The following is a 118,780-nucleotide window of genomic DNA, read 5'->3' as shown; positions in this document are numbered from 1 at the left end:
TTCCTTAAGAATGGCTTCTTCACAGCCACCCTTCTATGGACACCATTTCTGATGAGGCTTCAGTGAACATAGATGGAGCATCTCTCAGGCGTGTCCAGTATTAGACATGGTTTTCAGATATTGTTCATCTGTGGTTGATAGGGCTCAAGACCACTTTAAAAACAATGTCTCCTAAGAAGCAAAATATAGTGAAATAAGATTTTAAAATCACATCTTGATGTTTTCATTATTGTAAACATGTATTTTGTTTTGCTGGTAAGATTAATAAAACTAATTTTGCAATAAGCCATTTTAAATGACATTTAAAAGGCAAAACATCAGAAATGAATGTTCAAAATGGCCTATAAGGATACATCAAAAGAAATTGAGAAAAGAAATAGAACAGATTAAGCCATAAATATAGAAAAAGGGTTAAGTACAATTAGTGAAAAGGTGCCCCCAAAAATGTGATACCAAGTCAAAAGCCAATATAAAACAAATATTGAACAGTGTTAAACTGTTAAAAAAATATAAATTCTGCATCAGTTGCATATATTTCAGCTTATATTCAGATTGCAGAGCTTCCAGCAGCTCAGGCTGTAAAAACTAAAAGAGACCTCTGCAGATATTTAGAATGATGATCAAATACAGCAGAGTTATGAAAAGAGATCGTTAGCCAAACAGATATAAAGAACCCACAGAGCAGAGCAATCCAACAGGAAGCAGACAACAGCTGTGGGTTCAGACACTTGAATTAAGCGCAGCATTATCCTCATAATACCAGATACCTGGAGGTCAAAGCGGTATTGTGATTGATGCTTTTTCATTTTCCAGTTGGGAGCAATGCTCTCCATGATGATTTAGAACTAGTTTGTGTCTAATTGAAGAAAAACATTGGCTGGGGCCCATGAATCACTGATGGGGTACGTTTGATGTCACTGCTGCTGGTGCAGGTTCAACATCTGAACTCAGGAGTCCTGTTGTACCTTTTCTAAACCTGCAGTTTAATGGAGCCCTGTTTTACAGAAACTGGCTGCAGTTGAGTCATAGGTGCAGCAGGGGCTGCTCATGAGAGTCAAGAGGATTGTGGATCTAAAGAGCCCATTTAAACTTGCCTCAAGCCACAAAACAGTTTCTTTAAATGCCACATTTATACAATTTGACAAATTGAAATAAAATGAGACTGGGAACTGTCAGCTGGCATTTATATAGCAAATTCCCAGCCTTAATTACTAAAGGGCAGGGAGACCCTGGGTTGACCAGTGTTGTATAATGTAGATCCATAGAAGTGAACAAATTCAGATTTAAATTTATAGCAAATTCATAAAGTTTCCAACATGTTAAGATGTCAGTGATCCAGTTTATTTAAACAAAAAACAAAATATAAAACAAAGACCCAACTTAAACAAAAGGAAAACAAGCATGGTGAGCGATGCCACACTGGTTGTTTCGGTTCCGAGCCATCTTGATGTAGCCTTCTTCTCCAAACTGTACACCCCAGCTACAAATAAAGCAGCTGCTGTCATGAAACTCAAAATTAAAGGAAACAAAGAAACCCAGTCCATCAACCAGTGACTCAGAACAACCTGTTTTTGACGAGCCAGAAGTCCTGTCCTTTCTCTCTGCCGTAACCCACAACCAGCACGCCATGGTTCACTTTCTGGGTACACGTGTTGTCCATGTACACGCCTGTTGGTTACAGGAGGGCAAATATAGGAACTCTGACTAAGATTCAATCTGTGCATCATTTTAATAAAGTAACCAACCACGATGGTAGAAGCGAAACTGTGGCCTGGAAGCATCAACTGCAACAGCGATGGGCCCCACAAGAGCCACTGCCTCCTTCAGTGCAGACTCATCCCCCCTTGGTAAGCAGCAATACCCTGAGCAGTTAGCAGCCCGATACAGTGGGTTGTACTTGCACTGATTATGCTGAAAAGTAGTAGACTCTTTAACATGAGAAACATCTAGGTTTAATCACAGTCTACCTGCAAGTGGAAGCTTGACTCACCTTTCCGATATAGGGGTAAGCATCTTCAGAAGCAATGCCTTGGTTATCAACAACATACTTGAAGGCACGTGCTATTAAGCCACCATTGCACCCCCGGTTGCCATAATCTGTGGTGCAGTCAATCAGGTTTTGAGCGCTGAGAGATCTCAAAATGCCTGTAGACTTTTTAAGTTGCCCCTCAAGAGCTCCAGCCGCACTGAAAGCCCAACAAGCGCCACAAGAACCCTAAAAGAAAGGTTACTCGTGACATGATTAAAAATGTAGAGGTTTCCTGTTACATGTGTGGATATCTGAGGGGACCAGCTAGGACCTCACCTGCTTTTTGACTGGAGTTACCAAGCCTTTATCCCTCCAGTCCACTGAAGCTGGTAGAGAAGCATTGACTTTTATGAAGCTCGCAGCAACCATCTCCAGGTCAGATGGTACCCTAGTGCCCATGAGAGTGCCAGCGATCTCCACAGGGGTCTGCAAGCGTGGAGAAATTACACACCATTCACCATCAAGTGATGTAAAGTTTGAGGAGAATGCTCACCATGTCTCCGAAGTGGTTGATTGCCAGTTCGTAAGTGTGCAAATTCAGTGAGGCTTCCAGGTTGTGAAGATTAATCAGTTTCAAGTTCATTTCCCAAATCAATCTGCGTCTCAACTCCTCAATCTGGAACATAAATGTTACACCAAATCTTCTGTGGCATATATGTGCACCGTAACTAAGCCAGAGTTCAGACATCCAAACAGCTTGATGTTAATGAAACACAAGGTGGGTTCTTGTTCTAGAATAAAGCTTAAACAGACTTATATGCTTAAACTGAACCCAGCTAAACACTTATATAGATGAAGACATGAAACATTCCTGTTAAAGTTACAGGATTCAGCACCTTGGTATTTTTCCACTTTTGTTTTACCTGGTGAGAATATACTTTCTTATGCGTTTTCTTCCATAGCTCCCAGTGTCGATCTGTTTGCGAACTGATATCGGCCACTGCAAATCCACACAAGACTGTGAAAAGCAGGCGCTGAAACATTTTCAGAATCTGGGAAAAGAAGAAGACGGGTTCCAACCACGGTGTGACAAAGCAAACAGCCTGCAGTGTGGCTCCTGCTTTTAAGTGGACTGCAGCAGCAGAGTTTACAGGTGGTATCAATTTACATTTAAAGTCAGCTGAAGTATGTTAGCACTGAGAGGGGCTGTCATATGAGCCATCCACATAAATTGTATGCAGTTCAGATTATTTGACAAACTTGAAAAAAAACCATCAAACCTGCATTCACTGATTTACTCAGGTACTTGGTAAAAAGCAGTGAATGCCTGCCATGTCCATCCCTTTGTGGCCACAGTGCACTAGTGTTGAAAAATACTCCAGTAAAAGTTAAAGTAGTGATTCAACCTTTCACTGAACTGAAAGTGGAAAAAGTATCGGCTCTGAAATGTACTAAAAATAAGAAGTAGTTCGTTGGAGGAGATTTTTACTGGCTATTTTTATACAAGCTTACTGAACATTGTGCTATATTAATGTATTAATGTAACGATAAAATAATATCAGCTTGATAATAACAGCTTGAATCATTTATGTAGAACAGGATGAGAGAAAAAGAAGAAAAAAAAAGCTCCGTTTTCTTTGCCTCTAAATGGGAAAAGGAGTCCAGTCTGAGGTTAAAGTGGAATCAAAGGGTGGGGGAACTAAAATCAGTTGTAATGGCTCAGTGTGGGGAAGAGAATCACAACTCACTTTTTACTGAGAACTTCAGTAGATTTTCTTTAAAGTACAGGCTGTGATCAGCTGACTAGCTGCTCTTTGCAGATGTACACACCTGAATTCAACCAGATGTGAGCAGATGTTTCATGAGTTGTCCTGGCTGATGCCCGTTCTCTACACTGACTGTATACCGTTCATGCTGTCTGTATACTGTGCACCAGCCACGTACTGATTTAAAAGCATGTGGGCTTACATCTAAGCTTCACATTTCCAGTTTAAAAGATAACACCGAGCAGTCCTTATTTGATTAACAAATGCAGGGAGTAAAAGCAATAAGTTTTCAGGAAAAAAAATAGTCAAGCAAAGTTCAGATACCCCAAAATTCTACTTTAGTACTACTTCTACTTCCAACTTTAATTAAAACTGATCAGTTGACAAAATCTTTATTGTTCTTGAGTGTAAATTTGTGCTTAGAAATGTACAAATAAGCGAATGTGCATAAAGTAATTTTACATGGCACAAAATGTTATGAATCTTTCAATTTTTTCACTTGTCATTGTCACTATTATTAAATCTGTGAGGTTTAACATGCAGAAAGTAAATAAATACATAGAGTACAATGTAGAAACAACACTACTGAATGAGAGCTGAAGTATTTCAGTCTCAGACATGTGTGAGTATGTAGTCAGACATTTAAAGTACAGTGATATTGTTTTTTTTTTTATCAGATGAAAAGTTATTTCAGTTGGTTGGACTTTAAGCATCTTTAGCGGTGATGTGAAATAAAACACAGTGACACTGACTGGTCTTTAATAATAATTTAAATAAACTAAGTTGAGTTAGTGGGCCATATTTTCACACTGTAGGGTAGACTGGAAAGCTGGCGATGCCGCAGAGATTATTCTTGTTCCGGGCAAGCCGAATGTAACCTCCTTCTCCCCATGCAGTTCCCCAGCTGAAAAGACAAAAACATTCACATCTAGGTTCAAAATATCGGAAATATTTTACAGGTTAAAAATCGGAGGTACGTTTACCTATTTTTCACCAGCCAGTAGTCTTGTCCTCCATCTGTGCCATAGCCCACGAGCAACACAGCATGATTGATCAGCTTTGGGTTGCAGCTTGGTACGTTGTATAAACCTAATAAATGCAGGCGTGTAAATTAAAAAAAATACATAAGGTAAAAAATATGTGGTACAGCCGGTCAGTGCTAAGGGCCTCCCAAGGGCTGACAAACCTAAAATTATAGCAGCGGTAATGTGCAAACTTTGCAATGAAAGTAGGAGATGTATGACCTCCCTGAGGGGGCTCCACCAGTTTCAAGTGAATGAATGCATGATTCTGTTTAAGCCACTTAACGAAAATCAAGAGGAGTTATCCCTCTGGGATTGAAGCCTTTTTTCTGGATCAGAGACCAGCAAATAAAGTAAAATTCACTAGAATCTCCTGCACCGTGAAGCTTTTAGCCTCCTCACCTCCACTGTACATATGAAAAGATTCCAGCATGGCATTCACGGCCACGGAGATCGGCCCCACTGATGCCAAAACTTTCTGCAGCATCTTCTCATCTCCTTCTGGAAGGACGCTGAATTTGGAACAGTAGCCAGCCCGGCCCTGGACAGAATAGCGGCATTTCCCATTCTGCAAAGAGAAACGAGACATTTATGAAAAGACAGAAGCACTGTCAGTCTTTCTGTGTTTGTCCACCCTCTTTCCTACAGTTCTCTTTGTGCGTGTCGAGGATGACCTTGTGTTCGTAGGGATAAAAGCTCTCCGAGTCAACGCCTCCGTTGCGAATGACGTAGCTGTAGGCTTTCGTGATGTAGCCTCCTCTGCAACCCAGGTTTCCGTCCTGGGTGCTGCAATCCACCAAGTTCTGCGGACTCAGGGAAACAAGTGTACCAGTGCGCTTCTTCAGCTGGCCCTCGAGAGCTCCCAAAGAGCTGAAGGCCCAGCATGACCCACACAAACCCTTAGAAAATAAAAACAGTACAAAGTGTCACTTTTGTCACGGGATCGCGTTAATGATTTTCCTTTTCTTACAACACCCGATCTCACCTGGTTTCTGACAGGACCCACCAGGCCCTCTTTCCTCCAGTCCACATTCGCAGGTAACGGTGAGTCACTCACGTCCTTAAAAGTGCCATTTGTGAAATTAACGGTCTCCTCCAGCTTCAAGCCGTTCAGATTCTCATTGATTTCCTCAGCTGTCTTGGGGGCAAAGAAATGGCAGCGGTAAATAAAATGAAAACACCATTAAATATCACCTCTGCACAACAGCATTGTTTTCACTTGACACCGAATGTATAAACACAGCACCGATCTCGGGTTGGCTGTGTGTTTGCCCTTCCAACTATCACCTCTGTCTTTGACGAAGAGCATAAAATACAAAAGGTGAACGGTCCAGCTGTAGCAGATAAGGCTCTGTGTCATTTTATCTTTCACAGCAGCTTTAAAAACAGAATCTTTCTCCTTACATGTGAGTGTATTTCAGCTGCCTCACATTATTCACCCAGGCAACTGCAGCACTCTGTCCTCTGACAGCGGGCCAAAAGCTTGCATGTGTCCCAAACATTTCTGCCAGTTTCCTGCAGAGAGCCAACACGCCACGCCCATCCAGGCTTTACCGCTCGGGCTTCCTGGATTTTTAATCAAAAACAAAACCCCTCTAACTTAGAATACAATTCCTCTCTTGTTTCTGCACTTGTTTTTTAATATTAACAATCCATTCATTCATTTAAAATATTATCCATGCAGGAACAAGAAATCAACACTGTAACACTGACATGTTGCTCTAATATTTTAAGGTTTTTGCACTTTGTGTTTCTGGTCTTTCAATGTGCAAAACATTTGATGAAACTTTTTTCTTGAGATCCTTTTATTTAAAATACAAAGTCCACATAAAATGCAAGGTTCTCAGACATTTGCACATAAGCAAAGTATTTCATTTAATAGTTTATGCAAGTCCAACCTGAACCAGAACGGCACAGAACCAACCAGTTTGCAACCCTTATTCTATATTCTGTTATATATTTCCAGCATTACATAAGGGTCCTTATGTACATAAAAATAAGCATCTTGATTGTCCAGGCTGGCCCAGCCCATACTGGATTAAATTAATCTGATTGTATGAAGGGAGATTAGAGCCGCAGTTTTATCTGCAGATTAACAGTGGTGGTCATTCACGTCCATCTTGCACCAGCAAAAGATCAATGTGCATGAATGCGCTTGAGGTTCTGATGGCAAACATATGGTTATGTTTACACGGTGTTAAAATGTTTGTATCCACCAGAGGTCTCTCAGATACGCTCCTGTGAGTGATCGCTCCAGTCTGGCGCTGCAATTCGTGCTGTTCAGTTTAACAGAATTGCTAAATGTTTTCAGTTTGGTTGATTCTTCTTCTTGTTGTCAAAATTTCTGCCATCATCAGCACAACTATACAATGATTTGGGAGTGTGATTTGTGTAATAGTTACATATTGGTTAATACATGAGTGAGAAAGACAAGGAGAGAGAGAGAGACACCAATCCCGTCTGTGTAGAGATTTTTGACTTTATACTCGATATGTGGCTCAAAGTGTGGCTGCAAGGCCATAATAGTCATAATATAGACTGGAGGCAACTCAACTCCCTAATATTAAAACATATTTTAAAAACTTGATATTCAAATATGTTCAAAATGTGCCCCTCAATATACTGAGATTAAAATATAACCCAGAGATTTTCCTGTGCAGGGAAATACAGGGAACAAAAATCATAATAATAACTAGACAAATTACTGTTATTATTCTGACCGATTTCAGCTGTACAGCACATGTTTGTTGTAGTGGTTTTTCCACTAAATGCTGCAAACTGAGTGTAGACACTGCAGGGTATGCGGACCACTGCAGAGCAGACTCGGACTGAGAAGGACCAGTAAGATCAGACTAAGATGGATGGTTTTTGTCAGGATGAGAAGACAAATGATGACAATGAAGTTTCTGAATGTTGTTTACAGTCACTGTATGAAACCAGCTGTGGTTAAAGTCAGCAGTTACTACCACAATCGTATGAGCGCCTATTCTGTAGTAGATCTCACTTCTACTTTACATAGAATTCATGGTAATGCCAAACCAAGTGCACCGATCCTGCAATTGTTTGTTCCTCTTCTGTCTTCTACTGTTGCTACAGCTTTGTTCAGCACTCAGATATTTTTCCTGTGGTCACTCCAGACTGCAGATAGTTTTAGATAATTTAATGCAATTCTATCCATGAGCCTTGAAGCTGTTTTAATGTTACTAATGAACGACTGCACAATAACAGATTGTTATCTAGATTTAGAAAGTTTAGACATCCTGTCTTCTCAGCAGCAGCATCCTACCATGTCAGCCAGGTGGTTCAGTCCCAGCGTGAAGCTGTGCTTCCCTGCCGAGGCTTCCTGATTGTGTCTCAACACCAAGTGCACGTTCTTCTCCCATACTGCCCTCCTGAAGTCGATCTCGGTCTGAAACACAAATCCGCGCTGTCTCATTCAAACCTTGCCAGAATATGTGGTAACAAAGACAAAATGTCTGTTTAAGTCCTACCTGATTATCATAAACTTTTCCATGTTTGGTTTTCCACTCTTCCCACAATTTGTTCACAGCGGGCGAAGAACAGGCGAGGACCACGAAGGCCAAAAGCAACACAGCACACAAAGTGTGCATACTGAAAAGGAAGGGGAAAAAAGAAAAGCAGATGTAATCCTTGTTTAATCAGCTAATCACTTCAGTAGTTCAGTTCAGTTCAGTTTATTTTTATTTCAAACATATAGATTCACCAACATTTCATAATATCATTCCATGCAGTTGTTTGAAAAGGAGTAGGCAAAAGTATATACTTATTTAGCCCTACCCCCTCTCAATCATTTCCTCATGATCTAAATTTGAACAACAAAAGCTTGCTGCCTTCAACTTAGGCAACTTGGATTGCATTTTGAAATTTCAGTATCTAACTTTCTGTGATTTGGTGTGCACCTGAGGTTACTTTTGGTCTAAAAATGTTGATAATGATAATGTTTAGGAATAATGCAGTAAAAGTATTTTCCTTTAAACTGAAAGATGTGAAAAGTTGGAGCTCTGAGAAGATCTCGGCTCAGGTTTACAAAACTCTACAAGAGAGTCCCAGTATAAACAGTGCGGGAATGTATACAACTCAAACACAGAATGATAAACTCCAGGTTTCCGTCACCACTGAGCCTGAAAATGGTCACGCAAACATAGTAACTCTTTCATACATGAATTATGACAACCTCAATCAGGATTTTTAGGCATCTTTAGGCATGAAAAGATGACTAAAAATCCTGATTGAGGTTGTCATAATTCATGCATGAAAGGGTGAGAAAACAAAAATTACAATGAAACATGTCATACATCTATAGTAGCATTAAACGACCAGTGGGTGGCAGGGTAAGGAGTGGCACATCAGTGCCCGATGTAGTGCTTTATGTGCAAGTATACCATCAACACTGACACAAATACAAGAAATCAGCCTTTGAATAGCTGTCCACTGTAGTAACCACTATGCGTGAAAGGGTTAAGCATGATTAGCATTCAGTGCACAAAACCACAACACTGCATTTGCAATGAAACAGTCTGTAAACAAAAGCAGAAGAGCCTGTAAACATGATTCTCATCTACAGAGCAGACGTCTGAAGATTACTCCATCGCAAAACAGAGAAGTTCAAGCCGTAATCTCTTACTGTAATCTCCCAGCTTCTTTCTCAGTAAATCTTTTCCGACACCATATGATTATTCGCTTACATCCATAACCTTAAACAAGCCATTAATTTAACAAGACGTGTAAAAAGAAAAGAGTCACACTCACCTTGTTGCAGAATGACTTCGCCCAGAAAGACAAGTTCACCCGGTTTGAGCACGCTTAGATCTTCACGCCTAAAAAGAGGAAGTTTTATTTCCTGATGCGAGCTTTTATGCATCTGCTCACTGCCTCGTCATGTGAATGTAATTTACGACCAGCTGCAACCACACAAACTAGGCTTCCCGTATGAGAGTTGCACATGGTGAAAGTTAAATGATGAAAATACCCCTGCGTGTGGAGGGAAATACGTGCGAAATGAAAACGTTTCAGAATAAACTGATAGAAATGAAACTGATTTTGTAGTTCAGGGAGATTTTTTTATAATTAATCACGACTTTGAATCATATTTTGACGTACTGTAGCTGTTAGCTGAAATGAGAAAAGGGCACATGAGCTTAATTTATTATTCTGCCACAACCAAAAGCAAAATCCAGATTTACTGCCTAATGATGCTAATTTAAATCGAATTACACAGGGTCAGAGCGAGTCTGTTTTGAAAGCTGCAGTTTAATCATCAGGGCTCTTTGCCTTCAAACATGCTGTGGATTTGTAGAAAACTAAAAGAGGCGTATTAAAAAATGCTCTTTCTTTCTGGAATCTTGTTTTGAACGTCAAGCCAGAACTCTTGATCATTCTTGTTCAAATGTTTTTCTTTTATTCTTGAATTTGACGTGAACTTCCTCACGTCTTGTTTTTGTATACAAGTGGAAACAACCACCGGATGCACCATGATCCAGTCATTCAATCTGATGTGGTCTGTGTTGTATCTGTGCGGGTCTCCAAAAAGTATACTGGTCCTTTCAGTGCAGAGGAGCAGCTTCTCTACTCTGACATGCAGCAGCCATTCATCTAAAATGTGACTTTTTCTAACAACTACTGGGATACAAAAGAGAGAAGAGTTGTAAGACTACCACAAATAACCGCAAGAAGATGACAGGTTCTCCTTTTCCTCTCATGCTTGTTGTATTTACTTCTTGAGTGTACTTGGTAAAGTTGTATGTAAATAAAGCTGTGGATTCTTAGCTCTGACAGGTTGGGGAATCAATCCCAGCAAGAAAGACTGATGGATCAGCCGATCAGTGAATTCCCTGCTGCACATCCTGCTGTCAGATCTCATGGGGCATGCTGTTTGATCCATTTTAGCTTGCAAGTAGTTGCCTCTGCAAGACACTTTGCAACCCACCCAACCTGAGCTTCTCCATTTCAGGCTGCTTATGCTTCTTCTGTGAGGTGATCCTGTTGCTGACTTTTGAATGTCCAGAAGCCATACAAGAAAAAGTAAATTACTGAATTGCTTCATTCACCCAGTCACACCCACATTCATCCATCATCATTTTTTTCTATACCTAACCACCTTGTTTAAGATTCATACACACACTTTTATATAGGCAGCCCAGGGTACAACATCGAGCACACTTCGACATATAGACGAGAAGAGCCAAGGATCAAACCTTCAGATTAGTAGAAGACTGCCTCTTTCTGCCTCCTGAGCCACAAACACATTTAGTCCTTATTACATCTTGAACAACACATTATAGATATGTTTTTCATGGTTCTTGGGTCTAAGGTGTCCACTGCCTAAGAGGCATTTTAAGTGCATTTTCAGAGATGCAAAAAGGGTCAATGTGAGACCACAATTTAAAACAAACATAAAAAGGAAAAAAATCCACATAGAATTTTTTTTATATGTTAGTGTGCTCTGCTTATTTTTGTGCATTGACCAATTAAAGTGTTATTAGCAGATGCGAGCTGATGCTGTTGATGATTGTACATTTGTTGGTAAATAAATAGCGTGCCACAAAATCCTCTTAAGAAGACAAACGGATCAGAATGTAAAGAACAGATGTGAGCTGATCATCATCGACTGCAACGTGAATAAGTGGATAGTAAACCAAGAGAAGAGGGATTAGTGGTTTGGAGACTGTGGCTATATACCGTGATCTGCTGGTCACCAAGTTTTTAGCCGTCTTCGCTCTCATTTCCTGTCAGCTTTCTGTACAATATTGTAAAAACCCAAAGGCATGGCAGCGGTCTGCACAGCGGAGAGCTGCAATGACGAAACTATATGAAGAGAACTGGACAGAAGGACATTATGCAACGTGGAGATCTGAGGTGGCCTTTGCTATTTTTGGTCTCCATCTCTGATCCGGCCTCTTCCTGAATGCCCGGTTGGACGGAGATTTGCTGATGAATGCAGGTTCCTTAAGGTAGCAGATGGTAAGTTCCTGACTCAGCACAAGCTCTTCTTCGTTGGTGATTGTGCATGTTTTGCATCATTACATCTCACAATCATGCAGCTGAGCGGAGAGGGAATTCAACCCCCGACTCAAACACCTGATCGTTTTGTTGGCTTTCGCTGAATCCGGCGGGAGTGCTTTCAAATTTCAGCAAGTTCTTTGCAAAGTACAATTAAGAGTGAGGGCAGCGTAGGTGGCTGTTAGCAACTAAAACTCAAAATGCAGAAAATCATTTACACCTGTTATGTTTTCCCAGTTTACAGTCGATTAAAGGAGATTTATTCAGTTACAGAAGGGAAAGGAAAACAGTCGAATCATCTTGCCTCTTTAGCAAGTTTAAATCAGGGAACATGTTATAGTCCACCTCTAATAGTTAACACCAAATAATGATAATAATTTTGAATCTGCTTCTCTGGCTGCTCGGGAACCTGTGTCACTTCTCATTTTCAGTCTAGCCCCTCCTAAACAATGCAGAACAGCTTGTTATGTAATTGAACCGACCATTGAAAAACAGGATTTTTATAATTATAGTGAGACTATAATTAGTTTATTAAATCTAACCATGCAAGTGTCGATTAGTCTTAATTATTGGTTCAATAAATGCATTTAGCTGCTTAAAGTCTCTGCAGAGCTTTTTCTGTTTTGGACATGAAACAGTTGTTTACTGTGATGATGATATTGCTACACTAGTTCTTCGTACTTTCCCGCCTGGTCCCAAAATTTAGCTTCTACCACACTTATAAACAGAAATGACTCTGTTGTTCCAGATCACACTAAACACTTCTCTAACCCTACACGGGTTACTTCAAAAAACGACTTATATACCCCCTGGGATAATTATTGGAGGTCAAGTAATAAATAAAATAACTGAATTAGGAAACACTTAATGTGGGAACTTGATCAATGAAACATTCAAGATGACAATCTTTACTGACATACAAGCAAGCAATGTATGGAAATAAAAACACAGACCTTTGACTTTCGATTCAAAGTCTCACCAAAAATCAAAAATAAAATTGAACTAGTTTTTTCTACATATTCTAAGGCCAAAAAATTGGCCAACATAAACATAAAAGGCAGTGAGAGATAAACAGTTACACAGTTTCTTCTGGATTTTAAGCTGTAATATCACGAGACGTTCTGAACTAAGTCAAATACCAGAAAAAAACATTAAAATTTAAATTTTACTCTTAGATTTTAATTGGAATTTAAGGAAAATGAAAACCTCGGTTAAGTATTGCCACCACGGTATGTAACAAGTAGCACTGCTGCCTCACAGAAACAACATTGTGCCTCATGGCTTTAGCTCCACATGTGAGGAAAAAAAATAATCCTTGTGTTCGAAGCAGCACGCAAACATCAGTCCACTGTATGAATGAATGGGAAATTACATGAATGGGCACCTTATTCATACTTTTGTAGCCTGCTTTCTTTGAAAGGCCTGCTTTTCCCGCTTTACATTAACATACAAAATTGTCTCCAGTTGTCAAGACAACAACTTAAAAGACAAAGCTCAAGGTTGCAGTTTAGTAACAGCAGCAGTTACAGTCCTGCTTGTTACAATAAACCTGATTTTCTAAGAGTGGCCATACAAGGTTTGGTTGATTTGCTGAGTTTTTGAGTCAAACTTGCATTAAATTTTAATACTAAGCTGTACATTTACATTTCCCACCTGCTAGAATGATATAGTGTGATACAGGGAACAGCTGTGGGCAAACTGAGTCTGATGTGGAAAAGAAAGCATGGTCATTACACCGTCTCATGGACCTTGACCAATCAACTGTTAGAAATCCCACCTTTCCTAATGTCCCTCCTTTTTCAGGAGTCTTACATTAGTTTTAAACTGGATGAACAGCCACAGTGTTACAACCACAGAGGAACTTGTGGTTAATGTCTTAATCAAACTTTTAAGAAGCCTCCGATGGGGCAAAAGAGTTAAAAAGATATTCCTTTATTTCCAAGTGTGAGTGCTGAAATTCATCCCCATCTGGTGTTACACATAAATCTCTGCATTTGGCTGACCTGTGCCTGCCTCCCGTCATCCAGTGCACTGTGTTGGATGGAGTCCAGGAGCTAGTGCATATAATCCCCCAGCATGCACCAAGCGCCCGCGTGTCCGCAGCCAGGTTGTTGTTGCCATGAGGACAGCGGAACAACAGGAGGACTGAGCTACTGCATCGCGCTTCCCTCAGAGTTTCAGTTTGAGGAATGGGAGCATGAAGCTTTTTTTTTTGGTGATGTGTTTGATTGCTCCGGGAAGTTTCTTGGTACATTTGGATTGGATTTTTGATCAGCACTGACGTAAGGAGGAACTGAGAGACTGGCACATCTACTTTGGGTTTTTTTTAGTTCTGTTTTCTTCTATTGGTATAAAAGTAGAACAATATAAAACAGAACAATAAAAAAAAGAACAAAGAGCACAAGAAAAGTCATTTGCATGTAAAAATGGAGCTATTACAATGATGAACCCATCAGTCTGAAGAGAAGGTGAGTTGGCTGCTTGCTTTTCCTTTGATTTCTTTACAAACTACTGCAACTCCCTTTTTTGCACCACCATCCTGAGTTTTTTAAACTGCCAAGGCACACCTGTAAACTATTCTCAGTCTCAAGCATGTGCCCTCCCAGAGGAATTCAGGAGGAGTACTCCTCCGTGATTCAATGCCACCGGGAGCTGCCGTCACCACCAGCAATCAGACTCCGCTCCCAAGATCCACGCAGACACCAGTGCTGATGTAAAATTACCTGAAAAGTAGATGCATGCACTCCACTGTGGCGTTTTTATATGGATGTATCATGTGGAAAATGACTGAGGAAATTCTAAGAAAGCAAAGATGACAAGAGTAAAATCAGGATCAGAATCAGCAGGAATGTGAAAATCAGTGCGGCAAATGAACCTTTTTAGGTCCAGCACATACGAGTACTTTCTTATCTGCAGTCACTTTTGTGAGAGATGTCACAAACATAATGGACATCGTTCTTTCTTTCACACCATCTCTTCTCTTACATGTGCCACGCTCTGTGCAGCTCAGCACAACAACGTGTGAGCCGAGCTGCCAAAACAGAGGGTGGCTTCACACTTGAAGGTGTTGCTTTTTTTATCTCTCTCTCTTTCTCGTGCTCTTGGGAATCCAAACAGCACATTTTCTGATGAGCTGCAACGTTCGTCGTATTTACCGACGTGCAACCAAAGTTTAACAGGAATACAACTGTTTACATGTTCACATGTTCAGCCACAGAGCCACCATTATGTGTTTACTGGCAACACATTAAGACACTACCTTGGCAATACTTATGCACCAAGCCTGTGGACAGTGTTTCCTCTAGGCACCGAAATGCTTTTGCTTTTTCCGCCACCTACTGGCGGATGTGGCAAAGTAAAATAAAAATACATAAAACGAGCTTATGATGATTTGAGATTGAAAAAATTTTAGTAGCTGTAATAGGCGTCCTTCCAGTCATGCATGTCTCTGTTATGTGATCACAGTTCTAGGAATAATAAGATCATGACCTTTGTTTTCCATAACTACTGGCACTATGTTTGCTACTGTCTTCAATTATGTAATGTCTGATTGACAACCTTTGCACAGCAGACTATTGTATTTTCTGTGTTTTGTGAAAGCTTTGCGAGACTTTCTGTTACAAACATCTTAAAGAAAATTATAAATAATCAGAATTATTTGTGATCCATAATTCAGCAGCTCTGAACTTTACTAAACCTTTGCCAAAAAAAATTAAAAAGACACTGACGTAAAGTACAGCCACCTTCTAATCAGCTTTCACCAGTCCTTCTTTACAATCTTTGTAAATAATAAACCTTAAATGAGTTCCATCATTTGTAGAAACTGAAGAATGTGCACAATAATAACAATAATAATAATTTAAAAATCTAAAATAGTCATTGTAATACTGGCCAGGGAGTATGTGCTACTCTCACATTATAATCTTGCCCAGAGAGGCATGTAACCGAGGAACTACAGATAACTCTCGTACGTGATGCCTCATGTGGTGCCGGTTTACTCTTTCTCCCTCTATCCACAAAAATCAAACAAAAACAGTGAGCGTGCAATCTGCTCTTGTTTTTCTGGGTGTAATTTATTCCGAGTAGAGCTTTGAAGCTGAAATAAAATTATCCACAGGACTGCAGCCTCTTAGAGGAGAGGTGCACCGTGCTTTTGCACGAGCAACCTGGAAGGGGCAATTCAGGTCAGCGTGATGCAACTTTTGTCTGGTAACACTCAACAGATAAAGGAGAAGCGGTGAAGCGATAATCTCATACAGAGATGGATTCTGTTGAATGAACTGCAGTATCGGTTCACCGAGAAGTTAAAATCTTAATTTAATATCTTTATTTTGTCGTTGGTTGTTCACATTAGAGGGGAATGTGTTTCTTAAACTAATCCACAGTGTGGAGGTTTGTCCCTGAGCTTTGAGAACTGTAACAAAATAATGAGCTCAAATTTTCAACTCCCAGCCTCCCTCAGTGAATCGCTCAGGTGTCGAGGTTTCAGACGGATGATTTTGGAGAGCACTTCAGATGTGAATCTGGCTTAAATGTCACATCAGTGAGGATAAAGGAGAAAAATGATGAAACTGATGAATGAAAGGTATTATATGAGCTGAAATTATTAACACTTAAAGTCAGTCAAAAGCACATTTCCCAATATTTGTAGGTCTACAAATAAAGGAAACTCTATCAGAACACATGAGGTCCTGTAAGGTATATTTTTAAATCTTGTGTGAAATAAACGACAAAATATCACCTTACAAGGCTTCAGGGGTACGAGCTGTTTCCATATACACCTCCTGTTTGTCAAGCAAAAGGATCACATTATTAAATAGTGGGTTTAGTTATGATTCAACAAACTTTTGCCACGTGTAAGAAATTGTTATTTTTCTATATACATTAAAGGTCTTTGTTTAATGTTATTATGGCTTGGATTTAAAATTATAAATCTTTTTCTCCACATTCATCTTTTTTGGCTTATCTAGTCAAAATGCATGATCATGCAGGAGAGATCATTTTTCCCATAGAAGACCACAAATCGTATTAATTGTGTTCTCTTCATATTTGGGGGAAGGGGGGGGGGGGGGGGGGAGACGGTGGTGGTGTCTAAAACGCTTAGACAAGCAAATTAATAAGTGCTTGGCAACCATATTGCCACTTAACTGAGGATAAGTGGCTTCTTTCAGCATCGTGACTGAATCAAATATTCACATTTGCTGTTTATCCTAATTAGAGCCATTTAGTTAATCTTCTAGAGAGGGAGCTGGAATGGAGATGAGCAGAGAAAGAGCTGAATATCAAGTTTTATTAAAAACACACACACACACAAACAACAAAAACACAAAAACTGTTGGAGCCCGCCTGACACTATACTTAATGTTGTGTAGGAACAACGTTAAATCTTTTAGCCATGGAATTATGAGAGTGGGGAAGCTTTGTCTCCTTCCACTGAAGTGGGGCACTTTAATACTTTCCTTGTTGGTGTAAATTCTCCAGGCACATAGATCTCAAAGGGCCTCGGGAGCTTTAGAGAGTAAATCAAAGAATGAGGATCAAATTAACATCTGCCACATTCATCGCTTGTGTTAAACAGGTTTTGTAAATTAAAGTGTATTGTATGTAGAGTTTAAACAGATTTAAAGTCAGACAGGCATTAGATAAAGTTAATTTAACCCCATCAATGGATCTCTGCCACCATCCATCTGACAAGTTGACACCCAATTCCTCTTTGCTCTATTCCTAACTGGCAGTGGTGATACAAAAATAATCATTTACGAGTAAAGAAATGTATACAGAAAGACCCGTGACTCCTTTCACCTGTGATTCACTTTATCTATCCCCTCACTCGTGCACACAGGTCACCAGATGTTCGAGAGGAGCGCCGTCCACCAACGGCTGTGCTGGGGAGCTCTCTACCTGTTGGCAGCAGGGGTGGCACTGACATCTGAGACGCGTTGGCTGTGTCCGCCATCCTGCCACTGTAATGCTACGGTGCTGGAAGTCAACTGCTCTGGTGGCCAACTTACCAGAGTTCCTGATGGTCTCTCACAGGAAGCCAGGCTGCTAAACTTAACCCACAACACGCTTAAGACTTTGGTGCGTCAGCAGTTCCACACGTTGACACAGCTGTCGGACTTGGATTTAAGTGACAATCTTTTGGTAATAATTGAAGTGGAAGCCTTTCTTGGCTTGCAGAGTCTGAGAACTCTGCGCCTTTGTCGCAATCACCTGAAGATTATCCCAGTGGGAGCGTTTGCTGGCTTAACAAACCTCCAGTTACTGGATGTAAGCAGCAATCAGCTTCTTGTTTTCCTCGACTTTACTTTCAGTGAATTAACTTCCCTGCGGTTCATGAAAGCTGCAGATAATGACTTGGTTTATGTCTCTCATCAAGCTTTTACAGGACTAATCAGTCTGCAGGAGCTGCACCTTGATGGCTGCAACCTTACTGCTATGCCAATGGAAGCGCTCACACAACTTAGCGTGCTGAGAAGCCTTAGTTTTCACCGACTGGGCCTCACTACGCTGCCAAACTACTCTTTCCGCCACCTAGTCCACCTAAAGGAACTTGTCATTTCTCATTGCCCCTGGCTGGAGAGTCTGTCAGGGAACAGTCTCTTTGGCTTAAACCTCACATCACTAACCATTAAACACGGCAACCTAAGTGCCTTCCCCTACATCCCCTTACATCACCTTGTATATCTCGTATACCTTGACCTTTCTTTTAACCCCATCACCTACATTCATGCAAACCTTCTCGGAGACTTGCTCCGGCTCCAAGAGTTACATCTTGTTGGGGGATCGCTGCTTAGGATTGAAATCGGAGCATTCAGGGGTTTGGCCCACTTCAGATTGCTGAATGCATCCAGAAACCGTCTTACCACACTTGAGGTTGGAGCTTTTTATTCAGTGGACACCCTAAGAACTCTGGGGCTTGATAACAACCCACTGGCATGTGACTGCCGTTTGCTTTGGGTGGTGCAAAGGCGACTATACATGGACTTTGGTGAAAGTCCGCCAACTTGCATTACCTCAGTCCAGCTGCAGGGCTGGAATTTTCTGGATTTCCCTGAGGTTGAGCTGCCGGATTTGCTTACCTGTCGGCCACCTCGAATTCTTAACCGCAAAGCTCAGGTGTTGAAAGTAGATCAGGGACACACAGTGGTGTTTCACTGCAGTGCCGAAGGTGACCCTCTGCCATCTGTCAGATGGCTAAACCCACAGCTAAGATCTTTATCACCCATCGGCAGAGTACGAGCTCTGTCCAATGGCTCGCTGGAGGTTCGCTATGCTCAGCCTCAAGATAGTGGCAAGTATCTCTGTGTGGCATCAAACGCAGCGGGAAACGACAGCCTGCCCATTAGCCTTCATGTCCAAACCTTTCCATCATCTTCTAAGAAACCATTTCGTCTTAAAGGTTGGTCTGCCTTTCCATCTGCTGCTCCAGGTGTGAACGGAAATCAGAAACTCAATTTTGATGTAAAGACCCTACTGATAGCAGCAACCATAGGGTTTCTCTCGTTTTTCAGCTCTGTGAGTGTTTGTTTCATTTTCATGTTCTTCTGGAGTAAGGGCAAAGGTCAGATAAAACACACAGCCACAATCGCGTATGTGCCACGAAGCGCCATGTCGAGCAGTAATGGAGGGACAAGCAGCTATATGGAAACGGGGAGGTTTACCATGAAGCTGTTATGAGTCAATAAGCAAAGAATATATTCACCTGATATTAGTAGGTATCAGTGAATAAACTGCAAGATGCTTCAATTTATTTGTTTTTTGCTTGAATCTGATAATAATGAGCATGTTGTCTTAATTAATAATATTTTAAATTGCATTTAAGAAATGTGACCTGACAAACCATGATCATGTTTATCTTGCAACACAAAAAAATAAGGAAATGAGGATAAAATAAATTAAAGAGTAAACTTAAAATAACAATTACATTGGACTTCAGGTGGACTATTTGGACTGATGAGATATGGAGAATCTAACAATAGCGGTATTAACCTTATATTAAGGTTAATGTGCAGTTTATTATGCAGCTTCTTTTCTGTAGCATGTGATCTTTTCTTGATTAATTTCTGCACTGTTTATTATTTAATAAATGTGTGAAATGCAAGTTGGTTGTTTTTTGTTTTTTGTTTTTTACATTTTTCTATCCAAGAACTTACAAAAATTAAAGTGATTATGCTTTCACAAATTTGGTGTACTTACTTAAAAATTTACAGCACTACAGCATCCAGTGAGGAGCAGCACACACAGCACTTGGTTTAATGCGTCTAGATGTGAACTGCAAGGTTTAAAAAAATCTCCATAAGCAGTTTTGTACTTACATTGTGGGCGAGTAGACCGTAATACTTATCTTACCTTCACCGATGAGTGGAGCTGGCTGCATTAACTGACAGCTAAAACGGTAAGGGGTGGATATAACAATAAACAAATATAATAAATAAATGCGTAATAAATAAATGACTTTAACAGTAGATAGAGACTGCTGAGTAGTGCAGTCATTATCGTGCGCTAAAATTACAGAGTTGCCATGACAACGCATACGTTTCTCGGCGCAAAAGAAGACCTCGGTTTCATGAAACAGTTATACAATTTTTGAATAGAATATTTTCTAATAGAAGCTTCGCATTAACTGTGTAATTGATTATATTTTCCTATGTCAAGCCAAACAACTAAAATAAACTTTTAGTCCGCCCGCTAGCCCGGAAGTAGATCAACAGTCCCGGATATGGTTGCTTGCTAAATGAGAGCTAGCGGTCAGTTGTACATTTCATTTGTCAGTGTTTATCGTCTCTTATAAGAAAAATTATAAAGTATCCCTTGAATTTAAAAGGGTCTAAAAAATATGGGCACCAACATAAAATTAAGCAAATATACTGAGTAACGACGAGGTCAAAGAGGTTCCCGCAAAACGATCTATATCTTTTAGCGTAACATAACGAGCTAAGTAGCTTAGCATTGATTAGCATATTTTGAAACCACAATCATGAGCCTCGCAGTTGGCCGCGAACCCAGAAAGACTGCGGGAAACCGTATGTCCAAACTACTGGATGCTGAAGAAGAGGATGAGTTCTACAAGACCACTTACGGAGGCTTCAACGATGTGAGTAACCAAACTGATAAACAGAGCGCGATAATAAAGAGTTAGCATTAGCCGGCTCCAGTGTTAATAACTAGAGCCTGCAAAAAACAAAGTTTATTGTTTTTTGCAATGCCTGAAATACTGCTGCTCAATTTTGGGGAAATTGGTTCATACCTATTTGCTGCCCGACAATGAAGCCGGCAGCCAACTCACTTATTTATATTATTTACACATTAATACAACGGAAGAATTTAGTTTCTGCCAGGCTACTGACCATGCACTAGTACAGGAGACATCTCTCACTATTTTGAGACTGACATGACTGGGAGTGGGTCTCACTGATATAAATCAGACTCTCACAGCATTACACGATCCGGACCTTTTAGACAAGCCAGCACATCTTCACACGTTTATTTTAGTATTAAATCCTAATGAGAGTATCATATATGGCAGGGCCGCTGCATTATACTTCAATACTTTTAAAGAGTTTGTCAGGAAGCTCTTGACTAAAGGGTTATGTGCATCATGTAAACAGCAATTTTAAAAGCTATTTTAGTTTTATCATGTTCTTGTTAGGGCAGATCAATAAAATGTTTATTTATTTATATTTGTTGGGGTTTATTGGGTCTTGTATCATAAATTTAGTAGTGCATTGCTGAAAGCACTTACTTCCTCTCTACTAGGCTGAGGTTGTGGTTTAAAAGTTGATTAACTCTCACTGGTAATTGGGGAGTCGTGTTTGATTGTGATTTTTAACAGTAACCATTCCTGCCATCATTTCCGTAGTAATGTTGAAAAACAATCTCATCAGATTTTGGATTTTGACAAGAGCGAAAACTGAGTGTGAAAGCGAAGCTGTCGATTTTACCAGTCGATCTGTGTTCCTACCCTCGCTATGACCACGAGCTGTGGGTAAGAACGAGATTGCAAATGCAAGCGTCAGAAATCAGTTTCCTCCAAATGGTGTCTGGGCTCGGCTTTAGAGAAAGAATGAGGAGCTCAGTGATTTGAGTATAGCGTCTACTTTACATATCAGAAGGAGCCGGTTGGGGTGGGTCAAGAATTGGAATATGATGCCTCCCAGGGGAGGTGTTTTGAGTGTGTATTAGCAGGAGGTAGCCCTGGAGCAGACCCAGTAGAGGGAGGTCTGGGGCTTCTCTACTTAGACTGCTGTGCCTATGACCTGGACATGGATTAGCAGCACAAAATGGAAAGATAGATGGAGAAAGCTCTTCATCAGGCTGGGGTTCTCACATCTGAGAGTACAGTTTTGGAACTATAAGAGAAATGAGGTGAATTAAAAGGACACATCTAAAAATGAGTGCGTCTTGCCACTGTTCATTCGAAATGGTGACCGTGACTTAGTTTAGAGCTGGCCTTACAATTATAGTTTGAACACCAGCTGTAAACAGAGCTTAGATGATGCCAGCTTTTCCCGCTTCACGCTTGAAGAGAGAAGAAAGTTGTGTGATATTGTTTGTCAGAACATTTGATGCTGTAGCAATCTCACACGTTATGGTTTGCTTTTGAAGATGCTAATTTGTTTCCTCAATTTACAGTGTGGCTAATTTTCTTCAAACAGCTGCTGGTTCAGGGGTCACCTTGTGTAGGGGGATTTGGCAGCGGCAGCTCTGGCAGTTCTGACAAGAGTGGCTTCATAAAAAAATCACAAACAGATCCTGAGATGCCTCAGTCATCTCTGCTGGGACTTTGATAAAGCACTGTGAACGTGCCTGTGTGTGCAAACGCTTCCTTTATCTGTTCAGTTTTCAGGGATATTTTTGTCTTGTGCTGCTTTCTAAATCTTTACTGTCGTTGGATGTTGGGTTTCAAAATGACCCACATTTATTTTAAGAAATGTGAAAATTCACATTGTTAGTGCACATAATGCATTTGTGTTATTTTATTTATCTTTGCACCTGGTTTGGGCTTAAGGCTGCTTGTTTGAGTTTTGTGATGTAGCTTTGACAATGAGGGGAAACATCTTTATTAAAAATAAATAATCTGTTTATTACTGAATCTCTTAATGGGATGTGACTTTGCATACATAGCTACACACTTGCCAGATACAAAAGTGTAAGATTTTAATCAATAGGCCTGAAGACTACACTTAGAAAAAATGCAGAGGAAATTTGGTGTTTGGTGTCTTTGCTGGTATGTCTCGGATTACTTGCAGATGGTTTGTTCTGCTGTTCTTTTCTTTTCCTGATTTTTATTTATTGCTCCATTTGTTTGTCGTTCAGGAATCGGGAGATGATGAGTATCACGGAGAACATTCAGACACAGAGGACGAGGTTGACAGTGACTTCGACATCGATGAGGGTGACGAGCCGGACAGTGACCAGGAGGAGGACGCACCTCGAAGGAAAAGTCGGGTTGTCACCAAAGCTTACAAGGTAATGCAGGACCAATCAAACTTTGAGCTAAGCTGAATTTAATTGCCCTAATACCTTGTGTCATCATGTATCACTTTGCAGCGGACTTGAAAAACAAAGATGGAAACTATTTGTTTTTCCCTTTAAAAGAAAAGGAAAAGGAAAAGTACTATTTACCACCTTTTTTTAATCGCTGTGTTGTCCTTCAGCCCCACATGGGTACAGTTGCACACATGTGCTCCTTATCCCTCAGGTGAACAAGCTTTTTAGCAACTAATGGCCAAGTCGGACCACTAATGTCCCCATTATATTTTACACAGAAATACTCTTTTAAGTGGCTCTGTTTCTGTTTGTGCCTGTTTCACCTTTGCTGTTTCCTTTATCTGTGCCAGATATTCTAACATATAATTAATGATGTTTTATATTTTTATGGTAAAAGGAGTTAAGCCTCTTATCTCTGTCAGTTTCGCTGTTTTCCACATCATATTGGCATTAAGTATCTGCCTCAAGGCTTCTGCAGCAGTGAATCGGAGTACTCAGTGAGATTAGAAAAGTGGTATCTAAACAGTACATTATCCTTGGCTCACAGATGGGCCAAATCCTTTAAAAATCTATGAAGAGCTGAAGGACAAAATCATTGTAGGAAAGATTTTTGATTTAAAAATGTCATACTTACACATATAAATGACCTCAGTCAGTCAGCCGAAGGTTAAAACTGCTCTGCAGCTCCACAGAAGCCACTGGTTGTCAAATGACATGTATTAACATTTGTTAAAAACAAACTGATTTAAAAAAAATCCTTTAACATAACAGTTTGCATTGTTTTTAATATTAATATATTTTTTATTTCCTGGCATGAACATGTTTAATGTGTGATTATAGCATAACATTTAATGTTTTTCATCTTCTTCCTCAAACTGAATGTCAGTGAAACAGATGCGAATTGAAAATGCTCTCTGTCTTTGTTTAATCCAAGGAACCAATAAAAGTGCCAAAACCCAAACCTAAAAGAACAGAGGAGCAGAAGAAGACAGAGAAAACTAAAGTGGAGCCAAAAAGGAGGATTCCACAAGAATTCCAAGATTTTGCAGAGAGTAAGATTTCTCTAAACCTCCTACTAATGCTTCCATAGTGTTTTCCTTTTATTTGAAAAGAAGGATGCATAAACCTCCCAGTTGTGTGCATTCAGTGAATGGATCATAATATTGTGGGAAAGTTACAAACATGTTTAAAAAGTTTTATTCAGCTGTTTTTTTTTTTTTAACACTGCATTTCTTAATTCTTGTGTAGCTCGGAAGTCTGTCCGACAGTCCACCAGTGAACATACACGAAAGACGAATCTGCGCTTACAAGAACGCCAGGACGCCCCGCGAAGGCGACGAGGCGCTCATCGTGACCGACCCCTCACCCAGGAAGAGCTGCTGGCTGAGGCGAAAATAACAGCCGAGATCAACATTCGATCACTTGGTGAGAACATGTTGGAGAGTTACTCTTTAAATATCTGCACAAACTTTGGGTAATTCAGGACTCTTGGTTATCTTTCCTGTTATGCAAAGAGAGAACCAATGTCGAGATTAGTGTGTCTTAGCAGAAACATAGAAAACAGAAATGATACCAGACAGAAAGCATCCTGTTAAGCACTCCAGGATGTGCGAGTACTGAGTATCACGTTGCCAGTTATGTAAGCTGAACATTATAATTATCTATTAATCAGGATTGGAAGAGCCCGTGATTGTAATGTAAATCAGTATAGTTCCACCAATACTTTACCTAAAGCTGTTTGTGCGGTATAACAAAACACATCAGTGTTGCTGATTTTTACTTCACGTCTTCAGAAAACTACGAACGTCTGGAGGCAGACAAGAAGAAACAAGTCCACAAGAAGCGGCGTTTTGAAGGACCAACCATCCGTTACCATTCAGTCCTTATGCCCCTCGTCTCAAACCCAGTCCTTAAAGAAGAAAATGTTGATGTTGAGGGGTACGTAGAAACTCGATGCTACCTGGTTTTTCTTTTGATTCTGTTTTGGAGTAATCTGCTGCTTAAACATTGACCGAACGGGGTCAGTTGGGTATTTTCTGTCGTTCTTTTCATATAAAAAGGGCAAACACAACAGCTTGATAATAAATGGCTTCACCCAACCACTAACTATGAGTGGAAAAAAAAGTTTTTGTATTATAATTCGTATTCTCTGAAAAATGGCCGAAAATCATAAATTCTGCCAGGACATGTAGACTTATGAGCACAACTGTCTGATAATTATGTTTAAAAACATATATTCTTGGTTTTGTCATATTCCCAAAGGTTGGACCAGGACGTTCCCCAGACTGCACCGCAGAATCCCACCACACCTTCCCAGCAGTCTGCCGGAGGCCTGTGCTCCCGCACTTATATAACATTCAGTGACGACGAAGCGTTTGAGGTCGCCTTCCCGCCAAGCTCCCAGACGAGTCCTCAAGTGCCCATCCAGGAGGTTTGTCCTGTTACCCACAAGGCCGCGCTGTACCGAGACCCAGTCACAGATATACCGTACGCTAACGCACGAGCCTTCCGCATCATCCGGGAAGCATACCGCAAATACGTGGCCGCTCATGGATTTCCGAACACTTCAGGAGGGTCGACGGTACTTGACTCTTCAGCAGCAAAGGGCGCCCGGCAGAAAATGGTTATGAAACAGAGTGCGGCTGCTACATAGATTAGTTTCAAAAAGAGGATAAAGGATTGGTTTCTGTTTGAAATTCTCAGTGAAATGATCGAAAACACTGTTTTTATTTCTGTCCTTACAGCTCACGAGGAGTCTAGTGGAAAAAACTGACATTTTGGGTTTGAGCTGTCACTGAGCTGCTAAAAGGAAAAAAAACAAACAGTAGTAGAACCAAAACAGCTGCCGCATGGCCTTAAAATGTAAAAAGTCTTATTTGTGAAGTCTGTGTGGAAATCAGCTGAAAAAGGCGTGCATCTGCACAGTGGCAGCTGTGATTGTTCTTTTTATTTAGTTTGTTTGTTTTAGATTTATGGGTTTTTTTTACTTTTGTGTTTGCAAATGTTCTCATCAAAAAAATAAATTTTGGGAACTTGTAATAATTGAGAGTTAAACGAGTTCTGCTTTATAATAAAAAATGGGACGTCTGCACAGCGGGAACCACAGGAAAAACTGGGAAAATAAGCCCATCATCATAAAATCATCTTTGTTTTCACCAGGCTAAAATCCATTTAATCTGTCATGCCCGTCTTAATTTACAGTTTAGTATTTGTTTTTTTTTTGTTTTTGAGTGATAGAAGGCAAAATGTCATGTTTTGGTTTTTAATTTTCAGTCCAGCACCGTAACTAAAAAAAACATCAGACTGTTTTGGAAAACCTGGGCCCTGGAGTTTAATTAATTGTCTGCGTCTGACAAATCACTGAGACACTTTTAATTGATCAAAGCTTTAAATCCTCCCTCCTGTTATACATTTTAATTTTTAACACAGAAGCAAGCATAAGATATTCTCTTTTATGGGTGAGAGCGAGGCAGTTTCTTCCACATTTATCTCCTGGTTCTTTCTTAATGTGTAGTCTGATAGTTTAAATTTTATTTTATTTCCTCTATCTGCCTCTATGCAGACAGGGCTGTCTCATCGAGCATTCAGAGTATATTCTAGTTCATCGTGAGGCTTTTATAAAAAAAATTTTTTCTCCTCTCTGAATTGTTAATGGCAGAAAATTGCTTGAGCTTCAGTCTCGAACAATACTGCTTTGCTGATCCCTTTGGGACCTTAAATTAGCTTTTCTATATTTATTCTCTGTGTGTAATCACAGAGAGACAGAGTAAGCCCTTAACACAGCTGAGTGCTTGACTAGTGTGAAACCTTTGACCCCTTCTACACCGAACTACTCCCCTGCACAATGTCCCATAGTCCCAGCACTCTTAAACCCCCCAAATACAATTAATTAAGTTTCAAGGCCTCAGATAATCAAAGGTTTCACATTTATTTTATTAGAAACAGCAATTTGTTTTGTTTTTTAGCTGTATCACAGGAGATTTACATTCAGCCTTCACCTGGGAGCAGAATCGATGACTGGTGAAGCCGTCTCTGATCTCGTTTGGAGTTTCAGGTTCAGGCAGATGCTTTGCCTTTGCAGGAAAACTTGTTTGTTTCAAGCAGATTCTTACCTGTGTTTCCAGTAAATGCCCTGATGATGTTGAGCACAGCATCTCTGAACAGTCTGTGTTCTGGTGCATAAGTAACCAGGCTTCTTTGTTTTCAGCTCATCTCAACTCTGCACAGCAGATATTACTGCATATTTGATTTGGCGTAGATTTTACACCAAATGCCCTTCACAAAGCTACACATCCATTTATCTGGGCTTGAAGCTGGCACTAGGAATACACTAGCGTCCTACCCCTTAGACTTGGTTTGTATACTCCCAGTCTCAAGCTGTGGGTCATTTGTGTGTAAGTTTGAAAACCACTGACAACAAAACTCATTCATTTGCTTCTGTACTGACGCATTAGAGTAACCTGTGAACCTATGAGGTACTGATAGTTCAGAATGTGTAAATCTTTAATCGCCTGATGACATTCATTATAAAAATGTTTCAAAATTTTAATAATCTAAAAGCAGAACCTTAGTTATCTAGATAACGTGACAGAGCCAAATTCTACCACTGTAAGTATTAAATGCTGTGTTCTAATATTACACACTCTAACAACACTTTATTTGGTACACATTGCCAGTGCTGGTTTGACCCCCACCACCATCCTGCCCCCCCTTTGCTTTAATTCATTTTGGCATAGATTCAACAAGATGCTGGAAACATTCCTCAGAGATTTTGGTCCATGTTGACATGACAAAATCACACAGTTACTGCAGATTTGTTGGCTGCACATCTATGATGTGAATCTCCTGTTCCACTAAATCCCAAATGTTCTCTGTTGGACCGAGATCGGGTGACTTGTTAGAATTTGCTAAGCTGTGTGAATTCTAGCCTTAGTTTCCTGTTCTTTAGCTGAAAGAAATGGCAGCTAGTGTGGTCCTCTGCTGCCTCAGCGTGCATTCAGAGATGCTCTTCTGCATTCCTTGGATGTCACGAGTGGTTGTGAGTTACTGCTGCCTTCCTATTGATTCAAAAACAGTGTGACCATTCTGCTTTGACCTCTGGCGTCAACACGTGGATATTTTGTCCTTTTTGGACCACTCTCTAGAAATCCTAGACATGTCTGTCTACATGTCTAAATGCACTGGTTGGCTTATACTTGTAAACGAGCAGTTGAATAGATCTACATAATGAAGCTCAGCCTCCAAAAGAAGCTGCTTAGAGCTGGAAAAATGAAACACATTGAGGGAACAATAAATAAATAATTGGTTTATAAAGTGAACAAGAAGAAAAAGAGTGCCTATAAAAGTACATTGTGCATACTCATAAGTATGTATTGGAAATGAGAACAAGGATGTCACCTTTCCAAATATCCCCTCCCCCCCCTTGGATGTGTTAACTGATCGGAAACACTTGTGTAAACTGAGACCTTTTTAAAATTACCGTCACCTGATGAAAGATGGTGCATTTATTAAGGCAGTGATCTACTGAAGTGAATAATTCATTACTTAAATGTCATTTACATACACATGAATGCTGATTTAAAGTTGCCATTAAGACCAAAATGTCACATTTACAAAGAGAGGAGCGAAGAGAGTCAAGTCACCGTAGAAACGAGTCAAAAAAGATAAAAGCTCCTCCATTGTTCAGATGCTCTCAGTCGAGATGCAAACAATGTCGCATGCAAAGTGAGGAAGCAGAAGCAGATCAGCCATCTGTAAGTTCTCCCAGCAGGCCATCCGACAGCCAGGCTTACTCGCCCTGTGTTTGTCATATGCTGAGCTGACAGACTTACTGTACCTTGCATTAATCATGAGAGTAAACCAAAAAAAAAGATCCCTCTAAACTGATGTGAGGAAACAACAAATTGATTCATGTTTTTCAGCTGTACTGCTTTGGGAGGTAACCAGCCAGTTTTGAGAAAACAAAATGAGTCCACAAGAGGGATATTCAGCAAGGCAGAGCGAGGATTCGGTGTATGAAGTAATGTCCCTAGTTATTTTCTGCTTAAACCCAAATCATAACCAAGCACACCATGTGTGTGCACGCTTTGTGCATTGTCATATTCGCATTGTTGCCACAAAGTTTTGCAGTAACACCCCGAGCCGAACTGCATTCAGCACTTTCTGAGGATGCAAATTTCAACGATGACGTTGCACGAAAAATGTCACTTCACATTAACACCAACAGCAGGAACCAACACAGTCGGGGAGACAGGAAAAAAAAAATAAAGTAATTTTATTGTGCTTTTTCCAATTCTATCAACCTCAATGCTTGCTCTTTGAAAGCGGCGTCTGCCCACACACTGCCACTTACATTGGTGAAGAAAAGAAAAAAAACAACAACCTAACACATTTATTCAAGAATAACAAGTTATCCCTTAAAGCGACCATGATGATGAATTCAGTGTCGGGCTAAGCCAGCGTCTCTGGTGGATAGACCGATGTAATCTATGCAGTTAAGATTTTTAGCCTTTAGTGTTGTTGTTTCATATTTTATTTTACAGCGTCGCAGTTTAACACTTCTAACCGTTCCTCGTATTATCTGCAACAGCGCACGAGCGAAAGCTTTGTCTCCCACATACTGCACAGGGCATATGGTACCAATTGAACAGTTTTCAGAATAGGAAGAGAGGGAACTGCATTATCACTCGTTCTAGTGTGGTAGTTGCCATGGAGACGAGTGTAGGTGGTGTACTGTGCTGTACTCTGCTGTACTGCTTCTCTTGTCCTCTCCCCTCTTCTAATGCCCACCGCCTCTGTTCTGCTATCCGCAACATCCGAGTAACTTTCATTTGTTCGTGTTTACTCAGAAGGCTTCTGCTGTTTGTCGTGTATCGATGCTTTATGCCTCCCCCCCCCCCCCACCATCTAAATCAAACACACAGTCTGAAATGGACAAGCTACTTAAATTATGTAATTATTATACATTACAGCTGGCCTAATTTTGTGTTTCCTTCCCATTTAATGAACCCTCTCTGCTTAGATCCTATAAAAGTTTCCCTTTTCCCCCCCCCCCTACCTATAAATGTTTTTCACGCTGACCGCCCCAGTTCTAGTATATGTTATGCTTTGTCAGTCTTTTTGCACACCACCTATTCTTTTAACAGTTTCCATGGAGATGTGTTTGTGCATGTGAGTGATTGAGGAAGGGTTGAGAGTGAAAGAGTAAGGATGTGTCACTTCCACTTCGAAGGGCTTTTTTCCCCCCGGTTGTTGTTTTAGTGTAATTTAGAAGACGGTGTGTCCCGTCCGGTGTCCCGAGATAGACGTTCAGCAGCGTCAATGATTTTTGTTTCCTGCTTCTTGTACTTGTCTTGTGTTTGCTACAGATGCATTACACTTTAAATCCCAATAAAAATGTAGAGATATTTCACATAGTGCTGCTGTGCGAGTCTATGTTAACGCAAAGGTTTCATCATCTTTGTTGTCGTATTTGGAGCCGATCAAACTTTTGCTGATTCATTCAAACGTTAATTATGATTAGGAAAAATAATTATTGTTTTGTATTCCCAGTTTACCACCAGCCTCGTTCTTGTGGTGTAGAGAGGGGGGAAAAAAACCTAACTGGGTTAAAATTCTTTTTCAGGATTTATGTAACACAGTATTTATATATGCCCACGAAATGATCTATGACACATTCAGGATTTAACAATTAGCAATACATATTTATGTAACATGTTTACATCGCAGATTCAAAAGGAAAAAAATCCTAACAATTGTTGCCTCCACATGTCTGGACCTATATGGAGAGGTTTGATGGATTGGCTTTTTTCCCCTTTCCCAGTGATCAGAATAACACATTACAGGCTATTAAAATCCAAATGAGTCACATGCAGACATTGATTTTACTGTTGTTTGGACTACTGGTTACTGTGAAGGCAAACAAAACATCACGGTGGTCTTTACAGGGCAGTTTCACTTTTTTCTAAAATAAATGTCTGTCTTAAACATACAGGGAGTGCAGAATTATTAGGCAAATGAGTATTTTGTCCACATCATCCTCTTCATGCATGTTGTCTTACTCCAAGCTGTATAGGCTCGAAAGCCTACTACCAATTAAGCATATTAGGTGATGTGCATCTCTGTAATGAGAAGGGGTGTGGTCTAATGACATCAACACCCTATATCAGGTGTGCATAATTATTAGGCAACGTCCTTTCCTTTGGCAAAATGGGTCAAAAGAAGGACTTGACAGGCTCAGAAAAGTCAAAAACAGTGAGATATCTTGCAGAGGGATGCAGCAGTCTCAAAATTGCAAAGCTTCTGAAGCGTGATCATCGAACAATCAAGCGTTTCATTCAAAATAGTCAACAGGGTCGCAAGAAGCGTGTGGAAAAACCAAGGCGCAAAATAACTGCCCATGAACTGAGAAAAGTCAAGCGTGCAGCTGCAAAGATGCCACTTGCCACCAGTTTGGCCATATTTCAGAGCTGCAACATCACTGGAGTGCCCAAAAGCACAAGGTGTGCAATACTCAGAGACATGGCCAAGGTAAGAAAGGCTGAAAGACGACCACCACTGAACAAGACACACAAGCTGAAACGTCAAGACTGGGCCAAGAAATATCTCAAGACTGGTTTTTCTAAGGTTTTATGGACTGATGAAATGAGAGTGAGTCTTGATGGGCCAGATGGATGGGCCCGTGGCTGGATTGGTAAAGGGCAGAGAGCTCCAGTCCAACTCAGACGCCAGCAAGGTGGAGGTGGAGTACTGGTTTGGGCTGGTATCATCAAAGATGAGCTTGTAGGGCCTTTTCGGGTTGAGGATGGAGTCAAGCTCAACTCCCAGTCCTACTACCAGTTTCTGGAAGACACCTTCAAGCAGTGGTACAGGAAGAAGTCTGCATCCTTCAAGAAAAACATGATTTCATGCAGGACAATGCTCCATCACACGCGTCCAAGTACTCCACAGCGTGGCTGGCAAGAAAGGGTGAAAAACTAATGACATGGCCTCCTTGTTCACCTGATCTGAACCCCATTGAGAACCTGTGGTCCATCATCAAATGTGAGATTTACAAGGAGGGAAAACAGTACACCTCTCTGAACAGTGTCTGGGAGGCTGTGGTTGCTGCTGCACGCAATGTTGATGGTGAACAGATCAAAACACTGACAGCAACCATGAATGGCAGGCTTTTGAGTGTCCTTGCAAAGAAAGGTGGCTATATTGGTCGCTGATTTGTTTTTGTTTTGTTTTTGAATGTCAGAAATGTATATTTGTGAATGTGGAGAGGTTATATTGGTTTCACTGGTAAAAATAAATAATTGAAATGGGTATATATTTGTTTTTTGTTAAGTTGCCTAATAATTGTGCACAGTAATAGTCACCTGCACACACAGATATCCCCCTAAAATAGCTAAAACTAAAAACAAACTAAAAACTACTTCCAAAAACATTCAGCTTTGATATTAATGAGTTTTTTGGGTTCATTGAGAACATGGTTGTTGTTCAATAATAACATTATTCCTCAAAAATACAACTTGCCTAATAATTCTGCACTCCCTGTATACTGGTTACTTTATTTGTTACATCTTGCTAGTACTTTCCATGACACAGATCCAACAAGGTCCTGGAAACATTCCCCAGAGATTGTTCTCCATATCGATGTGACAGCATCACAAAGTTGCTGCGGAGTTGTTCATGATGTGAATTTTCTGTTCCATCGAGTCTGAAGGCTGCACTACTGAATATGGAGGCCATCTGAGTACAGTGAACTCATTGTCATGTTCAAGAAACCAGTTTGGGATAATCTGAGTTTTGAGACACGATGCGTTATCCTGCAGAACGTACCCATTGTGCTCATAAATTCGGATTCTACCATCTTAATGTAGCAACACAAATCAAGACTCATCAAACAATGAAGTGGTTTTCTAATCTTTGATTGTCCCGTTTTGAAGAGTTTGTGTGAACTGTAGCCTCAGTTTCATTTACCTAACTGGCACAAGTGGCTCCTGGTGCGAGCCGGGGTCTTCTGCTGCTGTAGCTCTCTTTAGAGACACTCTTCTGCTTAACTTGATAGTAACTGTTGCCTTACTATCATTTTGAAGCTGTCTGGCCATTCTCACGTGACCTATGGGTTCGACAAGGTATTTTCACCATGAAAACTGCCGCTCACCGGGTTTCTGATTTTCTCTGTGAGATGGCCTCCCTGTCTTGCACCAACAACTATGCCACATTCACAGTCATATAAATCACCTTTCTTCTTCATTCTGATGCTCAGTTTGAACTTCAACAGGTCATCCTGACTATGTCTGTGTGCCTAATTGATTTGAATTGCTGCCATGTCATTGGCTTATTAGATGTTTGCTTTGACAAGCAGTTGAGTAGATGTAACTAATGAGTCTATATTGTAAGTTTCTGGATGTGAAACAAGTCAATACAAATTTAAGAAGCTGGGGACAAAATCAACAAACCTCACCCAGTCCCCATCTTTCTGCTGTCCAGTGGTTAGCAGTTAAACAGCCCAAATTTACACTCTCTGTACACGAAGAAGAAAAAAAAGACTGAATTGAGTTGCTAAAACTCCTCTCCATTTCAGTGATGAACCATTGTCTGGACACTGAGCTACTAAAAAAAAATCAAACACTGGAAAATACCACCTTTATTTGGCTAACTGAATCCTAAAATTTGGCATAAACAGGCACTGAGCTGCTCAGCTTATCTGTCCTGTGGAGTGCTACTCAGCCTGTGGAGGCTATTGCATAATTTGTTGAGACTATTTGTGAAGCTTTCCAATTTTGGGAAAATAATGCTGTAATCAGGATTCTCTACATTTTAGATTTTAGCCTGATGTCTTAACATCTTAACTCTGCATGTCCTCCTTCACTACATGAACATCCTTTGAGGTCTTCCTCTTTTCCTCCTGCCTGGCAGCTCCAGAGTGAACATCCTTTGACTAATATATCCACCATCCCTCCTCTGTATATGATCAAGCCATCTCAGCCTCGCCTCTCTAACTTTGTCCCTGAGCTGGCATGTGAGCATTGTTAAAGGCTTCTTAAAATTCAAACCTCTCCTTTTAATATGTTGCTTCTTTGAGCAGACACCTCCGTGCTATGTGAATCATCAGTAGCCAGATTAACACTGGGTTACAGGTTAATTTGGGAATGTGTTGTGTTTAATTGCTGTTCAATTACATCTTTTTGGGGGGTTTCTGTAAAGATTGGACACTAATGCACCAAATCATCTAGTCAGTTGTTGTAGTGCTTACGCCAGATGCCACAGGTGAAATTAAGTTACCACAAACCAATTTCCACAGTCCCCGAGGGCTCTCTCAGTCTTTTTGCCTTCTGAGCTGCACCGATTCAGTAAAATGTTTTTTTACAGGACTCGTCACAGCAGCTATTAAAGCAAAAAATAAATAAATAAAATAAGTTCATTGAAATATTTTCAGATGCAAAAACTTGAAGTGCAGCATCCCTACTCTCGTGTGAGCCCCACTGCAAACACTAACTCTGCATATTCAAGAAGTAACTCCGCTGAACTTTCCAACTCGTACCGTTTTCGTCGATAACAGGCGGAACAGTGGGCTGCCGACCGTCATCGTTTCGTTGCGTTTTGTGGCGATTGCAAACTCCAGAGATGGTGCAGCGCAGGGCGGACTCTGCTGCCTCTGGAGGCGGTGGTTTCGCTGTATGCCTATCTTACGCTCTATCTCCGCCCTCTGGGGAGAGACTCCTCCGTTTACCGAGCACCTTTTTACGCGCACTGGCGTTAAATTACAATTAGGGGCTGACGGACTGCAGGAGCGCAAAGGACACCGCGTCAATTTGGTACCGGATTCCCCCTCATTTTTTCCTCCTCCTCCTCGTAATCAATTTCTGGATTATGGGGACGTCGCTGAGCCACGCAGGGTTATCTACAGACGCTTTCCAAGATTAGCTAGAAACATGGAGCACGCCAGAAACAATGTGCATGAATCAGACTTTGTTCCAGTGCTGCTACACATTTCAGTGATCTCGCCTGTAAATACGCCAGGATATTTATTTTAATGCTTCTGTGCGTTTCTTTTTCTTTTAGTGCGCGCAATGTGCAGCACCGTGGTTGTTGCTGCTGCTTAGAGTTGGCATAGCCCCACAGACATCAACCTTAATAATCATTCTTTTAAATGTAAGTGATGCGCAGACCTCCGTGGCTTTAACCGTAACCAATCCGCCGTTTTTAACGTAAATACAAGCGACAAATGATGAAATAATTGGCTGTGTTGATCGGTAGACACAAATGCGTTAACAGGAGTTCACGTTATCCACAGATTTGAAAAATAAAAAAAATAAAAAATTAAATAAAAGAAAAAACCGCGACGCAGGGGCTGTTTGGAGTCACATGCGCCCGGGACAAACAATTAAGATGACAAAAACGCTCCCCAGTAGAGATTGTCTTTATTGCCGAGGAAGCCGCATTCTTATCACATCACAGTTTCTGGATCGTAATAGAGTTGGAGGACAGGGAGCAGCAGAGGGAGAAGAGAGGGAGGAGAAGCAGATGAGAGCTGCCGAGCCGCACACCGGAGCCGCTGCTGAGGGGCAGGATTTGGCTTCAGTGGTGGACTGAGCTGAAGTTGAAGGGATCCCTATGACAGTCGGCTTCACGTTTCCCCCCGAAGCCTTCGCTCTGGACAGAAGCACGTATGGACACATTGCAGCACAGGTGAGGGACAAGAGGAGCTCTGCCAGTTGGCCTCATGATTAAAACACAACTCTCTCTCAAAGAGGACAGCATCGGGCTTTCATTTGGAAACCGTCTCTCAGGTCTGCACAAACTGATTCTACCTTCATCCCAAAAAGAAAGTAAACCTGCAACCTCAGCCTCCCGCTCCCCCACTCCCAAGTGCCCTGCAAAGCCCACCGGATACAGTCTGCATCCACAGATGTAACTAAGATTTCTTCTTAAGGAAGTCCTATAATTTTGGGTAAGTGTTATTCTCAAGTGTGGACAGATGGAAAATGTCATGTTGTGGAACTTAGGGATCTGTGTGAATGCACAGTATTTCATTGATCTCCCTGTGAAGTATTCACCTAGTGTTAGTGACAGCTGGTATGGTGATGCTAGCCCACCTCACAGCCTGCATATCTTCAGCAAAGACAGGAGGGTCTGCACCAGCTGTTCATACAGAAGTGAAACTCAGCAGACCTGCACACAGCAGGCAGGTGTCCTGGTTCAGCCTGTCTCACTGAACTCGTTTTTAAGGTCATGCTTTACAGGATGCGTGACCTGTGAAGGGTTCAGCCAAGGTGTGACATCACGCCTGATGTAAAACAGTTTTACACAAAACCTGGCGCTGTATATGTGTGTATTTTTGCTTTTTCAGTTTATTGTTAGAAATTCTTCTCAAAATATTAAAGCTGTTCAGGTGATTTTAAGTAAATGACTGTAAACTCCCCCCCCCCCCCCCCCCCCCCCAAAAAAAAAAAAATGTGCCACCCTCACCCTCTGGTTTGGATTAGAGAAAATTTGCAGAAAATTTTCCTATTTGTGGATTTTTTTTCATAGAGCATATCTAAAATATTCGCCAATTATTTTCATTAAGACGATAGCTTAAGGTATGTTTGGTGTTTTTAAGTGTTTTTGAGGGGGGTCTCAAGTATTTGCGTATTTCAGGTATTCAATGGCAGTTGTGGTCCCTAACCGCTGGTATTCACAGCGGTTAGGGACTACTCAAAGTATAAGCTAAGGCTAAAGCGCTACATGTAGTACACCACCTTCTAAATTAGCAACATGCTGTCAGTATCCCTAGTACCCACTTATTGTGCCACCACAGACTGTATATAAAAGCTCAGTGTTGCCTCCTGGTTGTTAGTGATCTGTCGCGATGCCTGAGCATTTTTGCCATCACTACCCTGGTGGTATGAACACGAGGAGTGAGCGGTGGATCTGGCTGAGAAATTGGAGAAACGCTCCATGCTAATTTGGTAGCAACTTGTCATTCACAAGCCCTAAGGCATGCGCTGCTTTATCCTCCATTCTAATAGAGGCATTGTTTGGAGCAGAAGAACATCATGTTTATTCATTAATAGGTAAAAGTCTTAACTGAGCCAGTGTGCTCATTGGAAAAATATTTACTGTAGTCAAAGATCAAGAGAGACAAAAGGTTCTATTCCCATTGACTTCTATATAACCAGATGTTCTTGCTGAGTCTCCCCCTGCTGGCTTCACTTCACAGACCCAGAGACTGTGTCCATCTTTTGTATACAGTCTATGGTTTGCACGTACAAACTTCTCAGTGTCTGCTATGTTGTTTGTAGGGAACAAGACTAAATATGACAGTAGTTTTGCCCAGGAAGCCTCCTGATTGGTAGAAAGAAAATCATTCATAACATGTAATGTAGAAAAAAAACTATTCATAAGTGTTTAAATGTCATAGCTCATGTTTTTAGAGATTTTCCCCAGAGGCACTTTTTTTTTCTTTTTGCAGTACTAATGCATCTCAGCTGCATTCAACACTTTGTGCCCCACGCTAAGAAAAACAAGATTCATTAATTTACTTTATTTTAAGGGGAACTTCCATCTTAATCAATGCACAAACCTGCTGCTCTCTCTTGGCAGTCAGCTACTTCAGAGTCAGCGAGACTTTGCTTGCACTAATTTCACTGACACCTGTAGTTTCTTAATGAGCTATCTGTGGGTGTTGCACATTGAACACCTGCATGGACTGTGGAGAGAATGCAGGTTATCCATAATGATAGTTTAAAGAGCTCAGTCTTTATTTTTTTAAAAGATAGAAAAAAACAAAATCATTTAACTGGGTTATTTTAGCCCTGTCAGGTAGTCAGTTTACTATGACAACAAGAACTTTGGCAAGGTTTCGTTTCGTTACATAACAGCACTGGTGTTAGTGAATATCTATTATTAGGCCAAAATGGCTTTTGCCAGCAAGTGTCCCAGTTTCACTGGACTTTGTACTGGGTTCAGTATGTGTAGTTGGGAGCAATAGATGATTTGCCAAACTACGCATGAGTGATTTCATTTATTGCTGGTATTCCTCCATCTCTACTGGCAACGGATTGATGGTTGGGACAGTGAATGACCACCATCTTCATGGTCCATTATGTCACACCGTCTCTGCACTCAGTAGGCTCTTTTTAAACCGTTCCCCATCCTAACCAAAAAGCATACTGTAGTGGAGACAGCAGTGCTTCAGTTAATGAAATGTCTAAGGCTGCACACTTGATGGAACAAGATAAGTTTGGCTCAGTCTGACTCATTGTCCCTCGCAGGATTTCCTCATCCTCCTCCATATGAAATGGGTATCTTCATAAGAAACGCCTATCTCCTACATCTCCTCCAGAAATTATTTTGTTAGTTTAGCTGAAATAGAAAGGCGTGAATCACGGACGTCTATTAATCTTTCTCAATTTCTCATGAACTGTTGAGAATCTGGACTCCTTGCCACTCTGTCACAGTTGTCAGCTGGGAGCCCGGCAGCCGGCAAAGAGCTGATTCTGCTCCAGTACCAAGTTTCCGTCGTAATTCTGCTGTTCTTCAGCCATCTTCAATACAATGCACAGAGGGGGCTTCTTCTTGCTGCCAAGGACAGCAAGGCTTTGACAGTCTAGCTGAATGTTCCCTGAAAAAAAAAAAGAAAAGTTGGGAGTCTTGTCAATGAGATCCTGTCCTGCAATTTTCTCAAATTGTTTTCTTTTGCCTCAGGCCATGGATTTGTTTCTCATCCTCTTCTTTTTTTCAGCCAGCTAACAGAAAAAAGTGGAGATATTTTTGTAGTTCTGGTAATTCTTTCCTATCCTGAGCCTCTCCTCCAACTTAACACAGTCTGACAACGTAATACCTTATAATACTCATCAGTTTGCTCTCGCAGAGCTGCCCCTCAACTCTGTCCCCACATTTTTCTCCTCTTAATCTCTTCTCTTACAGCCACTGGAGGCATGCTATAGTCACACTAGGGGAAACAGTAGTTGGAAACTGCGACACGACAACTTATTGCAACCGTGTGCAATCGCCTGCAATATTGTTGCCTTTGCAATGGTTGCTCTGAAGACGTTGACCAGTCTGCGACCAGTCTTCAAAGTGACTTTGTTACATCAAGGGTGGGAAGGAAATAGCAATGAGATGGACTCAGTCTGCTTTCAATTTGCAGTTGAATGAGGTCAAGTTGGCAATTAAATGCAATCTGTTTGTGATAATGGGGTAATTAACTTGGTGAAGATTTGAAACAGACATGTAGAAATTCATGTAGAAACACATAAAGTAGCTGTGAACTGACACAGGTGCTCAGCAACATTGTGTTCTGGATATATTCCTATATAAAAACAATCAGCTGGCAACCAGTTTTGTCCCCTATTGCACAGATGCTCATCGGCTCACACTGACTCACATTGATTGCAACACATTGCCAATCTATTCAAGTCATTTTTATTTATATAGCGCCAAATCACAACAGCAGTTGCCTTAAAGTGTTTTATATTGTGTGGTAGACCCTATAAATAGTACAGAGAAAACATAGAGAACCCCAACAATCATATGATCCCCTATAAACAAGCGCTTTGGCGACAGTGGGAAGGAAAAACTCCTTTTTAACAAGAAGAAAGCTCCAGCAGAACCAGGTTCAGGGAGTGGCAGCCATCTGCTGCGACCGGTTGGCGGTGAGGACGTGCTGTGGAAGAGAGCCAGAGATCAATAATAACTGATAATTAAATGCAGAGAGGTGTATAAACACAGTGAGTGAGAAAGGTCTGTGCTTATAGATTAAACGGTGATTATCTGCAAACGTTTGACAATCTGAGAGTGATTGCAGTCAGATCAAAATTATTCAGAAACAGGTTGCCTCACCTTGCAATCCAACGTGGTCACCCAGGGATCGAGGTTGTTGCACGGTGGTCCGTTAGTAACTGCAACTGCATGCAACTGGGTGCCGAATGTAGAAAAAATGCAACGCAATCACTAAAGAACCAGAGATTTATTTTTGGTTGCCATTCTGTTTTTGCTCTAGTGTGACTAAAGCCATAACCCACCTCAGATTTCTGTGGGTAGTCTCCCTTGTTAGCATCTCATACAGCTGTATTTTACGAATCAGTCAGATGCCCTGATTAGGACTCTCCTGATGTCATAGAATATTTATTTAAAGCTTTCAAAATGACTGCAAAAATCTCACCTGTAATGTGAGTTTTATTTTAAGAACCAGGAATTTAAAAAAAAAAATTTAAAAAAAGTGTGCTAACCCCATCCACTCACTTTTTTTTTTTTTTAATCTCTTGGATGACAAACTGTCACTGTACAGAAAAGTGTAGCTTCAGGGCTTTTTTTCTTTCACATCCATCTGCTTAAGGTGGGTTCGGCTAAAATTGTGTGTTTAAGCTTCTTTCTCTGTGTAATTTGGAGGTCAACCCTGCTCCGGTAAGCATCTTAAATTGAGTATAATGCGAAAATCTGAAGCCTTCATTTGTTAAATACTGAAAATATGATGTGTAATATCAAGTATTTTTTAACCTTTTAAACAAAACAAAAAAGCACATTAGCATATTCATTGATACTTGATTTTTTTTTTAAGAGGCAGCTACCGTAAATGTCCTTTTAGGGAATTTAAAAGCAGGAAATTGAACTTTTTGTTGGAGAAATCATATCACAAACAAATCATCATTCAAAGCAGGATATTTTTTATACTTCTTCCACCACACCTGGAGGGGATCCATGTCTGTAGGAACGCTTATCAATTAATCATGGAAGCTGCTTGTGGCTCTGCAGCATTGTGACATTTAGCTAGCAGATCTAAAAAAAAAAGGGCAGATCTGATGGGGTGGATGAAGAAGAAGCTCATGCCGTGCTTTGCAGCCCAAAAACTGATATCTTTTTAATGACATGGACAAGTTTGTGTGTTCGCATGCTCCACAGCAGCCCCAGATGGTACCTCTCATATTACTGCATTTGAGTCATACAGCTAAACATCTGTTTCTTTTCTTTTTTTCCTGAAAGATAATTTCCCGCTGCTGTTTGTCTACAGCAACATTTTATCAACAGAAACCTCAAAGACATTCATACCATGCAGATGAAGAACGATTCCACCTACTGCACAGTAAAAAGTCATTTCAACTCCACGTTCAGCGCTGTTTACTACTATCTATAAAATTACATTTCTCTTTCATTTGATTTGTACAGTTTGACACATTCTCTCTATTAATGTTGCTTTACCGTTATTTTCAGGCACAATAACAGGTTCACGTTTTTTCCTCTGGTTGTTTTTAAAACTTTTTGTCATTGTTGTGTTTTTGGGGGTTGGGGGATTGTTAGTTCACTGATGTCAAAAACTAAAGGGAAAACTCTACTTGTGTCTGTGCCATATAGCTGCATGGACACATCTTCAAAGACGTGGCTGCCCCATCAGAGTCAGTTTGGGTTGGTTGGTCAAGCGGAGGCTTGCTGTGGTGGTGGACCTGGAGTTTTAACCCCAAGTGAGTCAGTTTAGCCGAGACCCAGTCAAAGTCTCCTTTTTTTCTCCGTCGTCAGCTTTGCGTATTGTCATTTCTTAGCCTCTTCTCCAGTCTGTCATGGTCCAGTAAGGTTTTTATCTGTTATATATGTTTTTCTATGTCCCCCCTCCTCCCCCTTAGTCTTCTGTTCTTTCTGAAATGCATCAACACTGCTGTTGCTAGTGGTTAATGAAGGGTTTAACATGCACTAGCCTCAGATATGCCGCCCTGCTTTTTTTTTTTTCCTTTTCCCTCCTCTTTCATGGTTTCCCAATCCTTTTCAGCATTATAAAGATTTACAAAAGTACCTCAGCACATTGATGATTTCATTTTTTATTTTTTTAAACCACTCGATCCTCCACTGGAGCGTCACTCACCGTCAGAGCCGCGCTCCGAGTTTTATTTTGACATCCTCTAGGTTTGATAGCGCCATTTGCCTTTTTACTCGGCTTTGATTCATTCCTCCTTCCTCCTCACTGTGCTCCCTTTACCTCCCCAGATGAAAGCAGTCATTTCTTTTCCCTTCAGGGACGGGGAGAGAAATCATTTTATTAGTCGGCGCAGTGTGTAAAGCTGTTGTCTTTGCTTTCGACATTAAGGCCTACAAAAAAACATGTTAGAAACAAAACAAACAAGGGGCGGTCAGAGGCGACTGTAGGGGGGATGGTTTTTGAGAATCGCCTCATTTTTGATGTGTGCTTTCACGAAATAATATAATATCTTAGCGGGGTCGATATCAAGAGCGGTATCCACATTGCTTCTTGATCTTCGTTCTCAGCTCTTTAATTTGGATCTGCTCATCTACAAGCATAGCATTAGAGCTTCTAAATACATTAGCAAAAACGGAGGTAGTTGGATAGAGAGCAGTGCACAAGCTGCGAACATGTTCCTATGGTAACTAGGCCACACTTCCCCTGGCTAGTACGTACACACACGCACGCACGCACGCACGCACACACACACACACACACACACACACACACAGAGGGAGGAACAAGGCAGGAGAGAGACAGAAAACACACACGTGATGGAGAGCAACTTTAGATTGTTTATTCGGGTTACTGTTCTTGTGTCTTCCTCCGCTCAGAGGCCATTTTTATACAGTACTGTCTTGGCCTTCAGAAGTAGCGGTTACACTGCAGAATACTCAGTGTTTCTCCAGAAATATCTGCCAGTTTTCAAGCCGATCGCAGGTTCTTCCCCGTGGCTCCCTCGCTCCCATACTGCCCCTGCTTCCTCAACCCCTCCACCCACCTCTCCTCTCTCATCCTGCAGCTCTTCTGTGCGTTTTACTTCTCCTTGATTACAGTGCTGCTTCTAAACTTAGAAGCAGAGTGGCTCCGAAGAGTCAGAGGTGTCGCTTTTCTACTTAGAATAAAGCCAGCTGTCCACATTTTTGTGAGGCGTGTTGAATTTAAAGCATCTCGGTCTTTTGGGTGTATGTGCTGGGCTCATGAAACCGAGCTAGTAAGACCGTCATCTTTGGGTCCTCGCTCGAAAGGGTTTTTAAGTCTCCTAAAGAGCCCTAATGTTTTCTCACTTCAAATTTAAATGCAGCGGGCACTTCAGGACTTTATACTTTATCTGATTCTCTAAATGCCAGCAGTTTGTACCTCTCTGCGCTCGCCATCTCCCGTGTCATTCTGTGTTTGGTAAATCACTGCTCACACTTAAACCGTGTCAAACCTCCTGGGGCAAGGCTGCCGGGCTGTCAAAGAGCCACGGAGTTGATGCTGCGAGGTTTTGCTTCTGTCAGTCATGCAGGATGATTGTTTGGACAGCTTGCTGTAAATGAATGGCCTTAACTTTCTACACTCATTACACCGTCTGCGTTTGCTTTTCAGCACCTGTGACGCTGCTCGAATTCACAATGGTGGATGAACCATGGGTCGTACTTGGCGTTTAGATGTTAAACTCTGGCTCTGAAGAGTCAGTTCATACAAATGAACACAAAATAAATTAAAATACATTAAAATACATTTCTCACTTGCTTCTTGTGTTAATGAGCCGTGCAAGCAGTTTTCTTATATTTCTCTATTTCTTCTTATAGATTATAGTGAATGCCTTTATGCCCATGGCCTATTCAGTTGCCTATTTTTTCTGGAAAAAGCCATAAATACTACTGGATTAAACACTATAGTCTGACACTTGAAACAAGAGTGTAATGAAGTGATTAAAAAAAACAAAGTGAAGTTTTTCTGCCATCATGAACAAAGTTGCGTTTACTTTCATCATACGGGCGCAGAGAGAATCTCAGATACATCAACACTTTGACTCGTTCTTAAATTACACACTTTAATGAGGCTGCATGTTTCAAATGTGATTTTAATCCTTTTTAGTTTATATTTGACCAGTTTACTAGTTTAAACAAAAAAAATCGACATAATTGTATTAGAATGTTGTTTTCTCACTAGAATCACAAACCCTTGCCCTAAACTGTGATGTAGAGGGAGATGCATTTCACCCGTTGAACATTTGAATACACTTTTTAAAAAGTTTATTTTTAAAAACATCTCTAAAATCTTTCGTAACAAATTTCTAAGCGTTGTGGTATAAAGAACTTTTGTTCTGTTCTTAATCAAGATGGTCCCACACTGCTTCAATAATCCTGAGGTTCAGGCTCTGGGGAGATTTTGATCTGCATGTTGGATCAAAATCTGACAGCACTTTTTTGGGTGCCATCAATTTTAATAAGATCCCCAACACCGCTGGCTTAAATGCAGTCCCAAACCATGACAGAGCCTCCACCTTTTTACACAGGACTGTAGACACTCATTGTTGCGCCTTTTCTGAGCTCTTCTGTTTGTATTGATGTAGATTTGAACCACTCCATCAGACCTGTTCTCGTGGATTTTCAGTCCAGTTGTTGTCAAATTTGGCACACCTCAGCCTTTTTTCCTGGTTTCCCTTCTTTAAGAATGGATTCTTCACAGCCATCGTTTCACTGAGACCATGTCTGATGAGGCTTCGGTGAACAGTACATGGCTCAATTGGAAGGTCCAGATCTATGTCTCAGATCTGCTAAAGATTAGGGTTTTTTTTTTTTTTTTTTTTTTTTAGGCCTGACAGTTCTTCTTTTGTCCTCTTTGTCCAGTTATCTGAATTGATTTATGGACACACTGCACACCATTCTGACACACACCAAGTTTTCAGATAATGGCTCTCTGAGAATCACCTTGTTGGTGAAAATTGATGCTTGTCAAACTTGACATTTTTCTTATATTCGCCTAAGACGTGTTTAAAAAGAAAAAAAAGGCTAATTGTAACAAAGTGCGTAAAGATACAATTTAAAATAGGTTCTTTTAAGTTTGTTTCAACACAACACTGGTTCATTTCTTGAGTCAGATGCCTTCTAAACGCCAACAAAAAAATAATTAATCTGAAAATGGTCAGGTGTCAAAAGAGAAACTTTAAAAAAACTACGACAAAGTTAAAATGTAAAGAAATGAGGGATGGCTCAAGACTTATGCACTGTACTGAATATGCTTGTGTATGTGCAAATCTCACTGTAACCTGGATTAAAGGTTATCACTGATGTAGCTGGAAAATCCAATATGCATATAAATGTACGGGACATGCAACGACATCCAGACTGTTTCTTCCTTGGAGCCTGTCCCAGCTGTCATAGAGCCAGGATACTTCATGAAGGGCTAACTCAGAATGACAGGCAAGCGCACGCTCTCACATCCCCACCTACGGCCAGTACAGATTCACAAGTTCACCTGTCATGCACGTCTTAGGGAGGAGGCACCCACACAGGCGCAGGGAAAACATAGAAATGCCACACAGAAAGACCTCAGCCAATCAGCATGCTCACCCTGTAATAAAATACCAGCCAGCTGTTTCACTGAATTATGAAGTTGTGTATCATATTATAGACAATCTAAACCATTTCAGAGCTTATGATAGTGAAAGTCATGACCTGTCTAAAGGGTTAACTGTCAGACATTGTAAAACATATATTTGGTTATTATAAGTTATTAAATGTACAAAACTTCTATTCACTTGAACTTAATATCCAGTAGGGCTGCACGATTCTGCATAAAATGAGAATCACGATTTTTTTTGGCTTAGAATTGAGATCACGATTCTCTCACGATTTTCTTTTCCAGTATAAATATTTATTGCACTTATTAACTGCACATCAACTTCGTAACAGTTGAAACTGAACATAAAAACAATAAATAAACATAAAAACAAATGTCTCATGTTTTGTGGTTGCCGCAAAATGTTGTACTGCTTGAAATTCCGTCTCCACCGTTGCTCGACTCTGCGTGTATAGAGCAGGTAGTGCAACAATAGAAAAATAGTTGTGGGACGGCACTGTGTAGCGTTTGTCTAGGGTGTTGATCATTTCCCTAAATCCCTCTTTTTGCACAGTGTTGATGGGAGCCATATCTTTGGTCAGGTGATAAGTGATAGCCTCCGTAATTTCTTTGTGCCTGCGGAAGTTCGACGGGTATAGGGAAGCGCTGTATAAATTTCCTGTTATTGATGTTTGGGTGGTTGACCGGGACGGATTTTCTCCTGTCACTTTCTCATCATCCCTGACGTGCTCTCCGTTGTTTTTTCCCTGCTAATTTTAGCATCACGCGGCACAGCTTCTGTATCACGTGGTATAAGGCTCCGCCCTTGTCATTTGTCAAGCAGGAAGAGTGAGCGCTTGTTTTCATGCAGATTACGTCCCGGATCAAAATGCGGTGCAATCGTTGTCGTCGTCTTTTTTTTAAATCGTTGTCATTTGGAAATGAGATCGCACATAAGTATGAATCGAGATCGCGATTTTCTAACGATTAATCGTGCAGCCCGAATAGACAGTGATGAAATCTTAATCCATAGTTTGCTGAGCCTATTGTTACATTACCATTAGGGTAGGATTAACTGCCGCTACCTTGACAGTTTGGCTTACTTTATGGGTACTCGGAGCTGTCATAAAAAGAGCAACTTCCCATGGCATAATCACGGGTTGGTTGTTGACATGGCAGTATTTACTCGTTGGAATATGGCAATTACGGAGACTTCCATATGACATGAAAACAACATCTGCCCCAGCAGGCCTGGTCTGTGAGTCACCGGAGCCTCCTTGTTGTCATATGCTTCAGACCACACATAACGAGATTTGGTGCGTGTGAACTGGAAACACTGTCACTCCGGGACAAACCGGACGCCGACATCGTGGAAAGACGTAGGCCTCAAAGGCCGTCTAACATAGCAGCATGAATGTGGATTTTTATCCTGCTTGAAAATAGAGATGCAGTAACAAGAGAGAGAGAGCAACTCTCCCTGAAGGCCAAGAGCTATACTATTTTATGTTTTTATTACAGCATGCTCACCGTGGCCTGTTATGCTGATATTGTGACGTTGTAGGGCGTCATATTGAAAAAATAAAAAGTGTGTTGCACAGCTCTCTCCAAGCCCTTCCATATGACATATTACTTGATATGGTTTCAAGAAATGCTTTTTTTCAAGGTGACCTTCATTGGGTGCTAACAATGAAGGTCAAGCTTAGCCAACCTAGGTACTCGTGTCCCCTAAGACCTGGTATATTGTTGTGAAGTTAAAAAATTGCGGGGACTGCTAACAAACAAACAAACAGAAGCGATTATGTACTGTACTATGTCAGAGGGAGAAACTATGGAAAGGTGTTAAAAGTAAAAGCACTTTAATTGTCTTAAACTGATTTTTAAAAACTTTTATAACAAAGAGGACGCCGTTTTATAAACCTATTGACTTTATTTAACCTACATAAATCAAGCACAATATGTTTTCTGCATTGTGTTTACATTCGACTAAATAACCCTGAAACCTACATTTTCCTCTGCTATGGTCTGTGGGAATTTGAGCCATACTTTTACTTGTTTATTTATTTCTTTTTGAGTCATAGTTGTGCGCTTCAGAGACACAAACTCTAAAATAACATTATGAGCGAATAAAACTGCGAGGGGCTATTAACAGCTTTTATAATATGTGTGAAAACCTGCTCACGTTGAGTCTTAGGACTGTCTTTTTTTTTTCTTTTTTTGTTTGATTACAGCCAAAATCCAAGAACTAATTATGGTATTATTTTAGGTAAAGACTCAGTTTTTTGCTTGATACTGATTGAATACCTCATCTCAGGGTACCTGCAGATCTGATACCAGCCTTCAGCTAACATGCTAGCACTATGCCTCTCATTACACTGATTGCTGTGAAGATTTGAGCTCCACAGACTGTAATTACTGCAGCTGCCTTTGGTGATCCTCTGAATTTTCTTTTTTCTTCATCTAAGGGAAGTGACTACTAAACTCTGACAGTCCCCTAACTTTTCATGCAGGTATCATCATCAGAAATAGAAAGGTTTATGATCAAATACCTTTAAAACTAATGAGCTTCACTGTATATTGGAGTTAGCTCTAATTAGCAGCGAGTAAGTTGTGTGTGTGTCTGTGTGTATCCCATCCTCTATTTAGGCTAAAAGCAAGAAAACAGATTAAGTGAGGGGAAAACAGTTGTCTAGTGTCTAATTAGAGTTCTCATTATAGCTAATATTATCATCCTAGGATGCAAACATCTGACAAGATAGCATTGTCATTATGAGTGAAAGCGTGCTAATGTTAGTGTTTACCTCAAATCACCTTCTGTGGAGAATTAGAGGCTCTGGCATGGCTGCAGCCCCTCAGTCTTGTTGAGCACCAGTAATGCTACGGTCCAGTGTTTTTTGAAGTGTCCTATTATGTAAGGTGGCATGAGACGCAGGATTAGTGAGGTTGCCTGTTGTGACGGCATCATTGGTTCAGCTAATGCTTATTTGGTAGATTTGGTGAACTGGTGGGTTATTAGTGTTTTTTGTAGATTTCACAAGTGTGTTTTCTGGAATCAACAGAGTTTTGATCTTTTTTTTTTTTTTTTTTGTAGACATCTGCAGAAAAATCATAATTGTTAAATTGCTGTCGTGATCAGTCAGTTTCAAGGATAACTCATTATTATATACATCAGCTTTCGCACCTGATTGAGGATGGGGGGGGGATTATTACCTGAAAATGATTTTATTCAAATGATTCTATAAAAGCAAAGTTTCCAGATATGTATTAATAGAGATATACATGCTAAAGGTTGAGTATGTTTCTCCAACACCCACTCACAGTCTTCCTCTTTCTGTTTTCTCTCTCTGTATCACAGTTAGCTAGAGGCTGTTGCCACCCACGCACTCAGTCCTGACAGCAATTTACATTCAGAATAGCCGATGCGAACGTATCCATGTGTTCTGATATGTCACGTTTCCTTAGATCACTGCATGCTGCAAGTGACTTTCTCAGTGGCAGGTGAAAATACAACCTAAATATTTGTCTGCTTGGTCATTTGATCCATTTGCTCTCGCGCTGAGACACGAGGCAGAGTTGGGATTCAGCCCCACAATGATCGAGGAAGATTTCCGCTCCCGCCCATCCCTCGTGGTCGGGCCGACAGGTCTGAGCATTTTTCTCACGCGTCTGTCGGGAGAAACAGATGCGTTGTGCTGCGTGTTGGTGTGTTTCATCATCTTTACTGTGCAGTTGTGTGCCCGTATCTTCTGCAGTTCAAGTAGGAGCCCTTGGAGTTGTTTCCATGGATACCAAACAATTAGCTGGGATTCAGAATAGAACCTGGAGAGTCGCCTATTTAGAGGCTTTGGGAGTGAGGAAATCATAGGATGACAGAGTGTCTTGATTCTGCATTGCAAAGGGAAGAAAAAAGGGCTCCCGTGGGTAATGGGTAACTTCTAAAGGAAAAATAAATAAATAAATAAAATGCTCCAGCAGATCAATCAGAGACAAAAATAGAACAGCAGAGCGACTGTGAACATGAAACACGATCACGTTTCCTTATGTGCTGTGAAACATATGGACGCTCTGAAGCTAGCTTAAAAGAATGCATGCATATAAAAGGGAATATGACCGTATTGCACAACCTGGGCTCACTTGCGGGCCGTATTGTAGCTTTTGACATGGCATATTCCCACTTGTGAAAGGCTGAACAGTGTGTAGCTGAAAATGTGATTGCTTTTTAAAAAATAAAACTTTTTTTAAGAAAAACCTTCATTCTTGGGGACATGAGGAAAGGCTAAATATAGATTGTGCTCCCATAGGTTTGCACATAAAGGTACACAAGCAGCCTATTATCTGAAGACTATATATATATAAAGTGATATCATATGTATAGGGTTGCCAACTCCCTGAAAAATAAATAAGGGACACCTCGTGGCCAGGGCCGGGCAACCCAGTTGTCTTCACCCTTCCCAGTGTGGTAGCTCTTTTTTTGTGTGTGTGAAATTATTTTTTAACCATTTGACTTGAATTTGATTTAAGCAGATGCATATTCTTTGTGATATGACCATATGGGAAACAAATGATCATTTAGCCATTTATTTTTAGCTCAAAATGACAACATTAACACAGTAAAACAGGTCTCTTTCTTAAACAGAAGCCTGTCATGCTTAACTTTTGAGAATATAAGTAAATCTTTCTTTAAAAGAACTCTGTCCTGCTTAACTTAAAATTATATAAATTAATAGAAAGCAATAGAACGAAAAATATTCTTGTAACAGTGCACATATAGTGCATTTAGTACAATTGGCTTCAGTTGAGGTATTATTTCAGCTTTTCTAATGCTAATCAGCTGCTCCTGTTTGTAAACCCGCTTGTTCCCATGATTACGCACCTTAACTCATCATCATTATTCACCTATGTATTACTTTTATGTATTATTCATCTATTTGTTGTAATCATCTATCCTTGCAGTTGTTTATTACACAAAATAAATGATATTATCACACTTCTGGCCACATAGCGCTGATATTCACCGCACATGCCCATATTAACCTTAACCAGAGGGTTTAAACAACAAACCAGTGTTTACATACCATATCTGCTTCTGCCGTGGCCTGGTGGACAAAAAATTGGTTAAGGGTTCCCCGAGCTTTCACGCCCCTCATGTTCTTCTTGTGCCCACCACTAGAAGCATGCCTATGGAAAAAGTGCGCCGGCACACAGTGCAGTGCGCTTTATAGGTGTTATCGTGCACTTTCCCAGCCAGGTGTTTTCCTTTTCCCAGTCCTCCCTGTACTTTTGCAGCCTTTTTTCTTTTCTTTCTCTGAGGGGAACAAACATTGCTGCTCTAACGCTGGGCTTACACTGTGCGATTTTTGGCCCATTTTGAGCCGATTTTTGAGTCGTGCGACCGATTTGGTGATCGGCCCGATTTTGGCCTTCATCGTGCATCGTGTAGTATACGTGGGGTAACGAGAAGCGATTAACACCTCACGACCAGCTCCCGATCATCAATCGCTCGTGAGGGTGTCACCACAGCCGCTCACACTGCTCATGCGCAAACACGTAAACATCGGCGAAAAAGACGGCGCAGCACGGCTGTGCAGCGTGTGATCTGGACACAAGTGATGGAGGCACTTGTAGAACTTTGGAAAGCTCATCCGAGCCTTTTCGATGTGGCATCACAAAATTATCACGACCACAACAACCGTGAAAATAGTTGGATTTACACTGCTGCTCAATCACAGCTGCCTGATCATGTTTTTCATTAGCAATTTAGCAAAGTTGATGGTGTGTGTGTCTGTGTGAGTGAAAGACAGAGAGAGCGAGCGACAGATTTTCTGTTATAACCTTCATGTTATGTTGGCACAGTGTGAGCACTCAGGTCGCATCAGAGCATCGGGCCGTATAGTGTGAGACCCTGCATCGTGACCTGCAAACTTCTAACCCTGCGAGTCAATCGTGCAGTTTGAGCAGGAGCTGAATAACGTGACTGAAAAAAATCGCAGTGTCTGCCCAGCTTTAGGTGTACTGTCATCCGAGACTTGCACCGCAGTGTCGGCGTTTGTTTCCCTGTTGGCCATGCTTGTTGTTGTGGTCATCTGTTGTCTTCCGGTATTTTCTCCGCAAGCGACCTTTCCTCGACCAATGAGATAATCTGAATTGTCATACTCGAATTGTCATAAGTGTGCTGTCAGCTCATTGGTCACAAAGCAGGAGAGGGGCTGGGAATTATGTTTTCAAACAAAGCGTTAATTCCATTAACATTTATAGACTACTTTTGATTCTCACTGTATTACGGGACAAAGTGCGTCCCTTATTAGCTCAATACGGGACGTGTACTTTTGTTTCTAAATACGGGACGATTCCGTTTTTTAAGGAACGGTTGGCAACCCTACATATGTATGATGTGATTGTTGCAATAGCCAGGAGGTGATTAGCATCTGCTTGACTCAGAGAGAGGGAAACATGCTAGCTTTATTCTGCCTTAAAATAGCTTTGAAGATGTTAGCGAAGTTGGCGAAGGTACATTTGGGATCAGATTAACAAAATATAGATTAAGTAATTTGTTTACATTTTAAAAACTGAATGTTGTGGTTTCTATTGATGTTTATGTTCCAGAGTATTTGCTAGCTATGGCCTGTAACCTTAGACTAGAGCGACCTTGTTTTATTTCTTTTAGCTAAAGCTAAACAGTTATAGGCCATTGCCTGATATTTACTTGCAGATAGGGCAGTCAAGACATTAGATTTTCTATGTATGATTACAGTGGCCAATGGAATTAAAGATGGTGACATTATCATGTTAACTATAGAAAATGTGTTACAGGAACAGCTAGGTACTACCTAGGTTAGCTAGATGTAATTTGATTGAGATTCTGCAGTCAGTAAAAGAAAGAGCAAATAGAGGAAATATTGGAAAGTCTGGTTGTTCTTCATTGCCTCATTGCTTGGCTGTTTTTGTGCACAGCTGGGATTCTCGATCTGTGTCCTTGACTGGCTTTTTTTTTTTTTTTAATGCTGCATCACATTTTATGGTGGGCGGTAAGGTGTTATATCATTAATTATAATCTCTGGAGAGAGTGCATTTATTTGTGGTGCTAAAACCAATATCATATAGCTCCATATAGTCCTAATGGTAAACTGGTATTAGTTGGACATAAGTAAAGGAAAAAGTTGACGCATCTTAATTTAACCAGTTTAATCTGACCGTGTCAGCAAACACAGAAACATTTTGGCCTTGCGGTCTGATGAAATCCAACAAACTGGTTATTGATTCTGTGTTATGTGAGTGTTATCGTGAGATCAGTGTTCCAGTTTTTCCCACAGTTACTATTTTAACTTGGTGTTTGAGGAACTTGAACAGTTAATGAATACCTCTCTTAGATTTCTGTCGTTCATATTTAAAGATGGGGATAATGTGGGATGGATATATTCGTACTCTGTGACCCTCACGCTCCTCTGCGCTGGAATTGCCTTCCAGGTCACCACATAGACACACACACACACTCGTGCAGAGAAAGTCTCAAAGATAGATCCATCACCATGTTTACTCAGTTGCTACTAGCCTAAAGTCAAACCAAGACCATGGGTTTCAAGATGACTCATCAGAGTGTGGGTCTTCCTCCGAATATAGTTCTCACATCAGGGTTTCTTTTTCTTTTTTTGCGTCATTTTCCACTGGCATTAGATATAAAAAGTTTTCCCTTCTGATGACGAATATCTGTTTGGGCATGCAGTTTTTTTTCAGACACTGTGTTGTTTTTTGTGTTTTTCTCGGGGGGCTGTAGATGTATGTTCTTGTTGCTGGTGTTCTTCAGCTTGAACTTCTCTGTGCTGGTATCTGGCCTGCTAATAATGTGTGTTCTGTCAGTGTTTTCTGATGATGTTTTCCTTTCTTGATGGGACTGAAGTGGCAGCTGCAAGGTAATGACGCAAGCTATGAGTAGGAAGTTTGTTGTGAAAGCAGTAAAACATTTCTAACTAATGGAAAACTAACTGTATTGTGACCTCAGAGAGAATGAAACAAAATGTAACAATAAAAGAATAAAAATTAGTTTTAAGAAAGGACAAAAAAAAATCATTAAAATCATAACTGCTTGATTGATTCAAGCATTATGCAGGATTTTACTGATGTTTTGTTGCGTTTTGTTTCTTTCTCATTATTACAGGATCAAAGTCATCATTCCTTTAGTTGCTTTCACGGCATCATGCTGATGCAGAATTTCACTATCGTGCTTGAGTACAGTAGTTTGCCAACACAGTTAATTTCCACTGAGATCTCTTAACACTTAGCAAATTTCCTCTATTTTGGCAGAGTTGATACATAAAATATTTAAGCCTGGAAAAAAGTAAAAATGTGATAATCCAACTCTTTATATCAGAGCTGGCTGCCAGATTGTACTAGCTGGAGTTGCCTTAACATTGGTTGACATAAATATTGAACTGAATGTGTATGTAAATACAACCCAATTTAAAGACACAATAAGTGATAAATTTAAATGGCTTGAACTAAGTAGATGTAAGTTTAAAATTACAAAATTCTTACTGGTTTCAATCCCTGATATCCCCACAAAGTCTCAGCGTTTAATAATTATTGTGTTCGAGTTATGCTCCTGCATTTTTGAAGGTTTCAGTCTTTTCCATTTCTTATTTGTTTAACTCTGTTATTCTTGCTGCTTTTGTTTGGCACTTTTTCTTCATAGACCAATCTCGCAGGGCAAGTTTTGCCTCTGCAAGACAGTCAAGCATGGAAACTCCTCCCAATACGACCCCACAGCCTTTCAGACAGCCGGTAAGTACAATAAAACCATACAATGCACGCTCAAGTATGTGATGTAAGCTTTATGCTTGTGTAGAAAACCCCATAGGGTAGCTAGCTCCTCTGTAAACTTCCCACTGTAAAACCATAACTTATTTTCCTCCTGTTTTTTTTTTTTTTGTTTTTTTTTTAATTTTTAGAGCTTTCTCAATCGAAGGTTGAAGGGTTCCATCAAGAGGGCAAAAAGTCAGCCCAAACTTGACCGGACCAGCAGCTTCAGACAGATGATTTTGCCCCGGTTTCGTAGTGCTGACCAAGAAAGGTAAGTAATCATAATATATATTTCCAGTTTGTGATCTGTCCATTGCTCTCCATTCCAGATTTTAAATATTATTACCTCAGAGCGACGATGTGCTCACAGTTCATCCAATATTCATAATGAAAAGTCAGAGGAGGCCATGGCTGCAGTTTGAAAGAGAATTTTTGATATGGTAATGGTCTGTAATCCAGAGACAAAAGGCAACCTGGAAAGTTACTGCTTTGCCATTTCACTGATTTTATGACAAAAACAAAAGATAAAAAAAAAGATTAGAGCATGAATTTGAATGCTGAAGGAAGTTAAAGTATGCAGAAGATACACAGACAAACCGCAACTGAATATAAAGAACCAGAGGCTGTAAACATTAACATTGTTTTCTGCTAGCTGATGTAAGCTGGAAAAATTAGACTGCAGATATCGCCAGCAGGTGTGGAATTAGTAACGTCCTGGTTATAACGAGCTCAATTGTATCATAGCCATCACTAAGATAGTGGATACAGTCCATTTATGCACCGAGCTTGGGAGCTAAACCATCAGCAATCAGAATCTGTTCTTTCTTGGGTGTCTGACAATCCTGTTTTTGTGCACTGTGTGTTATTTCAGTGGCTACTTCACATCACAATGGCAAAACCTCTTAACTTTTTTCCTGAAAGCCGTGAGGTTTTTTTTCCCCTTCTTTTCGTTGAGTTGCTAATGTCAGTAGAGTAGAGAGGCAATCAGTTAAGATTGCCTGTTACAAGCCGACTGACAAGCTGATTCATTTCAGTAAACTCAGGGATTTTGTTGTTACAGCCCTACTTACTCTGGTATGAATGACCAGTTGCCAAAATGTTAGCAAGCTCTAACCAACAGAAAATACATTTTATTGTCAGGCGCCTGGTCCGAACACTCATCCAGAACCATTCGTCTGTAAATGATTAATCTATACGGACCTTTTTTGCAGCAAACATCTGACTTATCACAGCTGGAGAAGTCGGTGTTATTTCCAGTAAGATTAACTTTGACTCTTTTCTATTCAAGTGTGCCACTTATTAATTTTCATTTTTTTGTATTTGCACTTTTCCAGCTGTGATGTCTGCTGTGAAAAAGGCCTATGGAGGACAACAGATCAATAAAAGAAAAAAGTAACGGGTCTGCACGCTGGCTTTAAAGCTTCCAAATATAGCTTAGGCAACATGGGTAAAAAAGGGACTGTTTTAACTTTAATGGTGACAAAAAGTGTATAAACACTGAACTGGCTACATCAATGCTGACATCATTATTTGGCTATTCTATGATAGGTCTCTATGCATGATAATATTAAATCCATTATCACTGATTGAAATGCTCTTTTCTTCTCTTAGGGCGTTTCTTTAAACGGTGTCTTTAAATCAACCGTACCTGCGCTTCGGATTATTACTCACATGTCATGCTCACATGCAATCATTAAGATTTGTGTTACCGTGATTAGAGATATGCATTAATCCTTTCATCACAAATCTATTTTGTGCTTTTAAAGGGACACGTTTGTCCTCAAGTGGCTCAAGCAGAATGTGTATGAATCTCCGAGGAGCTCATGACAGCCTTCGCTCCCACTGTAGCTCCTTATCAGCCACAAAAGCAGAGCCCCGTTGAAAGAAGGACGCTGCCTTTAGCGATACCTTCACAGATGGTTTCAGCCAGTGACGAAAGATCTTCATTTGAGTGATATTAATAGAAGAGCAGTCTATCCAATCATTGCAACGATGCTCTCTGAGCTGCGATTTATTACAGATGAACAGAAAATAAATAGGGGGTGAAGGCTTGTATTATCACAACACGGAAAAGGTTTGTTACTTCAGTTTGTTTTATGTCTGCACAAAAAGATTAAACAATAGCAGCTTAATTAGATGCACATTTATTTAAATATGTACTCATACTCATGTATTTTTTATTGAGATGTCTGTATGAGAAGCCTGCTCATATATAGAATTAGAATCACTGGTTTTCATCAGCACAAAGTCAGGAAAATAGAGCTGAAATGAGTGTAGTGTTGAAATCCGTTGGGCATTGCAGTGGAGACACTAGTGTGATTTTTCTTGTCGGGATGCAATAGCTTGCAGCTCTAGAGGCTTTCACCGCAGCTTTTTCTTGTTTTGCATTCTGAACTGAGGTCACATCCCGATGGATTCTCGCTTGCATTGTGATCAAAATTTTATGCAGTCCTCACACAATCCAGTCACGATGCACATATGGGAAGTACAAAGATGTAGAGAGGGAGAAGGTAAAAATCTAATGCTGACACTACACTTTGCCCTCACTACAGGAGATGCTGTAACAGACGCATTTAGGGCAGGTGTGGCTGACCGATCCTGGAAGTAATCAGTGTGTCATTTTTGCAAAGCGCGTAGAAATCCTCTGTTGTAAAATTCAGATTGCCGGTTCAGATGTTAAAGCAAGTTTTGCATTAACCCGAGGGTTTCTGTGGGGGCAGCAGTGAAGGAGGAGGAGGTGGTGGCGGGAGCTAAACGGCGATGGGGTTAAAGTCTGCCTTGGTCGATCTGCCTTTCCCCTCTAACCACAGCCGTTCACCGCTGCCTCAGACAGCTGCCTTCACAGCCTGCTCCGCGTTCTGCCCACACACGCTTAATTCACTCAGTAGTGTTAAGTTGACTTTGCAATAAACCCACAGCATTCAACTTCACACTCTAGCTTTCCAACGCAGCTGCTCGGCCTTTGCTGCCAAGTCGGTTTACCATGTCCTGCGTTCTGCGATGGCACCGTCAGCTCCCTTAACATGATGATTCACTCGTCTTCTGATCAGTATTAAAATGCAGCCTTAAATTTCTCTTCTCCTTTTACTGCATCATTATCCATTCAGTCAGGACCAGGATAGTCAGAAGATTGTTACTTCCTGTTGCAGTAATTTATATTTATAGCAGTGTGATTCTGCTCTGGGATCATCATAAGGGTATATAATGTGCATGGACCAGTTACTGCTACTCCAGGCATCAGTTACTACAGATATGACATTGATTAGGCCAGATACAACATGAAAGAAAAGCTGGGATGTAGGTGGGTTGTAAAGTGGCTTGCAGATGTGTAGTAACTGCAATAACAGCTATCAAATGAAATGTGTGTGACCTGCGTAACTGATGCTGCGCTAAGTATGTGCATTCAAAGCACCACTACATGCTGAGTCATACTTTTGGTGCAATTAGACCCCATATTCTTTTGCTAATCGTACTTTAAAGTTAATTTTGAAAAGCTTCCATTGTGAGAAATTTGCTTGATCACTTTCTGACCAAGGTTTGTTCACAAATACATTATTTTTCCCCATTCTTTTTTAAAAGATCCCTGTCTACATCAAAATGCAAATGCCACAACAACATACTTGATGTGGCGATATAACCTTAACCGTACAGAAATGTTTATCAGTCAAAAGCCTACAAACAGTGACACAATACTACGATATCTAAGAGGAAAAAAAGGTGATAAAGGAACACACCTTTAAAAATCGCAAGACTAAATCTCAGTTTTCACTAGCTGGTTAACGTTGCTTTGGCTTGCAGGAACATCTAAAGCTCAAAAACATTCAAAATCACTGTATTTTTCTTATTTCTTGCATGGAGTATATAAAGGGTTAATGACCGAGCCTTCGAGGATTTTGTTTGTTAGGAGAACAGCTAGGTGTTTGCTTAATAAGATTTTATAAACACTGTATGTTCCTTTTTTTTTTCTTTCATTAAAGCCAATTTTGGAAAACATTATAGGAATAGACTGACATTTTGGGTAATCTATTTCCATATCTTTGGAATCAGCCGTTAATTCCAGTTCTCGTCTAACTAGAAAGCGAGGAGTGTTATTTTTAATTACAGAATTTAAAAATAAAATTTTTAACCATTCAGTCTAAACTGAGCCTCCAGTCGTGACTATAGAGCAGCCCATAGCCCTCTACATCTCTAATGTCTGTCTGCCAGCAAATCAATTTAATGGTTCTCATTCAGTCTCTGTTTGCTGCAGCCTGAAAAGCTACAGTTAAACCAAAAGGACAGGCGCCCACTCACTAGTTGAGATGGTAACACACACAGCAAGTTAAACAATAGTTTATATTTAGGTTTCCTCCTTTTCCCATTACTGTGAGCAACAAAATCCCTTTCCTTGCTCCATTTTTTCCCAGTTCTGTTGCCTGTTAAAGACAGCTTCTTTCACATTTCTGCGTTCAGTTCCACCACTTTTTCTGTTCTTTGACAGAGCTGCCCTCTTCAAAGGTTATTCCATGATCAAGCCATAATCCTCCCTGCGTTTTTATACCTGCACTAGAGTGCACACTGCTGAGCTGCTTCTCAGCACTTGAATTTACATTACTAGACGGTAATATCGACCTTTAAATTCAGTTTTTGTTACTGTAGTTTAGTTAAAGGTATATTTGCATTTTCAGACGACACCACGAGCTGGGCTGGTATAGGCCGTTTCCTAATACACATTATGAGTCACATGAGCAAAGTCAATACACCAAACTGAAAACGCAAGAACTGAAAATCTGGTGTGGTTTACTTTTTCCATAAACTCATTATAAAAGGATCACATCTAAAATAATTGTGTTGAAATTGCAGGAGTGACACATGAGGATGTTTGAGCTACAGTGACTCATATTGTGTGAAAACACCACCATAATCACATCTGAATTCTGAAAGTAAGTCAATATCTTCCTCTTCTTCTCTAGGACTCGCTTGATGCAGAGCTTCAAAGAATCCCACTCCCATGAGTCCCTCCTTTCTCCTAGCAGTGCCGCAGAGGCTTTGGACCTAGTTTTGGATGAAGACGCCATAATCAAACCCGTCCATTCTAGCATTTTAGGACAAGAGTACTGCTTTGAGGTGCGTTGCGGTTGTTTAACCTTTTCCCTCTCCGTGGTTTCACCTCCCTGCTGCTGGATTTGTTTTATCTCACTGTATTTATGTTGCAATTCAGGTGCCACTACAAAGCCACTTCACACCTCACTTGAAAAATAAATGAGGTGACCCAGTGGTTTATGGAATTAGTGCTTTAATAATTGAGTTAATTATATAAAATTGGAAACTGAGAATTGATAGAGTTTGGTCTGTTCGGAGTTACCAAAAAGCACAAAAAAAAGAAGTAATTTGAAGACACAGGACCAGATTTACTAACTGGACTAAGTACCTCGAGGCTGCAAAAATGTGCCAATGGAGTGTAAGGTTCTGCAAGTGATCTATAAGCATGGGCAGCAAATACTTTTCACAAGTGACCCGATGCGATATATGATGTAAGAGCAGCACAAATTAGTGAGTCAGAAATGATCAGATCTGCGCAAGTTTTTCTCTCCATCAACAGCATGCCAGTTCAGCTGCAGGAGAATCGATATGTTTTGATACGAGGGCTAACTTTACTATTAGAAAGTGATGGAGACTGTGTAAGATGTAGCATCTGTTTATGGATAAATCAGACAGCCTAGATGTTAGACCTCAGCTTAGATAGCAGAACGTACTCAGAGAAAAGACTGCTTCATTATAGACGTATAAACCTGAAATCAGCATATAGCAGCTGACCTTCGTGTAGAACCCGAACACATATTATTTACCTTATGGTCTTGGCCACTCTAGATGTTTATAAAGCTGCTAATAATGTGCAAGTAAGACCATGTGGGGGTGCAGCTATGTATTAAAAAGCCAAATATAGGCAGTTTTTGCAAAATCCCAAATTAGAATTAGTGAAACCTGATTGACATAGTTGTCTTTATTTCAGTTTGTTATGTAATAAAACTGTTACTAGAGAGAAGTAAAAAAAAAAATAATATAAGAAAATGACACAAAAGTCCATTTGTGATGTTGCAGAGCTCAGTGTGTGCGCATGCAGAGACTTTTATGTACTTTGGGCTAATCTTAGTGTAGAAATGTGGCTAAAAACCTGAAACACTGAGAGGTAACTAGGCAGAACAACACAGCTGGCGTACTCAGGTGTCCCCTGTAGAGGTGGGATGCAGAGGAACTCTGGCCATGAGGTGAGCCACTTTTCTGAAGAGCATGAGGGGGATCAAGGACAGGCCTTCCAACAAGTTATCAAGTCACTCAGAGGCGACTGAGCAAAGCAGCAAAAGGCTTTGGAAGAAGAGGAAGGACTCTAACTGGGCTAAGAAATGTCTGCCATGGGGGGTAAAAGCAGAACGGGCATATACCTGGGGTGCCAGGTATTGCAGTTGAGCTTTCTGGTGGTGTCATGGCGCTGTCAGTGGAACACCAGTGAAAGAGGGTGCCCAACTGGTGGCCTTGACAATGTTTTTTGCCCCTTTCTCGATGACAAATACTGTTACAGATTCCAACAAAAAGTCCTATGAGCTGAACTAAGTTAATTGAAAAACACTAAAGATGATCAAAAATAAAAATCATTGTTAACTATAGTTTTCTAAGGAATCTTTCTTGATCATGAACGCAAAAAAGTGATATGTTTTATCCACAGGTAACGACTAGTTCAGGGACAAAATGTTTTGCCTGCCGTTCAGCTTCAGAAAGAGACAAATGGATCGAAAACCTGCAACGAGCTATCAAGCCCAACAAGGTAGATTCAGTAGAACAGATTATATTTCATCCTAGTATTACACTCTCACTGAAAAGGATCGACTACATTGCAACATTATGAGACAGTTTTAAGTAAGGACTGTTATAATGCAGTAACAGAACTCCTCGTTTCACTTCCAGGATAACAGCAGACGGGTGGATAATGTCCTCAAGTTGTGGATCATCGAAGCGCGAGACCTTCCAGCTAAGAAACGCTATTATTGTGAGCTGTGTCTGGATGACATGCTGTATGCACGCACCACCAGCAAGCCCCGCACCGACACCGTCTTCTGGGGCGAGCATTTTGAATTTAACAATTTGCCTACCATTCGTAGCCTTCGTTTGCACCTCTACAAGGAAACGGACAAAAAAAGACGCAAGGTAACGGAAGTGTCTCGTGAAGTCATTTTTAATGCTTTTCGCCTAAACATTTGCAATAAATACGTGAAATAAACATGTTTTTTCTTAAAAATCTAGGAAAAAAGCACATACATTGGCCTTGTTAGCATCCCCATATCCAGCATCACCGGCAGGCAGTTCGTCGAGCAGTGGTACCCGGTGATTCAGTCCAGTGTTCTGGCCAAAAGTGGCGGTGTTGGAAGTACCAAAGTTATCAACGCCTCACTACGCATCAAGTCTCGCTACCAGACAATGAACATCCTCCCGATGGAGCTGTACAAGGAGTTTGCGGAGTACATTACCAACAACTACCGAACACTGTGTGGGGTTCTGGAGCCTCTGTTGAGTGTGAAGAGCAAAGAGGAGGTGGCATTTGCACTGGTGCACATCCTTCAAAGCACGGGGAAGACAAAGGTAAAGAGAGGTCAAATTATGGCTTGTTGGTGTATCTTAAATAATTTATTTTCTTGTCTCCCTCTTTTCTGTTTGATTTGTGTTTTTTAATTTGCAAGAATTTTACAGAAGTACGGTTAGGTCCAAAGGTTTCTGGACAGTGGCACATTTTATTGTGTTTTTTCCTCTTTACAACAGCTCAGTGGATTTTAAATCAATCAACAATCAAGACTGCAGACTTTGAGCTTTAATTCAAGGGATTTTATAAAAAAAAAAAGATTTAAATGAACAATTTAGGAATTACAGATATTACAGTGTGTTTGTGTGTACAGTGTCTATTTATGTCTGTCTCCACGTTGGGTGAGTGCTGAGTAATTGCATATGAGAGCATGAGGGTGGGAATGGATGTTTGTATCTGTGTGTGCCTGTTGGTTTGTGTCTATGTGTTAGGTTGGGTATCAGACGCCACCTCTCTGGGGACATCTCAGGCCCTCCAAGGTATGGAGGCCTATCTCCCCCCACCACTTCCCCTGCCAGTTGCAGATGCCCTCAGACATCGGTGCATTGGTGGTTCTTTGTGTCCGGGGATGGGCGTCCAGGTACCCACCGGCTCACTCCTGGTGGCTGCTTGTCGGGGCCTGGAGCCTGGGGCTCGCTCTGGCTCCTTCGGGGGTGGGGTGCCCTCGGCCTCTCGGCCTGGGGCTCGGTCACTCTGGCACAGCTGGCTGCCGGCGGAGCTCACGGGCACGTCACTGCAACCCCCCCTGGCTTCTGCTCCGCGGTTGCTGAGCGACCCCTCATCTGGGGCTCTCCTCAGCTCTTTCCAGGATAGTGGCACGGTTGCCCCTCCCTTGGTCTCCTTTGCTCTTGGGGCCTCTGGATGTCTGGAGTCTTGATCTCCTCCATGCGTGCTTCATGCCCAGGAGGACGGGGCTGTGGCCCCCCACACCCTCTAGCAGATCATTACATGAAGGAACCTTTTAAATACAAGCGCGCTCATGCTCACAGGTGTACACACGGGTGCTCACACACACAAACTACACCCTTTTTGGCTCCTACCTCAAAGCACACTGTGCTTATTTACTTTAGTTGTTACGTGTGTTAGAAGCTCCAAAAATGAGCAAGCATAAGGATTTGAGCAAGTTTGACAAACTGTGGCCAAACTGTTTTGGCTAGATGAGTGGGTCAGAGCATTTCCAGAGCTGCAGCACTTGTGAGGTGTTCCTAGTCTGCAGTGGTCAATATCTACAGAAGTGGGCCAAGAAAGAACAGTGATGAACCAGCGGCAGGTTCATGGGCAGCCAAGGGTCAGTTATTTGTAATGTTAATGTTGATGTTGGTTCTGATAATACATTTCTAGGATACACTGTATAACCACAGACCAGTCAGGGTACATGCTGACCCCTGTCCACTGTTGAAACGCCAACAATGGGCATGTTAGCATCAGAACTCGACCACGGAGCAATGGAAGAGCGTGCCCTGGTCTGATGAGTCATGTGTTCTTTCACCTCATGTGTATGACCAGGTGCGTGTGGTCTTTTACCTGGCCAGCTGAAGCAATGTGATGCTTTAGGCCAGGGGTCAGCAACCAAAGAGCCATTTGGGCCCGGTTTCCACGCAAAACAAAACACTGGGAGCCGCAAATACTTTTTGACATCTAAAATGAAGATCCTGTATATATTGTTTTTTACCTTTATGCTTTGTGTGAACAAATAAAGAGTGTTGCTTATGAAATCTATGAAGTGCTAAAGAGAAAATTACATTTTATTTATGCAATGAACACATTTTGAACTCTTAAAGAAATATAATAAAAAGGAAAGACACCCAGCTGAACTAAAATGATTCATGTAGCAAAGAAAAACTTGTGTACTGCCACCCTTATATCGCCTTTGAGCTTTTGGAGCGTAGCAGAGCCTTGACCTCAATTAAAAAAATAATTTGTGTAAAGCACTCTGCTACTAAAAAATTGAAAAATAAATATTTGCAAAATTCTGCATAAATATTTATTTATTTACTTATATTTATTTTACATGGTAAATGTGTGTGGCGAGGCTTAGTTTGCAGTGCCGCTGCATGGGAGTCGGACGCACCTGAGCGGCACCCGCAATCACGCCTCGCCACCTTAAAGTCTGTGCTCTCTTTGCTGTTGTGTTGTTGGGCTGTGAGCTGAAAAGCTACAGCCGGCTTTATGCATACAGCAACCGTGTGTGAAAAGTGGTCAATAAAGAGATGCTGAAAAGCATGTTCATGGAAACATCGTCGGGTCTGCCGTGATATGTTTACAATGGGACTTCTGCTCCTGAACCTCTGCGCACAGTGAAGTCACTTTCATCTTTACGCAGGACTGTAAGCTGTCATCTGTGAGGCGTGAGCGGTGTTTGTTTTTAACATAGTTCGCGGTGGAGCTGCTGACATAATGTGGATCCAAAGATCCATAATTGGCCTACCTGGGGTTGAAAGTCTCAGTAAATGCACAGCGTTTCGGCGGGTACACCGGCTTCCGCGAGTGTGACGCTTATTTTGAGCGACGAAAAATAATAAAATATAATTTTATTTTTATATTTCAGTATCACAATAATCTTCCAATTTAGAACTACAAGTTTAAAAAGAACTAATACAAAAAATACACTTCAGCTAAATACTTGTCATTTATTTTCCCAAACCACGCGGAGCCGCAGTATAAGGACTAAAGAGCCGCGGGTTGCCGACCCCTGCTTTAGGCAATGTTCTGGTGGAAAACCTTGGGTCGTCCCATCCACGTGGATGTACCGCCTACCTAAGCATTGTTGCAGACCATGTACACTCTTTCAAGGAAATGGTATTTCTTGATGGCTCTTTCAGTAGGATGTGCACCCTGCCACAAAGCAACAATGGTTCAGGAATGGTTTGAGGTGTTCACCTAGCCTCAAAAGATCCAAGATCTGTGGGTGTGTGCTGGAGAAATAAGGACAATCCATGGAGGCCCCATCTCGCTACCTAAAGGACTGAAAGGATCTGTTGCTAATATCTTGGTGCCAGATTTCACAGCACACCTTTAGGGGTCTAGCGAAATCTATGCTTCAATGGGTTAAGGCAGTTTTGACAGTAAAATGGGGACCAACACAATATTAGGCAGGTGGTCATAATGTTATGCCTGCTTGGCATATGAGGCATTTTCAGAGCCTAAAAAGTAATTAGATCATTAATTGACAAGCAATACTTTTGTTAAACTCCTTGAATTAAAGCTTAATTTTCAATGCATGCACAGTATGATTGTTTGATTTCAGATCTGCTGTGGTGGTGTACACAGGCAAAACTACGAAACAAAAGTGTCTTATAGACTTAACTGTATGTGTACTCAGCTGCACTGTAAGTGTAATCTCTTCTCAGGAGTTCCTGTCAGACATGGCGATGTGTGAGGTGGATCGATTCATGGAGCGAGAGCACTTGATCTTTCGGGAAAACACACTCGCTACAAAGGCCGTGGAAGAGTACCTCAAACTGATAGGTCACAGATACCTCAAGGAGGCTATAGGTAAGGCTGCTTTATCAGTGCCCTGCTGACTGAATGAAGGTGTGTGTGCTTGAAGCTCTAAGTAAATACCTTTTTACTTCTTACTAAAATAGGCCAAGTTCATGCATAAGTAGCATCTGGCATTTAGTGTAACCGATTGTGCCATTGTTTGATGTTGTGCTTGTTTTTGTGACATGCACAATTACTCCCGTTTGTCGTGGCTCAATTTCAGAAATGCAGTCTCTATGAAAAATAGTCTGTCACATCAGCAGAGACAAATTATATTTTAATAGGATTTCTGTGGCACAACATTAAATGCAAATGTCTTTTTTGTTAGCTTACATCTCAAAATACAAATGAATGGGGTGTCCGGTGTAAGACAAGTGTAACTAATGCAAGTCTAGTTAGACTAGCTGATTTTCTTTTTATAAAAACTAGCTAAAATCAAACACATTTAGACATCTCCACTTTCATCCTATTTTTCATTATTTAAATGAAGAATGGTGAGAATTTAAGCTGTGCATCTCTGTGTGTGCGTGCAGCACCACTTTTATTAATCCTTGAAATACTCCTCTGCATTTATAAAACAATCTGTAAAGTAAAAACTATGCATATTTTATATTTATGTTTTTAAGATTCAGCCATTATTAAAGCAGTGTTATATTCACAGTTTTACATTTATTTACTTTAGTTGCGCCATTTTCTAGGGAAAAGGAAACAAATGTACAGTATGTGCAGTTGTGTGCAGGTTCAGTTGTCATTGCAGCTTCTTTTTGTATATAGTTTTTTTTTTCCTATAAAAGTAAAGACTACGTAATCTACATTTTTTAGGTGACTTTATTCGAGCCTTATATGAGTCTGAGGAGAACTGCGAGGTGGACCCCATGCGTGTCCCACCATCAGTCCTCGCTGACCATCAAGCCAACCTTCGAATGTGCTGCGAGCTCCTACTCTGCAAGATTATCAACTCTCTCTGGTCAGTCTTGTGCCCTCAGAAAGCTCTGTATGTGCAGAACTGTTCTCATTGCATATTAATTGGTGCCTGAAAGTAACAGAGGACTGAAACTTTCAGTCTGCCGTACATTTTGCCCAGACGAGTCATGTTCTCAATTTCCTTGAAAGCTGCAGAATTAAGTAGAAGTCAGTTAAAAAGGATATTAAACATTTTTTAAACTGAGGAAAAGAAACTGAATTATTAAAATAAACCCTGAACAAATACATTGTTTTGAGCAAGGAAAACTGCTCTTTTCTGTATGTTTTAAGTCTCCTGACCTTGAATTCCCAAGGGTTTCGCATAAGCTATAGCATTTTGTCTTGCTGTTCTCCCTGACAGTGGGAAATAAAATCATGTTCTTGTTTCAGCATATTTCCCCGGGAGCTGAAAGAAGTTTTTGCCTCATGGAGAGCCAGATGTGCTGAGCGCGGAAGAGAGGATCTCGCTGACAGCCTCATCAGCTCCTCTCTGTTTCTTCGCTTCATGTGCCCAGCCATCATGTCACCCTCCCTGTTCAACTTAATGCAGGAGTATCCCGCTGAACGCACGTCCCGCACACTCACGCTCATAGCCAAGGTGATGCAGAACCTGGCCAGCTTCAGCAAGTGAGTGTCTGTATTCACCTGCCCTCTTACGCCAGCTGTGACGTTACACTCATTTGATTCAGTTCAGTTTTAAATCTGCAGGCGTCTGACACTTGTGCTAGGTGGGATGGGTGTCACAGACTGACATCACGCAAATAGAGATTTGCAGTTTTGACTGCCAGGTTATAAGCTGTTACTCACCGACGTTGAACTCTGAGCCACCGCTCTGCACTCAAAGAATTGTCTTGAACATCATAACGAATTCCCCTGGTGTAACTAGGCCCCTGTGATTAGGACATCAAAATCGCACACAGTGGTAATTTATTTGACGGCTTTAAAGAACTGTTTAGGATGTGCTCTCAAGGTCACACCTGTTATACCAAAAATAACTTTTAAGATGAAACTCAGGCTTATTCTTAATTATCCCTTCTAACAGTTACAGACCTGAAACAATTAACTGATTAAACTTAACCTTCTGGATGGGCACTTTTTTGTCAAACAAGTTACAGAAAAAAAATCAAAACAACACTCTGATAAAAGAGACTCACTTTGGTGACACTGAGATAATGAAAGTAATTTCTTCCAGTCATACTCTGAGTTTTTAATTCCACACGTACATATAATAAAACATCAAAAGTAGCCAATCACATTTTATATAAAAGAGTATCTTTGAAGAGACCTTAGTTATGAACTAATCCAGTACAAATATTTTCAGGTGAACTTGATCAGAAAATTGCAGGCCATTAATTTGGAGTGTCTTAAAGTGCACACTAGGATTCCTGTTATAAGTTTTTAAAGTGTGTGTGCAACATATTCATATAACAATAAAAATCCACCCTTTTCTCCTCCTCACTTGCCTCCATAATTTTCTTCAAAACTGCTTTGATCCTTCGCTCATACCGAGAGTGCTAGCTTGTGGCTGCCTTAGCTAAAGCTAATGCTCTGGATAGCATTAGCTTTAGCTGCTTTGCCTTCATTAGTGTCTTTAAGATGTCTAAGTTCACCGGGGGTTTGATTAGGTGTGTAATTATGTTTGTTGTTTTGAACATTTTTATGATGATCCCTCGCTGTTTACTTGCTTACTGAACTTCTCGCTCAGAGTGAAGAACGTGCTAATGGCTACAGCCAAACTGTAACAACACCTGGCTGCTTATAGCGTGTGGCTGTGGGTGTGTGAGCGACTATTTGCCTGCTGTGCTTTGTTGTGCATCCATGAAACAGGCAGGCTCGTAATACGACATACGTAAGGCTGACCAGTCTGGACCGAGCGTACTGAAAATCAGGCGATCAAGCAGAATATCTTCAGTTCTTGTACTTATTAAAATTTGATGCCAGCAACATGGTTTAAACAAAGCTGGATCAGAACACTTTTGTAATAAGATACAAAGTAAAATCATTTAACAGTAGTGTTTGTTGAGTTAAAATAAGAATTTAGGTATTTAATATGTCTACTGTATAAAATGTTTTAAAAGGTTCAGAGAAACAAGGGAAATCTCCTTCTGTGAGGTTTAAGGTCACCAACTAATGCAACATTAAAAACTGTGATTCTGTCACTACACTCAACAACCAGGGATGTCAAATTCATTTTATATCGTGCGCCACATACAGCACACTTTCATTCAAGACCAGTAAAACTCCCCTTTCTGTCAGTGTAATGAAGTTTAACTACAGATTTAATCCCTGATATATCTTGATATAAGAACAAGCACTGCAATTTCAACAGCACATCTCAGTTTTTCTACACGATAACGAGATGCTGCTGTAGTAAATTAAAATAAATCAGTATGCTTGTTTGGGCTTAAAATGTAAGAAATAAATATGAAAAATTACAGAAAAAGCTTTAGTAGTTAATTCCCCAGACTGCCCTATAATTATGAAACAGAAAATTTAAAAACCACTTAAAAGAAAAAAAAGTGGACACACTGTAAAATACAAAATAAAACAAAAGACCTCCGGGAAATTTTTTATTTAAATTTTTGGACTTTTCTCTCATTTAATTTTTTACCTCTACTAAATCACTCTGAGACCCTGGGATGGTCTCTATCAGTGGATAAAGCTGTAAAACCTATTAAAATACATGTAAAAGTCCAAAATTTATGCTTTCCTTGACATTTTCCATCAGTGCCCAGTGGGCTGGATTTCAGCCTGTGCTGGGCCAATTCTGGCCCTCGGGCCTTATGTTTGATACCCCTGCTCTAAACATCTATGCATCCACAAACACATGTTAGCTCTTTCCCGCTTGGTTGCCTATTAAGGGTAACCCTTTTTTTTCTTTCCTGAAGGGAGGGGTTTCCGGCCCACTTCCAGAACTTCCAGTTTACTTACTGAAGCTACACTCGGAAAAACTCGGAACCAATTGCAATGGTCGTTAAACCACATCTTTATTGATACACATGTTGAGGTGTCTTAATCCGTCATTAACTGCACCAATTAAAGGGAAAACATAAATGAGACAAAGAAGAAAACTGTCATGTGGTCTGATTAAAAACTTTTTTTTGGAAACTATGAAAGAAGCCAAAAGAGAGAGTCTTGGTTTTGGTATAAAGTTAAAAAGCCAGCATCCGTGATGGTATGGGGGTGAAATAGTACACTTCTGTAAAAGCTTCCTGAATGCTACATGCAGCTTTTGGGAGCAAACCCATGCTACCATTCAGATATAATCTTTTTAGGGAAGGTCTAGTTTTTGTTTGTTTGAATATTATTAATTTATTTTTTTTACAATAAGACAATGACAAAACACATTAAGCATGTATTAGAGCATTAGAGCAGCATGGCTCTGTAGTACAAGAATCCAGTTGCAAAACCGGTGATTGCAGTCCAGACTCGTCACCCGCTGAGAACATTTGATGCATTTCAAAATGAAAAATGCTACAAAGGTGCTCTGACTTGCTGAGCAGCTGAATTCCTACATCAAGCAAGAATAGGAAAATGGTTAGCAAATGCTCACAGTGTGCCGTTATAAGAAAAAAGTGATGCAATGTAGTGGTAAACATACCCCTGTCCTGGCTCTTTTGACACATGTTGCAAACATAAAATACAACATTTGCATTTATTTAAACATTAGAGTTAAGTGATTTGCGCATTATTTGGTGCAGCGTGCTGTAACACACTCATAATATCAGAATTACAGAACAACAAGAAAGTCAACGAGCCTTTTGAGTGTATTTCATATAAAACTGTAACAGCTCAAACCCTACGCTTTAGATCCGCTAACAGAGCGCGCAGCGTGTTTCCAAATTCATCTCTTGTCTTCACGTGTCCTACAAATGTTGCCTGTGATGTGTGTGCAGATTTGGACCCAAGGAGGAATACATGTATTTCATGAATGAGTTCCTGGAAATGGAGTGGGGCTCCATGCAGCAGTTTCTCTATGAGATTTCCAATTTGGACACTGGAGGAAACGCAGGAGGGTTCGAGGGCTACATTGACCTCGGAAGAGAGTTATCCATGCTCCACAGCTTACTGTGGGAAGTCATGGGCCAGCTTAGCAAGGTAGGTGGAATAACTCGATGAGTTCAAATAAACATTTGGTGTCTGTTTGAAAGTTGTTGTTAGTGGAAAGTGAACCATAGTTTTCTGACAAACACAGGAGAGCAATCAGCTTTCTAAAAACTGAGATATAATTGGTTTTATAATTAAACTCCAACTTCCTCTCACAGTCCACAGACATGCATCGGGTTAAGTGAACTGGCCATATGTGTGAATATGAGCATGAATTGTTGTCTATCTTTGTGTGTTAGCCCTACAAGACTTGTCATCTGTCCACCTCTCGCCCTGTGGTGGCCCTCTGAATCCGTAAACATGTCAGGAATTGTGCAATGCTCAATTTCCTGATAGTTAGCTAGCTGAATGGAGCTGTCAATAAGACCCCTGAGTGAAAGGATGCAAGTTATAAATGAAAGCTGGAACACACGATTAAAAACCCCCAAAAGACTGATGTGATGTGTGGACTGGCTGCATGTTTAATAAAGTAGAATATGAGTCAGTTTCATTGAATCTCTAATAAATATTTATTATAGCTTTAAGATATTTGTATGGCAATTTCCTGTCTCTGCGCCCTTTTTTAAAATCACTCCCTGTCAAGCCTTCACCAGCAGTATAATGAATTAAAACCTAGCTCATCAATACACAAGATAATTCCTTTTACCTTTTTATCTCGTCTTTTTTCCGGTTGGATCTTTCTCCCAGTTGGCAGTGCTGCTAAAACATGGTCAATAAAATAGCCTGCAGCGGGAAAATAAAAAAGAGTGTGGGAACTGCTGTTTGCAACCATTTGAGCTTTTTGTCTATTCTTGATTTTGAAAACCTGTCCGTTCTGCAGGATGCTATACTCAAACTTGGACCCCTGCCTCGACTGCTGAACGACATCAGCGTCGCTCTGAGGAACCCGCAGCTTCACATGCCGACAAATCACCAGCCGGACCGACCGAAGGACAGACTCTTCTCCCGCCCGTCCTTCAATCGTCTTATGTCCTCTGATTTCCAAAGTCTTATGATGCGTGACTTAAACAGGTACCTTCTTGTGTTTGTGTTTTTTCTTGCCAGCGATTCTGGACATGAAAATATATTTGCATACACCCAAAGGGAACAAAGCCACAGCAGGATCAGTCCCCGCTGTGACTCTATCAAGACAATATATATTATGCTCACTCAACCCACATAAAGACAGTTTCACAAGGGTGTAATTAGCGACAACACATAAAAAGGCCAAGAATACATAATAAGAGAGTTTTTATTAGCTCAGGACTACACGGGTGTATTTCTAAGAGCCTCTAATGCTAATGCTAATGCACCTCTTCAGGCTTTTAAAGTATTTTATCAATCAGTAAATGTGGGCACCATCTGTTCCCAGACTCTCCTGCCTAAGCTTTTTTCCCTGTGTGCTTTCATTCATGCTAGCGCTGTCAGATTGTCAAGAGACTGTTGTGCCATGACTGCCTGTCTAAATGGCCCTTTAACGTGAATAACAGTGATTACATTTTGTGGCGCATATTTTGTGTTTGTTAAACGCAAAGTGCAGTCATGTGAAAAGAACATTTGCACATGACTGTGCAATAAGTACACCCTTACTGCTTACACAGGAGGGTAAGTAGCAGTCAGCTGCTGCTAATCAAAGGTACCTGATTGACTGATTATCAGCAAGTGTGATCAGCTTTATGAAAGTTTGTTGGTCTGGAGCATTCAGGTGTGTGTTAAACGCAATGCTGGAAACTTATTTTTAGTTTCTCTGCACAAAGAACAAAACAAAAAGTTACATCTTAGTGTCTACAGGCCTCAGTTAGAATGTCAAATGTTAAAATTCATGACAGTACAATTAGAAAAAGATTGAGCAAGAACAAGAAAATGTCCTTTTGACTGATGAGACCAGAATGAGATGTTTAAATGTAATGCACAGCCCCACATTTGGAGAAAACCAAACACAGCATCTCTGCAAAAAGAACCTCATACCAACTGTTAAGCACGACAGTGGAGTGGTGATGATTTGGGTTTGTCCTGTGGACACATGTCCTGGGCAACTTGCAGTCAGTGAATCAACCATGAACTCGTCTGTATACCAAAATATTCTAGATTTGAAAACGAAATTGGTTCATGCAACATAACAATGAACACTAAGCAGAGCAGTGAATCTCTAAGAGAGTCCAGACCTTAATCAGACTGAAATGCTGTGATGAGACCTTAAAAGAGCCGTGCATGAAGAAATGCCTGCAAACTTCAAAAGAGTGGGCCCAAATTCCTCCACAATGACTGCAATTAAATTCACCTTACCAAACATTTTATTTGTTAGGGACGAGACCAGAACTAAAACTGTAAAAATTCATTTAAAATCTGCTCATTGCAAATTTAAGAGGACAGTGATGAAACACCTGGAAAGTCAACATCAGGAATGACACACCTGCCGGCGTTAACTCCAAGAGGTATCACACTGACAGAAATCATTCGTCGGATTAGATAATTGTTTTTTTTTCTATAGTGTATACTGTACTCTCATAGTTGTAATGCATGACTTGCTACAAGGCCTCTAGTGTCTAGTAGGAAAATAAAATCAGTCCGCCAAAATCGAAAACTAAGACTTTTCCCATAAATACTCCCTACGTATACAGTTTTTATTTATTTATTTTTTTTGTACTTCAGATGGGGTGTGGAAATTATGGTTATAGAGTTCATTTTGTGTGTCACCCATTCTACCCTGCTGGATCACTCACTACTGAAAAACGCACTTTTATTTAGTTTCAAATGTGCGATTTCAAATTCGACTGCTACACTTTGGAAAAGATTTAAGCTATTTATCTGATTATTCAGATTTATATATATATATATATATATATATGTGTATATATATATATATATATATATATATATATATATATATATATATATATATATCAGTTTAAATCAATACAAGCAATAAACAGGGGTTACAATATTAAAATACCTCCTTTGTATCAAGGAAAAAAAATTGCCAGCTCTGCAGTTGCTGGACTGCTGAACTGCTCTACCACCTGAGCCAAAGCCACATGACAATCAAATGGGATAATCGAAGATAATGAGCAGAAATATCTTGATGGAGCTCTTTGGTAAGGTGTCTGTTTATTTTTTCTTTAGTTCAATAGACATCTCTCGCCTGCCGTCCCCCACTACTGGAGTGTCAGCTGTAGAATCCCTCACGTCTAACCTGAACATGAGGCGGCACGCTGAACGCGACCTTCGTTCGTCGAGGGAAGTGTTCTATGTGACCCGCCCACCCCTGGCTCGATCAAGCCCTGCGTACTGCACGAGCAGCTCGGACATCACAGAACCTGATCCGAAGGTACTGTGGGTCAGTCACCTTGCATGTGTGATAAATTTCAAAAATCTTTTTTTTCATGGATGCCAGACTGCCACACTTGTTCATACCACCCAGGATAAACAACAAACCACTAATGACTCTATTAGAGTCTGAGAAATTCAGACCCTGTTAACAGTCAGTGGCGTCCCATGTCGGACAACAAATTGGTTGGTTGTTCGTTATTTAAAAGGGACAGTCCACATTAGTAACCATATCTATGAGCTTCAGATTGGTCCCAGAGCTGTTTTTCCCATCTTGACAGATGGTCATCCTAAAAACAACATATAGGCATATATTTTCTTTGCCATGAGCCAAAAAAAGCTATTTATTAGTATCTATGCTTCTCTTTGGTGCTGTATTGTTTTCTTCTGTCTCTCAGGTCCACAGTGTAAACAAAAGTGTGTCTATGATGGACCTTCAGGACTCTCGTATGAACAGCATTTCCAACCTGAACTCTGTGGGAGACATGCTCACCTCCTCTCAGGCCTCCATCGCAGGTCTCGGCCACAGCTTTGGGAACCTCGGCGGTCCTCTTCGTATGGGCGGGCATTTGCCGAGTGGTTCAGCGGGCTCTGGTCTGAGAATAAGCCAGATGGGTCATGTAGGGGGCCCGACCGAATCCATCTCTCAGCAACAGCAGCAGGCAGCAGCAGCTATGCACTTCCCCCTGTCTTTCCAGAACCCACTATTCCATCTGGCCGCCCAGAACTCCCCGGCTCAGTCGGCCCAGCCTCCCCCTCCTCTTCTCCTCGCCCCTGAGCCTGAGAATGGCCATCACGACTACCCACCGGCCTTTGGCAACAGTGCTTTCTCTCGCAGCGAGGACTTGTCCGCCCTGCGGTCACAGAGCAGTCTGGTACAGCCGAGCATCGTCCACTCACACAGCTACAGTGATGATTTCACCCGGCAGAATCAGAGCAATGACTATGCCTGGCACCAGCTGTCGCTGCAGGTTCAGGTAGGAGTCTAATTTTTCCTGACACATAGAATAAGAAAGTTTGATGTTTCTTTGGGTTTCATAAATAACAGCAAAACATATACAGTTAGGCTCATATGTATAGGGACAGTGACTACATTTTTGCAGTTTGCTTCTGAAGACAGCTACAGTGGATTTTAAATTAAACAATCCATAATACGTGATTTAAGTCCAGAGTTTGGGCTTTAATTCAAGGGATTTAACAAATGTATGTCATTAACTGTTTAGGAATTTGCAGCCATTTCTATACATCAAAAAAATTAGACTGGAAAATTTTTAAATATGAGGATTTTTTTGAGTTTTCAAAAATTATATGGTGGCTCATCTGATGCTTTTTGATTTTTCTGATCTCATATGAAGCAAATCTCTTAGAGGACTTACTATTTAAGCTGCTTTAGCCTGACAACAGTTGTATCTGCAAGCCACTTTGCAACCTCCTCCTTTCATGCCATCTTTATCTGTTGTCATCAGTGTTTTCATTGTTTTACATGCATGTTTTGCGTCTGCTCTCCTTGGAGATGTCAGAGTAGATTTAAAGCATTAAATAGTACTGCACCCCTTTGTTTCTTAAAAGAATATATTAATTAAAAAAATTATATTATAAAAGTTATATAAACAATGCATTTATGCTGGCTATTTTTGTTAAAACGGGTATCATTTTGTGTTGTAATACAGCAATGTGCAAATGTCTGGAGTAACACTTTGTTTCTTTATATTTTTGCTTCCAAGGAGCCAGACTTTCATTTTTTTTTCACTTTTTCTCAAAAATGGTCTTGAACGGTACTTCATCAGGCTTTCTTTGGACTTTGAAAATGGTCAGGTACAAGGACTGAACTGAAAATGAGTGAAAAAGAAACCGGAGGAGTGTTTTGTTTGGTTTTTGTGATTCACTTAACTCTAAACTATGAATTATTAAGGCATAAAAAGGCACCTTACTCAAGGGATAAACCAGTGTTTTCTACACACAACATATAACTTAGCAAAAAAATAATTTAAATGTTATATTTTGCCATTTTGTTACTTTGTTTTTATAGACACATCATTTGTTCCCTGTATTTAAATCAGTGAAAAATGCCAAAGATAACGCAATTTGTCAGGCCCAAAAGCAAAATATTTTTGCAACAACAAGGTGATTCCCAAAGACTGATTAGCTGTAACCTTGGCATATCTTAGCTTGGTGTGCAGTGCGTCCTTAAAAAAAATCTGAGGAAACTGAACAAGAGGACAACAGAAAAAGAAGCGGTAGGCCTAAAAAATTATTTGCAAAAAATGAACAGTATCTGAAGAAACGGGGAAAATATCCAGCAGAGAGCTAACACAGGACCTGAAGGAAGTATCTGGGCCTTCAGTTTAACTACTGTTCATCAGAAATAGTTTCAGTGGAAGGGTGACTGTGAAGAAGCCATTATTAAAGAAAGGAAACATGGAAAAAAGACTTCGGTATGCCAGATTACACAACTGGACTGAAAATCAATGACAACAGGTCCGATTGAGTAAAAAATTTGTAATTTTTTGGTTCAAGTTATCGTCATTATATATGGACGAGCTCAGGGGAGTGACAACCATGAGGGTCTACAGTCATCTGTAAAACATGGTGGAGGCTCTGTCATGGTTTGAGGCTACATTTCTGCCACTGGTGTTGCAGATTTGGTTAAAATTGATAGACATGCAATGTTATCTGGGAACCAGCCTTATTTTTCAGCATGATCCCAAATGCACTGCCAATGCAGTAAAAGCATACCTGGATAGAAAAACTCACAATGGCACACTGTCAGTCATGGATCTTGGCATAAAACAGAATAAAAGGCAGCAGATATCCAAAAAGAGCCGTGAATGTCCATCAAGAAACCTGGAGAACTATTCATGCCGATTACTTAAAGAAATTATAATAAAGCTTTGTCAGTTAGTTAAGGCTGCATTGAAGAATAACCATGGTCATACCGAACACTGACTTTTAAGCTCATTAGAATTATATATCAGTTTTTACCTCATATATTGCATTTCCATGTATTTCCATGTTTGAATAAATGCTTCGCCAATTTCCCACTTTCCTAGCAAATATAGAGCAACAGGAGGTGATTCAGAACAGTTGCACAAGTTTTTTTGTTTTTTTTTTAATTCCCTAAATATATGATTTAAAATATCACTACTGCGTCTTTTGCATGTTGTGATGAGGACGGCCACAGCCAAGCTCTGTTAAAAAAGATCTGTATTGTTTTGGTTGTTTTTTTTGTAATTCCCAGCCAAATTGCCTAACATACTTGCCATTTATTCTTAGTGTGAGTTTAACACCTCGACTGAGTCACTGAATTCAGATTAGCAGTTGGAGTCCATTAGGTCCTCCTTGCACTTTTGTTTTCGCTGTGTTGAGACTGGTTGTCAGATTGCATATAAAGCTCAAATGTTTTTTTGTTTTGTTTTTTTAAATGGCCCTTTCCTGAGCTGCATGATATGCAAATGCGACAGAAACCTAAGGGTACTTGACAGGCTACAGACAACGCACTGAAGTATCATTCACTCGCCTGCTCTGCTGAACTTTATAGAGCGCTTGACATCCATCACACACTGTGTCCTCATTTCGACGGAGCTGGATACTCGCGGTCGGTCAATAGGGCAGGAAAAAGTGTTGAAATGCAGATACTACGCGGGTAGTTATTAATCAGTCTGTGTCGTAAGATTGAAAACTTGAGTTAAAGCAATTAAGTTAAACTGCCATTTGTTTAATAGAGTTTAGAGATTCTCGCATTTTACAAAAAATGTAAATGAAACGGCTTGTAGTGAACTTTTTGGCTTTTTGGGGCTGTTGATCCATCACAGTGACAAGTTTACTATGACATCTGTGTAAAATGATAGCGTTTAATGACGGTGTCATGTAGTTGAGCTATTTCTGTCCTGATGCGTGGGCTTTAATGGAACAAACATCACAAGCCTCCTGCGTATTAATGCAGATGGTGTAATCAGGAGAGTGCTTTATGAATTCATTACCTTTCCTTCTATCCATCTATCTGTTTATTCATATGCATACGTCTGATGTTTTAGCACTAAATGGCTATTCATGACCATCCACACCTCTCGGGTTAACTGGGGCGGGTGTGTTTATGTCTCCAGTGTCAGAACGAAACATCAGCTTTTGGTGGTTATATACTCACCTGAAGGCCGAACCCAGAAACCCTGGGTTTCAATTAATATGTGTGGCACTGAGGTAGTAGCCATTAAATACAGAGCAAAGTAAAGGTTAAAGACAGGCTGATGTCCAATCAGCTGCTTTTGTGTTTTCACATGCACCTCTGTTCAATAAGTCAGAAAGGTTGAGTGAGTATTATTAATTATTTGCCTTTAATTCTCCTCTTCTCTTAGGAGTCTCTTCAGCAGCAGCACCTGATGGGCGTCACATCTCAGACACCCACAGGCACAGGCACGCCTGCATCTTTGGCCACGCCTCCCACCACAGTCCATCCTGTCCGCCAGACATCCATCGCCGCCCAGCACCTCAAGTCCCAGCGGTCCATTAACACCCCGGCCACTTCCACGCCTCCAAAGGTCCGTCCTCAGAGCAGAAACCTCCTCCTTAACTCTTCTGAAACAAACTCGAGCGGCAGTCAGCCAAAATCCCGGCAGGCTCAGCAGCAGCCACAACAGCAGCAGCAGCAGACGCAGCAGCCGACGGTGCAGACGCAGCAGGACGGGCAGCTGTCGGTGACAGACAGTCCGGCTCCTGGGCTCCCGTACCAGACGAGCTCCGCCAAAGAGAACCAAGTCCCGCCGGCAGGCGCAGAGGAGGCAACGGACACGCCCACAAAAAGCACCAAGAAGCCTCAGCAGTCACAGCTGCAGCCGCCACAGCAGCATCTGCTCAAGCCAGTCGTCAATAAGCAGGTGAGTTTCAAAACAACAAAAATATACACAAGAATCACTGTTAAATGTCATGTATTAGTATTTAGTATTAGTATTTATTTATTTATTGTCATTGTCAAGAACAATGAAATTGCGTTTGGGGCTTCCATACAACCCAAAAAAAAAAAAAAAAAAAAGAAGAAAATAATAAATACCCCTTATTATGGGACAGAATCTAACTACTTAGACCAATACGTGCTTGTTTCAGGGTTCTCAGTCCACTTTGAACACCCCGTCCCTGAATGAGCGGACGGTTGCCTGGGTGTCCAACATGCCACATCTCTCTGCTGACATCGAGAGCCTGCGGCCGGACCGTGAGGGCCAACTCAAAGAGTACTCAAAGAGTATGGATGAGTCACGGCTGGAAAGGGTTAGCAATTTTTTCCCCCCCTACACCTCTTCAAATAATACACATAACGTTTGCACCTTTCGTCCACACGTAAACGGCGTTTTCGGTCACTGAAAACTGAGATTTTTAAAAACTCCGGCCAGGGTGGATATTTTTGAAAACTCAGTTTTTGCATTTACGTGTGGATGAGAAAAACAGAAAATGCAGCATCAAAGGTGTGCGCCTTTTTTGACGTCACACTGTGCGCCACGTTATTGTTTTGGTGAAATGAATTTCTACAATACTGTTACTGTTAATTGTACTCTCTGCAGTTTTTAAATGCTTACATATACACACAGTTACTGTCCCTCCACACATACCACTCGGTTCTGCTTCTATGCTCCATCCTTGTTTACTATTTCCCACCGAGGCTTCTAGACTTCTGATTGGCCAACATTTCTACACGGTTAGGAATATATCGCCACCTGTTGCTTTGGCATGTTCCTAGCAGCGTTTTCCTTCATTTCTGCGTTTACGTGTGGACGGGATTATTTTTTTAAAAAGAAAACGGAAAATCTCCGTTTTCAAAAATACCCGTGTACGTGTGGACGTAGCCTCAGTTAATGCAATGTGTTTAGGCTCTGTGGCTGCAAACCAGCACAAATTATCACCCTTCCACCACTTGACAGCTGGTATGAGGTGTTTTGTGCTGGTGTTTGGTTCCTGCAAAACGTGGTGCTGGTCATTATGGCCAGACATCTGCACTTTGGTCTGGTCTGTCCAAAGGGTTTTGTTGTGAAAGTATTTTGGTTTATTCTTTCTAGAGAAAACAGGCTTTCTTCTGGCAACCCTTCCAAACAAACCGTACTTGTTCAGTCGTTTTCAAATTTTATTGTCATAAACTTTAACATCTAACAGGATAACTGCGGCCTGTAAAGTCTGAGATGTATCTCTCGGATTTTTTGTCATTTCACTGAGCATTTTGCCATTTGACCTTGGGATGAAATAGCTGGGACGTCCACTCGGAGGAAGATTGTGGCATTGTGTTTACTAATACCTGAATGCCCCAGACCAGCAAACTGCCAGAACTTCTGCTTTTCTAGAAGAGCTCACAGTTGTTGAAGATCAGTTAATCAAGTGCATTTGATTAGCAGCACCTGCCTTCTGCTTACCCTCTTAGTTCCTATAGAAGCTTTAAAGATGTACTTAGTTTTTTATAGGGCTGTAAAGGTGTCATCCTTGTGTAGCCATGAATCACTTTGATCACTGCTGTCACATTCTGACCACTTGTGCATCTGCGATGTGTGTTGGATCTCCTTCATTGTGTCTGATCAGGATCCTTTAACTGAAGTTTAATTTAGAAGAAGCAGCTGTGCAGATTCAAATTTCTTATAAAGAAATTTTGGGGCGACCGTGGCTCAGGGGGTTGGGAAGCGCATCTGTAACCGGAAGGTCACCGGGCTCTCTGTCCTGGTCGTTGTGTCCTTGGGCAAGACGCTTTACCCTACTGCCTACTGGTGTTGGCCAGAGGGGCCGATGGCGCGATATGGCAGCCTCGCTTCTGTCAGTCTGCCCCAGGGCAGCTGTGGCTACAACCGTAGCTTGCCTCCACCAGTGTGTGAATGCGAGAGTGAATGAATAGTGGCATTGTAAAGCGCTTTGGGTGCCTTGAAAAGCGCTATCCAATCCATTATTATTATTATTATTATTATTATTATTATTATAAAGCATGGTGATGACTGAATATTGTGTTGCTGTGTCTAAAAAATAAAACAAACACAAAAAAATGCAAATTCTTTTTTTTTTAAAGTCAATGAATGCGGGAGGACTGTCGTATGCTGGCATCTGTCACAGCTGAGGTCGTCAACCAAATGTTCTCCCTCAGATGCCTCATAATGTTTAGGATACTGCGTTGACAGATTGGCCCTGAGGGTACAAATTGTACAACACAGTAAAAATCAACAAAAAGACAAACTGGTGTGTGAGGATCTTTCATTTCTGTGTGGATCAGTTGAATCAGACTGATGCAGAATTTGATATTTGCTCTGTGCACAAGTTTGAGTTCCCTTGTGAAATCACACATATGCACAAATGGTCAGAACAGGACTTGTAAAAATAGCAGCCACGCTGGAAGCAGCCCAGAGGTGCACAAGGAGATGACCTCAAATGGAAGATTGGCTAAATATAAAAAGAGTGCAGTTGATTTTTATACATATGCATGCTTCTCTTGCCTCCAGATTGGAGCTTTAACACAATTATGCAGGGGTATTGGCAGAAAGCATTTTGTATAATGAATAACTCCCACACTTGCGCCTATTTTAGAAACAATGCAGTGCTTAAGAGATTGAAACTGGTGCACATTAAAGCCCAACACTACTCCACTTCACATTTATCCCACTTGTTGCTCAGCATAAAAGAGAACTGAACAACAAAGTGTCGTCTCCATGGATAAAATCACTCATCATTCAGGATTTTTTTTTTTTCGGAATACCAATAATGACATGAGTGAAGTGCAATTATTTCATTCATTCTTTCAGGTTAGAGAATACGAAGAAGAAATTCACTCGTTAAAGGAGCGACTGAAGATGTCTCATCGCAAACTTGAAGAATACGAGCAGCGACTTCTGTCGCAGGAACAACAGACCAACAAGATCCTGCAGCAGTATCAGAACCGCCTGGAAGACAGCGAGCGCCGCCTGAAGCAGCAGCAAATGGAGAAGGACTCTCAAATCAAAGGCATCATCAACAGGTGATTAGTGTGGCGTTCAAGCTCAGGCTGGTAGACGTGAGGCTGTGCCAGTTACTGCCGGGCTTCATCGTGCTAATGAGATTTATCACACTGATATACATTTTTTTTAGTTGGCTCGCACACCAAAACTTTAAGTCAACACTAAGTTTCAAAATAATGCCCAACATCACAATAAAATATCTAACTGTAAAGTGGAGTGCGATGAAACAGAAATGGTGCTTTTAGCATGGGTTACACTCAACGCTCATGGGACCTGGTCAGATAAAGACTTCTGTCATTAGCAGTCCATTTTGTTTAAAAGCACTGCGAGCTGTAGACTGAAGCTCTAAAAGGTGGTTAAAAGATGGTCACCAGCTTCTCTAGGTTTCCAGAAATTGCCTCTAGCTGTTCTGAAGCTCAGAATAACACCGCTCGGCTGAGTGGAGGAAGCAGCATTAAATGCCATTCGAAACTAAACTCAAAGACCTTCACAAACTATGACTAAATATTAAGTACTGAAATGCAGCTTGCGTCATGCCACATGTATCATTGTTCAGCATTTTGGGAAACGTTCTCTTTCTTTCTTGCAGAGAGTTTAGAGAGAAGATTGGAGACAGTTAGCATTAGCTTAACCGTAGCGTTAGCATTAGTTTTTAGATTTCTGTTGTTTTTTTGTTTTTTTTTATAGGATTCAGAGGATTTCACTATGTATTTCTTACTTACTCACTTACTTTTGAAAACTCTTTACGCCAAGCTAAACGCCCCCTGCTTTGACTCTGTGGAATTTTTGTGTAAAATCAACTGATCGTCACCTTTTGTGTATTCATCCACCTATTTTTACGCATGTTACACAGCACATACAGTGGATACTGCACTGTGCAAATGTTTTGAGGCGCTGCTCATTTCTTTATATTTTGCCTGGAAAAATGGTAAATAGATGTAGCAATTAACAGAGTTAATATAATTTTAACCCCCCCGCCCCTTTATTCTTCAACACAGCCTGAACCCCTTGATGCAGCTTTCATGTCATTTCTTTAAGTAGTCTTCATGAATAGTTCTACAGTCTTCTTGAAGGACATTCAGAGCTCTTCTTTGGATGTTGGCTGCTTTTTTTGTTCTGTTTTCTGTCAACATGATCCCACACTGCTTTATAATGTTAAGGTCCAGGCTCTGGGGAGGCCCATCCATGACTGATAGCATTCCACTGTGTATTTTTCTATCCAGGTAGGCTTTTACTGCATTGGCAGTGTGTTTGGGATCATTGTCATGCTAATAAATGAAGCTGTTGCTGTTATGATGTCCAGATAGTATTGCATGGCACCTCAAAACTAATATTACCTATCTCAGTTTTCATGCGATCTCTAATAACGCTATCTTAAATTCTGAATATTTATAGATGACTGTAAACATTTATCTCAAATTTGAAATTTACATTCATCACTCCTTAAGACCTGTTGCCATACCTCAGCCTTTTCTTCCTGCTTACCTTCCTTAAGAATGGCTTCTTGACAGCCACTCTTCTATTCAGATTATTTATGATGAGGCTTGAGTGAACAAACAATAGACTGACCAAAGGTCCAGATGCATCTCTCACTTCCTGTGTCAGTTTTTTGCTGGATTTTTTTTTCCGTATGTCTTAAGGATGAGACTTTCAGATACTGTTCATCTGCTGTAGATGTTTTTTAGGCCTGACGTCTCTTTTTTTTTTGTCAAGGAGATATCAAGGAGAGATTTTCCTCAAAGCTCTTTTAGGAATCACCATTGTGGTTCAACGATAATATTCTATGCCTCTCAAACGGTGCAATCTTTGGCATTTTTCATAAATTCAACAGAAAAAAATGAGAACACACTGCTAGTAACAACGTTCCTGAAGAAACCATTTCAAATTGGTTCTTTGATAAGTTGTCTATGATGTGTAGACACAACACTCATTCATCCCTTGAGTTTCTATGTTTCAGTTATGCTTGAATAAAGATCACTTTTTAAAAAATCAAGAAAGTCGGCCTCCTTCAAAGCGAAAGATAAAGAAATGAGGGTTCACTCAAGCCTTATGCACAGTATGGTATAATCACAAGTATTCTTCTTTTAGCTGCTTCCATTAGGATTAGCCACAGTGGATCATCTGCCTCCATCTCATCCCAGCACTCTGCATGTCCTCCTCAGCTACATCCATGAACTTCCTCTGTGGTCTTCCTCTTTTCCTCCTGCCTGGCATCTCCATAGTCAGCGTCTCTTATCCGATGGATCTACAATCCTCCCTCTGCACATGTCCAACCATGTCAGTCTTGCCTCTTTGGAAAGCTCAACCCGAGCTATCCTTCTGAAGTAGTCATTTCCAATCTTGTCCATTCTGGTCCTTTCCAATGAAAATCTTATCTTCAGCTGTTCCACCTCCACCACTTGTCTTATAGTTAGTGCCACCAACTCCAAGCCTCCTCTCAGCCTAGCTTCAACAACTCTTTCCCATATCTTCATGGTATGGCTCATGAGCTTTATTCCACCCCCTGTAGTTATTACATCTCTTCTCATCGCCCTTGTTCTTTAAAACTGGTTCTAGTGCATGTCTTCTACATTCCTTAGACATCTCATGTGCTAAAATCGAGTTAACCACTCTGGTCAATAAATGCTCTGCCCTCTCTCCTAGATATCTCCACATCAAATATGTCAACCACCTTTGTACTCTTCATCCAACACTGTGCAGGATTCTTCCTTCTTCAACTTCCATCACTTAATCTTTGTCTTTACTCACTTCCTCTTCTCGATTGTGTGTCAACCTACACGCTGCCATCCGATGCTCCCCTGACACCACCTTGCAGAGTTGTATCTGTTTCACATTGCACCTTCTGCATAAGATGTAGTCCACCTATGTACACGCCACTCTTATACATACATGCTGTATATTCACAAGTATGCAAGGCTGAAATTTTGGGAGCACTGCATGAAACAAAATGCATTAAAGAACGAAGGAAACAGATTTATTATAGATGTGCCACTAGTGCATTAGACTAAAACATCCCATCTGTGCGAGTGGTTAGACTTTAATGGTCCGTTCCCACCTAATGTGTCATTCGTCACAAAAACTGCAGGAAAATTAAAAAAACTAACAGCGAGGGAGACCGTTCATATTGGCTGTGCATAACCTGTAATCGGAGGTTTATTCACCAATCAGCAGCTGGCTCTGTTTAATAAGTCCAAGAAAGGGTATGAAGAGTGTAGTGTAGTGTAGTACTTAAAAAAGAAAAAAATATATATGTAAAAATTACACACTTGTCCTGTGGGTGGCCTAGTATCTTTCAAGCTTTTATCCTCTACCAGAGGCCTGCGCAGTATCTTAGCTGTTCCTAGGACTGCGCTCTTCTGGACAGAGATCTCGGATGTTGTTCCTGGGATCTGCTGGAGCCACTCGCCCAGTTTGGGAGTCACTACACCGAGTGCTCCGATTACTACTAGGACCACTGTTACTTTCACCCTCCACATCTTCTCAAGCTCCTCTCTCAGCCCTTGGTATTTCTCAGGCTTCTCATGTTCCTTCTTCCTGATGTTGCTAACACTTAGTATGACTACATCTATCCGGCTGCTATATATCAGCAGTAAAAGACTGATGGGGTATTGGTGAATGCCATAACTACAGAACGAGGTGACATTAGAGTTTAAAACTGAAACCATAGGTGCATCTACTAAAACTCATTATTATTCTGAGTTTGATTCTCAGTGTTCTCAAATTTAAGGACAGAGGTCAAGTTTTCTAATAATCTTGTGAGTTTGATGAAGAAAAAGGTAGGATTTTGAAATTGATATCATAATTGCATCTACCAGGGGGCTGAGGAGAAGCACTGAGAGCTGCCAGTATTTTCTTTAATTTTGTTTTTGCAGTTTTCCACCATTTGAGATGTGACTCGCATACACAGCATCATTATTGTTCTTGTTTTATTTTTGTTTTTCTCCTTTCTCCACATTGGTTAAATGGCATCAGACTTTTGTTTCCACAGGGTACCGTTTACTTGCTGAGTCGAGATAATCTCGAACCTTCAAACACAAAGCAAATTAGGCATAATTCCCAAATGTGGTACATTTAAATATAACTAATGCCAGAAACTTCACACCCATTAAACTAGAATATCAATGTAAACACTTCTGGTGTGGTTATGTGTCAAGTTATTTAACACTCATTGATTTTACTGTAGTAAGTATTAAAAGGAGGAGGAAACCAGGCCAGAATAACAAAGATGATAGCTTTGGGGCAAATACTACTTGGAATGAAGTTGAGTTTATAACTAATGAGATGCTGGTGTACCACAATAAATTCCTTTCTGAAAGCTACATTTTTACAAAATGCACAAAGCTAACATGTCATCTCATTGGGTTGAAACCATATGAAAAGATGGGTGTACACTTAACCGTCTTAAACACACTCATTTCACAAATTCTCTATCTCCGCAGTTGAATGTGAACTTCCTCAGTAGCTGAATCAGAGCCTCCGGAGGCTCTGATTCAGCTTCAGGCAGCTCTGAGGATGGCTGAATGTGCCCACAAACATGTCAAGACCTTAATATCATCATATGGCCGCATAATCCTACAGTAAAAATGAAGAACACCGGCTTCATTATTCTATTTTTGTCAACCGGTATGTTTGTTTCTATTTCCCTGTTGTCAGACTCATGGCTGTGGAAGATGAGCTGAGAGGGGGTGCCATTCCTGATATTAAGCCTCGAATCCTCACAGACCAGGTTTGTGCCTGTGTCTACCTCTTTTATCATCCCTATTCGCTAATCCAGTCATGTCCTAAAACACTTTTGCTTTATTCTTGCATCACATCCAGAGCATTTGCCGCAAAGCCAGTGCAGGGGAAAAGTTTGCAGCTGTCATACACGCCGCTTATCCCCATCTTTCAAAAGTACATATGTCACATCTGAAATCACATCTTACCATTTACTGCACACGCCTGAAGGGGGAATGGCGCTGATTCTCAAAATCAACACCTGGGGTTTATGTACTGAGTGTGTCTATGTGAAGGAATAGCACGTCTTCAACACAGAAACCGAATGTTATTTACCACAAAAACACGCATTCATCATTAGAAAACCTTGACTGTGACTCACCAGCAGCATCACAGTAATCCTTCAGGGCTTGGTTTCATGAATGCACCATGTGGGCTGAATGGTGACGCAGGTGAAGAGGCTGCGCGCGGCTGCTGAGTTAGTGCCGAAATGTGCTGTACTTAAAAATATACTGTCACCTTCTTTTGAAGCTCTCGGTGTCAGGAGCAAACAGTAAAAATAGCCTCTCGAAAATACAGACCACACATAGAAATCTTCAATGGGCCTGCTGTGAGATTGTAAATGTTTTTACACCAGACTTCTCAAACAAATGTGAGTGAGTGATGAGGAAAAACAATCAAACCTTGCAACCAAATTTAGACCCTAGTAAAACAGTTTCATTTGGGCTAAGCGCTAAGTAGGATTAGTCTTTTAGCTCAAAGTGCTGTCATGGGGTAAATACTCGCTGAAGAAGAATAAATGTGTTGAGAAATGTTATTCCTTCAGATCGGGGGAGTTGTGCTAATTACGATGAGCCTCCTCATGACCGAAACTGAAATTTAAACAAATGGTTTAAGACATGTTTGTCTGCCTTCTTCAAAGGAATTAGATGGAAAAAAAATCTTTATAGAAGATTTGAAACTGCTGCTAGCAAACGTTAGCTTAGCTTAACACCAAGACTGGAAACTGGGGGGAAAAAAGCTACTCTGGCCTTTTCCAAGGTGTCTTTCATGCACCTCAGAAGCCTCATTATTGATGTATTAACAGCAGATTTGGATTAAAGCTAATATCAAACTAAAAAAAAATCTATGAAACTGAGCCTGCATTGTTTTGGTTTACTCTAGATTAAAAGTGAATAGTAGGTTATGTGTTGGTCTGGAACCTCTGCTGGTTGTTTTGCAATAGTTGCTTTCAGTCCAAACCTCTCTGGTGGCTACAGTCTTGTGCAAAATCTTGAGTCACCCCTCAGTTCTTTATGAGGTTTTTTTTGACATACACAATTTGTGCCAATTTCTTCAGTTAAATCTACAAAAAATGGCAATGAAAACACAGTTTGATGGGCATAAAACAGTATTTTTATACCAACAAGGTGATTGCAAAAGAGCTATTAGCTGAAATCTTGGCATGATGTGTAGTGTGGAGGGGGAAAAAAACAAGTGTCAGGCCTAAAAAAAAAACCTACCTACAGCAGATGAACAGTAAGTCATGTCTTGTAGAAACAGGAAAAATCCAGCAAAGACCTGACAAGACCTGAGAGATGCATCTGGCCCTTCAGCTGATTCATCAGGCATTTGAAGCCTTATTAGAAATGATGTCTATGGAAGGATGGCCACCCAAGAGGCCATTCTTAAGGAAGGGAAATGGGTAGAAAAGACTGAGGTATGACAAATTACACAAGAACTGGATTGAAAGTGATCATCAATGTTTACAGAGGCGGTCAGAAGAGAGGTACAACAGTCTGTGTCTACAGCTAGTTGTGTTGGGGATCTTTTCAAATTTGATGGAATCATTAGTGCAGAAAAATATTAATTTTGATCTACCGTGCAATATCATCTGGAAGTCATCTGATTGGCAGCGGCTTTATTTTTCAGCACTGCCAATGCAGTAAATTCATACCTGGATAGAACAACAATAAAACACCCTCAGTCACTGATTGGCCTCCACAGAGCTTGAACCTCAACATCATCTTGAAGATGAACAGAACAAAAGTCAGCCAACATCCCAAAAAGATCTTTGAATGTCCTTCACGCAGGCTGGAGAACAATTCCTGAAGACTACTTAAGAAACTACAAGATAGCTGACTACAAGAGTTCAGGCTGTGCTGAAAAATGAAGGTGGTCATTACCAAGTGTTGACTTTAAAGATCATTAGAACTGTACATTCTGTTTTTGGTTTATGTCCATTTAATAAGTTTAATAAGTTTGCACCTTTTCTCAATTTTTCTAGCAAAATATAAAGAAATGAATGGTGGCTCAAGATGTGTTTGCACAGTACTGCACCTGACTGTGACTGCCAACTGTGGAGTGCAACCTGTGAACTAAATAGCCTGGAAGTCTTTTTCCCTGTATTTGCATTCTCATCACTAATAGGAGGTCTGAAGTGCTGTATTGACCTGAGAGCAGCTGATACCATAACATAACCTCTTGTTATAGCAGATGGCCAGTAGCAAGTTAGGGGTAATTGCTAACCAACATTTTATATTTTGCTTTGGCAACTCTTGTGCATTAAATATAAGTACTTACTTTGTGTTAACGACCTAATAATAATCGAGTACATTGAGTTATAAAGACTGACAGTGACTCTGAAAAAGTCTCTGCACTGTGAAAGCACCTACTGCCTACCAGCTAACAGATTTTGACAGAACCACAGTAGCTGTTACCAGTCTTTGTGCTAAACAAAGCTAACCAGCTTTTTATATGCTATACAAACATGTGTGGTATCAGTTTTGTCATCTAACTCTCAGCTGGACATCCTATTTCCCACCCTCATGAAGATTTAAATGAAGAAAAGTAGTAATTTGACCCTTTTTCTCTCCCTTTAGTCTATCAGCCAGGGATATGGATCCTGACTGCCAGTTCCAAAGTGACCAGAGTTCATGATGGTCACTTCAGTGTAAGAAGACTGACTCAGACCCTTCTCTAACAACCCCCATCAAGACAAAGCTCTGCAGTGGATCCAGCAGGACTACTGGAGGCGTCAACTCACATTCTTAAATAAATAATGACAAAAAAAAAAATATTGCACATATTCAAACTTAGCCTGTACCAGAACTTGACAATCAGCTTAGCACGAGGACCAATGTGGGAAGTGAATCTTCTTATGAGCCAGTGCCACAACAATGGCAATACTATACCTACTGAGTTTCTTTATTTAATCGGGAAAAAAGTAAGAAGAGGTGTGCAAAACTCTGGGGGATAAAGATGTGCTCACGGTGTTCCCTCCTACACGCAGCACGGTTTCTTCTCGCTAAGGTGGCTGCAGACAAAATGTAAAATAGGCTTTTTATAAGCACAATATCCCTTCATGGTGACGCCTGTGACGAGCGACAGGCGTCGAATCATTTGCCAGCTGTTTATCCTCTGATGCAGGGCCCAAGCAAAGACATATTTTACTATTTGGCTCTGGTGAAATCATATAGTAAAATATTGTCATTGCAAAAGTATTTTCACTAAAAAAAGAAAAAGAAAAGGTGGTTATCATGATTTTTTGCATCCTTTTTAGTCCATGCATTCCATCTAAAAAGATGCCAAACAAGTCCTACAGTCACCTTAAGTGTTTAAGTACAATCTGAATCTTCTCGTTGGTTTACTTTGTCCTGGCACGCAGTGTAAAGCCTTGACTTTCAGTGTACAGAAAAATTATTTCGTAAAGCTACTAAAATCTTTGCAATAACGGCGAATACTTTACAAAAATAAGCTTAAATTAACTTTATAGTATTATTAATAGTGATAATTGTGATAAACTACAGTAAATCTAACATTTCAAAACAGTGCTACAAAGTGTTTCAACGCAGCATTAAAGAAAAATTATGGGAGAATGTAAACATTTGGTTTAAAGATGCACTTCACCAGTTTTATACAGTGTGAGAGAACTAGTTAGCCTTCTTGGTGTGGCTGATCAGAGAAAGTGATCCTGTCAGTGATGCCATCTGTGCTTGAACCAAGTCCTGTGCTACGGAGCAAGTTAAGCATACCCAGGATATCTGGCTTCACTTACCCTAACATTTGCAGTCAGGCTCAGCGGTCACATCAAGGTGGTTATCAACTTAATAAGTTCACCCAGAGTTTATCCGTCTAGCTACGTTTACGTTAAAGGGGTGGCATTAGCAGCCATGAGACCACTAGCAGCAGAGCGACTGATTTTACAAAAGTAAGCAAAACTATAATATTAGAAAAATATGAAGAGCTAAACACAATACAGATGTAAAGCAACAGAGCTGCAGACAAAACAGTAGAAAGGCGCTGTAGAGTAGTGTTAAAAGCAGTGCATGAATGTGTGTACGCTTTAAGTGCTTTTTTTAGTGAGGCTGGAAAGACCTGCTGTATTTAGAAAGTTGAACCTATCTGCAGCAGTATCAGTGCTCTGTCACTGAGTCACAGGGAAATCTGATAGATACGCCATTAAATCAATATTGTTGCTTACAGGATGGTTTTAGCTTTTATTCCTGCAGCTGGTGTTCAAGGGTCTAAGAGCAACAAATATTAAAATATAATTTGGTATAAAGTCCACAAGTACAAATAGGTGCTCTGAGGGATCTTCCAGGAATAGTGAATTGGTTGATACTTTACTGATTTTGTATTTGTTGATCTCTGATCTCAAAGATAACCTGCTCTGGACTGCAGGTCAGCAGCAGAAGTTGCCAAGGTGATGTACACGGGTTAAAAGTCTAGCGCCTTTTGTAATAATGAAATCCAGGGCAAAGCCTCAAGTTACCTGGATGAGGCTAAATCCTGCTTTGAAACACAGGTCTTTGAAGACTCCCAGGGTTTGTGCTACAAACTGGGACTGGGGACATGACAGTTTTTCCTTCCTAATAACTACCTAACTCCCCTGGCCAAGGCCGATGCCTTAGTTTAACATATTAAAGAAAGTGATCTATAACTTAATGGTCCAAAGGTTAACCTCTCCCCACGTTTAATAAAGACGGAAACAGCCTAAAGGTCTGGGACGTTTGTTGTGCTAACTTCCAGCAGATCCTAAGTCATGTTACTACTTAATTTCTTGTTGTTTATGATATGTTTTCAGAAATGTCTTGAAAAGATAACACTAACACAGCTCGTCACAGTTTTCCTGACCTCATAGGAACTTAATTGCTTACCTTAATTGCCTGTGTGCTCTTTTCAAGTAGAACTGCAATAATGAGCAATTCAGTGAACTAACAAAATTAACCAGCAACCGTTTTCATGATGAGATTATCAAACAGTGTTAGGCTGATGCTTCTCTTACAAAGTAAACTGGATTTATTTTGGGTTTTTCTTTTTGCTCTTAGCGATGCAAAATGTCCATTTGAAAGCATCACCTTAGGCTTTAGGAATATTTCATTGAGCATAGTGGTTCTAACTTGGCCTAAACCAGCCTATCATGCCTGGTATTTTTTTTTTATGTGTATCTTTTTTTTAATGTGGTTTTTTTGTGTTGATTTTGCTGCTTGACACTTTGTAACCCTGGTTTGAAAAGTGAAATATAAATAAAGAAAATTTAACAAACATGGTCTTAAAACGAGACGTGCACCCGGACGCAAATCTTATATAACAAGTAGTGAGTTACTCATCTGTTGTGTTTAATGTCTCTGAAGCATAGGTGTGCAACAGTTCTGCATGTGCTTTTTAAATGCAAGGACGAGCAAGTCGGTTTGCTGTCAGATATACTGATGTACAAAAAACAAAATTTACAAAAAAAAGAAAACTACTTTGACACGGCTTTCTAATTGGAAGGCATCTTTTTTAATCCAACCTGCTGACTCTTCTGCTTTTTTCCAGAAGAGTGTGGCATTCAGCCTTTTGCATTATACAACATGGGAGTATAGTGAGAAATGGTCAGAAATCCGAGAAACGAGAGAGGACACAGTGAAACCAACTGAACAATAAGACGTTTACAAGCAGGGATATGTAGTATATGTGCATAGGATTTGACTGCCTTACAGTCTGTGCCACAGGGCCCAAAATAACAATGCCAATACAAAAAAGCTGTAAACTTTGTATATTAAATGTCTTTTTCTTTTTGTAGTCAGGTGATGAATTAATAAGCAGTGTGTTGGTTAACTCTGTATGTTAGAAACATTTACATTGCAAATTTCATGGTTGATATCATTTATCCTAACCTCTTTGCCTTTAAAAAGACATTTTATTTCAAGATAAATATCAATGATACAAAGTTAAATGTTTATGTTACCAGAACTGTATAAAATAGCTTCATGTATATCTATTCTTATATGTAAAATGTATTCGAATCAAGGGTAGGCCTTCAGGCATGTTGAAGTTGTGGTTTAAAAAAAGAATTTGATTCTTATATTATTCTAACTCTTAATGCTGCAATCCAGAAACTGCAGCGCTGCGGCTGCGTTCGTGGGACGACAGCTGATTAAGTTCATTTTTGCTCCAGATGAAATACGACAAGAGATTCGTCTTAATAGCTCGCCTACTTTGTGTAACCAAACTAGCAGTGGTGCTTTCAACAAATGCTGGATTGCAGTTTTAAGCAGTCTTCTTTTGGAAATATACGTTTATTTATCTGGCCTGCATTGCAATACAGTATTTTGAAATGTTATACTGCACTTCTGTTTTCACTTTACAAGAAGCTGCAATCCATAATCTGCGAAAAATGTTTTTAAAGAATATATATATATATATAATATATATATAATATATATAATATATATATATAATATATATATAATATATATAATATATATATAATATATATATATATATATATATATATATATATATATATATATATATATATATATATATATATAATATAATATATATATATATATATAAAAATGGTATACCCATGTATTATTGAAAACTTTCTCTGTATTAGCTGCAGTGGTACAGTGTGCTACCTCTGAAATCCTCCCCTCATCTCCCTTTGAAATTTAAGGTTGTTTTTCTGTTTCGTAACGTTACCTGAGAAGGTACTTTATTCCATTAAGCTAAAAATCCTCCTTTTATTTTAAAGCTACTGCTAACAAACTAGTTATAATTTTGCTTGTTTAATTGCTTAATTCTATTTTTGGATTTCCTGTATGAAACCGTTGCCATCGCAGGACCGTTTCTGAAGTCTGTCATGTTTGCTATTGTATTTAAGTGCCATTAGCATTGCAGTCATACTAATGTTTTTTGAATCGTGGGATGAGATTGAGCGTGTTCCAGGTATTTGACTCTCAGGTGTTATGAGGAACACAGAGATTTGACGCACAGAATAGCGAACTACAAATTTCAACGCCGAAGCAACACAAAGTTCAAAGAGCGCATTAAATGAGGGGTTTGTGCTAACGCTAAAGCAACCGCTCTGCTTTTATCTGGGCTGGCTCTCTGCTCTCATCTCATTCTTACAAATAGTTTAATTTACACCTTCCCTTTTAGCGTTTGTTACATAAGAGGAAGAGGAGTTTATTTTCTTGGTCCAAATAAAAAAAATGTGACAAATGCCCCACTGTAACAAGACTTGATGAGGAATATTATATAAGATGCTACTGAAGAAGTGCTTTATCTTTACATAATCATGACATATTTTAGACGTCGTATGAACCTTTGTTGACCCAAGGGAGAATAACTGCCGCTTTGCTGCAGCTACACAAGATAATAAATGACAATAAATGAGATTATATATGTTGTATATTTTAAATAAGGGTACTTAACATCAACATATTTATGTTTCTAAAATGGATGTATAGCATTTTAGAATGAAGCAAAATATTTTTCTTGGCAGCTATTATTCTGCACAATTGACCTAATGTGTCACAAATATAGAGTCAGTGGGATTTCTGACTTGAATTAGGCCTAGTGGATGTAATACCTTAATTTACTTGACATTTCTTTTGAAATAAGCCATGCCCCATTGATAAGCCATACCCTCCAGTCCCCTGATGTTGTGTGGTGGATGTTTAATGTTGGTAGTTTTATTTATAATGGTAGTTATTGTAGGTATGATTGCGCTTGTAATTATTATTATTATTAGTGTAAGTATACTTGATTGATATGATTTGTTTTGTTTGAACAAAGGGAATGTATTCATTTTTCAGGTGATTTTTCTGAGTGATTTAAATAAATTATTAAATCCCTAATCAAGAATCTGTTATTTAAAGTACTTGAGTAAGTTACTTTTAAACTGAACTGTAACACGTTTGATCCCAACCATCTTAATGGGGAATCTTCTTAACACATGAAAGTTGCCCATGGAGTTCCACATGGTTCTATGCTGGGACCACTCCTTTTTACATTATGCATACATTCCTTAGGCAGTATTATCTGAAATGTTGCATATATTTTCTTTGCTAGCCAGATGATACCCAATTTTATTTATCTGTTAAGGCAGATAATGCAAATTGGTTAATTAAATTATGGTGTCTTGAAAATGTAAAGGCCTGGATGGCCACTAATTTCCTACTTCTAAATTTAGACAAAAACGAGGTTACGGTATTTGACCCTAAAAACTTCATAAACATGGTGGTTTATATACCACTGCTGCATGTCATTAAGCGGTATCTTCTCTGTGGATGTTTTATTCAGTCTCCCCGTGCTTTTTTTTTTCTCTTCTCTTTTCCCTGAAACTGGTTCTACCAGAAGTTTCTTTCTGTTGATGAGTTTTTCTTTCCCACCGTCACCAAGTGTTTCTCCTAGGAGATTGTCTGATTTTTGGGGTTTTCTCTCCAAAACTGCAATTTTTACTTTAGAAAATTTATTGAAGCAACTGTTGTTGTTGTTTGGTGCTACATAAAAAACCCCGAATTCACATCTGATATGTATACTGAAATTGACTGTGCGCTCAGTTTGGAGAATTGTAAGATTCAATATCTAAGAACCATAAAAGCACATTTGAAAAGACAGAAAAGTCACTGTGAGACTTTTATGGGGACAGCCTGGGGTACATTTTCTGAGCTTTTCAGTAAAGCAGTTGATTAAAAATCCACACGCACAGCCCCAGATCATTCTTAGTCTCCCACTCATTGTGGAGGAGGTGCCAGTCCTCTGTCTGAATCCATTTCTTGTCTTAAATAAGCAAAATTAAGATTCAGTAAATGAACTTGACAGCTGTACCAATCAATATTTCATAGTAAAAACAGTCGAAATGTCTAAGTGAAATGTGAAAGAGGTCATCCAGAAGGACAAACCCACAGAGAATATCAACCAATAGCTCTACTCTCTATTGAACAGCTTTACTGTTTTGGTTCACTCTCAGCAGCCGTGTTGCTTCTAAAAAGAGCCAAATATTTCACCAGGAGAGTCCAAACACAGAGTTACATGGAGAATTAATATAAACATAAGAAAAACGATATCAAACCCCTGATAATTTTGGATGCTGCTGAATGTGTGTGCTAAACATGTTTTTTGTGGCATCTTTAGAGGGCGATAAAATTCCAGATGGTTTCATCTTGTTTTGATGCCCTAAAGTAGTCAAGTAAGGAGCTAAATGAATAAACAAATGCTTCTCTTAAAGAAAAAGTGTTACAAATTAGGAAGCGCACTTATTCCGTTATTGGGAAAACTGGGTTCTCTTATACAACACAAAGACTGGTGGTGCCAGGCAATCAATGAAGTTCTAAAAAAATGAAAAATAGTATTGTACAAATGAATTTTTGTATGAATTAAACAAATATAACATATCAATTAGCTTTTCAGCTGAAGGAGGTACTAGGCAGACCCAGCTGCTGCTTTTTATTTTCAGTCTTTGTGCTAAGCCAACTGCCTGCAGCTGTGGTATGACACAGTATAAGATAATTACAATGAGAGTTCAGTGTTTTATTTGGTGCAATACCACAATAACAACATTTTAGTTTCGCATTCAGCAAAGTCATAAAATCTTCCAATGTTGACAAGCTTGGCCTCAAAGTCAATCTATATTTACTGATGCTACTCAAGCTGCTATAATACCTCCCAAATGTATACCTCTTAATGCTTTAAACTTTCAGATATACTACCAGAAGCTTCGCCAGCTTCTTTGTCATTACAAAGGAATAAAGACCAAACTATTTTCAGTCAAAATGCACTACAACAGAACTTGTCCTCTGCAAACTCGCAGATTCCTTGTGTCACAACTAGGCTAATCATAATCCATCCCCTCAAGTAACAACCTGGCTTAGCATTTTCCCTTGTCATTTCAATGGCTGAGTGGGTAATGGGATGTCAGCTGCTCTCCATCAGAGATCTGCATGATGCCAAAGGACTGCAGATAACCAAATGTCTGGTACCCTGCAAGAAAATGAAGGTGAATCAGTTTCACAGCTTCTGCTGCTCTTTCGGTTTCCTCTCAGCAACTCCTTCACAAGTCCCGTTGGCTTGTAATATATTTATGCTAATTATTGCCACACTTATATGTCTGCAGAAGCCCACACCTTCATGGTGAATTGAGTCATGTTTTTCAATGTCAATAAAGCTCATTTAAATGTGAAAACACAGAGAGATCTCCTTTTTTTATGATGACTTCTCTATGCATCGTTAAAAACTGACAGAAATAATTCGTGCATAAGCTACTTATCGGGGTAAGTTGCTTTATAAAATACAATTAAAACCATGAGGATTTCTGAGGCCATTCTTGAGGATTATAGCTAAATGCAGAAGGTAATGGACTCAATGTAGCATCTTAAGGGAATAGCTCGATATTTCAGTATTCTCCTGCTTTCTTGTCCTTACATTAAAATCACTCTCGTGTCTGTGTGTTAAACGTAAATCAGGAGAAAGTGGACAATTAGGAGGAGGAGAAATGCAGCTAGCCAGGCTCAGTCTGAAAGAAATAAAATCCACACCTCTAATGCCTCAGTCACATTAAAGTAAAAACAAAAAAAGGATGGTAACTTCCTCGCAACTGAGAGAAAAAATAAAGTGTTGGTTGCCTAGCGATTGCACATTTCACCTGGTGTCAGGCAACTTGTTTCCAAGGAATCGTGAAGTGAGGCCATGGTCCAACTCAGACTGACCAAAATCACTGTCAGACAGATTGACAAAGGTTTTCCAATAACTTCAATTCAGTTCAGTTTTATTTATATAGCACCAAATCCCAACAACAGTTGCCCCAAGGCATCTAAACAGGGTGCTCAACTCAGCTAGTTGCAGACTGGTGGTTTTCTGGTTATACTCCTATATAACAGCAAGGTTTCCCAGTGCCTATGCCATTTTGCTCTTAACTTGCCATCCTGTAACAACTAAGTCACTATTTGTGGAGGACATGTCTGTGCAGGTTCTCTGTCATCCAGGTCATAGTACTCTAAGGAGCTTGCGAAGACTTCTTTAACTTAAACAAGTCCAGTCACTTTCAATCCAAGCTCCCCCTTTGAGCTTGAAGGTCTGGCTCTGAGTGGCAGCAGTTAATGTGAATTTCTGTTAAAGGTAGATTTCGCTATGTAGACATCGACAGATGGCAACAGATTTCTGATTTTTGCAGATTTATCTCACTTAATCACCGCATTATCACAAACAGATTGCACGTAGATGCCAACTTGACCCCATTTGGCCCATTTAATTGCAAAGTGATATCAGACATGAATTGGTCTTACTACCCCCTTTATCAACATGTTGAACACCAAAGTTGCTTTAAAGAGCCAACTGTCTGCAACTGGTCATGCACCTAGTCCCCATCTTTGAAAGCAAGTACACTGCACATGGTTGCAAACATTGTTGTCATGCTGCATTGTTCAACTGCTGTCTTCCACAGAGTGACCGTAACACTATTACTGCATTATTCCTTACTTGTTTAATCAACACTTTTCTTCATTAGTAAAACAGGCCGTTACTTTTATTAAGCTAACCTGTTACATGTTAAAGAGACAAGACAGTAAATTAGCATATTTTCCTATCTTTGAAAAAAAGTATTTTTTTAAAAATACTAAATTTATATTTTCACTGGATAACAGCCTCCTCTGAAATGTGAATGTTAGTATGCTGTGAGTTTGGGCCTCATCTGGTTTTAAAGATAAAACAATAGTGCCATCTAGTGGCGTACTCCAGTGTCAGACTGCTTTATGACCACTAATCACATATATTCATTTTTATCCTTCTTTCGAGAGAGTGAGGAAGTGAGACACAGAAATCAGCCATATTTGACAGGTGAACTGAAAAACAAAAGAGCAAATTTCTCCTGGGATATACACATTTCACCCAGAAACAAAGCACAGAATGTGCAAAAATGGCCAAGATGATTGGCCTACAAATTCCCCCACACTACAGTCAGTAGTGTGTCAGTTTTTGAGTATAGGATGTGCTGGAAAAACAAGCCTGCTCCCATCACCTTACAAGATCTGCCATGTGTGATTTCTTTGCATGTGTGGAATGGATGGGTTGTTACTGACATCTGGTGTGAATTTGATGTAAATCTCATATTTAGAAATATATTAGAAAACCTAGAAAACTGGTGATGTGCTCAATATTTTGTTTCCCCACCTCATCATTTGGACCACTTGAGTGAAGAGCAAACACACAATACAAACTCACGAGTTTAAGATTAAGATGGATTTTATTTTTTATTTGTATTCAAACAAATGACTCGCACAGTGTAAAACCAACACAATCACAATTTTGACTAACTGTTCCAAATACATCTACACATAAGATTTAAACTATTGTATAGTGTTTTAAGAAATAGTACAAGCAACTGGAAGATGCAAGTGAAAAGAAATTGGACAAGACACTAGAAAGAGCCATTCTTAGAGCAATTACCGTGTGATTGCTGAAAGCTGTTGCAGGTGGCGGTTTTACATGCTAAAAAAGGGCAAGAGTTGCTTGACATTTTAAGCGTGGAATCACGTCTCAACCCTATATGAGAGTGTAGTTGCATATACAGCTGAGCAGTTTTCATTTTAGTAGATTAAGCAATCAACCTGGCAAAGCAATGTAGGCAGTGGAAGGATCTCCTCCCTTTTTGCCTTAATTACATAGTGATAGTTACATGACAGGAAAGTGGGGAGACAGTACACAGGTTACAGGCTGCAAATGGTCTGGTGGCGGAAGCCGGGAAGGACCCAGCCCCCACACATGGGGCGTGCACTCTACCAGGACCTCTTTTAATTAGATTTATACTGAATTAGTGAATACATTTTTACAAAGTGTTACAGACTAAAGCACAAAGCTTCATGCAGACACAAAAGCTTCGGTGCAGCTTTAGTATCACAGCATATCTCAAATATGTATCTTGCACAATCTTAGATGGGAAACCTTCGTATTGCACACTGAAACCTCGGAAAGCATCCATCCTTGTTCCATCGTGTTTCATAAAGGTGTAAGTGTTTCTGTGACCTCACAGCGTGGAGGTTACAGTTGGCAGTGTTGACAGAGGGACGTATCTCCTCGTGTCAGTTTGGGACGTGTGGCTGAAAATGCTGTTGACTGGAATACCCAGCTGGCCTGCTTGCCCTGACCCCGCCTCAGAATTTATACCATAGGGCACCTTGGACGTAATGGCTAAACTTAATTTGAAAAGCACATTAAGGAGAGCCGCACGGTACTCTTTTCTAACCAGGCAGTAGATGATGGGGTTGAAGCAGCTGCTGGTGAAAGCCAGACAGTTGGCCAGAGGGAAAAAGTACGCTTGAGCCGAGTAGAACGAGGGGCTGATATCAACCACGTCAAAATGAATCAGGGCTCTCCAAACCGTGAGGATGTTGTATGGGAACCAGCAGGCCCAGAAGGAGAACACCACCACTGCCACAGACTTTGAAATATCAGTCTTTCGCCGAGAGTTGCCGCCTTTCAGTTTATGCCGACAGAGGAAGCGCATCAGAAGCAGGTAGGAGAGGATGATAATGGTGTAGGGCAGCAGAAATCCCAGCACAACTCGCAGGAGGTGGTTTACTTCGAGCCATGTTGTAACAGGGAAACGGAGCAGGCATATTGTGTCGTTGCCAAGGCCCACATTTTTCAGTTCTGCAAACACAGCTCGGGGTACGGCCAAAATGAGCGCTCCGGCCCAAATAAAAGCTGTGGCCAGCGGGAAAGTCCAGGATCTGCTGCAGAAGGAAGCGCCTGGTTTGAGAGCAGTTGCCACATAGCAGTAACGAGTCAAACTCATAGCTGTGAGGAAAAAGCAACTAGCAAACACATTCAGCCCAGTGAATAAGGACACGGCCTTACATGTGCCCAAGCCAAAGGGCCAGCTATAGTCCAGCGCAGTATCAACAGCCCAAAATGGTAACGCCAGCGAAAACATTAGCTGAGCCACAGCTAAGTTAAAAACAAAGAAATTGATATTGCCTGTGGTGATGGTGTGAGTAGAGTAGAGGAGGAACATTACTAACAAGTTCCCCAGTATTCCAGCTGTAGCCACAATAAAGTAGACCACAGAGATGACAATCCTTAGCCAGTGGGGAGGATTAGGAAACTCCAGCCAGTTGTAAATACTCATATTTTGAAAAATCAGCTCAGAGTTGTTACAGAATGTGCCTGAACCGCAACTGCTCATGATGCTTTTGTAGAGCTCAAGTCTGTGCAAGTCAATGTTTGACATTTTGTCAAAGTGAAGGTGAAGTTTGTCCTGAAGATGGCGAGATGTGTCCGCTTGTCCTCTTTTTAACTACAATAAATTAAAAATGTAAGTCTTGGCAGTCTGTTTATTAGATGACAATCATCGGTCCCTGCAAGGAAAGAGGAAGTTATTACTGCATAATAGGCGCTGGAGTTTATGAGCAAATAAGTAGATTAGCTCTGTCAGATAAACAAATTACACTAAAAGAGTTCAGAAAAGCCCCAGAATTAGTTTGTAATGGCGCAGTTATTCTTGTATGAAATAAAAGTTCTTTTTGACAACAGCCAAATAGATTCACATTGCTTATATTCCCGATAAGTGCTCGATTTATTAGTAAATCACTTATCAGTTATCTTGGAGATAACAGATGTGTTGCAAGTGTTGCTTGATGAAGAAATATTCCTTTTGAATTTTACAAGTTTTAAGCTGCAGCATGAGATGACCTCAATATGTGAATATACTGGGACCCTGAGACGGTCAAAGCCGGAAAAGCCCCTCGGATGAACAAGGATTTCTTTTTAAACAAAAATAAGTTCTTATTTTTTTCAGGCGCAGTAATTTTTTTTCATTTCATTATGTAACAGATCAACAGATCTCCTGGAGACCTGTTATTTGTGAGCGAAAAGGAAAACATAAGAATCGAAATGTTTTTTTACATTAAAATACACTCCTGGATTTAATTTTTTGTTGTTGTTTAGTTTTAGAGTGAATTTCTTATAGCTTTAGAGGAATTAATTGTTCGAGTACTTTAATTACATAGACATATATACGAGTACATTATCATCTAAAAACATTTTCACTTGAAAAATCATGGCATCAACCTGCAGAGGTAAACTGTCTCGCATGCACAGGGGTTTTTTCCAAGTTCAGAAACGTATGTTCTGTGTAGCTTGATTTCACACGAATCTACAGGCTGTAGCATGTGATCTGTGTTGGCAAACATTACAGAGCATCGCTATCAGTGTTATACGGGGTAAAATAAATATTTTCACATTTGCATCTAAACATTTTAAAAACGTAAGTTTATTTATTTTTTTTAAGTTTTCTTGATAACCAGAACATTTTTCACCACAGGGGACTTTAAAAACAAAAACATCTGCCATCTTTTAAACGGTCCCATTTACAAGCTGCGGGGCGAACACAACGTGTTTCTATGCTTTTTAAAACATTATCCTTTTTTTGTAATGTGTGTATTGCTACACGACATCTCTTCATTCTCCTCTTTCCATTTTTTGTCTGCCAACACCTGATTTCCAATCTTTCTATGTGTTTCATTCGATCTAATATGTTATATCAGGGTAGATAATCATATTGGTAAATAGTGTGAAGAATTAATGAAAGTGTTCGCTATATATATATATATATATACAAAAAATTATTTTACTTACATTATAATCAACTTGGATTTGCTTTTTGTCGATTAAAATATGATCATTGAACTGTGAGTTTTAGTTGCTACAGTTTCTGTCGCCCTCTTGGCTAAATCTGTCTTTAAAAATAAACTTTTAATGTCAGTGAGACTTTTGATGGATACATAAATAATATCTAACAGCCACTTTGCCCAGAAAAAGCTTTCACTTTTTGATAGGAATGGTCCTTCTTGCTCAAAATGACACGACATCATTCATAAGAGATTTGTTTGAAAGATTTTCGTTCAATCAAGCGTTTAAATTCATTAAGTTTTGGGGGGAAATGCCGGGAAATACTTTTTGGCACAACACTGGAAGGTTGTCAAGTCGAAAACGAGGAAAAGTTAGTTACCTTACCGATAACTAACGTTTAACAGTGTGACTGTAGCTTCGGTCTTTCTCCATGAGCGTTGGTTTTACATGTGAACATAGCCGAAGCCACAGCACAGCCGTCCTTTAACGTGTGTGAACGGGGATTTGTAATCAGCTGGCTGATGTGAGTAAGCAGGAGAGAAGCAGACAGATGTAACGCGTTTCCCTGTTCTTGTGAGGACTTTACTTTTAAAGAAAAGTTAGAAACACTGGCACAGTGCCAAGCTTACATTTATATCCCACCTTGCAACTGAAAAGGGTATAATAAAACACAAAGACTGTGTCTTTGATTACGGTAATAATCCAGTTCAGCTTGTTATAAAGTTTTTTACCCACGACTTCATAAATAGAAATAAAATTTACATAATTATATCTTACCCGACTATCAAAAGGTGGCAGGTCTTCAGCAGGTTTTTGTAGCCTCTGTTGCATCGTGTCAGACAACAGCAAGAATGTCCATGCAACCCACTCTGAGTGCATGCAGCTCCACCCCATTCTGTCTTTCAGTTTGCATATTCAGAATCAGCTAAAAAGTTCGAAACACTAAGAAACGTCCCTTCCACGCGAAGTCACACTGCAGAAGCTCCACATATACCCAAATGGACATAAATGACCCTGATTCTAGGTGGAGCAAGGAATATTCTTTAAGATGATAGGATAAACCACTGAGTCTTCACCAACTTGCATATATATGCAAGTGTATCATAGTAGATACACTTACACTTTAGTATTTATAGTACTTACTTATTGAGTAATTGTTCTTTGACTGGTTTCAAAAGACATTGATTGTAAAGTAAAGAAGCAAGAACTGAGACATGCTTATAAACTTGAATTATTTTTTTCTTACACTGTCTTTTAATTTGTAAATTGATTTATTAATTTTACTACAAAAACTTCTGAATAACAGATTTTATAAAACATAAAATCCACATTTAGATTTCTTGAGAAAAAAAGTAATAACATTTCAATTATTCAGTTCTTGCTTTACTACATTTTAGCATTTAGACATTTCTTACTTGCTATTCTTTTCTAAAGCAACAGTATATAGACCATACGGTAGTTCTTGATTTAGCTCCAAAAGGCTACAGTTTTCCTGTAAATTTCTTCCACAGAATCCTATAACTTTGAATGATTAATCTTCCTCTAAGGATCTTTGCCAGGCGGCTACAGGTAACAATGTGTTTGACATATTGATTATGAGCACAAGATTATGAACACAAAAGTACAACAGCATTAATTTGTATTCTTGTTTTTTCTTCTATTTATATCCGAGTCATTGCTTGGAGATTAGATTGAGCAGCCGAGATGACTCTTTGTTACAAATTGTTGATAGTGGAAGGGACATCAGCAGTGACCTACGAAATGAGATTAGGTGGGAAAAAGCGGAAGAGTGGGGAAATTGATTTATGCTGCTCTGTCTAAGCTGAGGCATCGCCATAAACTGGCTGAACAAAACAAGCAGCTCTCAGTGTTCCTGTTTTTACTGCCAGCAACAGGTTTTCAGGAACTGCATGCTAGTTCCAGCCTGTGTACTTTCCTCAGTGACCGGTCTTTATCTTAATAGTGCGACAAAAGAAGAGGATTCTGAGCTGTGTGGGAACTTTGCAAACAATATTTTGAAAAAACTGAAATAGCAGATTAGTTATTGTCCAGGGCTTGTCTATAATAATCTCCAAAGCTGTGCAGTTATTATGTTCTGTGTTCTTATTAAACTGCATTAAACACAAATGTTGAAAACATTGGGTTATGGTTTTGTGAAAGATTATATGCTGTGCTATCATTTGAGCTTTAGCTGTTAGATGGTCTTTGTTAACATTTACCAGAGCCAGGCTAAAAGTTTCATCCTGTTTGCAGACATTGCACCAAGCTAAGCTTAAGCAATCCCCTGAAATTTCCGGATAATTTCCTGCAGATCTTGTATCATCGGAAGAATGTGAGTATTTCCAAATCTGAAAATATTTATCTAACTGAGTGTTTCAGGCGGGCCTCCAAAGCAGTAACTAAACATGGTAATAAATCACTCTTCCCAGTGTCAAACAAACAAAACAGATACCCAGATGTGATAAATACACTTAAATGTAGTTCAATGGGATTTACTTATTAATTCCCACAGTTGCCACAGTGGTGCCATAAATCTAGGACTATTTAAGTGTATGGATCCCACCTACACCACAATGGTGTGTCCATCTCTGAGCGTGCCAGCTGAGTTGCCTCAGGGAGCACAAAGGTCTGTGGGCAGAATGAGACATGGCTTTGTCGCCACCCTGTGTAAAAATGAGAAAACAGCAGATAACTTGAGTCTAAATGTAAATGAGAGCGTGATTGAGTGAGTCCCCTAGTGTCAAATGCCTGAGCCAGCAACATGCAGCCTGACCACATTTACTTTGAGGCTTCAATAGCCTGCAGATTTTGCAGATTATTACTTTTACTTGAGGTTGTTTTTCTATTTCTTTAGTATTTAATGAGATATAGTAATCCTATTGATGGCAATAAATGCAAAGTATACCAAGAAAAAAAAAATCAAATTAAAAACGAAACTTGAGGTATTGTAGTGACCATAAAAAGTTGTTTTAGTGATCAGATAGTAGGATAAAAAAAAAGGAACAAAAAGCACCATGTAAGGTAAGTGCAGTTTATTAACATTCAAATTCAGTGATACTAAATCAATACGTTTGAAAATGAAAGCAATGGGCAGCTTGGAGATTCTTACATAATTAAAATGAAATGCACACGGTATTCACTAAATTGTTGCTGTTCTACTGGGACCAGTGCATGTGGCTAAAACCTACAAAACAACCCCAAAATAACTGCTTGTAAACAGTGGTGGTCCTATTTGGCGTCCTGGGCGAACACTCCCCTTTCCACGGGTTGTGTGTGAGACTTTAAATCATCAAACTTCTTATATATATTGTTTGTTTACTTGCACTGCTGTAACTGGAGCCTCGTCGTCTTGTCTCTATATACTGGACTGTATGTAGCGGAGATGACAATAAAGTTTACTTTGACTTCAGCAGCAAGCAGGCGCACCGAGGGCTCTCGCGCTCACTTTTCGTGTATAGAATTTCGAAAAAACATCGGTGCAAATTATAAGTCTGTATCACAATGTCTGGTGTTTTCGTGTTTGTTAGTTTGTTTTTATTTAGTTTTATTTTGGTTGGTTATAAGATGCTGCTCCAGCCGGTCTGAGAATCCACCGCCGCTCCGCCCTCTCCTCCCTGTGCCGCAAGCAGCAGGCGCACCTCGCAAACGGAGGGCGCCCTTACTCCCAGCAAATGGGCGGCAGAAAACCGATTGGTGCCTATACCATTCCCAATATGCGCTGGCAGGACATCGGGGCAGCATGGGTCCGAGCAATTTTTTTATTTTTATTTTTTGCCGATGCACGTGATTCCGCCCCCCACCACGATGCCGCCCCGGGCAACCGCCCGTGTCGCCCGTATCAAACACCGCTACTGCTTGTAAAGTTATGTTTCTGTTAAAACTGTTTGAAAAAGAGAAATCGATTCACCTTTATAGTAATGTTTGCAGTTGTATGTTGTGGTGACTATAACTCAGATAGTCTAGCCTATCACTGGGGAGCCTAGACTATGAGAAATGCCTCTGATAGTGTGAACAAAGTCGTGGAAAGACACATTATAGCATAAAAAAACAAACTGAATATTTTACACCTTCCCATAGCTTAAGTTTTCATTTTTCATGTCTGTCAGTCACTCATATGAGCCATCCATTAATCATCAATGCCTATGTTAACATATATAGATGTACATATACTGCATAGTAGATTTACACAATATGAAATAAGTAGCAGTAGTAGTACTTTAAGCAACTTGATGACTGGAAATAAAAGCAGTCTTTTTGCACCCCCAAGTGGCCAAATGAAATAAGGTTGGGATGAAAACATCAAGGAGTTACTGAAATATGTCCTCACTTTCAGTATGACAGATATGCTGCAGAATATGGCCTCTGAAAATATGCTTCACTGCCATAGATCCCAATACTGCTGGAACTGGCATGACAGAGAGTTTGTTTCTTACATCATCTATTTAAAGGATTTCAAAAGGTAACTCATTTGTGAAAATCTCTGACATTTGGCCCACATGTTCTAAACAAGCTGCTGTGCTGTACAGTCAAGGCATGGTAAAAATTTAGCAGACTTTCACTAAACAGTATGTCTAAATAAACACATTACTGTTCAGCTTATGGATTTGTCACATTCTTCTAGCAGAATAAAGAAGAAAAACATGCAATAATAAAGTTTTTGCCCCCAAAGTAGCACCTGCATCAACTGTCTGCCTCTATTAATTAGTACTCTTAATTTTACAGTGATCAAAACACCTGGATAAGTAGTAGGAAAGTAACGTGGTATGTTTACTCAAGTCCTTCACTAAAGTAGAGGTTCAAATTACTTTTATGTTGTGCTTCTCTCTGCTTCCCCACGGACATTTGCATTAACTCTATCATTAGAAACAGATTGATGATTTCCGATTGATGTTTCTCTCACGTCTTTTCACTCTGTGAGTCTATACACCATTGCTGTATTTAATCAAACTCAAAAAGACTGCTAGCTGCTAAAATCTCCAGTTGTTCACAGATGGCTCCTCCTCTCTGAGCCTGGTTCCTGTTAAAAGTGAGTTTTTCCTTCCCACAGTTGCCAAGTGCTTGCTCATAGGGGTTCGTGTAATTGTTGGGGTTTCTTTCTGGTGTTGTAGGGTCTTTACCTTACAATATAAAGTACATTAAGGTGGCTCGTGTTCTAAATTGGTGCTATGTAAATAAAATGTAATAGAACGACTGTATATGCAAATATTAGCATTTAAAATCTATACCATTTATTTGAGGAAGTTTTTAATTTATATGCTTCTAATATACTTTAAATCAGGGGCGATTTTAGCCCATTTTTGGGGGTGCTTCAGCATCCCCAAAATGAATCAAAGCACCCCAAAGATTTCTTACTTTTTTTGACAATATTTGTTGTTTGTGTGACACACTGCTAAAAATATAAAAAGCATACAGTACTTGGTTGAGACATAACATTTTAACAACAAAAGTATAGAACCCCCCTCCCAAAATGGTTTGTTCCAGCTCGCCTCTCCCCTACTCTGGCTCTAGCACCGTTGCTGCCAGAGCGATGGTGGTTGAGACGCTGCGGAGCGGAGGTGTTAGTGCCTGGCTTAAAACAGGACATATTAGCTGCATTTAACCTTCAGTTACTCTTTATATAGTTAGGTAGGAGTCAGAACATGTTTCTTTTTAGCTGAAAAACATTACACCCAGGTAACCTGGGTGTAAAAAAACTTGTTTTCAGGCGATGTTTGCTACCCTACAACAAGTCCTACACTGTAGTAAAATCAGCGACATTTGACCGTCCTGTTGCTCCCATTGAAATGTATGCAGGCTATTTAAAACCTAAAACTTAAAATTGTCCGTAGCCTACTGTTTTTACCACTGTCCTGTTTTAAATGGATACTAACTAGCTAACTGACCGAATGCCCATTAACCTTAGAACTCCTGTTGTGTGTGAATGTGTGTGTGAATGGGTGGATGACTGGATGTGTATTTATATCTTTTATTAGATGTTCACGTGGTTTGGTTATTTTCCTTTTGGTTGAAAGTAAACTGAGAGAGGACTTTTTGTTAGTGATCTTAATAGTATTTTTTCATATTAATGTAATTTTTCATCTAATTGAATACAATCTATTTGTGTATGATTTTCAGTCCAAAGAGGGAGAGAGGAAAGAGATGAATGTGAGGAGAAAGTACAAGGTCAGGAAGAACCAGGTAAGAAAACAGACAGGGAACAGTGACAGGCAAAACAGAAACTATTAAAATGGCCTGTATTTATATAGCGCTTTAGTAGTCCCTAAGGACCCCAAAGCGCTTTACATATTCAGTCATCCACCCATTCACACACTGGTGATGGTAAGCTACATTGTAGCCACAGCCACCCTGGGGCGCACTGACAGAGGCGAGGTTGCCGGACACTGGCGCCACCGGGCCCTCTGACCACCACCAGTAGGCAACTGGTGAAGTGTCTTGCCCAAGGACACAACGACCGAGACTGTCCAAGCTGGGGCTCGAACCGGCAACCTTCCGATTACAAGGCGAACTGCCAACTCTTGAGCCACGATCTGCCATTGCAAACTGACAAAGAGAAAAAACCTTATTTTACTCATACAGTCTGGAAGTTGTGTTCTCCCTATATTAAAGCTGCTATACAGAATCTGCAAAACAAACTGGTTTGAAACATTTTTGACCCTCTTTAACAACATTCCAACATAACATTATAATTGATCGGGGAGATTAAAATTAATAATATATTTTTATGTGGTTCAGACACAACTCTACTAAAACCTCAGCCAGTAATGGGTAGACCAACTTTTGGACCGTCCAGTTGTCTGTATGACTGCCGCAGTACGTGCGCCACATTTGCACACTATCAGAAAGTGCCAAACGGTGCCCTGGTGGTGTGAGGAGCTGTAAAGAGAAGCAGAGTGCTCTGTTTATATTCTAAAAATGTTTCAAGCCAGCTTGTTTCAAAGATTCTGTACCGCAACTTTAAATGTTTTCCAAAAGCACACATACACTTATCAGTGTTTCTTAAACTTTTTACAGCGTGTACCACCTGATAAAAATGTCAAGCTCTCCCTAGTACCACTATGAAAGAATGAAACCCATAAATCTCACGACACAAAATTAGTATTATTAAATTAGTAAAATTAGTGTCTGCAGTAAAGATTTTTATTTGTAATAATTTATTCTGTTTTGGGAGTGTTTTTTTATGTATCTGTATTATATTATACATACACATTAAAAGTGAATCTCTGTCCAAAAAATGCACTCAGTTTGCTTTTTACTCACTATGTGCACAATTCATTATTCTCCCCCAGTAATTAAGGTTAGGATATGTATTTTTTTTTTATTCCAATCCATTCTTCTTTTGCAGCATTTAAATAACCTTTATCAGATTTGATGGTTTTGTTACAGACTTTTCAAAAAAAGTGTTTTGCTTTTCTTTCACAAATGTGGGGATTAAATTGTGTTAAAATGTACAAAACAGTGATGTCATGTTTTGAGACGAGGACCCAGGGACAGGGAGACTTGATGAATTTAAGAATTATATGATTTATCTTGCCTGGCTGGGCAGCTCTCTGGGTGCTCAGCACCCCCCAAAGCTCTAATCCTAGAATCGCCTCTGCTTTAAATCATATAACGTGTGAACTAATAAGCCATTAAAATAGGATTTAAAGTTTTTTGCTTATATGAAAAGTCTATATATTATTTATTTTATTATTATTATTATTGCAACTATTGTTGCAAAACATCACAAAACAATAATCCAAACCGTAAACTCCTCGTTTCTACTCAAGGTGGCATTAGTGAAGTGGCGGTGTGGGCACACTTTTACCTCCATTTGGGCCGCAAACACGAGCTCGACCTCACTCAATGTTCCGCACGCGCGCGCACCGGTCACCTCTCAGCAGTCAGGCTCAGCTGCAGTGAATGGAAGCGAGGCGCGCGCACGCAGAGATCACTCGCCCTTGCTTGTTATTAACGTTAATAACGTTATCTCTCGCGTCACTCATGTCCCCGGCGACGACGACGGCCGCCGCAGCAGCCGAGGAGCGGAACGGGAACCGCGGTTCAGGTGCACCGCTGTGATTGAAATACACGGAAGTTTTGACGCCACCGAGCAGAAAGGAGATGAGCACACCGCTCAAAGGATAGCCCCCCTCCGCCTCCCTCCTCCTCCGCTCCCCTCCCTTCGGTTTGTGGACAAGTGTTTATCCGCTGCGAGGCGAGAGCTCGGTCCGTGATGGGATTCCTTCAGGAGCGACCTGCCGCCTATCGTTAACCCCTCTGGAGGTAAGGAGTGAAGCCAAACGACGGTTAACTAACAAAAGAGACCCGGTGGGGTGTCGGACGGGAGCAGCTTATACGAGAAGTGCTCCGGTTTGAGTTTGTGCTGGCGAAAGTTGACTACAACATCCCCGTCGGTTAGTTGGCAACTAAATATGGATGTCAGTTATTTGTAACGCACTCGGGAGAAGTCGTGTGTCCCGTGAAGCGAGGCTGTTTCCTACATGTAGCGACTTGACACCCCCTCCCTGCCAGCTCCACACATTATCGCTTCTTTAACCATTACCATCATCTCCGGTGCTGTTCGGGCACAGCTGTGAAGGCGGTCGACGCACGCAAACTTGTGGTGAGTAAGTGAGCGCAAACGGGACAGACAACAAGGCTGCCATTGTACCGGATCAGCGGCGGATTAACGGAATTCCTTTTCTCTGCTCTGCACTGTCTGAATGGCCTCCAGCCTCTCTCTCAGCCTGCCCGCCTGCCTTCGTGTCACAGTGGGTCTAACATCTTGATTTCTAACCACTCTCACCCCTTGCACTTAGAAACAGTGAGCTAAAACACCCACCGAGCCTCCACACTACAGAGGCCTCAGTGAAACATGTGGATGGGCCACTTAAACTGTATTGTTATCAGGAGAGGACTGATGAGTAGGGTCCAAAAGTCAAAAAAATGGTGTGTGTTTTGCTTCTTTTGTCTGACCATTAGTACCAAACAAAGCAAAAGAAACAAAAAATAGCGCATAATAATCTATAACAAAATATAATTGAAACTTTTAACCTTTTATAAAGATTGAGGCTGATTTAGCACTCAAACTGGATTTCAGCTGGGCTAAGCAGGAGGAGCGGTCCCAATTTTTGTCAGAAAGGGCTAGGAGGGTGTTGTTTTGTCTACCCCTGCCTCAAAAAGCTCTTGTCTTATGACTGATCATGCACAGCATAGCACTGAATGATAAAGATTGTTATGTGGGTGCTTAAAAGTCTTATTTACATCCCACAGAGAGTAATATTGGTTTGTCTTTTATAGTACTCACAGGCAACAAACAAATCCAGGTCTAGATTTTAATTTTAATTTTTTAATATGTTTTACTCCCCCCCTCCCTCTTTGCACTTGCACATCATGCACCATCTCCAGCCCTCCCCTCCTCCCCTAGAGTAACCAGCCAACATGTGGGGAGGTAATCCCAGCTATTAGGGTAATCTCCTCAGCATGGCGATCAATAGGGGAGGGTGTGCGACAACTACCAGACAAGACTAGTGGGGGGGACAAAATTTGTGCTAAAGAAAAAATGATTTAATCATCTAGATTAGGTCAGGAGGCCGGGGGTCTGGACAGAGGCTTGTTGCTGGAAGGGGGAGGGGTGCAGACAGCGCAGGCAGGAGGATGTGAGGGGTCAGGCCATCTCCACTTTGGGCAGCACCCATTGTGATAGTGGGCTGAAAGTAGGGATGCAGTGATTGGGAAATTCTGTGTGGAAATTGTGTTGAAAATAAGACACTGCCCATGCTAATGTTTTTATGTAATAACCTGTTTTGTGGTTGCAAAACAAAGGCAATTGTTATTGTAAGTGAAAATAAGCACAAACACAAGTTTTAAAATGGGTGGTAATAATCATTTCAATTTCCTTTCTTTTTAGTGGGCAGCACTTTAATCTGGGGTGAATGTCAATGACCTCATCAAATGAAAATGAAGCTTCTTAGTCTTTAAATTATTTTTACAAACCTCAGTTTACAATAAAAAAAAATCCCTGAAACCATTAAACCGTTGTTCCCTGTGAATCCAGCATGAAGCAGTAAATACTCAGCATGTTTTCATGTTTCTGCTTTGTGTCTCAGTGACACCAAAAGAGAAATAAGATGACAACCTCCTCGAATCTACAAAAAAACAAACAACAAACTTCAGTTGTAGTTTTTGTTTGATTGTTTTTTTTTGCATTCAGCGACTGATTGAAGTGGCTGCGTTACCAGTTGGTCGCCCACAGGCTGAGTGTGCAACATCCTCAACCTCTGGGTGGCCACTTTCGATCATAAGGCTATTCCTGGAGACAGGCAACCCGTCTCCAATAATTTGCCGTCTAATTGCCAACACTGATGAGGGAAACTCCCATTCAACACGTGTCTTTGCAATAGGGCACCCGACGCAACTAGTTGTATTCAGGTTATAATTGTAATTTTTCAGATTGATCACAAACTGCCTACCTAACCCAGTCTTTGAAACAGCCATTTCAAAGGCAGTAAAATTCCAAGTTCACTGCACCTGGTCTCAGTACTTTTGGTTGTGCGGCAAACACTTCAACCAGTTTCCTGTAGCGTTGTTAAAAAAAAGTCATATTAACACAAATGGCCAAACATGAGCTGCAGTGCTGCTGTTGATCACAACCTCTGTTATCACTTACTGTTTTCATACAGACACTCTCCGCCCCAAATGTTTTAAGCAATCCAGATCATGCAGTCATGTAACTTTAAACCATCTTTGAAAGATTTCCTCGTCCCTGAGGGAAAAGTGGCTTTAGTCAATTTATTTCTCAGTGTAACATCTATAGTAGGTGTAACAATCTTTCAGTTATGTTTAACATACATGCAAATCACAGTGGAGTTAGTTTTTTCAGAATGAAACAACTAAAAACCCCTAAAAAAGAAAACAAGTTCTGAGTGGGTTAAACACAGGAAACTGAGCTTTACACTTAGACGTAAAAACATCTGCACTGTTCAGTGGGCCAAATGTCTGCAGCGGGTGAATCTGTGGCTAAAAGGCGTACGCGTTCTTGCTGAGTGTGCATCCTCTCTTTTGATGTGATTACCTAACAGCACATCATACAGATGGATCACATGCTGCATTCAGAGCATGTGGTGGTGGTCACATTACCTGGGCCTTATGTAAACAGATGAGAAACATCATCCTACAGAAAATCTTTAGGGACAAGCTTAAGCATTTAAAATTTAAGCAAGTAAATCTACTCAAATTGCTATTTTTTCCTAAACAAAAAAAGAGAATTATAAATGTAAAATATTTAAACATGCTTTTTCTTTTCTTTTCTAAAGTTCAAAGTTTTAACTTTTATAACGTGTTTGCTAATTTTTCGACACCAAATTAATTAATCAGGAAATTTGTCTTCTAATTACAAATGAAAAATATTCATATTTATGTTAAAAAAATTCTGAAAATGTAAATGTAAAACAAATTGAATTTTCTTTAGGAGCTTATTGTGATCAGTTCTTTGGGCAACACTAATTTAGCTACTGCGTCATTTTTTACAAAACCACAAAGCAGCGTTTCTTTATTTTAGCACAATTAAGAATTGAATGGGCGGAGAACATTTATAGTTTTTGATGATTCATATAGGTTCCTCAATAAAGAAAAGAAAGAAGAACATGGCCTTTAAGTCTCCGGTGGAGGAACTGGAGTGCAGACACTGGCAGATGGAAGATGGGAGGGATGAGTAAGGCGTTCACAGATCCCTTCTGTTTGGTCCCATTGAGACCAATGAGACGAGATTGGATGGGTCTGGAGGAATCAGGTTACTATCGGCTCATTCTATTCCAAAGAAGTGGTGGTGTAAAAGATGCAATACCCCTATGGGAAACCTAATCCAGACCCTCCTGCCAGCTGTCATTCTTTTGCTCCAGGGTAAAATCGCTAAGCAGGTATCCCCTTACGCTTTTTCAATCCTTACCTTAATCATCAGGAAACGGGAAATTACACACACATGTCGTTACAAATCATTATCTACTACGTAACTTGAGAATTATGATCTTTTACGCAGATAGAGATCAACATTAGATGTCAGGAAAAAGCAAAACCAAAGCAACTTAAAGTACGTTTGATTAGAAATATCAGCTTTAGCATTTTGTATTTATTTTAGTTAAAATTATGTCAAATTTCTTTCTGATTTGCAGGGGAGTGATTCAGCCTCCTCAGCCTCTGATGCACTTTTTGCATGCAGACATTAATTCTGACTGCAAACCTGTCATAAAAATAATATTTACTGTACAGTTAAAGTGGCTGTGTCCATTATTTGGGCTCAATCTTCATTAGTCTGAGGATCAACTCAAGCTAAAGTTTATCTCCAATTTAAGATGCATAAGATTACAGTGACAGCCTCCTTTTTGATGAACCTATTAGTCAGTCACCAGAAAAATAACTAGAAAATGATGATAATCATAAATAGGCTGAACAAAACAATAATACTTTTACATAATTTAAATCAACAAAACATTTTCTAATAAGTGTTCTGATTTACTGCTTCTCTTGGCCTTATTCTGTAGGCTTAATCTCCTTTAATCTGCTGTCATTTCTTTTACTTAGTGGCTTGACTCGCATTTAGGTGACAATGAAATCAGTGTCTTCGAATTTACACCTATGGACAGGAGGCCGAACGATGAGAGGAAGGCCGATAAAGTAAAACCAGAGTGATAGAGACATAAAGGGAGACAGTCGGAGTGAGTTTGAGTTGACCTTGCCATGATAATCTAATCCCTGTCGAGAGTGCTTTTTTTAGAGAGCAAGTTAATGCCAGCAGATTATACTCCAGTGTCTCCCACACTAGCCAATCCGAACCGAAAAGAGAGTGGGTACACAGTGGATCCTCAGGCCTACCATGGAGGATAAATCAACAGTAATAATAGCCTATAGTAATTGAAAATAGCCCTAAAAATGACAACTCTTCATCTTTGCTTTTCTGCTCTTTAGTGGAGCTGCTCAGGTAGTTTCTGATGTCTGCATGAGACCACTGTGTATTTCTGCAGCAGGTAAAACCGCTGCCGTCTTTTCTCTGTCATGCCACGGATGCCCCCTTTTGTGCACAAAGGGGCATCCATGATAAAAGCCACTCATTGAGCAGCTCATCTCATGCAATGAAGAGTAATCCCTGTATATGTTGTGTAACCAAGTGGAGAGTTGCCTAAGGAGGGGGGATGGGCATGAATGTGCGCAAGTTTGTCCGTGCTTGTGACTGTTGAGCTCATGGCTGTCTAATCTTTTAGGTACATTAGGCTGGTCGCCCACAGCGCCTTGCGGCCTCACTGTTTTTGTGCAATTAAGTCATTCTAGGAACGCCATAGGCCCTGAATAATAACAGGAGTTGCTTGTGAGCTGTAAAAGGATAATCCAGCTGTGGTGGGATGGAGAGTTGTCTGGAAGGACTGAGCTGTGTACTTTTATCAATGTGTGTTGATCTTGTTTTGCCAGTTTTTTCAAGACTTCACTCTAATGAGGTTGTTCTGTGGTCACTAGGTTATTCTAAGACCTCTACTGCTGCATTCAGGCCACGCTGGCAGGATGGGAAGAAGCATGCCTGTATTACTCTGAGAAAGTCATTGTTAGCTCTGCAGTCACACCACGCAAGTGGAAAAATATCTTGACATTTAACATTTTTATGATGACACATATTTCTTTATATTTTTATAGAAGGTATTTGACTGAAGGATAGAAGGAAGGCTTTTTTTTTAAAACACACTGATATTTCTTTTGTTAACTGGACGAGTTTGTATTCAAGGCAATATATCTGATGTCCAGTTGCTGACTTGTATTGTATAGTTGCTACACATGAAGTCATGCTTGCACCTGGAGTTTGTGTTGAGCCCACAAAACCTGTAAGAAATTATCTTAAACTAACCAGAGAAAAAAATGGTGAATTGACGAGTCTAAAAGACAGAAGACACCCTGACACAAAACTGACATACACCTGCTTGTTTCATACATCAGAGTACTGCACAACAGCGCCGGTTAGCATGGCTATCATCTGTTTACTTGTTCCCCTTCTCAGAGAGCGAGAGAGAGAGAGAAACGGGTAGTGAACTGGGACCTGCTGTTGAACATTAATAAAATAAATAATACATTTAATCCACTAGTATTTCTGGCATTAACTTGGAAGGGCAGCAATATTTAAATGTCTACTCAACTATTTATTGTTTTTTAACATTGACATTCAAAGTAAAAAATTATTATATCAATTAACCAGAAGCTGGCCCTTTTTGCTTTGAAGAGTAGGTAATCATAAAAGATCGATAAAAGATGGGCGTAGCTGCTGTGACATCACCTGATCTAAAGCCTTGAGCGTTTCTGCTGTCGCTTTCTTGGTTGCAGAAACTAAGATGGCTCGAGAAGGGGCGGGTCTGACTGTGAGACCACATGCTCAATGACTTGTGATTGACAGCTGCGAGTGTGCGAGTGTGTGGTTTCATACTTCCATTTTGAACCATCGTATGATCAAGATCTACAAATTTTGTGAATTTGATTATTCAGTATATCCGACAGTGAATGACTTGAGTGCATAAAAAGGGCAGGAAATTGTCTACAGAGGTCAAGTAAGAAATCCCCTTTCACGTAGATTTCTATGGGATTGAAGGCCATTAATTAAAAGTAAAGTGAGTAAAGTAATTAATCTTTACAGATCATTGAGTTTCAGTTGTGCCTACTATAGATATATCTATGCCAGAAATGTAAATGGTAAATGGTAAATGGCCTGCATTTGTATAGCGCTTTTCTAGTCCATAGGACCCCAAAGCGCTTTACACTACATTCAGTCATCCACCCATTCACACACACATTCACACACTGGCGATGTAGAAGTCAGTAGCAATACCAGTAGAATTACATGATTCCCGATACCCAACTCCTTTATTAAAAAAAACACTTGAACATTACAAAATTACATTATCTGTAAATAAAAGCAGTACAGAACAAGAAATGTTAAGATTTTACTTTGATAACAGGAAATGGACTGAAATGTGAGTAGCTTAACTTTAAAAGGTAAAATTAGTTAAATCATTAGCCATTATAGTTAACTTCACAACAGCAGTTCTTGCTTTTAAAAACAAAATGGTAATATGTATTTCAGGAGAACATGATACTTTGCATATTTAAATGCTGAACTGAAACTCGGTCGCCTTTCATTCTGTGAACTGGTCTAGATGTCGGGCTTTTAGGTTCTTCTCTTAACTATTTTCTTGCTTGTTCTAAAAATCACAGTAGCATCATTGAACATTGGCTTTTGTGAATCAATAATCACTCCCCGATCATCCTCCTTGCAAATGCAAAGTATTTCCATATCTGACTCTTGCTGCCTTTCTTTGCCTTTCTTATCATCGGGTTGGGGTGCAGCTATTGCAGCAGCTGCACGAGTCACCATCTTCCACATGTAGTGTTTGCTATGCTTGTGGGCGTCCTCCTTCTTCTTCAGCATGTAAGAATAGAACATTTTGTAGGTTTAAACCGCCCCACACTTTCAGAATTTTCGTAATGAAAGATGTGATAATTATCAGTTCTGAGGATATCTCTGGTCCACTAGGACTTGATGTGGCAAGCTCGACTTTGCTTTTAATTTGTTGTGAAATATCCCTTGTGCAACACTGTATTTCCTGTAATCCGCTAACAACTGACACAAGATTAATCATACTGTCAGGAATGACTGATGGGCAGAAAGGTTTTTCTTAAATTTATTGTACTGTCCATCTGGATAAGTTAAAGATGGGAACAATATGATAGAAAATATCCTGAATATAGACTCAGACTATATTTGCAGCAAAGATAACGTGTAATATTTTCATTTGTGTTTGCAGTTGGTGGACAGGATTACTGGACACAAAACGGTAGATGCGAGGTGAGGCTTAGCGAGTCACTGTGGCTTTGAACACTAGCATAAGGACAGTCACATGCCATCTCCAGTCAGGGGTATGTTGGCACAGGTTTGTGGATGTGAATATTTGGATGACTTCAGCACATGCACACACACACTTGCACTGTGTGCACATATGCATGCACACAGTCATGGGGTATACACACAGCAATGATTTTTCACATCTCTCACTAGTTTGCAAATACAGAAATGCGCAGACGTCAGCTGTTGTGGACACTTCTTTATTGCAAAAGGAAAAATTGGTATTTGAGGCTTTTTTAGGTGTTTTTAAAGATTAGATGGGAGACTTCCAGTCCACAGCAGCAACCGGGCACACAGTCAGTGCGCAAACATGCAACGCTGTGGATATTTTCATGCGAGTACACACGGACATCGCAGAACGCAGGCTCTCAGCATCAGTGCCCTGACCATAGGGAGTTTGTGCTGAGCTGGTTGGGACGTCAGGATGAATCAGTGTGCGGACAGCTGACTGGACGTGCCTATTCATCAGCCAGAGAAAAGAGAGTGAAAAATGGAGCGAGGGATTCTAAAAGAAATGAGTTAAGCCCCAGAGCAACATGT

At 40.3% G+C, this 118,780-nt stretch overlaps 5 protein-coding genes and 1 long non-coding RNA gene across 15 annotated transcripts in view; 4 read left to right on the top strand and 2 right to left on the bottom strand.

The window, feature by feature from the left end:
* Window positions 1-1,319: 1,319 nt before the first annotated feature.
* Window positions 1,320-9,592, bottom strand: LOC101471071 (uncharacterized). Its single transcript, XM_023155367.3, has 16 exons — window positions 9,528-9,592; window positions 8,249-8,369; window positions 8,044-8,166; window positions 5,743-5,895; window positions 5,432-5,656; window positions 5,160-5,325; window positions 4,719-4,824; window positions 4,546-4,639; window positions 3,876-3,912; window positions 2,893-3,149; window positions 2,523-2,645; window positions 2,306-2,455; window positions 1,991-2,215; window positions 1,746-1,911; window positions 1,566-1,668; window positions 1,320-1,480 (listed from the first exon to the last, which is right to left on the bottom strand). Exons 2-16 carry the CDS (start codon window positions 8,366-8,368, stop codon window positions 1,381-1,383), a joined length of 2,148 nt encoding a protein of 715 aa, XP_023011135.2. The 5' UTR covers window position 8,369; window positions 9,528-9,592; the 3' UTR covers window positions 1,320-1,380.
* Window positions 9,593-13,822: 4,230 nt separating this feature from the next.
* Window positions 13,823-19,905, top strand: LOC101470009 (leucine-rich repeat and immunoglobulin-like domain-containing nogo receptor-interacting protein 1). Its single transcript, XM_004549151.2, has 2 exons — window positions 13,823-14,245; window positions 17,620-19,905. The coding sequence occupies exon 2, from the start codon at window positions 17,628-17,630 to the stop codon at window positions 19,455-19,457; it is 1,830 nt and encodes a 609-aa protein (XP_004549208.1). The 5' UTR covers window positions 13,823-14,245; window positions 17,620-17,627; the 3' UTR covers window positions 19,458-19,905.
* LOC111501616 (uncharacterized) lies at window positions 14,515-20,321 on the bottom strand. Its single transcript, XR_002721585.2, has 3 exons — window positions 20,130-20,321; window positions 19,977-20,052; window positions 14,515-14,575 (listed from the first exon to the last, which is right to left on the bottom strand). It is a non-coding gene; the product is annotated as an uncharacterized LOC111501616 (long non-coding RNA).
* A 153-nt stretch (window positions 20,322-20,474) lies between these two features.
* vps72a (vacuolar protein sorting 72 homolog a) lies at window positions 20,475-30,683 on the top strand. The gene is made up of 6 exons (XM_004549150.6): window positions 20,475-20,874; window positions 23,097-23,249; window positions 24,205-24,322; window positions 24,519-24,695; window positions 25,064-25,208; window positions 25,533-30,683. The coding sequence occupies exons 1-6, from the start codon at window positions 20,758-20,760 to the stop codon at window positions 25,921-25,923; spliced, it is 1,101 nt and encodes a 366-aa protein (XP_004549207.1). The 5' UTR covers window positions 20,475-20,757; the 3' UTR covers window positions 25,924-30,683.
* A 4,208-nt stretch (window positions 30,684-34,891) lies between these two features.
* syngap1a (synaptic Ras GTPase activating protein 1a) lies at window positions 34,892-92,496 on the top strand. Of its 6 annotated transcripts, none has more exons than XM_012918640.3 (20): window positions 34,892-36,213; window positions 41,598-41,704; window positions 54,212-54,300; window positions 54,468-54,589; window positions 59,271-59,424; window positions 61,022-61,120; window positions 61,240-61,500; window positions 61,597-61,932; window positions 65,281-65,425; window positions 66,236-66,380; window positions 66,767-67,003; window positions 70,273-70,474; window positions 71,304-71,494; window positions 73,586-73,790; window positions 74,188-74,766; window positions 78,142-78,660; window positions 78,887-79,048; window positions 81,544-81,755; window positions 86,389-86,461; window positions 89,313-92,496. In XM_012918640.3, exons 2-20 carry the CDS (start codon window positions 41,602-41,604, stop codon window positions 89,337-89,339), a joined length of 3,861 nt encoding a protein of 1,286 aa, XP_012774094.3. In that variant the 5' UTR covers window positions 34,892-36,213; window positions 41,598-41,601; the 3' UTR covers window positions 89,340-92,496. The 6 variants fall into 6 exon arrangements, with proteins under 6 accessions (XP_012774094.3, XP_012774095.3, XP_004549206.3 ...); XM_004549149.3 differs by having other exon boundaries at window positions 34,893-36,213; window positions 61,261-61,500; XM_076879135.1 differs by lacking the exons at window positions 34,892-36,213; window positions 41,598-41,704 and adding exons at window positions 51,508-52,032; window positions 52,916-53,432.
* A 17,712-nt stretch (window positions 92,497-110,208) lies between these two features.
* Window positions 110,209-118,780, top strand: part of LOC101470801 (zinc finger protein 516) — a 21,898-nt gene continuing 13,326 nt past the window's right edge. Inside the window, exons 1-2 of one of the 5 annotated variants that reach the window (XM_012918648.3) lie at window positions 110,209-110,592; window positions 118,143-118,183. The gene's annotated coding sequence lies outside the window, so the exon portion shown is untranslated. Of the gene's footprint in view, window positions 110,933-110,976; window positions 111,081-118,142; window positions 118,184-118,780 lie in introns of those variants that run through there. The other 4 variants (XM_076879100.1, XM_012918647.3, XM_004549248.4 and 1 more) reach the window with 4 other exon arrangements.

Source organism: Maylandia zebra, linkage group LG22 (genome assembly GCF_041146795.1).
Source record: "Maylandia zebra isolate NMK-2024a linkage group LG22, Mzebra_GT3a, whole genome shotgun sequence".
Lineage (NCBI taxonomy): Eukaryota > Metazoa > Chordata > Actinopteri > Cichliformes > Cichlidae > Maylandia > Maylandia zebra.
Note: the sequence above shows the minus strand (reverse complement) of the source record. Positions and strands in the feature narration are given on the sequence as shown.

What these genes read in the sequence shown, in the direction of transcription:
- LOC101471071 (XM_023155367.3), bottom strand. Translation starts at nt 8,368, where the DNA reads ATGCACACTTTGTGTGCTGTGTTGCTTTTGGCCTTCGTGGTCCTCGCC. An exon ending in TGAACCACCTGGCTGACATG is followed by an intron (nt 5,896 to 8,043) that starts GTAGGATGCTGC and finishes TTTGCCCCCAAG; the next exon opens with ACAGCTGAGGAAATCAATGA. An exon ending in TAACTCCAGTCAAAAAGCAG is followed by an intron (nt 2,216 to 2,305) that starts GTGAGGTCCTAG and finishes CCTTTCTTTTAG; the next exon opens with GGTTCTTGTGGCGCTTGTTG.
- LOC101470009 (XM_004549151.2), top strand. Translation starts at nt 17,628, where the DNA reads ATGTTCGAGAGGAGCGCCGTCCACCAACGGCTGTGCTGGGGAGCTCTC.
- vps72a (XM_004549150.6), top strand. Translation starts at nt 20,758, where the DNA reads ATGAGCCTCGCAGTTGGCCGCGAACCCAGAAAGACTGCGGGAAACCGT. An exon ending in TTGTCACCAAAGCTTACAAG is followed by an intron (nt 23,250 to 24,204) that starts GTAATGCAGGAC and finishes GTTTAATCCAAG; the next exon opens with GAACCAATAAAAGTGCCAAA. An exon ending in GATCAACATTCGATCACTTG is followed by an intron (nt 24,696 to 25,063) that starts GTGAGAACATGT and finishes TCACGTCTTCAG; the next exon opens with AAAACTACGAACGTCTGGAG.
- syngap1a (XM_012918640.3), top strand. Translation starts at nt 41,602, where the DNA reads ATGGACACATCTTCAAAGACGTGGCTGCCCCATCAGAGTCAGTTTGGG. An exon ending in CACAGCCTTTCAGACAGCCG is followed by an intron (nt 54,301 to 54,467) that starts GTAAGTACAATA and finishes TTTAATTTTTAG; the next exon opens with AGCTTTCTCAATCGAAGGTT. An exon ending in GACAAGAGTACTGCTTTGAG is followed by an intron (nt 59,425 to 61,021) that starts GTGCGTTGCGGT and finishes TTTTATCCACAG; the next exon opens with GTAACGACTAGTTCAGGGAC.